Source organism: Schistocerca americana, chromosome 3 (genome assembly GCF_021461395.2).
Source record: "Schistocerca americana isolate TAMUIC-IGC-003095 chromosome 3, iqSchAmer2.1, whole genome shotgun sequence".
In the NCBI taxonomy this organism is placed as follows: Eukaryota; Metazoa; Arthropoda; class Insecta; order Orthoptera; family Acrididae; genus Schistocerca; species Schistocerca americana.
This window is the reverse complement of record NC_060121.1, coordinates 295702903-295828246: the sequence shown is the minus strand read 5'-3', so window position 1 is coordinate 295828246 and position 125344 is coordinate 295702903. Positions and strand designations below refer to the sequence as shown.

At 40.7% G+C, this 125344-nt stretch overlaps 1 protein-coding gene across 2 annotated transcripts; it reads right to left on the bottom strand.

Moving 5' to 3' along the window:
* Window positions 1-38280: 38280 nt before the first annotated feature.
* LOC124605860 (ribonuclease P protein subunit p25-like protein) lies at window positions 38281-88225 on the bottom strand. 2 transcript variants are annotated; one of them, XM_047137805.1, is made up of 5 exons: window positions 88028-88225; window positions 87803-87897; window positions 71580-71758; window positions 38847-38963; window positions 38281-38733 (listed from the first exon to the last, which is right to left on the bottom strand). In XM_047137805.1, coding segments are annotated over exons 1-5 (651 nt in total). In that variant the 5' UTR covers window positions 88029-88225; the 3' UTR covers window positions 38281-38474. The 2 variants fall into 2 exon arrangements, with proteins under 2 accessions (XP_046993761.1, XP_046993762.1); XM_047137806.1 differs by having other exon boundaries at window positions 88090-88219.
* Window positions 88226-125344: the final 37119 nt, after the last annotated feature.

Below are 125344 nucleotides of genomic sequence, written 5' to 3'. Positions count from 1 at the left end.
TATGAATTATTTAAGAATCTTACAGTTTAATGGAAAGTAGGGTAAAAGCTTCCCTTCAGTGCATAGGTTGCAAGATACAGTGCTTTTGGTAATGTTCTTAATTTCTGTAAATGGTTTTATGTTGTTATTTACCATACAATTTCCTGGCACTTTCACAACCAAATTTGTGATTACTAAATGAAGAAGATACTTGTTAGCCTTATAAAAGTAACATAGTCATCAGCTGGTGGATTTGTTTGGACAGTTTTTGTATTTTTAGGCAATGTTTTGCATGCATACTGTAACTGTTAAGGCTCTTTGTATGAGTCATGCAGAATATTTTCTCTCCACCAATGTGTTGGGAACTTTTGGTACCTGTGCACATTGCTTTACTTGTGTCGTGTGTGATATAGTGGTTAGGTCAACATCTTGTGGAAGCTTGTAGTGTTAACAGAAGGCTAATTCTCATTGACTGTTTTTGAGAGCTCATTTCTGCCAATGCTAAACCTACCCAACAAGTTTATAGTTCCATGAATGCCCAACCATGGGGTACCCACATGAAGACCCATCATCAGAGTTCTATCCACATCCTCAGATGATAGTATGTCAGATAAAAATCTGATGATAGACACAAGTTCATCTTTAGAGAATGAGAAGTCAGATTGTATTTACCAAAGTGTTCAGAAGTGCTCAGGAGTGCTAGAAGCAAACCTGGGCAGCCCTCGGGTGCCATATATGTGGCACAGGGAAATAGTGAAGTAACGAAAGACCAACCACAAACAAAAGGCAATCTTCAATCAGGCCATAGTGGTGTCATAATTACAAATGCTTCTGAAGTATTGGAAAAGAGATACAAACATTGCAGGCACAGCAGACGATGCTCTAGTACTGTCGCCTAGTCGTGAGGGGTTTGATCTGGATACAACAGCTGAGTAAGCCAGAAAAATGATGAGTATGTGCCATCACTGTCTACATGACAAACAGCTCTTGTCAGGCCAAACTAGTGGCAAGTCAAAGAGCCTTGAGTAGTCCTTACTGCTGTAGACCATTCTGTACTGCCTCATCAGGCAATAGTGCCCCTTAGCTCTCCCATGAGCAGGTACGGGTTGGGTGGGCAAGAGGCCCTGTTACACTGCATTTCTGCACTGCTCTTTTAGGTGCATGCTTGGGCACTTCTGACTTTCGGCATCCTACTATTTATTAGTGCTGTGCACCTCAAGAAAATGGGTTGTCTCAGTGCCTTTTGTCTTAACATGAGTAACACAATCTAGTACAATATTCTGTATCACTGGGTGTCCATGCAAGGAAGCGACTTATTGCCACACTGAAGGGTGAAGTACGCCAACAGATAAATTTGAGGCAAACGAAAGGTGTACATTGGGTTTATGTGTGTTCTTCATATACATCAGTTCCGATTATTACATGTTTCATGCAACTAATTCCAAATTACTGATGCAGAATAACATTCATCTGATGCAGCATTATCAGTGAGCTACAAAGTTGTGCACGTCGTCGTTACAAGTGGACCCCCATTTCTAATGGGGCCTCTGTTCAGATAATGCTTTTTGGCTATTCTAGAGTGCTTAATACCAAGAGAGGTAAATAAAATTAAAGAAATTATATTTATCATTGACTGTAAAAATTGTTTTCATTATTGCAGTGTTAGCCTTATGGGCATTATCAAGTGGCTCCAGCTCCCTACTGCAGAAAAAAAGACTAGAAGATTGTGTTTGCCTCCCACATTGGCAACTTGTATCTTGAAAGAATTTACATCGTCAGTTGTAAAGAGTAAAATTGAAATTAAATTATGATATGCATAGGCAAGTAGTAGAATGTCAAAACAAGTTTATGACTGGTGAAAAATGCTCCGTGCACTATTTTACTTTCGGTAAGTATTGAATATGCCTTGTGGGGAGAAAAGTAGGCTGCTCTACTATTTGAGCAAGGTTTGTGTTTATAATTTTATTGTGTATAATAGTAGGACAAGATAGTAGGACAAGAAATGGAATAGGTTATATTTGAAATGAAACACAAGGGATGGAGGGGGCAAATAAAATCTGCATAGCCATAATGATGTATCTAAAAGATGTTGATTGTAATATGACATATCAACCAATTCCAAACCTTCTTGCAGTACCTCCTCTCCATCCGCAAAATCCTCCTGCTATGCAATCACAAATTCTTAATACCCATAACACACACTGGAACTCTTGCACTCCAAGAACTAGAGCAACATGCACAACGCCACCTCAAAAAACTCTCTACCCTGCTCAGTTCCTCCTACCGCTTTGGAGTACCACTGTCCACTCCCTCTACAACAACCTCCTCCACGTCCCCTCATAGCTGTGAAACTCTGCCTCGAAGACCTATTACGTTTACTCCACCCTCCAAAACTGCTTCCCACCACCACACAGACTTCAGAAGCCTTAGCCCCAGAGAAATATCAGTCCTTTCCAAAGGCCTCACCTTTTGCCCCACTCCCAAATTCAACCATGCAGGACTTGTTAAAAGACTCTCTCTCTCCTTCTCCAGGACCCTACAGTGGAAACACTTTTCGCCACCAACCTTGCCAATCAGACTTAACCAAAGACCAATGTTGAACCCTACCAACTCAGTTCACTCCTCCATCCAACCATGATCCGCCCCCTCTGCCCACACTGCCCCCAAATCACCCCCTGTTAACTTTCCAGAATTGCCTCACCATCATTCCCCAAATCCCACAACATACAAAGTAATCGTACAGTCGCAGACAGAACTGCAGTCCACCATCTAAAAACTGATCACAACCTTATTATCCTACCTGCGTATAATGGCTACACCTTTGTTGCTTTTAACCATAAGGACTACATGGCGGAAGGACTCCGCCAGCTGTCAGCTACATCAAACTACAAACCTTGCCACAGTGAACCCATTCCAGAAATCCAGCAGGATCTCCAACCTTCTGCATGCTTCCTAAAGTCCATAAACCCAACCACCCAGGAAGATGTTGACCTCCACATCAAAGATGGCTACATCAGTACCTCCGTCCATATCAAACCTACTAACCACTAGTAGTACCTCCACTTTGACAGCTGCCACCCGTTCCCTGCAGGGAAGCCCATTCCATACAGCCTAGCCACTCACGGGCATTGCATCGGCAGTGATGAGCAGTCCCTCTTGAAATATACCAAGGGTCTCACTGAAGCCTTTCCCGTGCCTTATCTTTCCATTCACCCACCACCTCAGAAAGTCCCACCGTCTCGCCACAGAGGAGCATTCCTCTCATAACTCAGTACCACCCAGGACTGGAGCAACTGAATTTCATTCTCTGCAAGGGCTTCAACTACCTCTTTCCATGCCCTGAAATGAGAAATGTCCTGTTCACTATCTTTCCCACCCCTCCCACATTGGTATTCCACCGTCCACCGAACCTACACATCCCAGCTCTCAACCCCTTACCTCATGGCTCATGCCACTGTAATAGACCTAGATGCAAGACCTGTCCCATACATCTTCCCACCATCACCTACTCCATTCCGGTCACAAACATCACCTATCCCATCAAAGGCAGGGCTACCTGTGAAACCTGCCATTGTGACGTACAAGCGAAGCTGCAACCACTGTGTTGCATTCTATGTGGATGTGACAACTAACAAGCTGTCTGTCCGCATGAATAGCCACCGAAAAACTGTGGCCAAGAAACATGTGGACCACCCTGTTGCTGAGCACATTGCCAAACATGACATCCTTCATTTCAGTGACTGCACACATATGGATCCTTCCCACCAATACCAGCTTTTCTGAATTGGCTAGATGGGAACTTTCCCTGCAATACATCCTACGTTTCCGTAACACACCTGGCCTCAACCTTCGTTAGTCATTGTCCTCTCCCATCCAGCATGTACTCCGTTCCCATTCTAGCACTACACAGGCCCTCATCCTCATTCCAGCACCACACTCAGTCTTTTTACTTCTTTCCATTTCCGCTCCCCCCCCCCCCCCCTCTCCCTCTTCCCCTCCAATGCCCACTGTCTAACCTCCCGACTGCTCCCCCCAGCCCACTTCCCAGCAGGACATCACTTTACACCACCCCTACCCTACTATCCCTCCCCTCCCCTCCCCTCCCCACCCCAGTCTCTTCCTTACCCCCACCCAGTCACCATTCCCATCATACGCTGGTGCAGCTGCTTGCAATGTGTTGTGTTGCCTGAGACTGCAGTCATGTGTATGAGCTGTGTGTGTGTTTGTGTTTGTGTGTGTGTTTGTGTTTGGGGGGGGGGGGGGGCGGCGGCGTGCACGTGCACTCCTTCTGTCTGTTTTTGACAAAGGCCTTACTGGCTGAAAGCTTTATTTGTGACAGTCTTTTTGTTGTGCCTATCTGTGACGCAGCATCTCCATTATATGGTGAGTAGCAACTTTCCTTTTCATAAGATTGTTACATTCCATCCTGGATTTTCCATTGTGTAAATTATCTCATTATTGGACACACATGCCTGCAGATTACATTCACCCTACAAGTGATTTGGTTGTCCCTAAGAAAATGTTTATGCAACATCTCAAGTGCCACCGGTTTATCTCTCTGGCAATGCATGACCCTAAATCATACAAGATCACAACTGTCCATCCATCCCCCTCACTGATATTGGTGACTGGACTTCCGGACAAGAGGATTCTAAGGGCATATCGAACTACTCGGTACTTCTGCCTGTAGAAGAAAAAAGTCTGTTGCTGAATGAACAGCTGTAATTCAAATCACAAAAGAAAAATTATTGCTTAAATGAAGGAAGAAATTTGAATGTACTGGTATGCTTTTGTATGTCTCAAAGATAAGCTAAGTCTCAATGAGCAAAAACTCAAATTAGTGTTTGTGAAATAGTTACATAAATGGTTAAGCACATGAACCAATTTTTGGAGGGTGTAAAAGTGTTTGTATTAGTAAGTACAATGATGTGCAGAAATGTCGCAGACAAAACATTATCATAGAGGAATATCATTCAAAGTATAAAAATTCCAATAACAGCAAAAGCATTGTGGACACTTCATCAGAAACAGGTGATGAGGAAGATACTCCAGAAATGCAGGATTGATGGATAAATTCATTATTAGGGTTCAAATAATGTAATTCTAAAATGTTATGGTTGGAATGTCGAACTGTTTATAATTGTTACACTGATGAGACAGATTTTGCTTTGTAACTGTTGTCATCAATTGTGTGTGCAGGAGGAGGGGGGGGGGGCGAGATTATAACTCAAATTTGCAGTTACATTGTTACATAATTTTGATTAATAATATTGATGTACGGTGTTCTTCAGCTACATTCAGCTACTGTTTCGTTGCAGAGCCATTATTGTGCAGTTTAATAATGTTGATGTTAATAATTAAATGATCAAATTAAGTTCAAATTTAAAATACTTTTGCAGTAGACAATTTCCACAGATATCTTATAATATCATAATCTTCAGTAAAATATATCTTATGAACCAGTGCCTGTTGATTCCAAGATTACCTAATAAAATCATAAGTAACATTTTATTGCTTTTTTAAACAGGGAAAACTATTTTATCAAAAGATTTGTTCAGTCACTTCAAATATGCCAATATGCATATAATAAATGTGTATCAGTACTTCTTTGATGATCTGGATATGCATCATTCTGTTTTTATTGTATACTCTAAAGTTGGGACGAGAAATGGGTTGCGGACTGGGCCTTTCTCACTGATAATATCGGACACTTACATAACGCAAATAATGTGACCTTAAGGAAAGTGTCTTCTTATTACTAACATTTATGATAAAATGAATGCATTCATTGACATCATCAGCTTATTTGAAAGTTAGCTTGCTAGAGAAAACATTGTTTTTCAAATCCTTTAATCGTGATACTTACCTGCTGCAGACTCCAGTTTCGCGGTTTATCAACAAAATATTATGAAATTTATCAGTATTTTGAGACAAAATGAATTCAGCTACTCCATTTTCATTTGCACCAGAAATTTCTTTAGAAGTTTCTGATTTGCAAAATAGCATGATGTTCAAGCAAAAGTGTGTTGGAAGCTACACGGTAATGTGGCTCACATCTATATTTGGGCCAACATATTCGTGTGAACATGAGAATAAAAAACAGCTGGATGGTCCCAGATTCACCATCCAGTACTGAACAGCATTCTACATCTTGGAGGTGGCATGGGGTTCCTTATAAAAAGATGTTTTCCTTCATAAACAAAACAAAATAATAGTAGTTTTTATTTGGATTGGATGTTTCTGTTAAATACATGAATGTATTTGCTCAATGGTCATGGTCTACTCACTGCCAGGTACTGTTTTGTGTACAGTGTTGACTATTTGCACATGTCCTACTTGCTGAATCCTGTCTGCATACATTTGGTTCCCTGACTACTAGTACGTGAGCAGATTGCTTGTGGGTGCCCACTTACCTGTAGGTGGACACCAAAGTATAACAAACAGAGCATTTTTACTTTCTGAAAGAGGAATTTAGAAAGGTACACCTACAATTTCTTACAATCCCACAAATTGCTTGAAAGTTATCAGAGGACACCCACTGTAGGTAGTGCAGAAGAAATCAAAGAAACCCTCGTAATAAAAAATCTCCCATTGCAACAAGGCCACCAGTTGTGGTCCCCAGTTATAACACCTACAAAAGCAGACGCAGCCAAATTCGGCACTAGAAGTAAGTGCATATCTTACAGGTCAGCCAGATCAACTTGCAAGTAGGGCAGGAAATATGAAGTACAATACCTAAACCAGAAGACACAACTGTGTGCAGCAAGGATTGCCCTGAATTGTACAAGGGTGACCCTGTCAGTGCGATGCTGCTGAAAATCCACTCTAAGTAAAAAGCTGCTAAAGCGCCAGACGAAACCCCGCTACCACCTACAGAGTCCAGGGCCCAAACTGATGTTATAACAGCAAATGGCCCATCAAAGTACCCTCTGCTACACCAAGGCATCAACATTCTTGTGACACATACAAAAACCACCTTACCCCTGTGGGTCCGGGTGTAAGGTATTCTTGCCTATTGTAAGAGGCAACTAAAATGAGTCTCACATGTTTCGGCTTTTATGTGATGGTCCCCTGTAGGGTTTGGCCTCCATATTTCAAATTTTTTTTTTCTGGAGAGCTAGCCAATTGACCCCCCCCCCCCCCACCCGCCCAGAACCATGGACCTTGCCATTGGTGGGGAGGCTTGCGTGCCTCAGCGATAAAGTTAGCCGTACCGTAGGTGCAACCACAACGGAGTGGTATCTGTTGAGAGGCCAGACAAACGTGTGATTCCTGAAGAGGGGCAGCAGCCTTTTCAGTAGTTGCAGGGGCAACAGTCTGAATGATTGGCTGATCTGGCCTTGTAACACTAACCAAAATGGCTTGCTGTGCTGGTACAGCGAACGGCTGAAAGCAAGGGGAAACTACGGCCGTAATTTTTCCCGATGGCATGCAGCTTTACTGTATGATTTAATGATGATGGCGTCCTCTTGGGTAAAATATTCCGGAGGTAAAATAGTCCCCCATTCAGATCTCCGGGTGGGGACTACTCAAGAGGACATCGTTATCAGGAGAAAGAAAACTGGCGTTCTACAGATCGGAGCGTGGAATGCCCGATCCCTTAATTGGGCAGGTAGGTTAGAAAATTTAAAAAGGGAAATGGATAGGTTAAAGTTAGATATAGTGGGAATTAGTGAAGTTCGGTGGCAGGAGGAACAAGACTTCTGGTCAGGCGAATACAGGGTTATAAATACAAAATCAAATAGGGGTAATGCAGGAGTTGGTTTAATAATGAATATAAAAATAGGAGTACGGGTAAGCTACTGCAAACAGCATAGTGAACGCATTATTGTGGCCAAGATACACGAAGCCCACGCCTACTACAGTAGTACAAGTTTATATGCCAACTAGCTCTGCAGATGACGAAGAAATTGAAGAGATGTATGATGAAATAAAACAAATTATTCAGGTAGTGAAGGGAGACGAAAATGTAATAGTCATGAGTGACTGGCATTCGGTAGTAGGAAAAGCGAAAGAAGGAAATGTAGTAGGTGAATATGGATTGGGGCTAAGAAATGAAAGACGAAGCCGCTTGGTAGAATTTTGCACAGAGCACAACTTAATCATAGCTAACACTTGGCTCAAGAATCATAAAAGAAGGTTGTATACATGGAAGAAGCCTGGAGATACTGACAGGTTTCAGATAGATTACATAATGGTAAAACAGAGATTTAGGAACCAGGTATTAAATTCTAAGACATTTCCAGGGGCAGATGTGGACTCTGACCACAAACTATTGGTTATGAACTGTAGATTAAAACTGAAGAAACTGCAAAAAGGTGGAAATTTAAGGAGATAGGACCTGGATAAACTGACTAAACCAGAGGTTGTACAGTGTTTCAGGGAGAGCATAAGGGAACAATTGACAGGAATGGGGGGAAGAAATACAGTAGAAGAAGAATGGGTAGCTTTGAGAGATGAAGTAGTGAAGGCAGCAGAGGACCTAGTAGGTAAAAAGACGAGAGCTAGTAGAAATCCTTGGGTAACAGAAGAAATGCTGAATTTAATTGATGAAAAGAGAAAATATAAAAATGCAGTAAATGAAGCAGGCAAAAAGGAATACAAGCGTCTCAAAAACGAGATCGACAGGAAGTGCAAAATGGCTAAGCAGGGATGCCTAGAGGACAAATGTAAGGATGTAGAGGCTTATTTCACTAGGGCTAAGATAGATACTGCCTACAGGAAAATTAGAGAGACCTCTGGAGAAAAGAGAACCACTTTTATGATTATCAAGAGCTCAGATGGAAACCCAGTTTTAAGCAAAGAAGGGAAAGCAGAAAGGTGGAGGAAGTATATAGAGGGTCTATACAAGGACAATGTACTTGAGGACAATATTATGGAAATGGAAGAGCATGTAGATGAAGATGAAATGGGAGATACGATAATGCGTGAAGAGTTTGACAGAGCACTGAAAGACCTGAGTCGAAACAAGGCCCCGGGAGTAGACAACATTCCATTAGAACTACCGACGGCCTTAGGAGAGCCAGTCCTGACAAAACTCTACCATCTGGTGAGCAAGATGTATGAGACAGGCAAAATACCCTCAGACTTCAAGAAGAATATAATAATTCCAATCCCAAAGAAAGCAGGTGTTGACAAATGTGAAAATTACGGAACTATCAGTTTAATGAGTCACGGCTGCAAAATACTAACGCGGATTCTTTACAGACGAATGGAAGAACTAGTAGAAGCCGACCTCGGGGAAGATCAGTTTGGATTTCGTAGAAATGTTGGAACACGTGAGGCAAACCTACATTTCTAGCATTTGTAGACTTGGAGAAAGCTTTTGACAATGTTGACTGGAATACGCTCTTTCAAATTCTGAAGGTGGCAGGGGTAAAATACAGGGAGCAAAAGGCTATTTACAATTTGTACAGAAACCAGATGGCAGTTATATGAGTCGAGGGACATGAAAGGGAAGCAGTGTTTGGGAAGGGAGTGAGACAGGGTTGTAGTATCTCCCCGATGTCATTCAATCTGTATATTGAGTAAGCAGTGAAGGAAACAAAAGAAAAATTTGGAGTAGGTATTAAAATCCATGGAGAAGAAATAAAAACTTTGAGGTTCGCCAATGACATTGTAATTCTATCAGAGATATCAAAAGACTTGGAAGAGCAGTTGAACGGAATGGACAGTGTCATGAAAGGAGGGTATAAGATGAACATCAACAAAAGCAAAACGAGATAATGGAATGTAGTCAAATTAAATCGGGTGATGCTGAGGGAATTAGATTAGGAAATGAGACACTTAAAGTAGTAAAGGAGTTTTGCTATTTGGGGAGCAAAATAACTGATGATGGTCGAAGTAGAGAGGATATAAAATGTAGACTGGCAATGGCAAGGAAACTGTTTCTGAAGAAGAGAAATTTGTGAACATCGAGTATAGATTTAAGCATCAGGAAGTCGTTTCTGAAAGTATTTGTATGGGGTGTAGCCATGTATGGAAGTGAAACATGGACGATAACTAGTTTGGACAAGAAGAGAATAGAAGCTTTCGAAATGTGGTGCTACGGAAGAATGCTGAAGATTAGGTGGGTAGATCATATAACTAATGAGGAGGTATTGAATAGGATTGGGGAGAAGAGAAGTTTGTGACACAACTTAACTAGAAGAAGGGATCGGTTGGTAGGACATGTTCTGCCTGGCCACACCATGTGAGGAACGCCAGTCTAAGAATGGCAATGAAGCTTATTCACCCCAGTACCTTGTCTGTTTGAGAGCTGATGGGGAATCCTTCATGTGGATGAAGCCTCAGTTTTTTGTTGAGCAGTTAGAGGACTAGTTTGGGGAGGTAGAGGGCTTGTCCAAAATGCACTCTGGGTCAGTCTTGATCAGAACAGCATCTTCTTTTGCAGTTTGATGAGGAGTTGCATGTCAATTTAGAACGACGAGGTGTTCACTTCATCCGGCGCTTCCATCGGGGTCCGAGGGATAATCAGGTTGCCACTGGCGCCCTCATCTTTGCCTTCGAGGGTGACACATTACCAAAAAGGTCAAGGGATTGTCTACCGCTCTGTTGTTAAGCCATATATCCCTCCCCTGATGTGGTGTTTTCAATGCTGGAAGTTTGACCATATGTCTTCTCGGTGTACTTCAATAGTCACATGTCGAGATTGTGGATGTCCTTTGCATCCCAATACTCCATGTGCACTGCCTCCTATCTCCTAACTGCGGAGAGCATCATTTCCCTTGCTCGTCAGATTGCAGGATCTTACAGAAAGAAAGAAAAATCATGGAGTACAAGAACCTGGACCGACTGATCTACACTGAGGCTAAGAGGAAATTTGAACGACTTCATCCTCTGCGAATGACTTCCTCTTATGCCGCTGCTATGACAATAGTGATAGCCCCATCAGTTAAGCGAATTCCAGTCGGCTCTCAGAGCCGTAAGACTACACCTGCCCCCTTGACCGTGGAGGGCACTACCCTCCCTGTTGCTCCTGCACCATCTACTTAGGGAGCAACACCCCCCCCCCCCCTCCAATCATTGGGGATATCCGTCCCTACTTCTAAGCCAGAAAAGTGTATGACTTCTTCAGCTCCTTGCTAGGAAGGGGTCCCATGGGTCACTCCCTTCCAAGGTTCTTACCAGTGGCACAGCTGACACCTGCCAGTGGCTGAAGCAACCACAGGTAGCTGGTCGTAGGGCTTCACGGTCCTCCTCAGCCCCTGAGATTGTATAAGTGAAGCCCTCTCAGCAGGACAAACCTAAAAAGCAAAAGACCCTCAAGAGTCAAGGCACTGTGGTGGTGCCCACATCACCGCTACCAACAAGCTCTGCGTCTGAGGATGAGGTGGAGATTCTGGCGTCCGCTGAGGACCTAGGTCTCGCCAGACTTTCAGACACAATGGATATTGACTTGTCAGGCAATAAGTCGGTGGCAGCAGGTGACCCCGAGTTGTAAACTGCCTCATTGAATGTTCCATGCTTTCCAAGTCTCACACTGATGTCATCACCCAGTGGAATTGCAGCAGTTTTTTCCACCGCCTGGCCGAGCTACGGCAACTGTTAAGCTTTACACCTGCTTTCTGCATTGTCCTCCAGGAGACCTGGTTCCTGGCAGTGCGGACCCCTGCTCTCCATGGCTATAAGGGATATTACAAGAACTGTAGTGACTATAATAGAGTGTCAGGTGGAGTTTGCACTTATGTGCTAAACTCAGTCTATAGTGAACCTGTGCCCCCTCCAAACCCCTCTTGAAGCTGTGGCTGTCAGAATGACGACGACACAGGAAATAACTGTCTGCAATGTATATCTTCCTCCAGATGGTGCAGTACTCCTGCATGTATTAGGTGCACTGATCGATCAGCCCCCTAAACCTTTCTTACTTTCAAGAGATTTTAACGCCCATAACCCCTTGTGGGGTGGCACCGTGCTTACTGGCAGAGGCAGAGATTTCGAAACTTTACTGTCTCAGTTCAACCTCTGCCTCTTAAATGCTGGGGCCGCCACACATTTCAGTGTGGCTCGTAGTAGTGGTAGTGGTAGTTACTTGGCCATTGATTTATCCATTTGCAGCCCAGCAAATGACACAATTGCTGACCACTTTCCTGAGCACTTTCCGCATTGGAGAACTACCCACCAGCCTTTGCCACCGTTAAACGGCTGATGGAAAGGAAGGTCCTCTCGTTTGCTACGCGCCACAGTGAACCCTGTAACGCCCCCCAATGTGCCCTTGCACATTGCCCCAACACAGCTCGTAGGCCAGATCGGATCCATGGTCAGATGATTAAACATCTCATCCAACTACAAGCGACATCTCATCATCATCTTCAATCAGATGTGGTGCAATGGCATCTTACCATCGCAATGGCGGGAGAGCACTGTCATTCCAGTGCTTAAACCAGGTAAAACCCCACTTGATGTGGATAGCTATTGGCCCATCAGCCTCACCAACGTTCTTTGCGAGCTGCTAGAATGTATAGTGTGTCGGCCGTTGGGTTGGGTTGGGTCGAGTCCTGGAGTCACGTGGCCTACTGGCTCCATGTCAGGGTGGCTTTCACCAGGGTTGCTCTACCATTGATAATCTTGTGTCCCTCGAATCTGCCATCTGAACAGCCTTTTCCAGGCACCAATACCTGGTTGCCATCTCTTTTTGATCCACGCAAAGTGTATGACACCACCTGGCAACATCGTATCCTTGGCACATTATACGGGTGAGGTCTCAGAGGTCCGCTCCCAATTTTTATCTAGTTTTTCCTGTTGCTCCATACTTTCCATGTCCATATCCAGGAGAATGGGGTCCTGCAGGGCTCTGTATTGAGTGTCTATTTTTGGTGGCCACTAACGGTCTAGCAGCAGCTGTAGGGCCATCCATCTCAGCCTCTCTGTATGCAGACGACTTCTGAATTTTGTACTGCTCCACCAGTACTGGTGTTGCCTACAGGGATCCATCCACAAGGCGCAGTCATGGGTCCTAGCCCATGGCTTCCAGGTTTCAGCTGTGAAGACATGTGTCATGCATTTCTGTCGGCGTCGAACCGTTCATCTGGAACCAGCACTTCACCTTAATGACTATCCACTCACTGTCGTGGAGACGTATCATTCTTGGATCTGGTTTTTTATGCTCATTTGACTTGGCTTCCTCATCTTCGTCAGCGTAAATGGAAATGTTGGCAGCATCTCAATGGCCTCTGCTGCCTGAGCAACACCAACTGGGGTGCAGATCACTCCACACTGCTGCAGCTCTACAGAGCCCTTGTTCAATCCCGCCTTGACTTAGAGTGTGTGATTTATGGTTCGGCAGCCCCCTCAGCGTTGCGTTTGCTTGACCCATTGCACCACTGCGGAGTTAGACTAAAGACAAGAGCTTTTAGGATGATTATGGTCACGAGCATACTGGTGGAGGGTGGAGTCCCTCCATTGAAGATCAGATGTGCACAACTGCTTGCCAGTTACGTTGCACACATTCATAGCTCTCCTGAACATCCTAAGTACCATCTTCTTTTCCCAACCACGGCGGTTCACCTCCCACATTGGCAGCCCAGGTTAGGGCTAACGATTGTGGTTCCCGTGCTATCGCTTCTGTCTGAACTGGAGTTATTGCCTTTACCACATCTCCTTGAGGTCAATTCATGTACACCTCCATGATGTAGCCCAAGGCCGAAGTTTTGCCTGGGCCTTTCACGTGGCCCTAAGGACTCTGTTAACCCTGCAGCTCTCCTCTGTCACTTCCGTTCGATTCTCGACGTGTTCAGGACTCTGAAATGGTTTACACCGATGGCTTGATGGCTGATGGTCGCGTTGGCTTTGCCTATGTTTATGGCAGCCATGTTGAACAGCATGTCTTACTCGGTGGCTGCAGTGTATTCACTGCAGAGCTGGTGGCCATATCTCGTGCACTTCAGTATATCCGTTCATGCCCTGGGGAGTCCTTTCTTTTATTTACTGACTCCCTGAGTAGCCTGAAAGCTTTCGACCAGTGCTACCCTCGTCATCCTTTGGTAGCTTCCATCCAGGAGTCCATCTATGCCCTGGAACAATCCAGTCATTCAGTGGTGTTTGTCTGGACCCCTGGTCACACCAGACTGTGTGGAAGTCCTTGATGAGGGCCTCTCGCAGGGACTCCATGGTTCTCTGCCGGCTCTGCATTGGCCATGTCTGGGCGACCCACAGCTACCTCAGTGTCAGTGCGGTGCCCAGTTGACAGTGGCGCGTATTCTTCTGCTGTGTCCTTCTTTGGCTGCCCTGCAACTTCGTCGGTTGCCGGACTTATCAGTGATTTTAGCAGACAATGCCTCTTCAGCTGATTTGGTTTTACATTTTATCCATGAGGGTGGGATTTATTGTTTGATCTGAGTTTTGGCGCATGTTTCTCTGTGTCCTCCACCCTAGTGCTTTGTGGGTGGAGATTTTAATGTGTTGCAGAGTGGCTGGCTTCTCCTTTTTATTTTCGCGGTCAGTCAGCCACTGTAATCTGATTTCTTGTTTTACTCTCTGTTTCTCTCATCTCTCTGTTGTTTTCTTGTCCTCTTAGTGTTCGTTGCCTTTCCGTCTTTCTTGTGGTTTTTCCTTTCTTTCCGTTTTGTGTTATACATATCGTATGTTTCTCACACTTGAGCTTTGTTTTATTCAGAACAAGGGCCAATGACCATGCAGTTTGGTCATTTCCCCCCCTCTTTTAAACCAACCAACCACCACCCAGGCACCACTCTCTGTACCAAGATTCCACATGGAACTCCCCCCACCCCCCTCCATTTTTCTCTGATTTTTCCTTAGGGCGGCACACAATCTGTGGCATTACCACTTCGTGTCCTGCAGCCTAATGGTCAGAACATCAACTTCTACAATGCTGTCACAATCTTTCTTCATCTGCCAACTGAAATGAAAAAGTACCTATGAATGGCCAAATCATTTGACTCAAACCCATCCAAAAACATTTTTGATTTCATCTCTGCTACATTGAAGAGCCAGAGAAACTGGTGCACCTGCCTAATATCATTTAGGGCCCCCCACGAGCACGCAGGAGTGCTGCAACATGATGTGGCATGGACTGAAATAATGTCTGAAGTAGTGCTGGAGGGGACTGACACCATGAATCCTGTGGGGCTGTCCATAAATCCGTAAGAGTACGAGGGGCTTGAAATCTCTCCGGAACAGCACATTGCAAGGCATCCCAGATATGCTCAATAATGTTCAGGTCAGAAGAGTTTGGAGGCCAGTAGATGTGTTTAAAATCAGAAGAGTGTTCCTGGAGCCACTGTGTCACAATTCTGGACGTTTAGGGTGTCGCATTGTCCTGCTAGAACTTCCCAAGTTCATCGGAATACACAATGGACGTGAATGGATGCAAGTGATAAGATAGGATGCTTACGTACGTGTTACCTGTCAGAGTGGTATCTAGATGTATCAGGGGTCCCATATCACTGCAACTGCACACACCCCACACCATTACAGAACCTCCACCAGCTTGAACAGTCCCCTGCTGACATGCAGGTTGTCTCCATACCAATAAATGTCCATCCACCTGATACAATTTGAAACAAGACTCGTCCGACGAGGCAAGAGGTTTCCAGTCATCAACAGTTCAATGTTGGTGTCGACGGACCCATGCAAGGTGTAAAGCTCTGTGTCATGCAATCGTCAAGGGTGCACCAGTGGGCCTTTATCTACGAAAGCCCGTATCGAAGATGTTTTGTTAAATGGTTTGCACGCTGACACTTGTTGATGGCCCAGTATTGAAATCTGCAGCAATTTGCGGACGGGTTGCACTTCTGTCAGTTGAACGATTCTCTTCAGTCGTCGTCGGTCCTGTTCTTGCAGCATCTTTTCCTGGCCACAGCGATGTCAGAGATTTGATGTTTTATCAGATTCCTGATATTCATGGTAGACTCATGAAATGGTAGTACAGGAAAATCCCCACTTCATCGCTACCTCGGATATGTACACCATGCTCAACCTCACTTAAATCTTGATAACCTGCCATTGTAGCAGCATTAACCAATCTAACATCTGTGCCAAACACTCGTTGTCGTACATAGGCGTTGCCGACCGTAACGCCATATTCAGACTGTTTACATCTCTCTGCATTTGAATACACATGCCTATACCAGTTTCTTTGGCACATCAGTTTATATTGTTTGTCTTACCAGTCTCTTAACAGAGCTACAGGAAGCATTTATCCCAATCAATGCTGCACAAGACATGATGTCTAAAATCTCCATATTAATTACCACAAGTGTCTAGCAAATTTCAAATCATCATTAATCTAGAATACTATTGGCTCTCTACATCGAAGGTATATCCTGAAGCTTTCTCCAGAGAACTAGGTGTTGCTTTCTTCAACAAGACACATCTGTTCCAACCTGTAGCTTCTGTGTCCGGAACTACGTAATATACAGAGCTGACTTCCTAAGTGGAGGTGCATCTTGTAAAGAATTTTATCTGCCACAGGCAATTAAACCAGCCAACATTTATAGATGCTTAAGATGGTGGTACAGAATTAGTATTAAATCAGCCCTTCTGATCATTCTGCAGCTGAAGGCTTGTTACTGCAGATGTGGACATTCTGCTGAAGGGCAATCACTAAGTCATCATAGGATCTGAACAGCAAGCACAGGGCAAGTATTTCTATAAAATGTGAATGACAACTTGGTCATGGACATAGCCTTCACAGAGAAGCCAGCTCAGTTTCATTATGACTCTAGCTACTGGCCAGACATACTGGTTACATTTCTACAGAATCAAACGACAGCCACTGAAATCCTAACTGGATTAAATCTGAATCGCATTCAGGAATTCTGAAATTCAGGGGACACAATGTCCTACGAGGAACATAGTGAACTTCCACAGCTGGCAGATCACCATATTACAGACTTTCCCTTCAAATGAGGGGGGGGAGGGGGGGGGGGAGGAGGAGGAGGAGGAGGAGGAGGAGGAGGAGGAGGAGGAGGCGGCGAGATGATAAAGTCATCCCAGAGTTCACAACCTGAGCCAAAACTACCACAGTCATGATTCCTCAAGACCCAAGGCATAGTGATCTGTCACCAGAACTTGCTCTGCTAACCACAGAGAAGCAATGAATTCACCTCCTCAGGCAGCAATTGGGGGACCCACACAACAGGTAAACAATGTAAAGGATAGTGTGGGAAATATTGACATCTGCAAGAGCTATGTTGTGCCTGCTGGGAACAGAATCCCTAGGGAGCAAGACATATCTAGCCATTTTTGTTGCACCACAAAAGCATACTGGCAACTCCTAAAGTTCACGTGGAGATGATAGTTTACATAGTACAAAAGAAGACATACAGCAAATCATGCCTGGTAAAATGTCAATTCCAAGAAACATCGAGGGCAATGAGGAAGGACTGGAGACGAAACAGTGTGGAAAGGAATCTGGTAAGAAAACTGCAAAAAATACATATCATCTCTTTTATGATTGGTGTTTAATCCTTTAACTGCTCCGGACATGTTAATGCACGCACCTTTGTACCTGTCCCTGTGTGCTGTGATCGTGCTTACGCGCACCACCAGTCCTTCTATCTGGTACTCTAAATGTGTCTACGTGTAGACACGTTCAGAGTACCAAGGACTGGTGGTGCGTGTAAACACGTTCACAGCACACAGGGACAGGTGCAAAGGTGCACGCGTTAATGTCCAGAGCAGTTAAAGGGTTAATACGTAGTATGTGCTGTTTTTAGGTTATCAGCAATGTAATAGCTCCTGGCCCTGATCTTATTGAAAATAAATATTTAAAAATTAAAAAAACCTACCTTTGCTGGAAAACTCCAACCAATATACCATGTCACAACTGCCCCATACTATTTCTGTTCAGCCTGGGAGGTTGCGCCAAAGCTATTAAAATCCATAAATATAATAAAAACACTCAGTTCCCTCAATATACAGAGCCACTTCCATCTAAACCACCTTTCCAAAACTCTAGCATACATCATAAAAACATCCCTTCAACAGTTCGTCTCCCCTGGTAAAATCCTCAACTCCAAACAATTCAGGTTTCATGCTGGACATGGAACAACAGTGAGCCATTCATGTAGTGGAACAAATGTATGAGAAGAGTCAAGTAAATAACAGTACAGCAATGTTCCTAAATATAGAAAAAGTTGTCAGCTGTGTCCTACTATAAAAAAGTCGGAATACAAGCCCCCTTCCTACACTCTAAAATCATCTAATGGTTCTAGGACAACATGTAAGATAACCAACCTGATTTTTGTTATCTCTTCTTCGACGCCTCTTCAGCAGCACATCTATTTGTAGTTAAGGAAGAGGAAAAACTTAATGAATAATGTATGCAGCTCCATTTGTGCGTTCACTTTTTTCCCCGTGTTTATTAAACTTAATGTCTTACTGTTGAGATGGTGAAAAGTTTCTCAACTTTGTAACACAAGTGGCGGCTAAGTCAGGTTAGCTCTTGCATCCAAGAACAGTTCAGTGACAGCATTTGTCAGATCAATTATAACATTAAGCACAGTTTTAGGAACTCTATTAATGAATCAGTTGTTGTTATAAAAGTTTTGAAAACAAATATTGAGAATGGCAAGAACACAGTCCACATTTACACAATATGTAACAATAAACACTGTGTAGCAATACTCCATCAGAAACGTTACAAGCAGACATTTCACTCGCTCCAGTCCTTAATGAAGGTCACAACATACAATAATCAAACATTCCACTGAAAATGATGGTCAAACATCTGTTATTTTCAATGCAATTTAATCGAAATAATCAGAGACGTCAATTGGAGCATCCACTAGTGGGTTCATAGGCACTGACTTTGCAGTGCCTTCTGCAGATAACAGACACACTACTTTCGTGGAAGTGTTTGAATAGTGAAGGATTCCCATAGACATTTATAATTTGGACATTTACAATACATGCTATGTTAGTAATAACTGGGAGCAAAATGAATATTTTGGGTAGCATCTGACTAAAGACTAACATGGTGTATGAACATGCTGGTGTTTTAGGAATTACATATTGCTGCTCACCATGGCCTAACTATTAACAGCTTAATCAATTAGTGAAGTGCATAAAATTTAGCTCAACAAAAGTATAAAGGCAAAGGTCAGAATCTAACAAGCAAAGACGCAAAATCTCCAATGAAAAATGTGGTTTCTTCTGAGCTTCAATGTTAATTAGTTTCCTATAAAGTGAAATATGTTACTGAAAAGGTGGAATGCCAACCTTTCTAATGAGTGTTGTCAGTATCATCAGAACTACTGATTAGCATACTAGAAATTTACTCTTGCATGTTGCATTAAGAAGTTAGTTAGTTAGCAAAACTTCCATGAAAACTATATACATAAGAAAAATCAGCACATTAACAATAATAACCTGAACAATGCATCCAACTAAAATTAAATCTAGATGACATTTTGAAATATGTACATGTATGCTACATGTAAATTATGTAGATAACTGTATCAGGATAAGATAAAGGTAGTTATCAGGAATTGTAATCATAGATAATGGAGTACTTCCAACTTACTATGTATCAAACAGAAAATTTTTTTCTTCTATAGTAGGAACTATAAGCACAGTCAAGAACATTGAGACAGGACTGCCTCAGAGCTCTGCACTTGGACCCCTCAGCAAACCACCAGTTACAGGCCGGGTGGACAGATCACATTATATGCCAATCGTACAGTCCTATATCACAGTGGTGGCAACCTTAATTACATCAACAGTACCATCTGGGCAGAATTAACCAGGTGATGTAACATCTAGATTGTCCAAATTAATATGGAGAAATGTTAGTGAATTGTGTTCACTACCAGAAGCTGATTTTCAATCTATATCAATCACATTGAGAACAATGGAATCTCGTAGGGGCCTCAAAATTAACAAACATCTCATTTTTTGACTACATGTGTAGAGAAGCTGTTCCAGTTCTATCCAGTATTGAAGGGGGGGGGGGGGGGGAGCTTACCATATTGACAAAAATCAAAATATGAAATATGATCATCATCATCCTGGTTGCCTGAAATGTGGAGTCTGTCAGCAGACACACATCTTATAAAAATTGGTTGTCTGCAAAACAATTACTTTGGTTGAATTGCAGACGCACAGTTCATATCCAGTGAAGGAATTTCCATACAGTTCAGCTATCCGAGCATTCACTTTTAAATTGGAAAACTTATATGAATCTTTTTGTCATCTCTCCAAATCATCTCATCAGTTCACTTGGTTGAGACTTAACCCAAATTTCAAAATGACCATCATTCACCATTTTAGGAATCCATAACCATATCATTGTCATGATACCCTAGACATCAGGGACAGACAGTATCCTACACAACTTCTAAGCCACTGGGATTGCTGTGAGCTCCACCCATACAGAACAGATGCTGCGGGAGCTCAGAACTGTACGGTCAGACCAGCAGGTCCTATCAGGTCACCAGGTGGCATGCATGGCGATGGTAGAAGTTGTCGATGTACTGCTTACTGCAGCTTTTCGTGCATCCATAGGGTCATTACATGCTGAAATAGGCCTGCATGGATCTTTTCATGAGCACTTATTTAGGCGAGCATATGAGCTTAGCAGAGTAGTTCCTTCACAGTGAGCAACTGTGAGATCTGTGCTACACCTCACTCCATCATCTTCCAGGACAGTATGCTGCTTTCTCCATCTGGGCTCCAAGTGTGATCGGTAACATGCTAGCTGGTACTTGGTATAATTTCTGCTGTTTGTTTTCTTCACTGACAAGATAGTGCCAAGACTTGACTTTAGGCATCAATGCTTGCCGGACTTCGATATTTTTCCACACTTTCCGATGCTTCTCCTATGAAGTAATGCTACTAGGTACTTTCTAAGTGTTCTCTATCCATGACTTGAGCTAGGGTGTGGACTTTGGTTTGAAACCCAAGAATAGAGGAACTTGCTTCATGCTGAACTTCACTGTATTCAGATTTCAAGATTTGGCTCACCTTTAAAGAGTGCTGTGATTAATTCCATGTGTTGTGGAACTTAATTATTTGTTTTTGGGATTCGGGAACTTTGAAGTTTGGCATTGGAGAATTACTGTTTGCTTGTGGAAGAATTTTAATTTCAAACTCTTGAGGTATTCTACCTCCCTAGTACATTGAAGATACTGTCGACGATATATCAGAGAAATAAATGTGTCATTGTGATAGCCAACTAAAGCAGAGGGAAAGGGAAGAAGTAATGCTTATGAGATCTGCTGCTAGAAGTGGATGCATAAGATGTTATAGACAGCTGGAAAAATTTTTTCTTAGCCAAATAGATCAGTCATTTGTGCATGAAGTGTTTTTCTCTTTCTTTTTCTGACAAAGGCTGTGGCCAAAAGCTAATGTTTGTGTGTGTGTGTCTCTTTTAATTGTACCTGTCTGCAACTTAACATGTCACCTTTATGCTAAATAGCAGTCTATCTTTTCTTTACATAGTTAATATTACTCTATTACAGACATTGTGGGAAAATTATGTAGAAGGGAAGAGTGTGGCATAAACTAGAGGAGTTAAATTGGTGTATATCACTTTTTCTTCATGGGAGTAATATATTTCCCCAATCTTTCTCAGTTGTAGCTTATGCTCAATCTCTATTGACTTTCATGGTGGCAAGATATTGAATAATAATCTTCCTTTTTTACCATTTGTTTCATTTCAATAATAATCTCACAAGACTTCATACAGGAATTGTACAAAAATATGGAAATGTCAAAAACACAACATACTGCTATGCCTAATATGTTGTTGTAGACCTGTAGGCATTCAAAAATACTCCTAGTCATCTCAGATTGGTTAAATACAGGTCCTATATGGTTTTCAGGGAAATCTTCTGTTTGTCCTGCAAAATAATGGCAACTTCAGGTAAAAATGATTGATGCTGATAGTGATCACATATCCTTCTCTCCAAAGTAGATCACAAAAGCTCAATAATATTCATATCTGGTTAGTTGGTGTCCAGTGAACATGTGAATGTTCATCCTCTTGTTCACAAAACCACTCCTGGATGATGCGAGCTGTGTGAACAGGGGGCCCCTGTCATGCACCACTGGATGGACCTTTTCCACCAAACTGGTCACATAATCCTTGGCAGTCATATGCCTTGCAGTGTAACCATGGAGCCCATGGAATACCATGATACCCTGGACGCCCACCATATTTCACTCTTGGGATGTAAACTCATTTGGAAACAGTGCGGAACAAGACTCATCCAACCAAATTACTTTCTTCCATAGTTCAGGTTTTATGGCATCAGCACCATATTTTTCTATTATGGGCTTGTGCACCACTGATGAGTAATTTTGGAATTCCAACTTGTCCATGCTGATGAAGCTTCCCTCATGTTGTTTTGGTGCAGATTGAGTTTGTGAGTACAACAGTCAGCTCTGCAATGATTTTTGCGGCTGTTGTCCTCTTTATTTTTCATCACAATCCTCTTCAGTGGCTGCCTGTTGCAATCACTCAACACACACTTTCTTCCATGTTGCAACTAAGGATGATGTTTTTCTGCTTTGCCTGTATGCAGTATAAATCTTCAATATGGTGCCTCTTGAAACACCACACTTTGGCTCTCTTGGTTATGGAACCACTCACCATGTGAGGACCAGCAATTTGCCCATGTTTGAAATCACTTAGCTCTGACATAATGCACTTGTAATACAGGATACCATTATGACCATGACTGACACTTCCAACATACTGAGGACACTGCACAGGTGTCATTCATGGTTAAATACAACAACACAACTTGCAGACTTGGTTAGCATTTGTATTTTTGTTCAAGCATGCCTGTCTCAGGGTGTTTCCAAATTTTTGCCAAATCTCTAATCAACCTGTAGTTATGTGTTTATTTTTTTTTCTGTAACTCTATGACAGATGCTTACTTTCCAAGTTTTCTCACTCCAAGAAAACTCTGTCTATCCAAAATTCTGTAGGAATTCAGTATGTTATTATATGTTTTTTTTATTTGCTGGTAGGAGAACAGATGTTTATCAGTCAAGGAACTGTATTGTTGTGTTGTATTGTAGCTACCATGAAGAACAAAATGAGAATTCACTTCCAAAAGTGTACAAGGAGGCTACATGGCTGGTTAGTATTGACAGTCAACAGGGGAAATGCCAGTACAGCTGATACACACATTTTAAACTATAGAATAATGTTTCTAGTTTTGGAGCTGTTAGTTCCTTCCTCAGGAGGACAGAAGGACACATTCTTTAAGCTTAGGAAAGGAGAGGCAGGTCACACACAACCCAGTTGACAATGACTTATCTTGTGATGGCAAGAGGAGACAAAGAACCTCATCCTCATAACAGGTGGTCCCTCAACTTGGGGTGTAAGTGGCCTCTTATTCCTGTTTGTAATGTTAACTGAGTTTCCTCTTGGTGCTTGGCAGAATGTGATAATACTATTACATAGGAAACACTTTCCTAATGCTGTGCGAAATAAATAAATTAAATGTTTTGGTGAACATTAGGAAAGTGTTAACTATTTAATACTCCTATCCATCCCTCATTCTTCCATTAGGAAGGATCAAACAACTCTAAAAACTACTTTTAAATGTCTCTAAAGGCAGTAGTGAAATTTTACCTTTTGAATATAAGCAATCGCCAGCCATTCTGTCTCAGTAGTTTTACAGATCACTATGTAGCAAATCATAAAGAGGATGGCGATAAAGTGTCCATCTGATATTTAATGTATTGCCTGAGCACAGTCATCCATCCTTTTTTCTTTTTTAGCTGGTTAAGTAGACACATATGGAAGGGTTGATTTAAACATTCTCTCATAATAATAATAATAATAATAATAATAATAATAACAATAATGATGGTAACATAATTTTAAGAAAATTTCCAATATGACACACAACTGCCACTTTACCACCCCTTTAGTACCTTTTCAACAGTCTACAAAGAATGCTCTGCTGGTATAATTATCTCATATTTTCAAGAATAATTTTGATCAGGATGGAAGAGTTACCGTTTCAGGGACAAATTAAGTTCAAGGTAGTGAAATGAGAACAGATGTGAGGTACTTCAGCAGTTAACAATAAAGATCTGTGACGTTTCTGCTACGCATGTTGGCAAAGTGGTTATGTCAGTTGATTCAGTTATGGGAAATGTTACTCAAATCCCTGCAGCACACCCATACGAATTTAAGTTTTGAGTGGCTTTTTGAGATGCAGAATTGGTTCCTTTGTAATAGCTGTGGCCGGTTACCTTCCCTATTTCTGTCCAATCCACGCTAGGGCTACACCTTTAATGGACCTGAATGTCAGTGGGGCTTCAAACTAATCTCCACTCTTTGCAAATAGTACCTATTATAAAAACAATTATCTTGATTTGTACTGTTGGAAAGTTTGTTTTCTTCCACAAACCAAGTCATGTATGACAGAAAGACCAGACTAATTCTGCTGCCAGTGACTTGCTACTCAAAACTTTGACCCCATGATCTTTCCTGCCAGTGAAATCAATGTCCCTTGTGGTAGTGAAACTCTCACCTTTTGGCCACTATTTTGATTGATTCTTTGATTCTGCTGTGTAATGATGAATGTAAAAGTACCTTCCGGTAGAAGAATTGCTACAACCACCTACAGGTAAGGAAGCTTATGCAACAGGTAGAGTGTAGGTGAGTAAGGAGGAAAAAATCTATTGCAACACTATTTGTCCATTATACCAGAAATGCTTCAGGTAAAACTGTAAGAATACAGTAAAAACACAAGATCAAAATGATGTTCCATCTTACTCAAGATCAAGGCCTTGTGTGGTTCTGTAAAGGATTACCTAAAATTTCAGAAACAAGAGTCTAGAACATCCGTCAGGATGGGAAAATTTATGGAGGTCAACTGAAGTGGACCATATAAAAAAAGGTGTGGGCACAAAGCGCCACATCAATAAACAACAACCATCAAAGCCAGCAGATGCAGAGTACTCACTTTCGCCACAGGACACAGTGTTAATTGTCAAGGTAACAAGGTGTTTATATAGACTAACTTACTATGATATTGCAGCCCAAAAGAATCCATGAAAATCCAGCTACATAATTTACTTATAAATAGAAAGCAGTTTCTGACTAAGAAAAGTGTGGGAGCTTTGTCAAAACTTGTCATTCTGGAGAAAGATTTGTTCATGCGAACTGCAGACTTTATACCATACCAAGACGATGACACCAGCATCCTACAAAAGGACTACTAATTTTTTAAAGAATGGAAATCTCTGTAACTATAAAGCAGTTCCAAAGCTCATTTTTCATTCAACCATCTTTGAAATATTTGACAGTAATGTGATAGGCAGTTGTTATGACTGCTGATAACTGTGCTGTTTTGTACAAAATGAATTATGGAGAAGGATGACTAGCAACTTCAGAACCTTCTTTATGAAAAATTTACTACCATATTAAAGGGAAAGGGGGTGGCAGCTTGATGTGATAAAACTGCTTTCTGTGTTTGAGAGTACCTTTATGGCATATTTTAATCATACCTTTAAAAATTAAATGTACAAAACTGTAAAAGAGGCACTTTTTTTGCAGTGAGTTTTTTAATAGTTTTGTCTGACTAATGTGGTGTAACACTTAATATTCTATATGTGTACACAGTATTCTTACGATTGTGTGTCCATTCATCCTGGTTCCAGCCTCCCTTAAACACTTCAAGCTTTGGCATATTTTCTGTAATCACAAATTACCTAAGGTAGCATTCCATCTCGAATATCAAAATGTCAGTGGGACATTTAAATTGACTCATTTTCTAATTTCTAGTGTTTACAGTCATGGTAAACATCTAATACAGTGACTGTCATAAACAGAACTAAATTTAGTGACTGAAATTAGCACACACTTCTCAGTGAATTACAGTGAGTAGAAATTTACATACTTTGAAAAGTTGGTTAGTGAGTAAAATTGTTTTATATGAAACAATAAGAGTTTATTAATGGAAACTTTGCTGTTTGGAGTAAAGTCGAATTCTTAACACAATCATCTATATTATAGCTGTATGAAACGTATAAATTGCTGCTCACCACACGAAGGAGGCAGTGAGTGGCAGTGTGTGTGTGTGTGTGTGTGTGTGTGTGTGTGTGTGTGTGTACACAGTATTCTTACGATTCTGTGTCCATTCATCCTGGTTCCAGCCTCCCTTAAACACTTCAAGCTTTGGCATATTTTCTGTGTGTGTGTGTGTGTGTGTGTGTGTGTGTGTGTGTGTGTGTGTGTGTACACACACACACACACACACACACACACACACACACACACACACACACACGCACACGCCTCTCTGTCCACTGCCTGTAGCAACCAGAGATGACTGTGGCCATGTTTGTGTGAGAGTTGTCCCTGTTTCCCCTTTATCTGGAGGAGGACTTTGTCTATGAAATCTGAAATCTGTCTTCTTTCAATGTGCCTGCATGCCACTGAACACCATTTCTATACCAGGGCAGTATCCCTCTATCAATTTTATATTCTTCTTATTGCATTCCAGATTTTCTACTATTGCATCACTACTGTATTTTAATAATACATAAACTGTCCCTCTTCAGGAATGGTAGAAAAGATACTTGCAGGGCACTGTTGGAAAGTAATGCATAAATGAAGACTTCCTGAAACATTCATTAATATTGCAAATATTTTTTTAAAAAATTACACAAAATACACTGATGGAAAAAAATCACAACACCAAAGAATAATGCAGAATAATGAAATTACAGGAATACATTTGTCTAGGTAACCTATTTAAGTGATGAACACGGAAGCAGCTTATCTCACACTAAGATCACATGATAATGTAAGTGTGAGATAAGCCATCGCAAAAGTATAATGCTGGTACATCAATAACCGGATTAACCACCAGACTGTTGAATAAAAGCAAGTAAATGTGCACAGGTGCTGGATGTTAGTTTGTGGGATCCAGTTCCATGCCTCTAGCACTTGGTCAATCAATACTGGGACGATAAATGCTGGTTGTGGATGACACTGGCGCTGTCGTCTGATGATGTCCCATATGTGCTTGATTGGGAGACAGATGAATTGACCGCCCAGGCCAAGGCAACATGTCAACACTATAAGAGCATGTTGGGTTACAACAGTGATATGTCAGCGAGCTTTATCCTGTTGGAAAACACCCTATGGTATGCTGTTCATGAATGGCAGCACAACAGATCAGATCACCAGACTGATATACAAATCTGCGGTCACTGCATGTGGGATAACCATAAAATTGCTCCTACAGTCATATGACATCACACCCCACACCATAAGTCTAGGTGTAGGACAAGTGTGTCTAGTAAGCAGATAAGTTGGTTGCAGACCCTCAACTGGCCTAATCAACACACTGGCACCAAGGCAGATCAAGCTTTCATCAGCAAATGCAACAGACCTCCAACATGCCCTCCAACGAGATTTCACTTGACACCCCTGAAGTCGCAAATGGCTATGTTCAAGGGTCAACGTAATGCTTGCTACAAGACATTTGGTGTGGAGTTGTCCTCGAAGTAACCAATTTGTAACTGTTCATTGTGTCACTGTGGTACCAACTCTGCTCAAATTCCTGCTGCAGACACAGTATGATGTGCCAGGACCATATACCGAACAGGATGGTCTTCCTTCTCGGTAGTGCCACATGGCCGTCCGGACCCCAATCTTCTTGCGACTGTACATTCCCATAATCACCACTGCCAGCAGTCATGTAGAGTGGCTACATTCCTGCCAAGTCTTTCTGCAGTACCACCGCCCTATTACACAACCTCATTTAAGCTGAGGGAGGTACTGATAATGGCGTCCTTGTTGCCTTAAAGGCACTCTTGACTAACGTCAACTCACCACATCCAGTCTTAAAGGTAACTAATGCTCACGACCCTCACAGTGTTTATTTCAATCAAACCTGATTTGCGCTCTCACAGTGGTGCTACTAGTACCACTCTCATGTGACTAGCAGGAAATGTGAACAGACATTATCTTTTGGCTGTAGAAACATACCTATAGACTTTCATTTGCACCACACAACTTCATTTTGGTGTTGCAATTTTTTTTCCATCAATAAAGATAATGAAGTGGCTGCAGCATACACATTTCTATGTGGGGGGAGACTGTTTCCATAATAATCGTTTTTTATTAATAATAATGTTTGTCACTCTTCCTGAACCATTATTTAGATGTATCAACACATTTGCTGCAGCTGACACTTTAAGCCTCAACCACAGCAGCCACTAACCCACTGCGCTAATGCTTATAGGTGTACAGGCCCACAAGAGTGTTATTCTGTCTAGCTGTGAACACGTGTTTGTTCAATCAAAGAAACACTTTTTCGTGCCTACAGTTTTGTTTTCTTAGCTGTATATGTGATGCATGTTGTTTGACATGACAGCTAGTCAGCCAATTCTAGGTTCTTCTAATCCTAAAAAAAAGTAAGAACAAAAAAAGTTCACTGCTGATCAGTTAGTAAGCATGTCAGGAGTTGGTGATTTGGAGTTTGAAGATAACAAATTGAAGGTTAGCTAGACTCCTGTGAATGCAGAAACTTGCCATACTGATGATAGTGCGGAAGCAGAGATTTCAAATGTGTTTCATGAATGTGTAGACTCAGAAGATGTGGGTGACGGTTGTGATGAGATCACTGATGAAGAACCCACACTGGCAGAAGTTAATAAATCGGGCGAGACTTGGTGTGATGAAACACATGAGATGTACTATTGTCCATTTACAAAATGGGAATGTTTACTTATTCTCAGCAATATGCCAGTGGATTTATTTAGTTGCAATAGATTTATTTACTTGGTTCACATTGTATGGCTGTTCCGACATTACTATCAACCCCATCTTAACAGTGCTGAGAGACATGTTAATGTGGGACTGAGGGTCCTGATGACTGCTGACAAGGCACACATTTCAGTGGCTGTACTGGACATGGCCTACACCTAAATAGGATTGGAAAGGGATGGTTGGTGAAGTTTGTAAACTTGGGCTCAATCAAGGTCAAATTCTGGTGACTGTGTGTACAAGGGCTAGGCTTTTTTTTCTTGTCAGGTAGGAAGTATGCCTGCTTGAGGAAAGTTATTTAGATGCTGGAATATAAATCAGATTAATTGCTAATAGACATTCACACTGATGTTATTTGTATCTCAAAGCATCATTTGTAGCAAAGACAGATTAAGGCTTCCTATGGAAGTACATTACATATTATCTTATTTCTATACAAGGTGTTCATTGCAGAATGGAGGAGTAGCCATGCCAAATGTGATGAGTCATTCAAGGGAGTTGACATAACAAAGCATTGTAAAGGCCAGTTATTTGAAGACTGTGCAGGAGATTGTAAATTTTTAGGGAAAAATCTTTTCATTATAGGCCTCCACCGATCTCCCAATTCAGACAACATGGTTTTCCCCTCCAGGTTTGATGCTGTGTTAAGATCATTTCTTAAGAAATGAAATGAGGTTGATTTTGAGTAGGTATTTCAATATACACTTTGACTGATTCTCCATAGGAAAGAATGTTAATGTAATTACTTGAATCTTACAACACAGTGCAGATAGTAACTTTCCCAATCAAGTTCAGAGAAACAACAGCACAATCATAGGCAAAATCTTCACAAATTGTTCTGTAACTGATTGGCACTGTGTGAGAAAAATTGGTAACAGACAATCTGGCTATGGTGCACAGATAGTAATAATGAAAGGAATGAAGGCTAGTTGTATCCCAAAGCACTGAACAAAAGATTAGTCCACTTGCAATGCAGACACTTAAAAGCCACACTTTAAGGGCTACTTTGCCAAGAAATCTATAATACAGATGACTTTGACGACATAAATACATTTCTGCAAGTTATGTCACTCTATTTAATAGCTATTTTTTACTGAAAAGTGCAGGCACATATGTAGCACTAATAAGCATCCAATTTGGATAACTAATGGCATTAGAATATTGTGTAAGAGGAAATGGGAGCTATACACCTAGATCTCAGCTACAGATTTTATTACAGTAACATTGTAAAGTGCTGAGGAATGCCATCAGACAAGTGTATTACACCAAGAGAAAAGAAAACTCACAAAACAAAATTTCAACATTGTGAAAGAGGTATGACGGCACAATTAGTGCACTTTAATATATTAAACTTCTCTTCTGTGAGAATGAAATTGTTAGTGATCCACCAGAATTGCACAAAATACTTACTAATTACTTTCTTTCACAGAATGCAAGCTAAATCAAATGGTCTCTCTACTGGTGAATATGTAAAACTCTTGAAAGCTGGTGTTCCAAGAGGTCGCATAACGCTACAGGAAACAAGCAAAGATTAAAGTGAATCAATTATTACATTGTTAAAGACCTACATGGGTATAATGAGATTTCACATATGATTAGGAAGACTAGGGCACCATATGACATACCCTGTACTTATCCACCTGTGCAACAAGTCTTTCAGTTGTGGTCAGTTTCCTATTAGCTTAAAATACTTGTTACGGAGACCACTTTATAGAAGGTGGTGAAGGAGATGAGGCAGACCATTACTAGTCAATCTTATTTACTACCATGTTTTCAAAAGTTTTTGAGGAAACAATGTATAGGAGAGTATAACTGGAGTCACAAACAGAAGCAATTGAGTTTAGTCTTGTTCTGCGCATCTGACATCCATTCTCTGAAAGCTAATGAGCATTCAATAGTGTTCCAATGCTTTGCTGTGAATGTCTTAGTCAATGCAAGCACTGAACATCATCATAGCATGTTATTTAGTTAACTGTGATCCCATTTGTTCAGAATAGTTGTGAATGATGATGATCGTAAGTAAAAAATTCTACATAAGCAAGTGAAGGACATATTTTGCAGGATACATACTTTCTTCAAATGGAGTCTCGCTTTGTGCAACTGTAAATGTTACTTAGAGCCAGCAACACTGCAGTCCATCCTTGTCTTGACCGGTGCCTGCCATCATTCATTAATCTGACTACAGTGGCGTATCTCAGTACATGTAATTTGCTGTCAGACTCTCAGTTTGGCTTTAGGAAGGAAGTACTCATGGAAAATGCTGTTCACTCTGTTGTGTATAAAGTACTACCAGGGCTAGATGATAGGTTGATGGCATTAGGTGTTTTTGATTGTGTGGTCAATACAGTACTTTTGCCTGAGTTGGAACATTATGGGATTAAGGAAAAGCACAACAATGGTTTACTTTGCATCTGGAAATAGGAAGCAGAAGGGTGTCCTCGACTGTCACCAACCAGGGAAGAAGTTCGAATCTGACTGGGGTCTTGTAAAGAGGGAACACCACAGGTGTTTGTTCTGGGTTTATTGATTTTCTTTATATACATGTCAAGAACCTGCCACAGAATACGACAAATGTTATCGTGAAACATGTAGAATGTAATACAATTGACACAGTTAATACAATATTCTGTAACATCAGCATGCGGCTTTCACTGAACAGATTAATGCTCAACTGTTACAAAACAGAATGCATACTGTTTCTGACAAGAACTCTACTAAAAGCTAAGTTTCGTTGACAGGAGACAATCAGTCCGTGAAGTTGGCCATTTTAAATTCTTAGAACTGACGATAGATGAAAGGCTGTCTTGGAAGTATCATGTTCAACATCTTGTGCAAAAAGTGGAAGTTGCACTCTGCACTATTGCGAATGATGTATATTGTTCTTCACTATCCACATGATTCATATCATCTCTGACAATGAAACATTAAAGCTTGTCTAATTGTTTGCTTTCACTCTGATATCTCTTAAGGTGTTAAGTTTGGGGTTAAGTCTTTGTGCTCACCAAGAATATCCTTAGCCCAGAAACGGGCAGTCAGACTAATATGCAGCATCAGTTCAGAACTTCTTGTAAGCTGTTGTTAAGGTGTCTTGGAATTTTAACTCTGTTGCCCTTCTAGTATGTTCCACCATGGGATACAATGTTGACAATAGTGAGTCTTTAATAAGGAACTGCACCATTCATTCAGTGACCACTAGATGAAAAACAACACACACTAGCAGAAATGATTGGTAAAACCCAAATATTCAAATCCAAGTTTCCTTGTATGAGGGTGATCCCAAAAGTAAGAGCTCCAATTTTTTTTATTTTTAATATAAAGAAATGGTTATTTACAATAAATATGTATACAGTTTTGAAGCTTGAACATTGTTCTATTTTTCTACATAATTGCCATTTTGATTGATGCTTTTCTGTAAATGCTGTAGCAGTTTTTGTATGCCCATGTCATACCAGCCCACTGCCATGGTATTGAAAAAGCATGAGACCTCATCTTTCACCTCGTCGATGTCGTCACTGAAGTGCCTTCAGGCCAACTGTTCTTTCAACTAGGAAAACAAGTGAAAGTCACTGGGTGGTAAGTCTGGGTTATAGGATGGATGGGTGAGGATGTCTCACACAAACTGTTGCAGGCGATCCACTGTTTGACAGTCAATGTACAGTGGTTGGCATTGTCATGGAGAAGGCTTATGCCCTTGCTCACCATTCCTCTTCTTCAGTTCAGAATTGGCCGTCTGAGTTTTTTTAATGTCTGACAATACCTGTGAACATTTATTATTGTTCCAGGAAGCATGAAGTCGGTCAACGATATCCCCTTCCGGTCCCAAAACACAGTTGCTGTTACTTTACTGACAGGCTGTGTTCTTTTGAATTTTCATGGCTTGGGTGAATCAGAATGCAGCCACTTGCGTGATTGTTGAATGGTCTCAGGAGTGAAATGGAAAGCCCAGGTTTCATCATCCACAACTACTGAATTCCGAAGATTGTCCTTTTCATCTGCACGGCATTAAAGAAATTGGCGAGAAGACTCAATGCGTTGCCATACCTGTTGTTCTGTCAGCATTCTCGAGATGCATCTTGCACACACCTTCTGAAATTTCAAAGTCCAGTGAACGGTGACTCTGAGAAACCTCAGGAACAACACTGCAGAGCTCATCGAGAGTGATCCATCGCTTTTGAAGCATGATTTATTCAACCTTTGTAATCGCCTCTTCAGGAATTGGCAATATCCTACTTATTTCCTCATCTTTGTTATGTTTAGTAGCTGCTTTTTGCATCCTATTTTTAATCTAATATGTACACGACAACATTGATATTTATAATAGGAAAACACTTATCTATGCAGTGGAAAAACAGAGGCTTATGTAAAACTATTACTTGTCACCATCTATCCTAGAATCTAAATAGTCAGATCATTTGTTGAAGTGGATAACACAATATGAAAGCATGCTCTGAACTTCAGGCAAGGAAGCAAAATCTACACAGAAAAAAAATTTTCTTTTACTGCAGTTGTGTAAACCACAGTTAAACTGAAACTGCCTCTTTTGATTAGCAACAAACACAATTAAGGCATAAAGGAGTGTGAGAATTACAAGATTTATAAATGGATTACTGCAAGGTATGTGATTACTTACTTTACGCAGTATTCCTGCAGTTTCTTTCCCCCCCCCCCCCCCCTCTCAGTATAATGTAGTTTAAGTAGTGTGTATGTCTAGGGACTGATGACCTCAGCAGTTTGGTCCCTTAGGAATTCACACACATTTTTGAGTGAAAGTAAGAGAACACTTTGGTTCTCAAGTGAACACAACAAAAGATATATACAAGTATGAACCATGTCAAACTAGTTAATTTATGAGTTGACTTGATTACAGAGCTACTGGAATCCAATGAATTTTAGTGTTTCATTCACTCTATGATAGTACTTACATCTGATACCATGCTGGTAATCTCTATTTATTTGCAGTCATGTAATATGAGTTTTTGTGATATTAAGACTTAAACTGTTTCCCCACAAACCAGCTGAGGCCTGTTCACTTATAATTTGGATTGTCTCCAATATGGAACTGTCATTGTATGGGGAAGCAGTCGTTTTTTAACATATCAGCAAAGTACCTAGAATGCTATGTAGACCAGAAAAATGGAGTAGGACCAATTCTGAACTTTGTGAGATGTCATTTTGTGTTCCCCCATTCTTTGTTCTTTTTTTTATTTCTTTGGTGAAATATGAACCTCTCTTTTGTGTGAAACTTCATTCATGCAAGAAGTAACTCTTAAATTTTAGTTTCTCAATCAGAGTTTTATGGTACACACTATCAAATGATTTGTCAATGATGGAACATACTAGCAGGATACAACTGCTGTTTAACTTTGCTATGACAACATTTATGACATCATATACAGTATTTTATGTAGACAATCCCTTATGAATGCTAAAATAGGAGACAGTTTGCAAATTATGCTGTAACAAAGAAGTTTGTACACTATTGTAGGTAACTGATGGTTAATTTTTGCACTTAAAGCAAAGTATTCTGTGATTAGGAATGTGACAAGTTAAAATTGTTGCTCGGCCAGGATCCCTGCCTTTCATGCATTGCAATATGAATTACACCATTTGAGCTTTCCTCAGAGACCAACTTGAAGAACGATTGGGAAGGGAAGGGAAGGGAAAAGACAAAGGCCAGGCTGAAGCTTTCAGTTGGTCTCTGAGGCACACTCAGGTATTGCAATTCAAAGTGCAATGCCTGCAAAAGGCAGGGAACTGAATTTCAATTCTCAGTCCCGCATGCAGTTTTAACTTGCCAAGGACAATTATTGTGTGTCACTTTGGCAAGCCTTTTTGAATGGATTGAATTTTGAGTCTGTAACTAAGAGCTGATCTGCCTATCTCCACATTTACAGATGTGTATTACTATCGCATATTTAAGTCTGTCAATAAACTAATTTAGGAGCAAAGGTTAACAACTCACTGAATAGTAGATGCAATGAGTTATTGACACACATTTATTTAAACATGACAAAAGCAATTATTAATACTCTTCGAATGTTTTGTAAAAACTGAGACATATTCTGCTGGTGCATGTTAACTGTTATTACACTAGCTTATGTGTTGCCAGTTCCACTGTTATGGCACAGTCTCAAGGCCTGGTAACACAATATTCAGTAACCTGTATGGCACCTGACCTAGCACTGATTTGATTTATACAGACAGCCACTTTCCTTTTCTTATAGAAGTTCTACAATAGCACGAAATTAGCTTTCATCTAACTACTTTTATCTGTTCAGTTTCAGTGACTTTAAAGTGACATTCTGATAAAACATGCTGGTATTCAAATTGCTCCTATTTCTGTATCAACATGAGTACATTCTTTTTACTTGTAGACAGAAGTTACTAAATGAGTGTTCTCTCAGATCCACATATTTGTAAGTGCCGCAGTATTTTGCTTTGACAGTAGCCGTTTCAACTACAAAGGCATTTTTTGTGCAGCTATTTCATTTGGAGAAGTTCATCTTAAAAACAATCTAGCGGAGACATTACAATATTGCATTAGCCAGACATGATATTTCTGGCAATTAGCCATGGAAGTAACTTCTTACCAGAAATATTCAGGTGCAGACCACGTCACACAAGTGCACCCATTGATAGTTTGTACACTCCTGGAAATTGAAATAAGAACACCGTGAATTCATTGTCCCAGGAAGGGGAAACTTTATTGACACATTCCTGGGGTCAGATACATCACATGATCACACTGACAGAACCACAGGCACATAGACACAGGCAACAGAGCATGCACAATGTCGGCACTAGTACAGTGTATATCCACCTTTCGCAGCAATGCAGGCTGCTATTCTCCCATGGAGACGATCGTAGAGATGCTGGATGTAGTCCTGTGGAACGGCTTGCCATGCCATTTCCACCTGGCGCCTCAGTTGGACCAGCGTTCGTGCTGGACGTGCAGACCGCGTGAGACGACGCTTCATCCAGTCCCAAACATGCTCAATGGGGGACAGATCCGGAGATCTTGCTGGCCAGGGTAGTTGACTTACACCTTCTAGAGCACGTTGGGTGGCACGGGATACATGCGGACGTGCATTGTCCTGTTGGAACAGCAAGTTCCCTTGCCGGTCTAGGAATGGTAGAACGATGGGTTCGATGACAGTTTGGATGTACCGTGCACTATTCAGTGTCCCCTCGACGACACCAGTGGTGTACGGCCAGTGTAGGAGATCGCTCCCCACACCATGATGCCGGGTGTTGGCCCTGTGTGCCTCGGTCGTATGCAGTCCTGATTGTGGCGCTCACCTGCACGGCGCCAAACACGCATACGACCATCATTGGCACCAAGGCAGAAGCGACTCTCATCGCTGAAGATGACACGTCTCCATTCGTCCCTCCATTCACGCCTGTCGCGACACCACTGGAGGCGGGCTGCACGATGTTGGGGCATGAGCGGAAGACGGCCTAACGGTGTGCGGGACCGTAGCCCAGCTTCATGGAGACGGTTGCGAATGGTCCTCGCCGATACCCCAGGAGCAACAGTGTCCCTAATTTGCTGGGAAGTGGCGGTGCGGTCCCCTACGGCACTGCGTAGGATCCTACGGTCTTGGCGTGCATCCGTGCGTCGCTGCGGTCTGGTCCCAGGTCGACAGGCACGTGCACCTTCCGCCGACCACTGGCGACAACATCGATGTACTGTGGAGACCTCACGCCCCACGTGTTGAGCAATTCGGCGGTACGTCCACCCGGCCTCCCGCATGCCCACTATACGCCCTCGGTCAAAGTCCGTCAACTGCACATACGGTTCACGTCCACGCTGTCGCGGCATGCTACCAGTGTTAAAGACTGCGATGGAGCTCCGTATGCCACGGCAAACTGGCTGACACTGACGGCGGCGGTGCACAAATGCTGCGCAGCTAGCGCCATTCGACGGCCAACACCGCGGTTCCTGGTGTGTCCGCTGTGCCGTGCGTGTGATCATTGCTTGTACAGCCCTCTCGCAGTGTCCGGAGCAAGTATGGTGGGTCTGACACACCGGTGTCAATGTGTTCTTTTTTCCATTTCCAGGAGTGTATAATGGGGCCTTTACCTGGGGGGGTAGAAGTATTTTTAATATTTTGAAAGACAAATGGTGACTTTTAAGTAGCCATAAAAAAAAAGAACAAAAAAAGAACCTCCAGTTCTAACCCTGTTAAAAAGCTATGTATTTTTAAATCATTTTCTTGAAAGAAAAACACCTGTCTACACTATATTTTTTTTCCTTTCCCTAAGAGTGGAGGCGGCAGGGGGGGGGGGGGGGGCGGCAGCAGCAGCGGCCTCTCCCTTGCTCCAGGTATGGGCACACTTGTAATTCATGATGTGTCTTAATGTCTGAGTAAAGACAATGCATCACTTGCACCCGTCTTTGAATGTCACTCTGCAGAACAGCTTCATTCTAGTGTTATCACATTAGTAACAGAGTGTCAAGATCTTTGTGCCAGAGTAAGATGCATTCTCAAGGCTGCAGTTTAATTGTTGCCTGCACTCCCAACTTTAATTAGAATAGTGTCTTCACTCAGCTGAGTCTAACTAACTTATGGTGTAAAAGTATTAACTAACTGGTGATCGCTACCCAAAGAATTTTGTACCGGTTGCGACATTCCTCTCCTGTGACTTTCAACAAACAAAAACACCTTTTAACATTATGCCCTGTAAAGCAAGAATCATTGTGAAAATAGTGAGTTGTATGAATGATTTTGTGGAATTTCTCCAGAAATTAGATAAATGTTATAACTATTAAGCTGTGCTATTGCAATTTATTACACTCTACATAATTTGTGCACTTTTAAGTGGAGTATTCTAGTATTGCTGTGTCAATATAAGCACTGAAATTAAACTTTTAAAATGATGAATTTGTAAATACTAGTGTCGAAACAACTAAAGTCTTCACTTTAATAACTATGTACTTTCCAGTGCGAACAATATAATCAAAAATCCACTACGTCACCAATGTTGTTACACCATTTGAGCATAAAATATTATTTCACCACAGCATTTTCCACTTTTATTCCACTGTGTTTATAACAAAAATGGTTCAAATGGCTCTTAGCACTATGGGACTTAACTGCTGTGGTCATCAGTCCCCTAGAACTGAGAACTACTTAAACCTAACTAACCTAAGGACATCACACACATCTACGCCCGAAGCAGGATTCGAACCTGCGACCGGAGCAGTCGCGCTGTTCCAGACTGTAGCGCCTAGAACCGCTCGGCCACTCCGGCTAGCACTGTGTTTATATCACCTTTCAATACTAGACATAAAATTCTCCTCTTTATGACGGCTGTAGTACTTACCAAACAAACTCACTCACTCACTTTTCCTCTCTCACTGCTGCACTGTTATTCATATATTTTCACTGGAGTCTCTGTTAACCTCACTAAATATTTTACTTTAAGACTTCATTAACAGTTTTGTATTGGAGTAAACTTCATGTGAATGCTTTCTACATGCTGAGCACCATGTGCCCTTCTCTTTTGCAGAAATAAGTTTTTACTTAATGTTATTCCTGTCAGAGAAATTGGTGTGTCTAATTAACACAGGTGTATAAGAAAGTAACTGATTCTGTGTAATTATATATTTTGTACAAATTCCATATGGCAGCAATGCTCAATAGGTAATAAGTACATCTTATGACTCAAATGCAAAAGTGACAATATTTTTTGTGCAATACCTTATTACCAGAACATATGCAGACAAAATAGGTCCAGTTCATGTATAGGAACTTTTGATAGGAAATTAAATTCCATTTCACATTCACGTTTGTTGACCACTTTCAGAGCCCCCACCAGATGTGCCAATTCTCCTCTGCCTATCTCCACCAGATTTTGGTGGTATCCTACCACTGCCAGCATGCTTTGGTTTTCTCTGATCTGATCGTAGTCCCATTGCAGCAAATTCTTCATTAGATACCCGAGGACCCCTGTTGCGTTTTGGCTGATTCTGTTTCCTCACATGTTCAGAAGACCCTTCTGTGGATCGCCAGAATGTGTCGAAACTTCCTGGTGCCTGATAGCTGTAATATCAAATGTAAATTAGTTGTTTAACTGTAAAACACATGAAAAACAGCCCACGAAACAGTAGAAGTATTTTGCAGTACAGTGGAATATAGAACAATGAATACTTTACCCTGGTTCATTTTTATCAAGTGGGTCTTTTGAAAGAAGTATATGTATTGTAGGAATTTCTCGAATTACAACCAGTGTGTCCAGATTTTCCATTTGTGGTTCCCAGTACTCTTCCACCCTAGAACAAAAATACATTCTTCAAGTGTTGAAAGTTTTGTAACTTACAATCTCAGAACACTGTAATTTAAAAATGATAAGCCAAAAATGATATATCAATGAAAGTACAACACTTTTCTTGGAATTCAATGGCATACAGAATAACTGACTCAAAAAATTCTTTGAAGGATATTCTATGAGTAGTTTAGTAACTCAGTTTTATCAATTAAGCCAGAACATCTCATGGAAATAATTGCAAAGCTTACAGGAACATTAAGGAAGAGTGAAGTTAAGCATCTTGTAGACGGAGATACCATTACAGACTACAGTTAGGCTCAGTTGGAGAAAGATCGGGACTAAACCAACCTACCAATATTCACATGACACAATTTAGAAAAATGAAATCAAGTTGGTCAGATGGGCATTTGATCTCACTCCTCTCAAGCTTAAGTCCAGCGTTTTAGTCTCTGTTGGTCTGATAATCAAGACTGTGAGACACACAACAGAAAGAATGCAGGTTTTTAATCTAGACATAATGTCTTGAAGTTCTAAGTCTGTTTTCACAGAGAACTATTGTTTTTTACAGATTTTAAATTCAATTATTATATCTAACTGCGGGGTTCTGTTCCTACCCTGTACCCTTTCCCCTGGAGATAAAGATGCAGCATACTTTAAGCTGTAACAGATCTCCTGGTTTAAACATGAATGCAAAACTACATCATAATCGTTCTTCTAAGGACCAGTAGGTTGAATGGCTGGATCATATAATTAATTTATAGATTTAATGTTTTAGTTCTATTTATTATACAATTATGTATGCTATTTTCATTTAAGTTTATAGTACAATAAGATAAATAAAATAATAACCACTTCAGTAAGTGTGGTCTGCACTTCCAGCTGTTATGTTTCACTTTTCATTTACTTCTTGATGAACAAATCTTAACGTATTGTCTCCTTTAGCTCAATATTGTTGTTGATTATTCTTCACTGGCATTTTCTGACATTTGAAGAGGATGAATGTCAATATCACAACTAACTAGGCATCCACTAAAATGGGAACAAGTCACATTTTCCAAAAGATGTTTATATTTGCAAAAGAGTATTACACATTGTGAAATACTAATCTAATGTAACAAACCCAGCAGTTTAGTAAATTTAATTTTTATCTGTGGAAAATTTAATGCAGTCATGCTGTCAATGACAACAGGCCACTGAAAGGAACTGAAAAAAGCAATTGTTTAACTGTCTATCGATCACGATAATAGAGATTCAAAACAGAGGAAAAAGTAGTTGGTCCGTATTGAATCCACTAAAACTGCTAAATGTAAGACACATTACAGATCTATGTCAAATATTTAGCATCATTGATAAAACAAGATGCTGCTAGCAAACAGTGGTTGCAATGCACTTTTGATTCTTTGTCTACGATGACAAACACAAGAAAATGTGAATATTATACATATTAGTCATACATTAAAAATATTTTTAAGATTAATACACAAATAATAGATATGGACTGTCAAAGGGAAACTATAGCTGGAACACTATGCTTGTCCAGAATCTTTACGAACAAAGAAAATACATTGCCTGTGATTTACACATTATTAAAAAAAAAAAAGCTTCTGATTGAGTGCAGTGCCTAAATGATACAGTTCCTATAAATCTGGATACAGATCATGAGGACATCCAATGTATCAAAACCTTATATTGGAATCAAACTGCACTGGCAAATAATATGTATTAAATTGGGTACATAACTAAGAGATGGATATGGCAGAAGTGTGAGCTTATCTCCACTTTCACTCACCCTTCATTTGAAAGCAATTTTCCCAGGTGGTTTGGAAGATGTGAAAATGGGAATTAAACAGAAAGTGGCTCAACAACATTCACACTCTTGTTGATGCGGCCCTAATCACTAATAATGTAAATGATATACGGCAACTGGTCAGCAAAATGGGCCTAAATATCAATATCAAAAAGACAAAATTCATCATCATTTTAAGAAACTAAACTGATTTCAAAACTGGCACAGCATCTAATGCACTGACCACAGAATGAGTTGATAAAAGACCTTCTGAAATTGGACATTTGACAATGAGGTAAAATTGTTGGTGAAGAAACCACTGCAAGTGCATCTGCTGTTACTGCCATAAGCTGATTTTTTCATTATTTACAAAGAAAATAAACAATACTGCATACATATCACAGCTGCTATTGCAAACGTGTGTGTGTGTGTGTGTGTGTGTGTGTGTGTGTGTGTGTGTGTGTGTGTGTGTGTGTATGCATGCGCGTTTCCTCCCCCCCCTCCCCTCCCCCCCCCCAACACACACACACACACACACACACACACACACACACACACACACACACACCTGCACACACACCTGCACACCTGTATGAAAATGAACAAGAGCCTGAATAGTGTTAACTGTTTTCTATTACAGTGTTTCTGTACACCATGCATCAGTCCACTATAGGTAAGCAGTTGTCTTTCTCTTATTTTACATATTTTTCCATCCATAAATTTTCCATTATCGTTACACACTGCAGAAAAAATACATGCAAAACAAAATTTCTGTGTAAATAAAGGGTTTTGGATTTGGTAAACAATACCATGTAAATGCAGAAAAGCATACACTCACAGCACGTTGTTGTTGTTGTTTGCCCTGAGTCTCCCAATGTTCGGAATCAGTTGTAGCTGTAGTTCATGAAAATGGACAGCACAGGATGATGTTTTTATTGAGGAAGAAATTGTTTCTCGGCTGAAATTAGTGTATGATTCCTTCCTGTCATTATTGATAGCAGTAATAAAATTGTCTTACTATCTACCTCGCCTTAACAACAATCCACTGTAAATATGAAACTCAGTAGAAACTGCCACTTTATTTTTTGATGTAAATTAGAACACCACACTTCACTCATTCTGTGCTTTAGTCATTTTACCAAAGATTTTTATAATATCCACTTAATTGAAGGTTCTCCTGTAAATGCAGAACAAACAACAGCTGACAACAGTAGTAACAGCGAAGTTTCATGCACAGAAGAAGCACTGATTTTGTAAATGGGGTTATTAGTTATGTTTCCTGCACCATCTAATGACACAGGTAATCTTCTTCCTCTTCTTTGAGTTGTTACTATTATTACTGACACTGTTTTCATAAATACATGAATCTAAAGTTCAACTTTGATCTTCTAAAGTTGGTTTATAATTTCTTTTATCTATAAGCTTTGCTGGTTGTATCCAAGAATGCTCATAATGATACAGCAGTCTCGTTTCCCACTGGAGGCAACATTACTTCTTCACACTTATTACTACACGATAGTGCTCACTGTTTACCAGAAAATTCAGATAACTCATTTGAAGACTAGAGAAGCAAGGATGCTGAAAAAGAATGCCAAGCATTTTATGGTGTCTTAAACAGTGACAGGAAAAGGAAACAATTTGGGAAAACATAACGTTTGCAAAAATATGTTTTTCAATACTATTGGGATTAACAAATGGATTGTCTGATATTGGTTGGCTAATTCTACACATGGGACGAGGCCAAATTCAGAATCATCATGTTTCCAAATAAACCAACCTAAAAAAAAAGATGGGAGAACCTTCATAAAGGAATTCCTCGACTGCTTTCCGAAACTGCCATCATATTACCACATTCAAGCAGAACCTTGAGGCTATTATACAATGTAAACACAGCTGTATGGACTCTACGAGGAAAAATGTAATATGGAGAAGGTTCTACCATTAAGTTAGGCCACCTTTAACTTTATTTTTGAGGAGGGTAACTTTAGCTCATTTTACTTCCAGGTAGTCCAGTGCAACTCGTGTTGCAGTTATAGGCTCGAAAATTGAGTGAAGATGTGGAAGCAGCACATGGAACATGAAGAGCAGGCAAGGCTGCAAAAAGACCTAGGTAAGAAAGATACCCAGCAGAAGTTGTTCTCAATGCACACCATGTGCTTGCAGACCCGAAAGTAGCTACATTTTTACATGCAAGTGTAGCTCACTAGCAAACAAATTTGGCTGTTCAAACTTTACAGTGTAGAATGCAGTATGATACTGGTTTGATAAAATTAAGGTGAATTGGGTGCATCAAATTTTGCTTCATATATACTGGAAACCCCATCACAAATGATTAAGGATAATCCTGTCCAAATTGTTTGTATTCTGATGGCTGCGCATATCAATACAGAAACATATTATTACCAAATGCTCTTTTAGGATTAGATTTGACACTGAAGTACCAATTCCCAAAAGTTTTTGGAGAAAGGTCATACTTAGATGGAATGTGGCTAAGTTCTCAGATCCATCGAATACAAGCTTAAAGGACATAAAGTTACTCCTTCTAGAAAATATGTCTTGATATCTAAAGAGGTAAGAAAACAGCAAGGACCTTACAAAGTCCATTAACTATATTACTCTTTTTTCACGGATTAAGAGCAAAGTCTGTGGCTGTGTGACTGAATTCGGCCTCAAAGAACTGGAAAAAAAGGGGGGGGGGGGGGGGGGCAACAGTTACGGACCTGAGGTCGATACAATATACTTTCCAAATTATATTTTTACAAGTGCATTTTCAACAATAAACCATACTTCCTACAGATTGCCACTGCTTTTATGACAACATCTCTTACCAATGAACATTATCTTTGAGGCTTCTCTTCCAGGCATAATAGTGCAGTGTAGTTCTGTAGTTCTTTATTGCTGCCTGGACGGCGTTGGCTCTTTTTTCTTGAGCAAATGTACAAACAATATCAGAACTATGTGAATGGTGTGTGTATTTGAAGTCTTTCAATAAAAATTAGTTAACATTTCAAAATGGTGTTATTACTAGCTTTTTCAGCACCAAAAACAACATAAAAGCATTAAGTCGTACAGGAGACTCTGACAAACGAATACTGTTTAAGTAACATATCCTGCCATAAACACCAAGAGTGTTCTCCGTATCTGCTGTAATTAAGATTCCTAAAACATATTTTCTTTGTTTCACTTTTTGATACAGTCTGAAATTTCATTGTAGCAGTACAATGCAAATTTAGCGTTCCTGTTGAAAGTCTCATCTATTCTACACAGCTCTTTCTATCTTGTGTAAAATTTGTGTTTTGCTACTTATGCAGTATTGTTTCTTCACTGAAAAAATACCAGATTAAACAAGCTCTATGGGCATTCTTGAAATTATAAAACTACTTACATGTTTGGATTTTGACATAGCCTGAAGACTATGGTTTGTAAAATGTTGCCTTTGTTTGGTATTTCTATACAATGTAAAAGACTGAACATTAGAAGTCGACAGCATCTACAAAATGGATGCTTTTGGACTGTGCCTACAGCACAGAGTACTTGAGATACCATCAACTGCGAGAATGCAAGTGTGTCAGCAATGACAGAGAACTGTGCAATAAAATTAAGAACAGAAAATATGCATATTGGGGGCATACCATGCAAAACAAAAAAGTCTGATTCTAGAAGCTAACAATTGCAAGAAAAAAATTATGGCAGGAGAAGAATTGAAAGAAAAAGAATGTCTTGGTGTTCAACATTATGCGACAGATGATATTTTATGATATCCAAACACTGATACACCCTATAGTAAACAAGAGACTATGGAAAAGAATGATTTTAAACATCCATTAGTGAAACAGATTGGAAAGTGAAAAAGAAGCAGCTTCTGTCACAATCTTCTGAAGACACAAAAGTGTCTTAGGTGTTGTGACTTCTGATTATGGAGCTTCTTGAAGTCAGATGTACACACTGTGTCTGGTTTTATTCATGAAAAATGCTATTCATCATATTGTGAAATCCTGCCGAGTGTTGTTGAATATCCAGGACATGTTACCATGAGTGATGGGTGTCACATCGACTGTCTGTGATCATAGGTAACATGTAGATTGTAGTATGCTATTACAGAAATTACTGATGAGTCATCTGTTGATGAAAAATAGCTGTTATGCAATTCCAGCTGTTATGCAATGTTGGGAGTCTCCAAAACCTCAAAATTCCAATCAACACAATCTGGAACCACAACACCCTAACTCAGTAGTTAACCTTTCCTCCAAACCTCTCTCCCAATCCGAAACCTCTGTCCTATCCAAAGGCCTCGCCTTCAGCCCCACTCCCAGATTCAACCAAACAGCCCTCGTCAAAGATTTACTGTCCTACACTCGTACTCTCTGCTGGAAATATCACTTTGCCACGACGAAAAATGATCCTAATCCTACTCCTAATGATCCAACTCCCCAAGACACTATCCAAATTGAACCCTGCCAGGAACAGTTCCGTCCTCCGTCACAGCGGGACCCACCTCCTCTTCCTCAAAATCACCCTCTCCAAACCTTCCAGGAATTTCTGACTTCCAGCCTTGCCTCTCAATCCTTCTTAAAAAAACTTAATCCTACTCCCAACATCACCACTGCTGAAGCCCAAGCTATCTGTGATCTGAAGGCTGACCGTTCCATCGTCATTCTTCCGGCGGACAAGGGTTCCACGACCGTGGTACTTGATCGTCGGGAGTACGTGGCTGAGGGACTGTGTCAGCTTTCAGACAACACTACATACAAAGTTTGCCAAGGTAATCCCATTCCGGACGTCCAGGCGGAGCTTCAAGGAATCCTCAGAACCTTAGGCCCCCTACAAAACCTTTCATCTGACTCCATCAACCTCCTGACTCCACCGACACCCCGCACACCTACCTTCTACCTTCTTCCTAAAATTCACAAACCCAATCATCCCGGCCATCCCATTGTAGCTGGTTACCAAGCCCCCACAGAACGTAGATCAACACCTTCAACCCATTACATGCAGTCTCCCATCCTTCATCAAAGACACAAACCACTTTCTCAAATGCCTGGAATCCTTACCCAGTCTGTTACCCCCGGAAACCATCCTTGTAACCATTGATGCCACTTCTTTATACACAAATATTCTGCATGTCCAGGGCCTCGCTGCGATGGAGCACTTCCTTTCACACCGATCACCTGCCACCCTACCTAAAACCTCTTTCCTCATTACCTTAGCCAGCTTCATCCTGACCCACAACTTCTTCACTTTTGAAGGCCAGACATACCAACAATTAAAGGGAACAGCCATGGGTACCAGGATGGCCCCCTCGTACGCCAACCTATTCATGGGTCGCTTAGAGGAAGCCTTCTTGGTCACCCAGGCCTGCCAACCCAAAGTTTGGTACAGATTTATTGATGACATCTTCATGATCTGGACTCCAGTGAAGAAGAATTCCAGAATTTCCTCTCCAACCTCAACTCCTTTGGTTCCATCAGATTCACCTGGTCCTACTCCAAATCCCATGCCACTTTCCTTGATGTTGACCTCCATCTGTCCAATGGCCAGCTTCACACGTCCATCCACATCAAACCCACCAACAAGCAACAGTACCTCCATTACGATAGCTGCCACCCATTCCACATCAAACGGTCTCTTCCCTATAGCCTAGGTCTTCGTGGCAAACGAATCTGCTCCAGTCCGGAATCCCTGAACCATTACACCAGCAACCTGAAAACAGCTTTCGCATCCCGCAACTACCCTCCCGACCTGGTACAGAAGCAAATAACCAGAGCCACTTCCTCATCCCCTCAAACCCAGAACCTCCCACAGAAGAACCACAAAAGTGCCCCACTTGTGACAGGATACTTTCCGGGACTGGATCAGACTCTGAATGTGGCTCTCCAGCAGGGATACGACTTCCTCAAATCCTGCCCTGAAATGAGATCCATCCTTCATGAAATCCTCCCCACTCCACCAAGAGTGTCTTTCCGCCGTCCACCTAACCTTCATAACCTCTTAGTTCATCCCAATGAAATCCCCAAACCACCTTCCCTACCCTCTGGCTCCCACCCTTGTAACTGCCCCCAGTGTAAAACCTGTCCCATGCACCCTCCCACCACCACCTACTCCAGTCCTGTAACCCGGAAGGTGTACACGATCAAAGGCAGAGCCACGTGTGAAAGCACCCACGTGATTTACCAACTAACCTGCCTACACTGTGAAGCTTTCTATGTGGGAATGACCAGCAAAAAACTGTCCATTCGCATGAATGGACACAGGCAGACAGTGTTTGTTGGTAATGAGGATCACCCTGTGGCTAAACATGCCTTGGTGCACGGCCAGCACATCTTGGCACAGTGTTACACCATCCGGGTTATCTGGATAGTTCCCACTAACACCAACCTGTCAGAACTCCGGAGATGGGAACTTGCCCTTCAGTATATCCTCTCTTCTCGTTATCCACCAGGCCTCAACCTCCGCTAATTTCAAGTTGCCGCCGCTCATACCTCACCTGTCTTTCAACAACATCTTTGCCTCTTTACTTCCGCCTCGACTGACATCTCTGCCCAAACTCTTTGCCTTTACAAATGTCTGCTTGTGTCTGTGTATGTGCGGATGGATATGTGTGTGTGTGTGTGTGTGTGTGTGTGTGTGTGTGTGTGTGTGCGCGCGAGTGTATACCCGTCCTTTTTTCCCCCTAAGGTAAGTCTTTCTGCTCCCGGGATTGGAATGACTCCTTACCCTCTCCCTTAAAACCCACATCCTTTCGTCTTTCCCTCTCCTTCCCTCTTTCCTGACGAAGCAACCGTTGGTTGCGAAAGCTAGAATTTTGTGTGTATGTTTGTGTGTCTATCGACCTGCCAGCGCTTTTGTTTGGTAAGTCTCATCTCATATATATATATATATATATATATATATATATATATATATATATATATATATGATTCATGATATGACGTGATTATAAATCACGTGGGTGCTTTCACACGTGGCTCTGCCTTTGATCGTGTACACCTTCCGGGTTACAGGACTGGAGTAGGTGGTGGTGGGAGGGTGCATATATATATATATATATATATATATATATATATATATATATATTGTCTTTAAATATGTCTGCTTGTGTCTGTATGTGTGGATGGATATGTGCGTGTGTGCGAGTGTATACCTGTCCTTTTTTCCCCCTAAGGTAAGTCTTTCCGCTCCCGGGATTGGAATGACTCCTTACCCTCTCCCTTAAAACCCACTTCCTTTTGTCTTCCCCTCTCCTTCCCTCTTTCCTGATGAGGCAACAGTTTGTTGCGAAAGCTTGAATTTTGTGTGTGTGTGTTTGTGTTTGTTTGTGTGTCTATCGACCTGCCAGCGCTTTTGTTCGGTAAGTCACCTCATCTTTATATATAATTTTTCCCACGTGGAATGTTTCCTTCCATTATATATATATATATATATATATATATATATAAAGGGAAACATTCCACATAGGAAAAATATATCTAAAAACAAAGTTGATGTGACTTACCAAATGAAAGTGCTGGCAGGTCGACAGACACACAAACAAACACAAACATACACACAAAATTCAAGATTTCGCAACAAACTGTTGCCTCATCAGGAAAGAGGGAAGGAGAGGGAAAGACGAAAGGATGTGGGTTTTAAGGGAGAGGGTAAGGAGTCATTCCAATCCCGGGAGCGGAAAGACTTACCTTAGGGGGGAAAAAAGGAAAAAAGGACGGGTATACACTCGCACACACACACATATCCATCCACACATATCCAGACACAAGCCAGGTGTCTGGATATGTGTGGATGGATATGTGTGTGTGTGTGCGAGTGTATACCCGTCCTTTTTTCCTTTTTTCCCCCCTAAGGTAAGTCTTTCCGCTCCCGGGATTGGAATGACTCCTTACCCTCTTCCTTAAAACCCACATCCTTTCGTCTTTCCCTCTCCTTCCCTCTTTCCTGATGAGGCAACAGTTTGTTGCGAAAGCTTGAATTTTGTGTGTATGTTTGTGTTTGTTTGTGTGTCTGTCGACCTGCCAGCACTTATATATATATATATATATTGAATTGCATAACAGCTATTTTTCAACAACAGATGACTCATCAGTAGTTTCTATAGTAGCATACTACAATCTACATGTTACCTATGATCACCTATGATCACAGACAGTCAACATGAAGCCCATCACTCATGGTAACATGTCTTGGATATTCAACAACGCTCAACAGGATTTCACAATATGATGAATAGCATCTTTCATGAATAAAGCCAGACACTGTGCGTACATCTGACTCCAAGTAGCCCCATAATCAGAAGTCACACTGCATTATTCTCATCTGTCACCAAAAAAGTTTAAAATGAACACTGCCAGTTTCCTCAGAGAAAAAGGGACCAATAATGAATTTGGGGAATATGTGTGGGAGCCTTTAACTATATTTTAGTAAGGATTAAGTTGCAACCAGTGTGGATTTCAATATTCAATCTAGATGTTCACATACTTATGCTGTTAACAACTTTAAGATGGGGAACAGATATCAATCCACATTGAAGACACCAGCTTAATGTCTGGAACAATCTAGAAATGAAAGCTTTATGATTTACACAAGGACTATAAATGACAGTGCTCTGCTGGCTCAGGATTTGGCCATGTTATGTCACATCCTGGTATTTAGAAGAACAGAGTCAAGGTCCAGGCTGTGAGCATAGTTCTGCAAAGGATCGTTTTGTTAATCCACATTTCTGAAACAAAGCTGGAGAAACACTCATCACATAGAAAATCAGAAATGTAGATTAACATAATTTATTTACAAATATCAGGATATATCAGACTAAATTGAGCTGTAAGTAATATAAAATTATAAAAATACAGATATGGAAAGTTGGAGCACTTATTTAAGAATAATAGTTAGGCAAACAGCAAAAGCTATGAAGTAGTCAGAAGCTAGAATCAGAAATGGAACAAGGCAACTATTGAAGAATGGATAAGAATACATGGAAAATGGTAACAGGAATATAATGGAATATGCAGACGCACACAGAAATGTTTGAAATATATCTGAACAGGTTTGGGACAGTAGATGGAAAATTCGATAAGACAAAAAACTGAAAAGAAAAGGATAATAATGTGAATGTATCACATTTCATCAGTTAAGATGATATATGGCAAAGCAACTCCCTAGAGAGAGAGAAGTGCAGTCCAAGATTTCTTTAAATGTTTGTATAGTTCAAAATACAAATCAGAAATATAGATAGTTAATAATGAAAATGATGACATACTGGTAGTACTGTCACAGGAGTGTATAGCTATTCCAGAGATGACAGTGGATCAAAAGAAATGATTAAACTGGAGGCTGATACAGAAGTAAGTTTTATAGACTGTTGATTTTGGAAATGTATAAGATTTCATTAAAATTATCATCAATTTAACAGGGGAAAAAAACAGTAGATTTTAATCAAGCTCAAGGACAATCTGGTATCAAAAGTGGATGCAGCACCATAAGTCATTAACAAAATTATATAATTAGTGGAGCAATGAGTGTAAGTTTTGATCTGAATGAGGAGTCAGGCAGGCAAGAAGATTCCATCACACCGAGTTTCTTCTCAGCAGCCCTATAGGAAGTTTTGAAATCAAACTGAGAAAAGAGATAAGAATGTGTGTTACTGGATCATACCTGAACCATCTTTATTTTTCTGATGACACATTTTTCTACTTAAAACCTGCAATCTTGCATTTTTTGTAACTGTCAAGTGTAGAGTCAGGCAGGCCATAGCACAATTGTCATTTCACAGAGCTCATAAGCAGTCAGCTTCCACTGGTGACATGTCAGGAGGATAGCGTATTGCATATCTAGGTTTCTCTCTGTGCTTTCATAGTTCATTTCTTCTGTTAGACCTGCCTGTAGGAGATATGCATGTTGTGTGCAGACAGAGGAGGAGATGGCCACAATTTGCAAACAGCTGATTGTGCATTTGGGTACAGTCAGCCACCTTCAGGCTACTGCCTCTTGATGTAGTGATGGCAGAGAATTCGGCATGTGATACAGGACACCTCATGTATCACAACAACAGGTTCACGTTCGAGGCACAGGGCCAATGTGGAGACTGGCTGTCTCACCCCATCTAATCACTCTGTGAGTGGATAGGTGGCTGTTCCTTCAGCAGGGTCTGAGCAGGCACAGGGGAGGGGCAGAGGTTTGATAGTTATTGGGAGCTCAAACAGTAGGCGCATTATATAGATCCTGAAGTAAATAGTGTTCATGCAGGAAAGAAAGCCAATGCACACTCAGTGTGTCTGCCAAGGGACCTCACCTGAGATGAGGAAGCCTGGTCTGTGGCAATCGAGCACGCAGGGAGTGCAGTTGTCTATGAGCATGTCAGCACCAAAGATGCCTGTCACTTGGGTCCTAGGTCACCCTCAGTCTGTACAGGCAACCGGCAGAGCTGGTGAAAGCTGTTGGCTTCATGTGTGGGGTGAGCAGAAATTTGTAGCATTGTTCTCAGAGTGGACTGGGGTCCTTTCATTTGGAGCCAAGTGGAGGAACTCAACCAAAGGCTTCACTGACTCTGTGACAACCTCGGCTGCAGATTCCTGGACCTGCATTTTCTGGTGGAGAATTGAAGGACTCCCAGGTAGCAACTATTTGTAGAGTGATATGGGGATTTTTTAGGTTACATGGTAGTTTGAAGTAATCTGATGAACAATCACTAGGTGACATACAGATAGTGAAATCAGACTACATTTAGCAAAATCATATTGCATTCAGAGTAAAGACACTTCGACTGTCAAAATTTTAGCAGTGAACTGTCTAAGTTTCCAAATTACTGCCCTTTAGGAATTTCTCAAGTTCAAATTATTCTTGGGGCCAAGAGCTGGCTGCAACCCGAAGTAGAACGATCAGATGTCCAGTGATTTATGGAACATACACTGGAAAGACAGATTAGATGTCATGAGGGGGAGTGTTCATTGCAGTTGACAAAAATATTGCCTCTACCGAGGTCAAATTTGAATGTCACAGAAATTAAAATTATCTAGTCACGTATAACAGATCTACATAAAACCAGGTTAATTGTTGGATGTTTTTACCAGCCACCCAACTCCAATGTGACAGTTTTATAGTCATTCAAATAATGACTACAGTCCAGATCATGCAATATTAGCTACAGGTGACTTTGACCTACTGAGTATTGACTGGGACATCTAAAGATTCATTGCAGAGAGTGCAGACACAGGCAGTCTTGCAAAGTACTTTTCAGCACATATTCCCACAACTGTCTTGAGCAGATAGTTTCACAGGCCACAACATGCAATGGAAATATTTCAGACCTTGCAGCTACAAACAGGCCTGTCTTTATCAATGGCATCAGAGACAGGGATTAGTGATCATGATGTCATAGTGACCATACCAACTAAAGTTAATAAATCAATCAAGAAACTTGGAAGAATATTTATGCTAAAAAAAGCAGGTTGTTAGCATCCCACATAGACAATTAATGGACATAATTTATTTACAGTGTGAAGGACATAGAGAATTTATGGACAAAGTTTAAATGGATTGTAAACCATATTCTGCAGACCTATGTGCCAGGTAAGTTGATTAAGGACAGAAAAGACCCACTGTGGTTTAACAACAAAATGCTGACAATGATGAGGGTGCAAAGGCTGTCACACTCTCAAGTCAAACGAGAACATGAAAATGACAGAAGGCAAAAGTTAGTAGAGGTTCATGTGTCTGTAAATAGATTGAGGCACAAAGCCTACAACTATCACTGTCATGCCTCTGCAAAAGATCTTGCCGAGAACACGAGAAAATTCTGGTTCTACATAAAAAAGCTAAGTGGATCTAGGGATTCTACCCAGTCACTCACTGACCAGTCTGGTGTGCAGCAGAAGGAAAGCTGAACTTTCAAATGTCGCATTTAAGAAATCATTCCCACAGGAGAATCATACAAGCATCACGTCATTTGACCATCACACAGGCTCTTGAATCAAGGACATAGTGACAGACATCCCCAGCATAGAGAAACAACTGAAAGAGTTGACAGCAAATAATTCACCAGGTCTGGATGGAATCCCAATTTGATTTTACAAAGAGTACTCTTATGGCACTGGTCCCTTCCTTTAGAGCATTTATCGCTAATCTATCATCCACAGCCTAGTCCCAGGTGACTGGAATAAAGCGAAGGTGACTTTAGCATATAAGAAGGGTAAAAGAACAGACCTGCAAAATTGAAGACCAATATCCATAACACATTTTGCTGCAGAATTCTTGAACATATTCTCAGTTTGAATATAACAAATTTCCTTGAAATGGAAAAGCATCTGTCCACAAGTAAGCATGGTTTAGAAAGCATCACTTATGCGAAACTCGGGTTGCTCTTCTCTCACATGATATCCTGAAAATTATGGATGAAGGGCAATAGGATGATTCCATATTCCTGATTTTCAAAAAGGATTTGACTCAGTGCTCCACTGCAGACTGTTAACAAAGATACAAGTATACAGAACAGGTTGCCAGATACGTAAGTGGTTTGAAAACTTCTTAAGTAGTAGAACCCAGTACATGCTCTCGATGGTGAATGTTCAACAGACACAAGGGTATCATCAGGTATGCACCACGGAAGTGTGATTGGAGTGTTGTTATTTTCTACATACATAAGTGAGTGGGTCAGGAGAAATCTGTGGCTGTTTGCTATTGATGCTGTGGTGTACAAGGAGGTGTCATAGTTGAATGACTCTAGGATGATATAAGATGACTTAGACAAAATTTGTAGTTGGTGTGATAAATGGCAGATAGCTCTAAATTTAGATAAATGTAAGTTAATGCAGATGAGTAAGGAAAACAAACTGGTAATGTTGGAATAATTATTAATAGTGTACTATGTGATACAGTCACGTCAATTAGGCCCTAAATATCTAGTTGTAATGCTGCAAACTGATATGAAATGATATGAGCATGTAAGGATTATAGAAGGGAAGGCAAATGGTCGACTTTGATTTATTGGTAGAACCTTAGGAAAGTGTGGTTTATTTGTAAAGGAGAGTGCTTATAGAATACTAGTACAACCTGTTTTTAAGTACTGCTCGAATGTTTGGGTTACCCATTAGGTCTGATTAAAGAAAGACATTGAAGCAATTCAAAGGTGGGCTCCTAGATTTGTTACCTGTAGGTTTGATGAACAGGAGCTACATGCTTCAGGAACTCAAACTGGAGGGAAGGTGACATTCTTTTCGAGGGATGCTATTGAAAAATATTTAGAGAACCCACACCTGAAGCTGAATGTACAACAATCCTACTACTGTTGATGCACATTTTGCGTTAACGACTATGAACTTAAGATTGGAGAAATCAGCGTTCATATGAAGCCTACAGACAGTCGTGTTTCCCTCTATTTGCAAGTGAATGGGAAAGAAAATGACTACTAGTGGTACTGGGTACCCTCCGCCAAGCACCATGCAGTGGCTTGCAGAGTACGTATGTTGATGTGGAGTGGAAACAAGTTTCAAAATTGGTGTTTGTTTTATATTTAAATACTAGCATTCAACACTTAAAGACTGGTTTTTTCTATAAATTCTACTTAGCTCAAAATAAAAAAAAAGTTTTCTCCATCCCGTTATCGCTTAATTTGTTATACTGATGTCCCTTGGGTTTACATGGCTCAGGTGTTTAAAAATTCACAATACTGGTAGTAAAATTTTATTTCTACATGTCTGAGATAGATGCATAATGGTTATCTTATAACAATGAAGGTCTTTACTTGTTTAATGTTGATATGTGCTAAGTTACTATTTCAAATTATCAGAGTATTATCACTACCAGTAATGCTTCATCAACTGCTTGGTGTGGATGCAACCATTTTTATGATCCTGCAACCACTATGAATCAAGACACACAGGAACTGAAGACATTAGCTGCCCATGGGTATTGATTTAAATCAATGGGTAAATTTGAAAATCTGTGTCTGTCTGAATTGCTCCATGTAATGAGGATAATGGACAAGGGGCACCACACCAGTAGTGTACGAGTAAGTTGAGAGTTTGGTTCTGATGGAAGGTGTTTTAGGGTAGTCCATGCAGGTTCGATGACCACTGTGTGCAGATGGCACAGCGCATCTGCCTAGTAAGCAGGAGATCTGGGTTCAAATCCCAGTCTAGCACAGATTTGAAACTTTCCCCATTGATCCACTGATTTAAATCAATGCCCACTGGCACCTAACATCTTTAATTCCCTTGTGCCTTGTAACACAGTAATTTATATGTGTGGCCAACACAATGAAACAATTTCTTTCTAATGAGGAGTTGGAAGCTATAGGAAATGCATCAAACAGTAAGGAGAATGTTTCTGAAGAAGAGAATCACATCTGAAACAGAAGATGTTTCAAACATTGATACCTCACATGGCAACATGCATAGTGGTTCTGTCAAAAGTAAAACATATTAGGCGGAACTTTGAACTTTTTCCATAAACTGGAAGAGTTTGTTGACTTCTTGAAAAAAATAGGTTGGTTCCAATTCTCATTTATGTTGAATTCTATGACAATATCACTTCAGGATAATCCTACAAGTAATCACCATACATTCTCAAACATAATGCAAGTTCATGAAGAAATTCTCACTACACCCCCACATTCTGAAGTTGACACCTGTGTTTTGAGCTAGTGTATAATATTGCAAAACACTAAGACTCAAAACTATTTGTAACCTCAAAAAATTGTTTCCAGAGATAAACCATCTCTAATATCCTACAATGAATGACAAGAATGGTAAGATAAACTTCCACTTTAGGAGTTACGAGAATAGAGCTTCACTAAAAGAATGTTATTAGGTAACATACTCTACTTATGTGACAGTTCACCTTCATGAAATGTCAAATATAGTAAGTTTAATTAAGGTATACTAGGCAGTAAGCAAATAAGCCTATTAAGTAAGAAGGCCCGGGTCCGAGTCCCGGCTGCACCAGATATTTTAATTCACCTCTTCAGCTTCCAACGCTATCGTAGATAAATTAGAGACTTAAATGTCTCAGGGAAAATTTAATTTAAGATCTATACAATCACATGTAGTACAGCACTTCCCCATTATGTCCAATGCTGGGCTGCTATTCCAATGTCGGAGAGCCCCGGTAATAGTGACAATATAAAGGGAGATGTAAATTGGAGTTTGTGTTGGGGAGGGTATTTGATTTAATTAAGGTATTCACTACAGTAAAAGTTTACCTACCTCACAGGATAGTCTCATTAATGTTCACAGTATTCACAGTAACAGGTAAAAAATCATCTTATTACCAGCAGGTGGCAAGCCAGAACTGTTTAGTGCCACTTGTTAGATGAAAATATAACAGTTCTTCAATACTTAGAAACAATACTAAAATATACACACATCAAAAAAAAAGTTTTGCATCACTCTGGTTCCCAGAACTTCTGAAGATAGACATTGACTGTGGACATTGTATCACAGACACAGTCCCTTTGACTCTTCAGAGATGTCACTAAATCCACCCAAAGATGTAAACAACCATGCATGAGCAGCACTTATTAGATGGAGGGGGTCCGACAGCCGATCCGTTCCAGTCATTCCACCAGGAAGGAGGTACATGGCTCATTTTGTCTGTAGTTCAACCATGCCTAGATGGTCAATACCGTGGTTTGATCATGTCCGCACTGTTACTTTGTGCAAGGAAGGGCTCTCAACAAGGGAAGTGTCCAGGTATCTTGGATCGAACCAAAGTTATGTAGTTCGGACATGGAGAAGATACAGAGAGACAGGAACTGTCGATGACATGCTTCACTCTGGCCACCCATGGGCTACTACTGCAGTGGATGACTGTTACCTACGGATTATGGCTTGGAGGAACCCTGAAAGCAACCCCACCTTTTTGAATAATGCTTTTTGTGCAGCCACAGGATGTCATGTTATGACTCAAACTGTGCGCAATAGGTTGCATGATGAGCAACTTCACTCCCAACGTCCATGGCGAGGTCCATCTTTGCAACCACGACACCATGCAGCACGGGACAGATGGGCTCAACAACATGCCAAATGGACCGCTCAGGATTGGCATCACATTCTCTTCACCAATGAGTGTCGCATATGACTTCAACCAGACAATCGTCAGAGACGTGTTTGGAGGCAACCCGGTCTGGCTGAACGCATTAGACACACTGTCCAGCAAATGCAGCACGGTGGAGGTCCCCTGCTGTTTTGGGGTGGCATTATGTGTGGTTGACGTATGTCACTGGTGGTCACATAAGGCGCCATAATGACTGTAAGATACGTGAAAGTCATAAAAGTGCAACTTTATTGACAGCATATTGGCGAGACTTTCGTCTTCATGGACTACTATTAGCACCCCAATTGTGCACATCTTGTGAATGACTTCCTTCAGGATGACATCGCTCGACTATAGTAGCCAGCATGTTCTCCAGACATGAAGCCTATCAAACATGTCTGGGTTAGATTGGAAAGGGCTGTATATGGACGACGTGACCCACCAACCACTCCGAGGGAATTGCTGTTGAGGAGTGGGACAATCTGGACCGACTGTGCCTTGATGAACTTGTGGATAGTATGCCACAACGAATACAGTCATGCATCAATGCAAGAGGAAGTCCTACTGGGTATTTGAGGTATCAGTGTGTACAGCAATCTGGACCACCACTTCTGAAGGTCTCGCTGTTTGGTGGTACGACATGCAATGTGCGATTTTCATGAGCAAGAAAAAGGGCGGAAATGATGTTTATGTTGACCTCTATTCCAATTTTCTGTACAGGTTTCGGAACTCTCGGAAACGAGGTGATGCAGAACTTTTTTTGATGTGTGTGTATTTACGTGAAAGCTGCATTGCACTGCTGGCTGTACTTTAGGATTGACTGATTATGTTTCTGATACATTTAGAGCATTTAATATGCCTGTAACTTATGTCACATAATAACATGGAAAGTCTATGTTAACTTCTGTATTTCATGACTATGCAAGGCCATCTCAGTGGAACAACAATCTGAAGCAACCATACAGTCAAACCACCCAGTACAAACATATGTACTTAAATTTAGAACAGGAAATCAAGAATTTAACTTAGTTTGGATCATCTGGGGCCCAGTAATTGATGTGGTAGTAACCACAGCAGGGTAGGGAAACAGGTGTAGAGGAAAGGCTAAATAGTCAGTTGCTGGAAACTGAAGTTAATATTTTCAGTTGAAGGTAAGAGGCACACTGTAAGATGTGACGGAAGGAAGAAAATCAAACCAAATCCTAAAGTACAAAATTTAACAGCTACAGTTGATGATATGGCAGTATATGATATATAATGGATTAAACTTATATTTCTGACAATTAGTAAGCGGTCCTACTACTCTTAACTGCAGCTTTTGTTCATCTAATACAGAATCAGTGTGACTTTCCTTTGTGCCTTTAACTGTGTTCCCTCTTTATGAAAAAACTAATAAAAGTACCCATATCCCCAGCTTTAATGCCAGGATCTTTCCCGTTTGTACATCTATCGACCCAGATCAGGTTCTCATAATGAGTGCTATTTAGTCATTTATTATTTCATCTAACTGTCTGTAAACTGAAATTGATCATAGATGGACATGACTGAATTAATGCTAATATATGGCCAATGCCAAAACAACACTTCATTATTTGCTTTTGCTTATGGGATGTTAAGAAGGAGAAAGGAAACATTTCCAGCAACATATCATTTTCATCTTTTTAACTTTGGGGCAAAGAAGACAAAGCTAGCTTCAAACATTTGTGCTCTTGGTGAGAAATTGTCCATTTTAAAGAGTACCACTTCAATGGGAGCACTGTGTCTGCTTTCGGGCAACATGGTAATAATGTCAGGCAACCATCGTGAATCATTTGTACCCCACAGTCAAAAGATTTAGTTTCCGGATACTGGACAATTTTTGGTGCAACTACAGCAAGAAACAGATAACCACATGTATAGCTTCACTTGCTTGTAATCAGTTACTTCATTAGAACACCAATCATTCAAATTAAGAAGTTATAGTGGTGACAGAAACAGTACCTTTGTAACATCAGAAGAAAAAAAATGAATAACTGGAGCACAACAGAAAAGCTGTATACATACAAACATTTTTGTCCATCCACAGAAAATAATGATGTATGCCTCCTGTTTTAATTAACTTTATGTGCTATGAACTGGCTCCCAGGTATTTAACTACAGCTGCTGACACTCTCTGCCAAAAGTTCCAACACTTTGCATTCGATAGGGAAAATATCCTCAAGAAGACTTGTAATGGTACTTTGACTTCCGTGCCTCCGCCAATACAAAGATATAATTTACGATCACGCACGCAGAAGAGCGCTGCGCCAGCGACAGATTTTATAAATAATTTTGTTCGTCTTTTTACTTTTGCGTAGGTTTTTGTTTTTTAAGAACTAATTGATGACCCTCTCTCTTGTCTTGATACGAAAGACGTGTATTTTTCCGCGCTGTGTTGAATGTGCCTTTGGGTGAAAATTAAAATTACATTACAAAGCAAGGTTGTTTCAATAGCTAATGAGGAGAAGATAATTAAGGGAACATGTACCAATAGCTGCTTCAACACAATACACATTCCTAGGTAACTAACATGTTAAACTTGTCCATCAAAGATTTTGGTCTGGAGACCATTCCAAGTCTTCCCTATTTTTCGTATCTTGCACCCACAGGCTTCCAAGGAAGAAACATCTGGGTTTAAATCCCATCATCAACAAGATCATTAGAGGTAGAGCACAAGCTCAGATTGGGAAACGATGGTAGGGAAATCAGTCATGTCAGATAATTCCCTTGAGCAATTTTAAGAAATTTGAAAGGCTTCCGTTCCTTATTTAATTTGAAAACTTCAATACCAATCTTGCAGATAACCTTGTATATGCAACTGATAAAATGCTCCAGTGCCAGGAGAAACAAAGAAATATAATGGTGTTAGGGAACATCACTTGAAGGACACAGCACTGTGTGTGTGTGTGTGTGTGTGTGTGTGTGCTCTCACTCTCTCTCTGTCTCTCTTTGAGAAGTGAGTGGGGAGGCTAACACTTAGAAAAAAAAGTTTTCTTTGGCATATTTTAAAATTTATGCAAGTTATAATTCAACAGGAAGTAGTATCAGAACTGTTCTATTGTTCCTACAGGTAATAAGAAGATAAGATGGAGAACCCTTCTGAATTTATGTATCACCCAAGAGCAGCAGCTATATTATTTGTAGCAGGGTCATTCCATGCCAAGTGGTCTAGAGTCTCCCGCATGACCTTCATGGATTTTGATGAAATTTTGTATGAACATTCACACATGTTCTCAATGAACACTGGTAAAGTTTCAGTTTCAGAAATTCAATACTTTCGGAGATACAGTCACTTGTTTAAGACCATAGCACAGCTTTCTATAGTGCGTCCTTGTATTTTCAGCAACTTTGAGATGAGATATCTCTGTAAGTATATGCATGAAAGAAACAAAACTTGGCCATCTTATACAACCTTTAGAGCTCGTTAAAGTAAAATATTAAGAAAAGGATTTCTGAGCAATTTTCATATAGATAATTTGAAGCAAAGTTGGGCGAAAAAATACCTGTTTTAAAAAAAAATGCGAACTTTAGTTTTTTATATCTCCAAAAGTAGTTGTGGGATGTACATGAAACTTTGCACACCACAATTCACCAACACACGGTCTTATAATATAAAATTTCATTCTCCTATTGCTTTCCATTATTTCACAAATCTAGGGTGAAGTTGACGATTTTTCAAAAAGTGCTAAAAATGGGTACTTTTAGTCAAATTTTTCAAAAAAGTGTTTTCTCCAAACTCTTCTAAACTATGGTCATTACAAAGAGCATATTCTAAACTATCTAGAAATGTGGATTTGGTTTTGCAATGCAAGCATATAAGGCCCTAAAAAGTAGCATCATCAGAGAGGCGCACTGGAAGTTTGAACACATTTTTCTGGCACTCAAATTATACCTGAAAAATTTTTATTTTGCCTTATACATGTTTATTAATGTCTGGGATAAGTGAAATAAGAAGTCCTGATGCATAGGACCTAGATTAAGTCCGAATAGTAAAAGAAGAAAAGTAGAAACAATGTTATTTCTTATTTGTCACCTCCCCCCCCCCTTCCACTCTCTCTCGCTCTCTCTCTCGCGCACACCACACACACACACAAACACACACACACACACACACACACACACACACACACACAATTATTATTAAGAATGAATGTAAATCGTAAAATTTATTTGCATAATCATCTAATTATTAGTTGCCTGTTTAATGAACAACACCAGCTTACTGATGGAAAAGAAGTGTATAAATGAGTTGCTATGGTCCATGGTGGCTTAACCACTGCTAGTTTCATTTCACCTGATAAAACCAGCATTCCCATTGCCATAGGAGCCACACCCGATAGCTTCGCAACAACAGCCACGGGTGGGTTTCTTTACCACAGGATCCCAAGCTTGATAAGGGTTTCTTTACACAGGTTCTCAAGCCTGATAGTAAAATTATTTAAGTGCCCTGTGTAAAATTAGAAGGCACTCTTGGTTTCCTTAGATTGTTTCCTCTAACCTATTTCAATTTTTGATATGCTACATTAATTTTCTGATGAATATCAAGAGGAATGGTGTATTGCCGGCCAGACGAATTTACTGATGGAGCTGGAATAACTGCAATAATGTGGTGTTCCGGAACCCAGCACTTGTCACTTCTTGGTGGCCCATAAAAATGAATTTGCTGGACCATGTGGGTGCATAAAGTTTATTAATGCATCCCTTTGCTCTGTGGAGGTCTCTCAGATATTCCCAATCCACCACACGTTTTCATAGATGCATCCAACATATTGTCCTGGTTGGAGAGCAGACATTAGTATGCCTCCTTCGTTACTGTGACCCATTTTAGCTAGAAAATATGAACGATCATTTGAAACTGTGATGACCTGAATTGTTGTTTCATGAGTAGGTAAAAAGTGATGATTTTCTCTAGTGCCTGCTACAGTTTGTCCAAGTTTAAACCTCTCTTCTTGTGACAATATTTTTTTCAATTTCATCTTTACTGACGAAAACAAATTGAATTCCATTAATGTTTTCAGAGCAGATGTGAAACAGATCTAGGGGGGTAAGAATTTGTCCAATAAGTGGCCTTTGCAAGTTTGCTCTTGCTGCTAACCGCTTTGTTGTACCTCCAATCCCATCACAAGGTGATTTCCCGTGACTAGTAGCAAAAAAATTCCATTCGGCTGTCATTCCAAAATCACGCTTATGATAGCACACATTTAGGAAATTCTTGAAATTTTTATATTGAGCACTGGAGACATCACCGAAATAATGAATGTGGGATATCTGTGCAAACCGTGCTTTTATATATTTGATGAACTCCTTGATAAAAACGTGAACTGTAATAGTGTCATGCCGCAAACAACTACTGATAATGCAAAAACTTAAAGATTCTACTTTCTCATTCTGACGAAAGTAGGTAACAAATGGATGAATTGTTGCTTGACTATTGTCCCAGTGGAAGCCTTGCGCAGCATCCTGAACGATAAAAGAATAATTTTCTGCAAAATCCAATAGGACAACAAGCTCTTCGTCTTTCAGATGACATTTAAGGCCTTTAAGATGCAAGCTTTGATGATTGGCAACGTAATGATGGCTTGACAGACTCCATATTTTATTTTTTACATCTTCAATAAATTCATCCACTACCATCTGCTTTGTGTCCAGTGTGGCCCGATCGGTATATATCCATTGCTTAAACACAATAACTTCCTGAGGCTCATGATCTAAGAAATAGCTGGCAATTTCAGATGCTATAGCTTCGGGCCCAGGACACCTTTCACAGCGATGTAGCATGCACTGTTTAGAGTTCAAACTGTAAACTGCCTTGTTGAAAATCTCCTTATAATTTTCACGTATACCAGCTCTGCTAAGCATAAGCTTAACATTTTGGTGAATTGCAGAGACGCAAACTGCATGCATTCCAGGTGACCCTACTGTTACACACCATTTGGTCTAAGTTCACAAAACTTTGAGAACCCTATTTCTGGACCATTTATATTCTTATAGATAACATACATTTCCCGTAAATTGCAAAGTAACAATCTTTTCTGCATGTATGTCTTTCTATCTAAAAGTCTAACTGAAATACTATCTTTTTTTCCAGGGTACACCCTACTATACTTATCATTTTCAAAAAAATTTTGCACTCTACTAGCAACTTCTGCTGGTAATTTCCTGCTTTGCCTATTTTCGGGAAGTGCCAGAACGCCCTTCTCTGCCTTAAGCTTCAGAGCATTCTTCACCATTCTTTCGGACATGCCGAACTGAGCTGCTGTTTGTCTGACTGTCTAACTTACAGGTGCCAAGGTTAAAATTTGCATCTGTTCTTTATGAATTGCATTCTGCATCTTGGCTTTCAGTTCAGTCAGCAAATGTGCATAGTCGGCACAATTTCCACATTCCTTAATTTCACTAGCATCTTCAATTTGTCGGTTTACTCCCATTGCATTTACAATTCTGTTTTTAATCACATTTTGAGCCTTTTGAATTTTCTTCTTCACATATTGGGGCTTATCTCTGTAGCTTACTGTTCTCTTCAGGGGTGAAATACTGATAGACAATAAGCTACTATTGAATTCTTCTTTTGGTGTAAAGTCCTCATGAGAATGTGATGATGAGGCTGATAAAGCTTCGTCCAAGTGTTTATTTAAGGTAGTCCTGCAAGCCGGACAAATTTTCTGACCTGGCTTTATGTTATTAACAAGCTGCTTCTTCAACATATCAGAAGCCTTATTAGCTGTTTCAGTATCAAGAGTGTGAATTCCTGCCTTAACATTATGATTCACCTTCCCAAAGGGATTGAAGCATTTTTTTTGTAACCTCTCATATTGTGTCAATAACAGGGCTTCATGGTGTAGGCAAACTTGAGAGGTATTGTCCAGCTTTGCTTCAGAATGTCGGACCAACAACTCTTTTTCCTCATCACTAAAATCCGGAAACCATTTTAAAGCAGCTTTTTTGGCAAAGAAAGTGACATGACACTTTGTTCCACTATCTCCTTGCCCAATTGAGCAGGAAGGTATGCTGTTCCCTTCTGCATCCATCTGTAATCAGTAACTAAATAATGTATTTGGCCTCTAAGTGCAAATTATAATCTGCTTACATTTCAGACAAATTGCTACTGAATGAAATTATACACAATGTGTAATACCAATGAAAAAATCTAATAAGAGATATATGCTATAAAAGACACAATCAAAACAATTTTTTGTAAATTAGATTACAAACTTTGATGGTCTTACGAATCACTTAACAAGCCACACTCAGTTAAGAGAACCCACTCACTATGCTGCAAACACACCACTGAAATAATGATTGTTCAAACAAGGCTCACAATAATGAAATAATCTGATTGTTAAAGTAATTGTTGCAATTATATTTTCTATAAACAGTTAATCTTGCGAATTTTCTCTGTGAAACTAGTGGTTACGTATTTACCAAGGTAGTAGGCTACATTTAAGTGTGATTAAATACAAAATTAAAATTCTTAGATGTTTAACCAACCAATTTCACATGTTTCCCTAATAACGTTAAGACAAAAATTCACAGGTTACAACACCTAGGTACTAAAATCTCTGCAATATTGATGGGAAAATTTACATCACTTGATGCATGATTCAAGCAAACCGATTCCTTTTTGGAAAAATGTTTTATACAATTGAATCCAAAAATTAGGTCTTCATTTTCCACTTGTAAATATTTACAATTTTGAGAAGTACAAAAAATATGAAGCTATTATTCGTTGAATTCTTTATGATTTCTCTCTCTCTCTCTCTCTCTCTCTCTCTCTCTCTCTCTCTCTCTCTCTCTCAGAGTTTTACGCAGATGAACACTTATGATAAAAGCAGAAGGACTACTTCTTATAGTTTTCAAGTTTTTCTAACAGTCTCATTGCCTATTTACCAGATCTTTTTATTTCAATTATTCAAGGCACTAATAAACATTTATTAGGCATTATGAAAGGTTTCAGGTATAATTTGAGCGCCAGAAAAATGTGTTCAAACTTCCAGTGCGCCTCTCTGAGGATGTTACTTTTTAGGGCCTTATATGCTTGCATTGCAAAACCAAATCCACTTTTCTAGATAGTTTAGAACATGCTCTTTCTAATGACCATAGTTTAGAAGAGTTTGGAGAAAACACTTTTTTGAAAAATTTGACTAAAAATACCCATTTTTAGCACTTTTTGAAAAATCATCAACTTCACCCTAGATTTGTGAAATAATGGAAAGCAACAGGAGAATGAAATTTCATATTCTAAGACCTTGTGTTGGTGAGTTATGGTGTGCAAAGTTTCATGTACATCCCACAATTACTTTTGGAGATATAAAAAACTAAAGTTCGCATTTTTTTTATAAACAGCTATTTTTTCACCCAACTTTGCTTCAAATTATCTACATGAAAATTGCTCAGAAATCTTTTTCTTAATATTTTACTGAAAGAGCTCTAAACGTTGTATAAGATGGCCAAGTTTTGTTTCTTTCATGCAAATACTTACAGAGGTATCTCATCTCAAAGTTGCTGAAAATTCAAGGACGCACTATTGAAAGCTGTGCTATGGTTTCAAACAAGTGACTATATCTCAGCAAGTATTGAATTTCTGAAACTGAAGCTTTACCAGTGTTCATTGAGAACATGTGTGAATGTTCATACAAAATTTCATCAAAATCCATGATGGTCATGTGGGAACATTTCTCGATATTAGACCACTTGGCACGGAATGGCCCAGCATGGGACATACATGAATTTTGTTACGTACCTTCATTAACAGAATTAACCCAAATCCAGATGTGTGGTATTACTTCTCATAAAAAAACTTTGGCTTAATATTAAACACAAGCATCAATGGAATATTAAAAAGTTTTTAATTTGTCAGGATTAAGGTCAGTAAAGACAGCACACAATCTTAAACTGAAAAAAGGAGGAGAAGCCAGTACCACAGTATCCAAGTCAAGAGATTATAATAATAATGATAATAATAATAATAATAATAATAATAATAATAATAATAAGATGGTCCAGATGTAGATTAGGAGTCTCATAACCCGAGTCCATGGTCTTAACTGCTGTGCCACCAAACCTGGTACTTATCCAAGGAGCTTTATCACGAACACAGAATAAATGCTTGTGGATGAAGGGGGAAAAAAGAGAGGAAGAAATCTCACAAAGCAATTGTTACAAATGATCCATATTTCATACACATAAAAGAATTATGTGAGGGTTGATCACATACACATAAAATTTTGTGTTCTGAGTGCATACCGCAGAAGAACAGGTAAAGGTGTGGCTGGGAGGGGAGGTGGGGGTGGGGAGAGAGGTGCTGACATGTATATTAATAAAGAGTGGCAAAACAAGATTTCAGGCAACCCCAGTGAAAGCCATGGATAAATTTTCAGCCCTTCAGGTGCTTGCAACTGTGCTGTTTTGACCAGTGTGCTGTTTTCCAAATTTAATTTTTGCGCGAGTGCCACATCGCAATGCAATGCTTAACTGTGATCTTTTGAGTGAAGTCAGACTTGCTTACTGCAGCAAATTACACTATCAATCAATATATTAAATCACTTTCTTCACAACAATGTTTGATCTTATACTGAAGCTCTTGCTTACAACTTACTCACAGAGACACAATGAGGCAAACAATTTCATTATGATATAGCAATGGAAGACTTCATGTGCACAACTAGCTGGTACATGAAATCACTCTTTTTGCAATGATGGCATCAAGAACACTCCAACACATTGGGCTAAGTACATTTCTAAGTCAAGAGATTATGTAGGAAAGTAATGTATACTGGATTATGCTCTAACAGTAAACAAAAAATTAAAAACAAAAGCCTTATTTATAGCTGATACACTCTCACAGTGATACAAGTTATATATTGCATATGTCCACAAACAGAGTGTCATAAATATGGTGATAATTTCTACATTTACTGTGGCTTCCTCTAGCTATAATAAAATCCTCCAGTAATGCTCACAATGAGCACAGCTTGCTGGCAGACATCTTAGGTGGTAGTGTGTACAGCAAAGTGATTGGTCCTAAGAGTTTGGTTGATAATGATGAACAGGTTAGAAGCAGTCTTATCATGTTCAAACAACTTGCAGGAATGTAGTTGGGTGTCATTTTCAACAAATTCTGTCATTTTCAAGGCATAAATGCAATGAGAAAGACTGTGCAAGGTGATACTTTTGTTGATGGCCTTATGAAAGTGTTGTCTGGCCTCATGAAAGAGGGAGTTTAAACAGTTTTTTCTAACATTTGAATTCATGATGGAGGTATGAAAGAATGGCCGCCTTCCCTTCCTTGACATGCTGGTTAGGAGGAAGGTTGATGGTATGCTGGGACATGTCATTTATATTATGCCAGCTCACAATGATTTGACAGTTGCTTCACCAAACACAGTGTGAAGAAGTGCTTCGTACCCTGTTTCACAGAGACCCCAAGTTATCTCAGGTACTGAAAGCTTATCAGTCACGTTAGCCCCTCTTGAAATCGCCTTCTGCCATAATGATTGTAGTGGAAGACAGATCAGATGCCTGTTGTGCTATAGACCAAACATGAATCAGTTGAGTGATCAAAATAATGAGGTAGAACCTTAGTCTATGGCCTTTTTGGCCTACACAGTTGGCACTTCCAACAAGACTGGTCATATTCTGTGAAAATGTGGTATGTAGTTTTTTTTTCCACCTGCATCTACACTGAAGTGCTAAACAAACTGGTATAGGCATTCTAGAACGAAATTTTCACTCTACAGTGAAGTGTGCGCTGATATGAAACTTCCTGGCAGATTAAAACTGTGTGCCGGACCGAGACTCGAACTCGGGACCTTTGCCTTTCGCGGCCAAGTGCTCAACCGACTGAGCTAGCCAAGCATGAATCACGCCCCGTCCTCACAGCTTTACTTCTGCCAGTACCTCGTCTCCTACCTTCCAAACTTTACAGAAGCTCTCCTGTGAACCTTGCAGAACTAGCACTCCTGAAAGAAAGGATATTGCGGAGACATCGCTTAGCCACAGCCTGGGGGATCTTTCTAGAATGAAATTTTCACTCTACAGCGGAGTGTGCACTGATATGAAACTTCCTGGCAGATTAAAACTGTGTGCCGGACCGAGACTCGAATTCGGGACCTTTGCCTTTCGTGGGCAAGTGCTCTACTGACTGAGATACCCAAGCACGAATCACGCCCCGTCCTCATAGCTTTACTTCTGCCAGTATAGGCATGCGTATTCAAATACAGAGACATGCAAACAGGCAGAGCCCGGCACTGCGGTTGGCAATGCCTATATAAGGCAACAACTGTCGTGCACAGCTGTTAGATTGGTAACTGCTGCTACAATGGCAGGTTATCAAGATTTAAGTTAGTTTGAATGTGGTGCTATAGTTGGCGCAAAACAATCGGACACAGCTTCTCCGAAGTTGCGATGAGTGGGGATTTTCCCGTACGACCATTTCATGAGTGTACCGTGAATATCAAGAATCCAGTAAAACATCAACCTCTCAACATCACTATGTCTGGAAAAAGATCCTGCAAGTATGAGACTAATGATGACTGAAGAGAATCATTCAATGTGACAGAAGTGCAACCCTTCTGCAAATTGGTCCAGATTTCAATGCTGGGCCATCAACGAGTGTCAAGAGTGGGAACAATTTCACTGATATGGGCTTTCAGAGAAGAAGGTCCACTCTTGTACCCTAGATGACTGCACGACACAAAGCTTTATGCCTCACCTGGACCTGCGAACACCAACATTGGACTGTTGATGACTGGAAACATATTGCCTGGTCGGACGAGTCTCGTTTCAAATTGTATCACGCGGATGGACATTTACAAGTATGGAGACAGCCTCATGAATCTATGGATCCTGCATGTCGCAGGGGACTGTTCAAGATGGTGGAGGCTCTGTGGTAGTGTGGGGAATGTGCAGTTGAAGTGAAATGGGACCCCTGATACATCTAGATATGACTCTGACAGGTGTCACATGCATAAGCATCCTGTCTGATCACCTGCATCCATTCATGTCCATTGTGACTTCCAATGGACTTGGGCAATTCCAGCAGGACAATGTGACACCCCATATGTCCAGAATTGCTCCAGGAACACTCTTCTCAGTTTAAACACTTCCGCTGGCCACTAAAGTCACCAGACATGAACATAACAGCCAATGTCTTGTGGTTACATACTACGTTTACATACACTCAGTCCTTAGGTACAGGATTCTTTTCTGGGGACTGAAGGTATGAATCACTGACATAGCTTTTAAATTGCAGAAAATGACCATAACAATAATAACTGGTAGCAGTAGTCAGCATCACTGTAAAAAGCTATTTAAAAAATTGAGCAACCTTACTGCAGCGAGAGGGTACATCTGCCAATCCGTAGTATGTATCAGGCTGTCAAAATAAAAACAAAAAACTCAAAACTATTTTATATCAAGGGATAAAACTGTATAATAAATTGTCAAAGTAGTGAAAATGTAAAAGATTAGAGGACCCAGAATAGTGGATAGTAATGTAAGGGGATAACTACAGTTCCTTGCCACATTTCGGTAGATGGTTATGGTCTACTGCTTTCACAATGATATCATGTGTCAAGACGTACAATGCATGATAGTGATGCCTGTTCGCTTAATTTTTCAAGTAGACAGTAGCAAATAGTTGAATATGGAGTCTGGAATTGATACAAGGAGCACAGCAGCATCTTCACAGTCCAGGAGATATCAGTGGGTGTCTCAGTGTGTGTGGCAGTGAAGAGTGAAACTTTTCTGGTTGTTGAAACAAACTGTGTGTAAATCAAGGAACATTATACAATATGGACTTACTGAATGAGGCTGTGCAGCTATTACAACAACAACAACATATTTTGGAGGATGGAGTTGCTCTGTCTGGCCATCCTGATTTGTGGTTTCCTGGATTGCTAAGGCAAATGCTGGGATGGTTCCTTAATCCATGCCACAGCCAACCATCTGTCCTATGCCCATCGGCTACCTATCCAATCCTCGGGTCATACATTTTGGCCTACAGATTTTCACTGTATTACCTTGAGAAATCCTATATCATTGTGAGACGTTCCTTGGACAAATGAACAGTCAAACACACTTACAACAACCTAATATTGCAGGACATCAACTTCGCACCAGCCATCCCATGGAATATAACACCACACAAATTTGGTCTGCACTTCCAGCTATCAGGATAGTTTTATTACGGAAGCAGTTGAGACAAATTTAGCAAGTGACCTTATAAATAGAAATAAGGATTTTTGCTCAAGTTTGGCTTGGAATCCTGCTCTCTCCACAGTCAAATGACAGACAGACAGAGTTACTCCCATTTGGTCCCCCACGGGTAATTAATATTGACAACTTCTGATGTTAGCCATCTTTGGTTGTGTGGTAATGTTTATGGTGTTTGTGGAGAGAGGGGGGGGGGGGGGGGGAGGAGCATGGGTGTGCACACATTTGGGCAGGCGAGTGCATGTGCCCCGCATACTGAGGTTTCTGTTTCCTTGCACAGTGCTATAATGTACCTGTCAAAATACTGGCAGTTCTCAAAGACATTATCCAGCTGCTTTGTTTAAGTTCTTTGAACATATTGTATGTTGGGAGAAAGTCACATTTTACAATGTCTCATCATGTTCAACATATGCTTCATGGGGAATAGATCTGGTGATTGATATGGTCAGGGAAGTTTGTGATCATTTTGGCCTCTGATTTTCCAATCCAAAGCTGGAGCCACTGCTTGACGTACTCTGGTAGTAATTGCTCTCACAGTGAATGATGCCCTCACAAACAACTGTTACTGATTTCAGGATAGAACTACTGCCAGTACTTGATCTTTCCTTGCACTATCAAAGGTAATTCACATGGTGATGAGGTGTGATTGGAAGCCTAAGGGGCAGCACCTTTCATCACAGTCCAGCTTCCTGACAGTCCCAGCTAATGTTTTCAATGCAATGTTAGTTCTAATTTGCTTTATGATCGCTGTGCAATCCACAATGGCTGATACTTGGTTGGGTTTGTCCAGATGCAATTTGCATCTCATTACCAACCAGGACAAAGATGTCAAGTATGTTAACCTTCCTTGGGACAGCAGCATCAACATTATTTCAGAAATGAAAGCTCACAAGCTTTGATTTACAGAATACTTAGCATGGTCATTCAGGCCACTATACACATGCAATGTGCCACTGAAATCCATTTAACTATATGAATTTTGCTTATCAAGTTCAAGGTGTCACGTCCACAACTTTTACGAACTCGGTGTGATATTTCCCACAGCAATTCTAATGTTGGCTGTAACAATTCAACACTATTTTTTTGGTAAGTGAAATGCAGTTGATATGAGCTTAAATATTTCCATGCTCAGTATGTGATTGCTACTACACCATAATTCTTGACTTTACTGTTCACTTTTCACATGCTATTCACATGTTACTTTGTAAATGCAAAACAATATAAGTTTTGCAGTGCACAATATTATTGCAGCATGTCAGATGTTGGAAGTATATTACAAGTTTCTAAATATGGGTAACTGCAAATTCTGTGAAAGACAATAAAACAAGATGAAGAACATATATTGTTTTGTGATTGATAGTTAGGAAATGAATGTTAGTATAGTTAATTTTTATATGCAAATGTTAATATCATGGAGATATAATAATTATTCACACAACACACTATCACGCACGTACATTTATGAAACTTTAAATCTCAAACGATGAACAATTTTTCATCATGTTTTATAACATGGAGCAATGAAAGAAATTGCAGCATCACAAAAACTAGAATCAACAAAAGGAAATGAAAGAACAGACTCACTTGCGATAGCAGATCTTGGTTATCTGATGCAAATCTTTATTCCGTCTCTTGACGATTTCAGCGCAACTAATTGCTTTACCCATTCCTCCTCCAGAACCACTCCAAACAATTGAACGTTCATCTTTAAATGCTTTCAGAGCATAGTTGAGAAGGTTCCTCATTTTGCTACCACCTGTGACCTGAAAACAAGTAATGACTAGATAAATCAATTATTTCATTGCTGAGAAATTACTCTGGCAACATGCATATATCTTTGGATAGCATATGGAAATACCTGTTTCCAAGCAATTTGCAACAGCAACAATTTTGTGTGTGCATGCGTATTGGGAGGGGGGGTTATGAAATTCAAAATTTTAAATGCCACCATTACGTCTAATCAAGTAATGGATGATCCACTGTAATTCTCCAAATGTTCTCCTGCAGTAGCAGAAATCATTGCCAACAAAAATCACTGACTGAGCTGAGAAGAGCAGCAGTTATAACTGTGTTGTTCAGTATGCATGGCATGCCACGTAATAATCAGGAACAAAATCTGCTTTGGCAGATGTGGAGGAAGGATGTATTGCCCCTGAAACAAATATTCACTAAATTCAAATTATTGGTGTTGTGGTCTTCATTTTGATGACTGATATGATTCAAGTCTACAAGCTAGGCTCTCCTGTGGAGGTCTCATTAAATCTGCTTAACTGTTGCAATATACTGGAAGCTGTAGTCAAGCCTTGGTCTCCCTCTGTAATTTTGTCATCCCCACCCCCTCCCACCTCCCATTTCCCTCTATTACCAAATTAACTATTTCATGATACCTCAGAATATGTCCTATCAACTAATCCTTTCTTTAAGTCATGTTATGCCACAAATTTCTTTTCTTTCCGATTTTGTTCAGACCCTTCCTGTCAGTTACGCAATTTACAGATCTAATTTACAACATGATGTCTAATCAAGTATTCATCTAATCAAGCATTCTTCTAGCACTTCATTTCATAAGCTTCCATTCTCTTCTTGTGTGAGTTGCCTATCATCTCCAATTTACTTCCATAAAAGGCTAAACTCCCAACAAATAATTTCAGAAAATACATCCTAACACTTAAATTTGTATTCAATGTTGATAAATTTTTCTTTTGTTAAAAACATGTTCTTGCTAATAACAATCTGCTTTTTATACCATCTTTACTTCTGTCAATCCTTTGCTGTTCAAACAGCAACATTTGTCTACTACTTTTATTGACACATATCTTAATCTACTTCACCATGCATCATTTGATTTATTCCAACTACATTCCATTACCACTAAATTACTGTTGATGTTCATCTTTTAACCTCTTTTCAAGACACTATGCATTCCATTTAACAGCTCTTGCAACTCCTTTGTCAACTCTGATGAATTACAATGTTGTCTGCAAACTATGTAGTCTTTATTTCTTCTCCCTGATCTTTAGTTCCATCTTCATACTGTTTCATTTCCTTTGCTGCTTGTTATACATACATACTGAATAACAAATGGGATAGGTCACATACCTATCTTGCTTTCTTCTCAACTGCTGCTCTCATTATGTCCTTCAACTATCATAACTGCATCAAGGGGACTCTCACTTGCTCCATCATCGTATGACACAAACATGCCACAATATATAGACATGTCCATTACAATAAATAAATCAAAAAGATACATTTAATACAGCTCTCTTAAACAGTGATGAAATAAGGTGGAAATTTTTTTCACAGTTGATTCTCCTAAGAATTTTAATAATTCTGAGGAAATGTCGTCTACCTGAGGTGCCTTGTTTCAACTGAAGACTTTAATGTTCTGAAATATTTCACTTGGAAATATTGCAATGCCCACCTCGTATTCATCCACTTCCTCCTCCCTTGCCGTAATACTGTCTTCAAGTTTCTTTCTTTTATATATTCCTTCAGTATATGCCTCCATACTTTAACCCTACTTTCTTTCTTGATGTTCAAACAACTGCTTCTCTTTTATTCAAAGGTTTCTTTAATTTTTCTGTATGCATCAGATATCTTTCCCGTAGTCATGCATGCTTATACAGATTTGTATCCTTCATTTAGTCATCACTGCTTTGACATGTTTCACTTTCTGTCAATCTCATTTTTAGGCATTCTAACAATTCTACTATATTTTGACACAATATTTTTTCCCTTTAGTGCAATATCATTGAAGGCTACAAAGACAGAAGTCTCAGAGTGTTTTATGCAGAAAAAAGAGACTTGTAGAGTGAGTGAAAGTAAGATCAAACAAGAACCTGTAATTGACAAAAAGCATGACAGGTAAATTCAAATAGAAATCCTTGTGTTGTTATGTAACTCTTATACTGTTACATTTTCTACTAAATAAGATTGTAATGTTTTATTTTAGACAAATGCCAATATTTTTTACTATTCTGAACCACACGTTTTAAAATAAATAAAAAGAATGAAAGACAACCAACACATGCATTTCTTGGTGGGGACAGTGAGTGGTCAAAGTTACACAAGAGTGGGTCCTTTCAACACAGAAGAGGGTAGAAGATTTCCAGCCACAGAGACTTGCCACTATGTGTGGACGAGATACAGGCTGGCAGGTGCAGTCAGCATGGGTTCTTTGGTGAGGACCAGGTAAGACAGATGGAGCCATCGGCTCCACTTGACACTGCTACTGTAGACTATGCATCCACTGCCATTTTGGAGACTATCCAACTACCAGGATTATGAGCTAATTCAGTTCATATTATCTAGTCTACACAGATTGGATATGTACTACTCTCAAAAGCACAGATGGTTGCCATTTGCTGTGCTGCATAAAAGAAGTAACCACCACCATCTTCCAAAATGAGCCGTGTAACTTCAAAATCTTGTTGGAAAGACATTTTTTTAGCTTCAGAACTTTATTTACATAAGCTACCATGTTTCCTGGAAATACATTTATAAATGATATCTGAGTGAGTTGCAACAGGCACAACAAAAAGACTGCCCGAAAATGAACCTTTGTCGGAGGTAGGAAACACACACACACACACACACACACACACACACACACACACACACACCCCTTTGTCGGAGGTAGGAAAAACACACACACACACACACACACACACACCATACATGACTGCAGTCTCTGGCTGCTGAGGCCTCAGCAGGCAGAGACTGCAGTCTTGTGTGTAAGAGTTGCACTTGCGCATGTGTGTTGGTGTGTGTGTGTTTTCTAATATTGTTACATTCCACCATGGACTTTCCATTGTTGAATTACATCTAACTGAGTGATTTATTATCTGTCTGAGTCATTGTAAATCACTGATTCTGCTCATTGCAAACCTTCTTCTGGAAAATTTAGTGGTGAACACCACCAGAACAGGGAATGAGCTGCACAGCATCATCTTGCTGAAATAAGTACTTCGAAGACATCAGAAGTACATGAACTGTCTGACTAAATACAACTGTGGTAGGTATAATTTCAATCAAAGGACTTAAGAGCCTCAACTTCCTTTAGCTTGATGAACTCTATCACTGCTTTAGCTTGTTACTGGAACATTAATTACTCATTTCTTTCATTAGTCTCTCAATAGTAAAATTAATAAAAAACTTATTTTTCCATGTCATTCAGATTTATGTGGACACAGCTTTTTCCATGAAGTGAAAAGCTGCTTTAGTGTTGCTGGCCAAAACATTGTGTTCTGAGCTCAGGTTAAAGTGAAATAGTGGTACAAAGGTAGCAAGTTTTATTTAAATTAAATATAATAGACAGATTTAAATAATTCACAGAAATCTCCACTTTCACTGTCTTCCACATCTCCCCATTATTTCTCACATTTAGTCATCGCAGATGAAATGACTTGTCACAGACAACTGTTACTGATTTCAGGATAGAACTACTGCCAGTACTTGATCTTTCCTTGCACTATCAAAGGTAATTCACATGGTGATGAGGTGTGATTGGAAGCCTAAGGGGCAGCACCTTTCATCACAGTCCAGCTTCCTGACAGTCCCAGCTAATGTTTTCAATGCAATGTTAGTTCTAATTTGCTTTATGATCGCTGTACAATCCACAATGGCTGATACTTGGTTGGGTTTGTCCAGATGCAATCTGCATCTCATTACCAACCAGAACAAACCTTCCTTGGGACAGCAGCATCAACATTATTTCAGAAATGAAAGCTCACAGGCTTTGATTTACAGAATGCTTAGCATGGTCATTCAGGCCACTATACACATGCAATGTGCCACTGAAATCCATTTAACTGTATGAATTTTGCTTATCAAGTTCAGGGTGTCACGTCCACAACTTTTACGAACTCGGTGTGATATTTCCCACAGCAATTCTAGTGTTGGCTGTAACAATTCAACACTATTTTTTTGGTAAGTGAAATGCAGTTGATATGAGCTTAAATATTTCCATGCTCAGTATGTGATTGTTACTACACCATAATTCTTGACTTTACTGTTCACTTTTCACATGCTGTTCACATGTTACTTTGTAAATGCAAAACAATATAAAATAGAAATAATGAAGATTATTGTGGACTATGCAAACCAAGAAGCTTGTAATAAGAACTTAAAACTTACAACCACAGGAGAAATGTATGCCTTCATTGGTATTTTGACACTCATGGGTACAAATGATGACACCAGACTGCCTCTTGATGACTTATGGGGGAAAGTAGTGGGAAAGAATATCTACATAACTACAATGAGTCGTATTCGATGTGGAGATCTTCTGTGCCTGACTAGATTTGACGATAAAGAAACAAGAACCGAAATACGAAAGCAGGATAAGTTTTGCTCCCTTCGTGAGTTTTCGACAGAATTGATGAAATGTTTGTAAGGTACTACATCCCACGTGCAGATCTAATGATTGATGAAATGCGCTCCCTATTTTGAGGAAGATGTCTCTTTTAGGTCTTTATGAAAGACAAGCCTGGGAAGTATGGCATATTGGTTAGGATGTTATCAGATGCACACACCCGGTATGTTCTAATAATGGAGGTCTATGCAGGGAAGGATGAACGACCTGCCGAGCAACGGAGTGCAAAGGCAGTTGTTAGACGCCTAGTGAAACTACTGGCAGGAAGTGGAAGAAATATAACAACAGATCGTTACTGCACATCCATAGACCTACCCGAGGAACTTTACAATGATGACAAGTTAACTTTGGTGGGAACATTGAAGAGTAACAGAAAACACACACCAGAACAGCTAAAGGAGACGCAGGGTCGACAGCTATATTCCTCTAAGTTCTTATTCACAGATTCGAAAATAGGCAATGCACCAGTTGCCTTGGTTTCATACATCTCCAAACTGCCTACTTCTTTCCACACAACACAATGATACGACAAACATCAATCTCTACTACAATGAAACCAAAGGGGCATAGACAGCATTGATCAAATGACGTATCATTCAGTAAAATGAAGGACAAGAAGGTGGCCACTATCTCTCTTTTTCACCTTGATAGATATTGCCTGTCTCAGTGCTGGAACAATTTTCATGATAAACAACCTAAACTGGAATAAGAACAAGCATAAGCTAGAATTAGGTCAACAGATGGTTAGGCCAGCTGTGGAAGAGAGAGCAAAGAATATCATGGACTTACAAAAGCCTATGATCTCTGCAATGGAAAGTGTTCTAGGGAAAATGCTACCCATCATTACTGCAACTGTTCAATCTGTTGAATTTTATTCAAGAGGAAGATGTCACACCTGTTTGAAGAGTAAAAAATCTAAGAAGGAAAAAGACAAGATGAGAAAAATGTCTATAGTTTGTTGCAAGTGATCCAAGTATGTGTTTTCTACTCTCTTTGCAAAAACAATCATACACAAAGGTTGTGAAATTGGAAGTGAGTAGGAAGGAAAAACTCAACTGTAATTTCTGACTTCGATTTTCTGTATTCTTATCTGTAGTTTGGTATTGTAAATTCTTTTATGATTTCTTAATGTAAGTCTGATGTATATGAAAGTGTTAGTTTCATGATAAAAATATAATAATATTTGTCATATTCATTACTTTATTTATTGTATTTGTATATGTTATAATGTTCCTAGGGTTAAGTAACTTGCAGATCACACTTGTTAAGCTGATCGGATGATAGCTGTCCATCTGAAGAGGTGGTTTACCCTACTTTAAAACTGGAATAATGAAACTTTCCCACAACTGGGAAGAGAATCCTCCCCTACAGAGACAGTTAAAAAGGGCAAATATATAATGTTTGCTAGCCACCGATAAGTGTTGAAGTATTCACTTGTGCACCTGGCCTGATCAAAAAGCCGTAAGAGTTCTGGCGGGTTCTCATTCACTAAATGGGACATTGTTCAAGGCTCCAAATGATGGGGAATGCAAGATAAAGGGAGTTGTTCCAGACAGTGTCTGAGAAGATGGAACGTGGGCAGATAGTGGACTGATGCTGAAGCCTCAATGAAATGCCAGGCAAAATGATCAGCAACAGAGTCTGAGTTGGTGAGAATAACACCATTCAGGGAAGTTCCCAGGACATCTGTAGAAGGATGGTGGCCAAAAATGCACCTGATCTTTGCTGATAACTGCAAAGAGGGAGTGTGCAACCCAACAGCGGTGACATATCGTTCCCAACAAATATGTTTCTGGTGTTTAAGAAGATAATGGGTGCGGGCACAAAGCCGTTTAAAGACCAAGAGGTGGATGCCGTTTGCAGTGTTGGAGGGCAAGACAGCAGTCTTAACAGCCACAGCAACCTTCCCCCCCCCCTTGGGCAGGGGGGGGGGGCCTCATCCACGAGAACTTGCAACTTGTGGAAGAGGGGATCACTGAAGCAGCTGCCGGAAGAATGGCATTGGTCAAACTCCATACGGACTTATCAATGCTTTCATGTGGTGGAGTGGTTGGGATGGCAGCCAAGGAAAAAGCATCCCAATTTGCATTAGTAAAGGCCCACCTTGGAGGGCATCCAGGTGAGTGATGCTGAAGAAAAAATAAGATGATCGATAAACGATCACTGTCACTCACACCATTGTGAACTCCCCACTGAACAATGGGGAGGAGTCTATGGCTACAGATGGGAAGATCAATGGCTGAGAAAATGCAATGTGCCACATTAAAGTGTGTGGAGACTCCAGTGATGAAGAGTCAGAGATCAAGTCCTACCAGCGGGTCTTCAACAGTCCTGGCCTCGTCAGAGGCACACCCCAAGGGCGCCATCCAGATGCAGCCAAGAGCCACCTGGCACAGCAGACGTTGCCAGGAGTTCTGATGTCACAAAACCATGAGCAATGATTCGGAGGCATACACAAGGAGGTGACAGCACACATACCAGAAATGTGATCCCTGTGTTGTCAGGGGGCTCAGCCAAATGGGTATATAACAGTCCCACCATGCAGACTGCTTACCATGCTGGGGCGGGTGGTAGGTTGGTTACATCAGGAAACAAGGGGGGAAGGAACCCATACCAGAGATGCTAATGGCTTACACTACAGAAACCATTTAGAAAAGGGAAGTCGAACCCCAAGGGGGATCAGAAAAATAAGGGACTGTGGAAACACAAGACCATAAAAGAATAGCAGAACTGAGGGAATAGCTGGATCATAAAGAAAAACACAAAACCCAAGGGAGAAGGGGGGGGGGGGGCAGGAGGGAGAGGAGCCAGGATGAGGAGTGGATATGTGGAAAGGAATGTATCGCATGAGAGAAGATAGGCCACAGTACCACGGGGACCAATGCGCGCCACACATGTACCCACAAATGAGCTGTGGGCTGCCTCAAGGGAGAACAGCATAGTCCCGTTAATCCGAACCCCGGTAATACAAACGTTCGGTTAACCCAAATGAGAAAAGTGTTAGTCTAAGTATGGAAAACAGTAGAGTAAACTGCTGTACATACACACTATTTCAATTTACACAGTGCAGTAAACATGTATGTGAAAAACTGGCAAGAAAGCATTAGGTTTAAGCAATGCATAACAATGAGAGAAAAGCTGTCAAACTTACTAAAATACAGTGGACGTTTTATCCCTACTTTTTAGATGACAAAAACTCAGTCATTGCTTTTTGGTGAAGACAGTCTGTTATATGATGCATAGTTGCACCATCGTCTCATAAACATCAAATCAGCAGGTGTAGCAGTGGGCTGTTGCTCCAAATAATGGAGCGCCAGCTCTCCTTTGTTGCCTTCAGGCTCATTGTCACTTCTGTCACAGTAGTCCACTTCTTCCTGGTCTCAAGTCACAGTAGCAACTAAATCAGCGTCAGTAAAGTTATCCACACATGCCCCATCCATTGCCATCCACTCATCTACAATTCCTTCACTAGCTTCTTTACATCCACGGTTTGTCTGTATCATTTTTAGTAGATTTTCCTCTTCATTTTCAACTAGGTTGTCCTGAAATTCAAGAGTTGTCCACAGTTTTCTCCATGATTTTTTCAGAGTATTTTCTGAAATATTCTGCCATGCATCAGTGGCCCAATAAACAACATCCTTCACATTGGTCTTTTTTATTTTGTCCACTGAAGGAATGCTATCATCTTGGATAAGCATTCTTAAAATTTTTTTCTGTAAATCAGTTTTAATGTTTGCATACGCCCTGGTACATTAGCTGTAGAAGTCGTGTAATATTAGGCGGCAAAAACTTTGCCACAATTTCTCCATCACATAATTCCTCAGTGCTGGGGTGAGATGGCGTGTTATCAATCAAAAGGGTTGCACCGGGAGACAAATGATTTTCCTTAGAAAATAGTCAAACAGAGGGAACAAACTGGCTGTGAAACCATTCTTTGAACAGCTTACCATCCATCCATGCTTTTTTCTGGTCTCGATAATATATGGGAAGGGACTTTATGTTGCAGCTTTTAAAAGCTCTGGACCCAGCAGATTTGCCGATCAGCATTAAAGGTACCTTGTGATTACCAGCAGTGTTGCTGCATGCTAATAAAGTCACATGATCTTTGCACATTTTAAAACCAGGGGCATGGTCTTCTGCATTTGATGCCAGGCTTTTTGTTGGCAATGCCCTAAAATTAAGGGGAGAATACTTTCCCTCACTAATTTTTTCAAACTCATCCAAATATTCCTTCACTGCATCACAGTCAGAAAAAAACTTCTTTCCAGTAATCGTTAGCTGATGGATTCTATGACATTTTTTTGAATCTGTCCAACCAACCTGTACTCGCACTAAGAGACTCATCACCAATCATTAATCTGTTCAGGTAAACAGCCTTCTCCTCAACCAGTGCTCCACTCAAAGGAGTTCCCCTTTCTCTTTCCTGCATAAACCAAAGGAAAAGCATTCGGTTTTTCTCTGAGAGTTAAAGTTGTATTTTCCCGTTCACTCATGAGGAAAATACATACACCACTACACCCGAACAAATACAATACAACTGTTACGCATGCCAGTGATTGATAACTAACATAACCAAGCCCTTTGTGAGCCAGCTGGCAGTGCACTGATCTCAGACACTACAAAGATCTCAACAATGCACAAGAACAAGGGCAGGGAGTGAGAGTGAGCCATTGTTCCCACACTTGTTCCCATTTGTTACCATGGTGTACCTACTTATCTGCTTGGTATACATCATTCTAGAAATTCTCACCATAATTCTGGCTAATCCCAACAAATCGGTAATCTGAACAAGGTCCGGTCCCAATTCGTTCAGATTAACGGGACTCTACTGTATTTTGATTTATGTACTTTTCAATAAAACTGTTATACACTGTTTACCTGGGCCGTGTCCTCATTGTGCCTCAACCAGAGCAAAACTTAGCAAAACTATTGCCAACATTCTACAATGGATCAATTATCTGGATAATTTAGTTGTGAGAGGAAGAACTCAGGAAGAGAATATGCTGAATCTACAGGAAATATTTTCAGTTGTTTTGAAAAACTGGTTAACATCTACATCTACATCCATAGTCCGCAAGCCAACTGACGGTGTGTGGCGGAGGGTACCTTGAGTACCTCTATCGGTTCTCCCTTCTATTCCAGTCTCGTATTGTTCGTGGAAAGAAGGATTGTCGGTATGCTTCTGTGTGGGCTCTAATCTCTCTGACTTTATCCTCATGGTCTCTTCACGAGATATAAGTAGGAGGGAGCAATATACTGCTTGACTCTTCGGTGAAGGTATGTTCTCGAAACTTCAACAAAAGCCCGTACCGAGCTACTGAGCGTCTCTCCTGCAGAGTCTCCCACTGGAGTGTATCTATCATCTCCGTAACGCTTTCGCGGTTACTAAATGATCCTGTAATGAAGCGCGCTGCTCTCCGTTGGATCTTCTCTATCTCTTCTATCAACTCTATCTGGTACGGATCCCACACTGCTGAGCAGTATTCAAGCAGTGGGCGAACAAGCGTACTGTTACCTACTTCCTTTGTTTTCGAATTGCATTAACGTGTAATTTGTCCAAGTGCTCCTTCTTTCAGCCTTCTATTTAGTATACAGAATGTACCCTCGGCCAGTAAGGCCTCATATGTCACAGAACGGGGCAAATGTTTTCTATATGCCAACATGAAAATTATGTATTATGCCTGATTTACTTCCAGACTGTAAAGAAAGCCCACCTATTGAATCAACTGCGAAGAAAAAGGATTCCTTTCCAGTGAACCACAGAATGCCAACAACCATTTCTTAAACTGAAGTAATCTCCAAACTGCTAATTGCCTAACCCTGTATCAGCATCATTTCCTATCTATGTTGGGCACAGACAAGTCACCATACATCACTGTTGTTCTATCATGTATATACCCAGATGGTTCTGAAAGGCCAATTGCATTCCTATCTTAAGCTACTGACCATGGCATAAGAAAACTATTCAAAGGTAGGCAAGGAAGCATTGGCAATTGTATTTTCTAACCAAAAGTTTTGCATTTTCCTGTATGGCAACTAATTTTATCTAGTCACTCATTGTAAGCTATTGTTGTCGATATTTGAACTCAAGCCAAAGTTACCTGCACAGACATAGAGCTTACAAGACAGTCATCTTTTCTTATCAAATTACCATCACTTCCAGAGGTGTTGCAGCAGTCATATATAAGCATCCAATCTTGAGTCAGGTTTGACAGTTTGTACAGTCCTGCTGGTCGCATGTTCTTCCTTCGACAGCTGGCATGGAATTTCATTGTTTTCCTTTTTTTTCTCTCCACGATGCTATGCCGTTTATTCTTGTCAAAGGCATCCTGTTGTTGACTCAGGATACCCACCAGTAACAAGTAGCAACTCCAGAGGTCCTATGCTCGTGTATATTGCAACTCCTGCATCAATTCCACTGGGTCGTTTCCAGAATGAAGAACCTTGCCTAGTGTTATGTATATTGACCATGCGTAGAAGAGGATACTGTGCAAGTGGCTCAAAAATATCAGGCTTATCAGTGACAGCAAGTGGCATCCGCTCAAATTACCAGCCGGGGCTTGTATCTACTCAGCTCTGGGATCAAGTGCATGAGGATTTTGCAGGTCAGTACCATGGGACTTGTGGTTGATTTTAATAGATATGTATTCTCATTGCCAACATGTAATATAAATACAACGGAACATGAAAGAAAATTTGACTGATCTTCCGGTGTATCAACAAGCGCCAGCATGAAGAAGAAGATCTCAAGAGGAAAGAAGGTAGTGAGATGACATCAGCCAATAGCCCACTAACGAGGACCGCACCACAACAGGAGCGCCCTTTAGCCGAAGAGAATATAAGTGCCGCTCCTGCCTGCCTCGGCTGCATAATATTGGACAGTATTAGACAGTACTAGACCCAACCCAGTCTAGCAGAGAGTGCTGCGATAGCAGTTAGTAGTGATCCATATCATTTGCTTATTTGGACATTGTCTATAGCGAAGAACATTACTTGTCTGCATGTTGCCCATCGCTTGCGACACCCCTGTAAATTCAAAATTAAGTACTGTCAGTCTACTTTTTTGTAATAACAACTATTAATGCGATTTGCTTGAATTGCTGTATAGCAATCCAAGAACACGGCATCCTTTAGGCACCCCCATACGAGACAAGTGAGCAGGACCCCACAACTAAGGACAACACAAATGGTTCAAATGGCTCTGAGCACTATGAGACTTAACTACTGTGGTCATCAGTCCCCTAGAACTTAGAACTAATTAAACCTAACTAACCTAAGGACAGCACACAACACCCAGCCATCACGGGGCAGAGAAAATCCCTGACCCCGCCGGGAATCGAACCCGAAGGACAACACAATTACTTTTTCTGTTGAGAGAGCTTCCTGAACACTAGTCACCGATAAAGGTCCAGTTTACTTTTGTGAGTTTTCAGGAGTTTTGCACCCGGAAAGGGATTAAGCATATTACCACACCCAATTTTCACTGGGTGTCTAGTGACATGGCAGAACATTTTGTGAGAATGTTTAAGATGCAGGTGGAAAAATCTTGACATCCACCCCTATCGATTCTGCACTGATCTCCTTTTTATTCTCACACTGGGCAACACTGTACAATTATTGCAGCCCAATGGAACTTTTGCATGGACATCTTCACTGTCCTTTCCTAGATTAATTGCAGTCTCCATCAATTCACAAAGTAGTAGCACAAGTGTTAAAGTGGCATCTGGGCACACACGTTCAGACATTCAACTGGCTGAATACGTGGCTCCATCTCTGCCCAGCAGGCTGGTCCTGGTGGCCACACCTTGAGGCAATGGAGCCACCTCATCCACTCCAAAGACTGCAAAAAAGGAAATGTAGGGTTCATTTCCAGGATGACATCCCAGGCTGTGGACATCTGGCATTCCTGATTCTCCAGCCATCATCCATCGCCCCTATGGATCCAGACCTGGAGGATGAACAGGACGACCTGCAGTCTGTGTTGGGTCTAATCAGACACGTAGTCAACTCACGAATCAGCAGCTAGCCACTACTCTGGCCCACCGTCACAATAGTTCTGACTGTATGAGCTGATTCAGCAGAGAGGGATCTTATCCCACCATATGTAACAAAGGATTAGTTGACATAATTGCTAGGTGCGGCGTGGAGTGATACACCTGTCGGCACCAGGTTACATGGATAAACAATAGTGGCGGATTTAAGGACTGTCATGGACAGTCTCAGTATCACTGTTCTCAGCCTCCTGATGTGTACTAACTGCTCTCTGGTGGACTTTCTTGCAACAACTTTGTGATACTCGGCTATTTTCTGGACACTGATTTGGGCTTTGTTATGTCTGAATGTCGCCATTTGTCTTGCACATGGACATGCCTGTTTTCATAATGTGGTGTGTCTCCATTCTCTGTTTGACTGCAGTTTGTGTCTGTTATGAGAGCACTGAGGGAGCAGTTTCTTTTAGAGGGCTTTCCAGTGGGATAAACTTACAGTGTTCTCCAATAATAATGTCTCAGTTATTCAGTAAATCATCAGAGTAGTTTAAGATATCCACGTCAAGAAAGTTTATTACTGTTTAATTCAATAAGAGTTAGACTGTAATTTATTTGTACATAATTTGTTTTCAATAAAACCTCTGTTGCTGGAGAAGCAGACTGACAATACTTTTCGTTACTAGTTAGTGCTTTGGGGAAAAAAAGAGAGAGAGTGTTGCTGCATTTTGTACACAGACCTCATAGAATTTAAGACCGCAGGAGAAAGAACAGCCCAATAATTTATGTTCCAGTAATTACATGCTACACTCCTGTTTCTACATTAAATGGAGGCTCTTAGGCAACTGACACGAATCTTCAGATCTCTAATGTTGATTGTTATGTATGTTAATGCATCCAGATAAATGCAGCCACACTTCATCAGAAAAAAGCATTTATGAATCAGCCTCCCATCAGGTACAGCCTGTAACAGCAAGCTGCAGCACAGATACTACCAATCAGCAACCAATTTTGTCAGTCAATGCACTACCGCCACTTTGCAAGGTTTCTGTTTGAGTTTGTGTTCAAGTGCTGTGCGAAGATGCTGCAGACACACCCATCTTAAGTGCTAAACTGTGCAACAATTTTTGCAGACTTATTCCCAAGGACATTCCAAACCAAAGTCTGAGAAACTGACCACAGCATGTGTGGCAATCCAAGGCTGCAGCCCCCACCCCGTCTCACCTCACTTCCATATTTGCTCCGGCACTCCCTTTTCTACAGTGATTTATCATTGCCATGTGAGTAAAACTAATAGAAGTCAACTGCAACAGACAGTTTCAGTATCTTGGCTCAGGTTTGTCATAATGGTTCAGAGATCTGAGTGCATCTATGATTGATTGAATTAATGAAATAAAATTTTACTAAACATTATCGATGCATAACCTTAAACTTGCCTTGATGTTACTAACTATGTACATCTCCTAACAATTCAGAACAAGGTACAGATAGGAGGAGTTACTGCATTTTATTTGCTACCATCAAACATGCCACATCAGATACAGATAATAAGAATATGGAGCAAATAATTGTCTTTCATGCATCGGTAGAAAAAAGTTTTGAGTTTAATATGTAAGTTGACAAATATACCTTTCTGCCAGTGGAAACACTACTTAAAACAGCAAGCTACAGGGTTTGTCCAACATTGTGTCAACACAATCCTATCTCACGAGAAAAACAGAATTTCTGTATTTGATCAAATAATGCATGAATGAAAATCTCATTTTTGAGCAATGAAGGTGCTTGTGATTTTGTTGGCCCATTTCTATACAGGTAGATGAGCTTTGTTAACACAGATCATCAACAAGGTTACATTTTCTGGATTGGCATTCATACCAAGTTTTGGTGCAAGTACGTTGGTGATTAACAGACAGACAGTTTCTCCAATTGTTTTTAACTTTATTTTGTAAGAAATGCTCTATGGAAGCTAGAGCTGGGTGTTTAACAAAAAGTAAGAAAGCAAGTTAAAGGTTGCATAATACAAGGCAGATCAACCAATCAAGATAAAAGAGAAGAACTAAAACTTTTTAGTCAAAATGCTGAAACTCTAGACTATAGGAGAAAATTGAACAAAAACCTAGGAAAAATGCAGAGTGACAGATCCTCCTTAAAGGCTAGGAATTATAAGGGCCAAGAACGAGAGAAAAAGAAAGAGAGAGAGAGAGAGAGAGAGAGAGAGAGAGAGAGAGAGAGAGAGAGAGAGCGTCCTCCTCCTATCATGAAACTAATATGGGTTACAGCCCACCTGAGATCCTGCAAGCACAATTGTTATTTCAACTTGGACCTCCAACTAACTATTATATACTTGTGAGTTTAAAATATGTTTCTTACAGAAAAAAAGAAAATTTCTTACTAACAATATTATGAAAAGGATAGTTACTACTCACTGTATAGCAGAGATACTGAGTCATAGGGAGGCACAACAGAAGGACTGTCTCATGTGTGTGAGCTACAGCAGCTGGCCTCAGTAGGCAGAGACTGCAGTTACATGTATGTGTGTGTTTTTTCTATCTCTGATGGCAGCACTGTTGGGCAAAAGCTCATTTTCTGGCAGTCTTTTTGTTGTGCTTATCTGCGACTCAGCATCTCTGCTATATGGTAAGTAGTAACAATTCTTTTCATAATACTGTTACATTCCACACTATATTTTCCACTGTAGAACTTCTTACTAGCTAGATGCTGTGTCGTGTTTAACATCATTTCATTGGGGTTTTGAGATTATGGCTAAAAGAAATTAACATACTTCATTGCCAAATTCAAACAATGATGCAAATAAATTTAATTACTTACAGAATAATTTATGAACCCAAAACATATGAAACTGTAATCAAACTTCATTACATCATTACTTTACACCATTCTTTGCCAATTTATTTTGGAGATGGAAGTTTGATATCAATTCATTCAAGCTAAACACAGTGTGAAAAAAGCAAAACCTTCTTCAGTTTGCTGAAAATTAAGTGATCATTTCATTAAGTGATTACCTGGCCACATAAAATATAAACTGAGGCATGTTATAACAACACGGCTCTTTGATTCTGAATCCTCTATCGAACAATTACAACAAATGAAAGGTCAAATAACATTTACAGACCACCACCAGAACACACTGAGGCCTTTACTCCAGAGAAGCTACTAATCTAAATATCCCCCATCTCTGCGTTCCTTTTATTGTTGGTGAATAAATATGTCAAAACTTACAGAAATATCACAGCACTTCCAACAATGTGCAGATCTTATTTCACACAATAATGAAACATCTCAAAGCATAATGGTCTATGAAGTCTACGATCTAAACTTATGACTGCTTGTTTATGAGTAACAGTGAAAGACATGAAAGAGGTAATAGTTCATCGAAATTTACAACACGAAATCTATCAAACAACAACGAAAATTCGTATACATACCTGCATCCATATGAACTTTTCTGGCAAGTTGGGGACCGGAATTTTTTCCTTTTCCAGAGGTTCTTCAACATTTTTACCCTTGGTATAGTTTTCCACTGAAATATAATAGCAAATTATATGTGACAAATTAAAAAGCGCTGACAGCCAACAAAACAAATACACCCTTATTAGATGTACAGAGAACAAGTACACGATCATAGAGATGGAAAAATAAATTTATCTTACTCTTAGATCATACGGATTTCTTATTTATGTGTCGCTTTCGTTTGGAAAGCAGCACAGCTTACATTATCAAATGAAATGGATTTAATTTCGCAAAAATTTTGTTGTACTCCGTTTCTTTTGCTGTGTTCAATCACAACATAATATTGTATCAGCTGTTGCAATTATAAACAAAAACAGATAGCTCCATTAACAACAAATGAATATCGTTTACAGGCTGCCAACGTAGGAATGATTGAAGCCCATACCAACTGTCGTGCCAGTATCATGGTCGGTACCCCGGGGGAGGTCTTTGGCGAGATGGTTTATAACATCTAGACATCACAGCCTGTTCTGATAAATACGAGGACTATAGAGAATGTGTGAAGATTTAACGTTCAATCGACGTCGAAATGCGTCCGAATGGAAAGAAATGTCACGAATACCAGAAAGTAAGAAAAATAACTGAGGGTGAGAGCTTCTATTTCACCATAAAAAATAAATATTTTTATAGTGAAATATCATTCTCCACGGCCACGGAGCTCAACAGTCCAAATAAAATGGACAAATTGTTAGAGTTTCTTCTGTTGCGAAAAGGAAACATGTTTTCGAGGGAAGATGCTCTCATCATCAGTTTGTCAAACTTAGCTAATGACGTGACAAAACTACATTTGCAGCATTCATAAAATAAAACAGAATAAAAAATACATTAGACTATAGTCCTCGCCGAGACCGATAAATTTTTTGTAGGTGGTCTTTTCCTGGCTTACGTGAAAAACGTCGACTTTTGTCAGTAGGTGTCCCATCTCACACCACACACCGCGTCTAATTGATATCCTGTGGGCTCCAAGAGTGTCAAACTGACGCTTCTCCAGATGTCGAGTGGTTGTTGTGAACTGTGCAAATTTTTAATGTTTAGTATTCGTTATGTTTCTTTTCATTCAGATGCACTTGAACAACGATAGGACGTTAAAATTCGATCGTCATTCATTCTCCATTGGCTCAACCATAATGCCATTTTATTCTTTTCATGGTGTCAGCTTACAACAATCCCTGGACGTCTGGAGAAGCGTCAGATCACCCCTCTTAGGCTCCACAGCTTATCATGTGGCTTTTTCACTGTCAAAATACTGGGAAACCTAAATCATTTTTCACTCTCAGATATTTGCCATTTCTTGTGGAAGAACTACCTAAGTCGTTATGGAACATTAGCAATGTCGATTTAAAACAAAGCAAACTGATAAAATAAAGACTAAGAAGAAGCAAAACACTCATTCCATTATTACAACACGAATAGCACAGAGAAACTAGGTTAGATTCCAAATATAAACAGATGAGGCACTGCTGCCCCATCGACATCAATGCCAAATATTTCTTTGCAGAAGCTACCTGTCCGTTTACACAAGCCAGAGTCATAAGATGTAGCAATGCTGTGAAGACGTCCTACTAAACTCATTTACTTTTTATATTCTGTGTTATCAGGTGTACAGATTGTGGATGTTTGAACTTAGATTTCTGCAAAATCTGCTACATTTGTTAAAATTTTTCCCTAGGCATGCTACTGCCTCCTGGAGTATACACTGATGAAATTCTAACTGAAATTCATCTGAATTAAGCAGCTGTGTAGTAACATTACAAACCACATGACACATATTGCAATTGTGTAAGGTTATACACAGAATTGAAGTGTACAGAATCATTTTCTTTCTGGAAACACAGATACAGATTCATAAGCGAACCAAGATAACTCGACACTGACAGTAACTTCAAAGATATGTTGTCCCACCACATGGATGTGTGTTGGAATAATGGTGTCAGAGGGGAGATAAAATACTGATTGAGAGTATTATAAAACGTTTTATGTCTTTTATCTGTTGGCTTTAATATTTAATGTTTGTTGCTTCGTCTTTTATGTCTGTATGTGTTGGTATTTGTTTATGATTTTCCATCAAACATGGTGTACTTTTTTCTGGCTGCACTAATGCATGACTTTCTGTTTGTGCCCTTACACTTAAAAGTACTGATCTGAAACTTTTGTTGAGACTGGTACCGAATATTTTTCTTTGAAAATGTGCAGTGCAAATCATTTATACCAGAGGCGGTAATTTTTAGCCTATGGAGCTGTTTCATATGAAAGAAAAATTTAACTTTTATTTCACATACCCCCCACCCCCTCTCGAAAAAAAAAGAACATTCCATCAAGCGTCTTTCGTACCATATGCTATTTTTCTTGACTTCCGGAAGGCGTTCGATACAGTTCCGCACTGTTGCCTGATAAACAAAGTAAGAGCCTACGGAATATCAGACCAGCTGTGTGGCTGGATTGAAGAGTTTTTAGCAAACAGAACACAGCATGTTGTTATCAATGGAGAGACGTCTACAGACGTTAAAGTAACCTCTGGCGTGCCACAGGGGAGTGTTATGGGACCATTGCTTTTCACAATATATATAAATGACCTAGTAGATAGTGTCGGAAGTTCCATGCGGCTTTTCGCGGATGATGCTGTAGTATACAGAGAAGTTGCAGCATTAGAAAATTGTAGCGAAATGCAGGAAGATCTGCAGCGGATAGGCACTTGGTGCAGGGAGTGGCAACTGACCCTTAACATAGACAAATGTAATGTATTGCGAATACACAGAAAAAAGGATCCTTTATTGTATGATTATATGATAGCGGAACAAACACTGGTAGCAGTTACTTCTGTAAAATATCTGGGAGTATGCGTGCGGAACGATTTGAAGTGGAATGATCATATAAAATTAATTATTGGTAAGGCGGGTACCAGGTTGAGATTCATTGGGAGAGTGCTTAGAAAATGTAGTCCATCAACAAAGGAGGTGGCTTACAAAACACTCGTTCGACCTATACTTGAGTATTGCTCATCAGTGTGGGATCCGTACCAGATCGGTCTGATGGAGGAGATAGAGAAGATCCAAAGAAGAGTGGCGCGTTTCGTCACAGGGTTATTTGGTAACCGTGATAGCGTTACGGAGATGTTTAATAAACTCAAGTGGCAGACTCTGCAAGAGAGGCGCTCTGCATCGCGGTGTAGCTTGCTCGCCAGGTTTCGAGAGGGTGCGTTTCTGGATGAGGTACTGAATATATTGCTTCCCCCTACTTATACCTCCCGAGGAGATCACGAATGTATAATTAGAGAGATTAGAGCGCGCACGGAGGCTTTCAGACAGTCGTTCTTCCCACAAACCATACGCGACTGGAACAGGAAAGGGAGGTAATGACAGTGGCACGTAAAGTGCCCTCCGCCACACACCGTTGGGTGGCTTGTGGAGTATAAATGTAGATGTAGATGTAGATGCAACAGGAATATCTCAGTTCATTGATTGAACTAACATTAGATTTTCGTCTATATTTCTATTTGAAAATAGTCACTATGTTGGATTTATTTCAGAATGCCCACGCTCCACCTTGAAGAAAATATAGTTTGCCTTGGCGACATGCAATCAACAATCAGCTGTAGTATGGATGGCGATACCGATTTCGTTTGTTGCACTTCACGAGTGAGACAAATGCCATACATAGCCAATACATTCCATACTTAATTTTACTGCAAATTCACAACACTATCAGCCATACAGTTATAGCCCTCAATATGCATACATGGTGCACATTCGATTGCAATAGACCTGTCATCAGTTCAGTTAAGTAAAGCCAGCTTTTATCATTTTACAGTTAATTTGTGATGCTTGTCTTTAATTTTAGTAGGCTTTCATTTATTTTATGTATCCAGTTATGGTGAATAGGTACACCAATCGACATTGGCAATAATTTCTGCCTCAGTACCTTCTTTGAATTTTAGTAGTACAAAATATATAAATACTTGAGTGTAGTAATGTGTTTTTACTGATGACGTTTAAGGATTCCGCATTACAAAGATAAAAAAGGGATCCTCCTAGTGCAATTTCATCCACTTGTTTTTATCCCTTATTTACAGCAACAAGTAATGTTATTGACTTGAAATGTAGACCAATTTTTAGAAACAATCACATGAAAAGAAGTCGAAATGGGGGTCAAAATTTTAAAGTAAGGCTGCTAGGTTAAGCGAAGCATATGTACATTTTTATATTTGTGGTAGATGACATTCAGAACTAAACTGTCATTTTCCTAAAGCAGTTGAATAGTACTCTCAGGAATTCTCGAGAGAACAGACTACAAAGTTTTGCATGAGCATTTAATGCTCAAATGAAAGACGTCCAACTTGCCGAGCAGTATAGCTCTGTGGTATGATGCTAATCTTCAATGTGGAGGGCCGGGGTTCGATTCTCGGGTGGGATGTATTTTAAAACGTAGGTGCATAGTTGATATATATTTTCAAACACAGTCACATGCTCTACCAGCATTTCTCTGAAGCACGAAATACATAAAGATCGAAAAAAAAAAACCAGTACTCGAGACTGATAATTGTTGGATTGCTGGTTCAAGTGTAGTCTTGGACATTACTTCTTTATTTTTTTTCATTCAGTTCCAGTACCTACGTCTTATAAATGTATGCTAATTAGTACATACTCAACTGTCATTTCGTGAAAAATCCACATCTTGTTTTTAAATACAAAAAAATCCAGTTTTCATCCCAGATATAAATCCCTGATCACTGATCCTTTATATACAAAGTTATTTTAAAAGAAGGAAAACATTTCAAATTAATACTGTTCCATCTTCATGAACTCTATGCTTCATGGAAATGCCCAAGGAACATGAACGTTCGTTTAAAAATTTATCACATCTGGGAATTGAAGGCCACCCATGTGATAGTTTGGCATTCTACCACAGAGCCAGACAATCCATCAAAAGTAAATTTGATTTACAGTTTCAAACAGCGTCAGGAAAATTTAAAGTAGATTTTGTAGGGAACCTTTGAGAGTTGCATCAAACTACTTTAGGTAAACTGATACTTGATTGTGAACTAACGCCGATTGCCATGTGATCTTTTTTCAATTTCCAATTAATGGCAAAAAATGTCTATTTCAGTTCAAGTTGTAAACCTGGTTTGGGGTCAACTAGTATACAAATAGGAACTAAGAAGAGGAAAGTTACAGAGGAGTTGAGAACTTTTCGAGATGAGTGGACATAAACTATTTTTTTGATGACTATAAAACAAAACCCACATGTCTAATATAACATCAAATGGGATTACGAGACTAAACATGCAGTCATGTTTAATAACTACAAGGGATAATTTCAGCAAGCCCAGATAAACGATTTAAAAAGGAAACTTTCTGCTCAATGGCAGATATTTGCACGGCCGAATTCAGAGTCGAAATGCTATTTGAAAGTGAGTTATGCTCTGATACTGGCAAAAAAAAATCGAAGCCATATTCAGATAGTGAAATGCATAATGAATACTTAGAGACTGTCATTGAAATTGTGTGTCCAGAAGAATAAGCCTGTCTCATCAAACTACATGTGGTCGACATTGGAAGACAAACTGAAGATACTTTAAAAAATCATGCAGCTGAGTTCATCTTTTATTCTCTAGCTTTGGCAGAATACACAGATATGGCGGATGCTGCCCAAGTGGCGGTTTATGTCAAAGTTGTTGATGCCCATTTTAATAACACAGAAGATTTAGGGACATTGTATGCACTTACGAATAACACAAAGTCACTAGAGTTGTTGAAAGCAATTTTATCGACATTAAGTTGCATTTTCTTAAAAGTTAACAACCTATTGGGGCTAACAACGGGTGGTGCTTCAGCAGTACCTGGGAAACAAGCAGGTTTAGATCAGTTGATCGAAAACGAGGCCCACAAAGTTGGCAATACCTCAACGTTAAACTTTCATTGGATTATCCATCAAGAGAATTTATGTGTCCAGTCCCTCAAAATCGACTGCGTCATGATGGTAGTTGTTAAAACAATGGACTTTATTAAGTTGAAAGGATTGAATCGCCATCAGTTACAAGAATTTCGAAGTCTTTGGATTCAGAGCATGATAACATTTTGTATTATACGAAAGTAAGGTTGCTAGCCTGTGCAAAAATATTGAAAAGAATGTTTGATTTTAAGCAAGAAATACAATCATTCTCTGAAACCAAGTCAAAGAGACTGCCACAGTTTGAAAATAAAGAATGACTTTCTGACGTTGCTTTCTTGGTAGATGCAAGTAGCAATTTAATGAAGTTAATAATAGACTCCAAGGAAAACCTCAGCTGATTAATGTCTTACATATTCTTATTTCCGCATTTCAAATGAAACCTGCACTTTGGAAACAACAGTTATGAACAGAAAACTTCACACATTTTCCTAAACTGTGAAAGCAATCAGACATCACAAAGGCTTCAGCGATTAAATACACTTCTTTAATATCTGACTTGAAATATGAATTCAGAATCTGATTTCAAGACATTAAGAAACATTGTATGTTTTTTTCTCTGTATTTCTTCTGCCATTCTTCGTAGACATGTGCCAGTACCAGGAGATTTACAAATAGAATGCTGTGAAATGCAGTGTGATTCAGGTTGATTTGGAGGACTTCTACAGAAAATATCTGACAGGAAGAAATAACCAGCATTTTACAAACATGCTTTAAAAATGAAGAGCACAAGGCAAAAATGATGATGGTCAATTTTTTTCCCATTTTCAGGTTAGGACAGGAATTTGTTGCTCAAATATGGCCAAATTTGTAGGGGGGTGTACACGGCAAGAATGCTGGCAGTTACTAAGTTATTTGCCATTTTATTTTTGTTGTGCACAGTAAAACTGATGAATGTCATCTATGTTCATGGCACATATGATGAGAGCCATTTCATAAGGTTTGCAAAACCTGTTTGATCAGGAGTTCAACGTGCTGTCTTCATTCTTTTGTTTACTTTGTGTTTATGGTCAGAAAGTTGCCAAAGTTTATAGCTTGTCTTCTTGGTAGTAGTTTCTGTGAAAATGAGTGAATTAAATGAGTCAAGTGTGGATGAAGATTGTGAAAACGTCAGTAAACCTAGCACAAAGAAGAGAAAATCCCATGGAAAGGTAAGAGATGTGATGAAAAAACTTAAAGTGTGTACTCACGAAACTGGGCCCGATTGCAGATGTAGAAGACTACAGTGTTTTGATAGAGTTCGTGAAAGTGAAAGAAAAAGATTAATTTCTCATTTTAATAGTTATGAATCTCATGATGCTCAGTCCACATACTTGGCTGGGCTTATCAATGTTTATGACGTCAAAATTCGCAGACCAAGAAAGCCTGAAAATGAATCACATTTTAATGATAAGAGCTACACCTACAAAGTAAGAATAAAGGATGGTGATAATTTTATTGACACCCCTGTGTGTTATAAAGCATTTTTGTCTATTTTTTGTGTTACTAGGAGAAGGGTTCAAACTATTCAAACGAGTCTGAAAGAAACAGGTGAACCCCCAGCAGACAAGAGAGGAAAGTATGACCACAAACATTGTAGGACCTCAGAAGAAGTTAAACAATGTGTCATTACAATGTAGACTTTCACGGGCAGTGCTGTCTTCAGTTAAAACTTGTGGGCCGAGAGGCCGAGGTCAATGTATAAAATTTCCACCTGACGTTTTGTCTCCATCTGCGGGAGACATCTTCTGAGATCGTCTGGCTACTGCCACTGAGGCTCCAGGTACTCTCGCATTTATAGAGCGCATAGAGGGCACCACCATTTGTCACGTGATGCCGACGGTATGCCTATCTTTGGAAGGCATCATCATTCTCGATTAAGAGTAATCGATTGTCATTCTCCTGGCGCAGCGTCGACATCCATATTTTGTCCAACTTTAAAACTTCCTCTTTCCTATTGAAATTGTTATGGTGTTTGTGAATTTCTGTTGCTTCTCTATACATGCACGCATGATAATGGGATGTTCGTGCTAGAACGCTTCTCATTAAATTTAATTTCATGATTCCCATCTCGAAAAACATGCTCAGCTACGGCCGATTTTTCAATGTGTCCTAATCGACAGTTTCTTTTATGTTTGGCTAAGTGGATGTTTACACTTCTTTTCGTTGTTCCAATATATACTTGTCCACAACTGCATGGAATTTTGTATACCCCAGGTGTTGCTAGGGGATGTCGTCTTTTGCAGTTCTTAAATATTCCTTAATCTTCTTGGTGAGTCTGAAGATTGTTTCGATCCCATACTTGGCCAGAACTTTCCCGACACAGTCCCTAACCTTATTAATACACGGTAGTGTGGACTCACGGTGAAGAAGAGTTGGATGTCTTCTTGGTGCACCTGAACAGCATTAACCCGAAGATACAGTTTACAATGGAGAAAGAGAGCAACGGTCAACTGAGTTTCCTGGATGTGTTGGTAATCAAACGGGTGGATGGGACGCTGGGCCACAATGTATATAGAATGAACACTCACATGGATCGATGCCTCCACAAGGAATCTAATCGTCATCCTAGGCAAAAAAGAGGTGTCATTAAAACCTTGGTGGACAGAGCCAACAAAATCTACAAGCCGGCTTAGTTACAAGATGAACTGAATAACCTACGGTCAGCCTTCATCAAAAACGGATATACCAGCAAGGAAATTCATCGAGCCTTCCATCAAAGAAGAAAAGAAGCCAGAAGTGCAGAGCAACAACGCTCACCTACTGGAAAAGTTTTCCTACCGTTTATTAATAAGGTTAGGGACTGTGTCAGGAAAGTTCTGACCAAGTATGGGATCGAAACAACCTTCAGACCCACCAGGAAGATTAAGGAATATTTAAGAACTGCAGAAGATGCCCGACATCCCCTAGCAACACCTGGGGTATACAAAATTCCATGCAGTTGTGGACAAGTATATATTGGAACAACGAAAAGAAGTGTAAACATCCACTTAGCCAAACATAAAAGTAACTGTCGCTTGGACACATTGAAAAATCGGCCGTAGCTGAGCATATTTTTCGAGATGGGAATCATGAAATTAAATTTAATGAGACAAGCGTTCTAGCACGAACATCCCATTATCATGCGCACATGTATACAGTAGAGGAGCAATAGAAATTCACAAACACCATAACAATTTCAATAGGAAAGAGGAAGTTTTAAAGTTGGACAAAATATGGATGTCGACGTTGCGCCAGGAGAATGATAATCGATTACTCTTAATCGAGAATGATGACGCCTTCCAAAGATAGGCATACCATCGGCATCACGTGATGAATGGTGGTGCCCTCCATGCGCTCTATAAATACGAGAGTACCTGTAGCATCAGTGGCGGAGTTGGCCGACACGGCCAAATCCCGCGACCTGCTGAAGCTGAAGCTATTTCTTCACATGGTCGTAAATGTAGAAATTTACAACACGCCGCGCACCCCCCAACAATGCCACAACTGCCAGCGCTATGCGCACGCGTGTATCAGATGCGGTCTCGCACCCCGCTGCCGCATTTGCGCTGGCGGTCACACAACCCAACGCTGCAAACTCCCCCATACAGGACCTCGCAAGTGCGCCAACTGTGGTGCTGCCCATCCGGCAAACTACAGAGGGTGCATTGCTTACAAAGCAGCTCTGAGGCGCAAAATCGCGAAACATGCGAAACCTACCGCCATTACAGTTCCAAAACCGCCCCCGCGCCCAGTAAGAAGTGGAATATCCTTCGCTGGAGTGGTCGCTGGCAGCCCCAGCAGCGCGGGACGGTCAGAGGAGCCCCAGAGCTCAAAACACGCTCAGCAAGCACCCCCAGCAACAGACACACAACAGACAAGCACAACGCCTGACACCACACCCGCACCGGGCACACCACACGAAACAAGCAACAACAACACCCTACCCCCTGAGATCGCGAACTGCAGCCCACCACAGGCTACAGAAAACGCACCTACACAGGGACAACCACAGCGCCAGAGGAGGAGGAGAAGGAGAAACAGCCGAAGCACGAGGAACACGACCACACCACAACAACCACACAGGCAACAGAACACCAACACCCACGAACACATCCCGGACACCAACTCAACAACTCACATTACACACCCACTCACCACAGAGAGTACACAGGCGACCACAACTGCCACACGAACAACCGACTCGCAGGCCAGCCCTCACCAAACGCCAACACTGGAACAAGCGGCCGCTAACACGACCAATAACTCGCAGGCCGACATGACCAACATTACGACAACATTCCAGAGAATAATGGAAACATTATTCCCCGGACGCACGACCACCGAAATAGTCTCGAAGATTATGGGGTGTGTCTCACAACTCTTCATGCAGTTCATGTCGGGTACGCTCAACTGGACTAGCTTCCAAGCCACTATCGCACCGCTTTTCACACTACTACATGGATAATACACCACACCAGCCCCGAAACGCAGACTTAAACACAATCACACAGATCCTGTTTTGGAATGCCAACGGGATCGCAAGCAAAAAAGCCGAGATGGCCGCGTTCATGGAGCGAAAGGGTATCCGAATCGCTCTTGTGAACGAAACACTGCTTACGCCTCGCAAACAACTAAACTTCCCAGGTTATTGCGTCTATCGTACCGACCGAGCGGATGGCAGGAGGGGAGGCGGCACGGCAATCATCATACACAGAGACATAGACCACACGAACATCGAGCTCCCAGCACTTGAAAGACTAGAGGCTACGGCCGTCAGGGTCAAGTTCAACGGAGCCAACACCACACCGGTATCGCTATACAATCCTCCTAATAACATAGTAACACGCGATATCAGCACAGTACTCAACATAGCACCGCGGGTAATAGCCGCTGGAGACCTCAACGCAAAACACACTGATTGGAACTCACGAGTACGAACCTCCAACGGCAAGAAACTGTACGAACACGCGCTAGGCCGAAACTACATTATACTTGGACCGGACGTTCCCACGTTCGTGCCTACACAGGCCCGACATAGGCCAGACGTGTTAGACATAGCCCTCATAAAGGGCATCACATGTACACTCAACCTAACGGTTGAAAACGATCTGGACTCAGACCACATGCCTGTAATACTGCACATGGAAGAGACACTGCAGGACATCGAACCACGCAGGATGCTCAACTACAAGCGTGCGAATTGGACACTGTTCAAGGAAACGCTTGATAGTCGCATTCCTGACACACACGAAATTAACAACACACAGCAAATTGATGAGGCTGTGGAGGCTCTCACAACTGCCGTCCAAGACGCAATGACTGACGCCATTCCATTTACAACACCAAGACAACACTCGACGGCCCTGCCCCAGGAAATCCTGGGCCTTATCTCAATGAGGAACCGCCTCAGGAGATACTGGCAGCGTACCAGGCGCCCGTTCTATAAACTGCACGTCAACAGACTCCAGGGCATAATACGGAATAAAATTCAAACATTCAGAAACGAACAATGGGGACAGAAACTCGCTGGGCTGGATACCACACGTCCTGGCGTGTGGCAGCTGGCCAGACACTTCACCAGGGAGAAACATTACATTCCCACGTTACAAGGACCAGACGGCCCAGCCTACTCCGCGACGGAGAAGGCAGAGCTTATGGCCACAACACTTGCAGCGTCTTTCATGCCGAATCTGGTTCCTTCAGACCCAGCATTCACACTTGAAACTGACCAGGAGGTTACACGACTTGTAGCCCAGTCCTCGCGCAACGAAATAAGACGTGCTAGCACAAATGAAGTCACATGGGCTATCAAGCACACCAACGCTAGAAAAGCCCCTGGGCCTGATGGCATTCAAAACCGTGTCCTCCAGGAGTTCACGGATAAAGCCGTAGAATACCTCACACACCTAACGAATGCCATCCTGACACACCAACACTTCCCTGACTTTTGGAAGGCGGCCAAGGTCCTGATGTTCAGGAAGCCAGGGAAAGACCACTCCCTCCCACAAAATTACCGACCTATCAGTCTGCTGTGCTCGCTCAGCAAGATTGTTGAGAAGGTAACACTAAAACGTATCACTAGGCATTGCATCGCCAACGACACCCTAAGACCGGAGCAATTCGGCTTTAGGAATCACCACTCGACAACACAACAACTCCTCCGCGTAGTCGAACATATAACACACGGCTACAACATGAACAAAGCCACAGGGGCCGTGTTCCTAGACATCGAAAAGGCTTTCGATCGTCTCTGGCACAACGGACTCATACGCAAACTAAGCGAAGCTGGTTTCCCGGACGGACTCGTGCGTCTCATACACTCATATCTCACGAACAGATGTTTCAACACTAACGTGCAGGATAAACAATCAACACAACACGGTATCAAAGCTGGAGTACCCCAAGGAAGCATCCTAGGGCCCATCTTGTTTAACCTGTACATTAATGACTTCCCAGCGACACGAAACACGACGTTAGCCGTCTACGCGGATGACACAGCCATCCTCGCGCAAGACTGGAAACCGTCGGACATCAACTCACGAATACAGACAGCACTCAGAACAGCTGAGCCTTGGCTGGAGCGATGGCGTATTAAAGTAAACGTCGACAAGTGCGAAGCAGTTCTGTTCACACGCAGACCGAAACTACTGCGCAAACACCAACACTGTAGACCGATAACACTAAATACACGCCCAATACGTTTCCGAGAGAAAGTCAGATACCTTGGTGTCTGGCTGGACCGGAAACTTACATGGGGGGACCACATCGAATACGTTGCCAACCGAGCGCACGCGAGGCTCAGACAGCTCTACCCAATGCTCAACAGGGCAAGCACACTGAATAGGAGGGTGTCGAGGTCCTTTATACATGGCACTGATTAGACCTCTGATGACGTACGCAGCTCCCGTCTGGGGATATGCAGCTCCCACACGACTGCGCCGCCTGCAGATCATACAGAACAAGGTGCTACGAATCATCAGCAATGCTCCACGCTACACACGCACCGTGGATCTTCACCATGAATACCGCCTTGATACCCTCAAGGAAGTATTCAAGAAACACGCCACACGACTATACAGGAACTCGAGACACTCGAACAATCCTTTCATCCTCACTCTGGGAAACTACGATCACAACCACAGGTGGAAACACAAGCGGCCAAAGACACTGCTAGCTAGGGCATAACCACCTATGGTAAACTAACATACGCAAACAGCGACAAACGCCGGTAAGCCCCTGCATATCAGCAACACTGACTGGCAACTACCAGCTGCTATTAGAGCCGACCAACAGGCGACAGCAGGGACACCGACGAGCTCGCCCACAGACGCACGAACAATCTGCCAACACTCCCTCACACTGTGCCTCCGGTTTATGACCTATCGGACACAAGACCGATAGCAAACCTAACTGTTGCAGGTTGCAGGACGCTGAACGAGGACTCTGTACCAGCACCCAGCGCCAGCCGCCGAGCAGCACAAACGCACAACGTCAAGGTATCGACATGCATGATACCCACTACTAACAAAGCCTATCCTTACACAACCTATCGCAGGCAGCAAGACAACCGCTACTGCTCTTGCCGCCCGACCTAACTTTCGCAGAGGTTTTTTTCCCTTGGCTCTTGCTTTGGCACTTTTTTTCCTCTGCCCTTCAAACCGCTACCCTTCGCCAGATTTCGACCAATCTATCTCCAGATGAGCGCGTATTAATGGTTAATCCTAACCAGACGTACGCAGACATCGCAGTACCCACATCCTGCGACACCTCACTTTAGTGAATACTAACCCTTATGCAGAGATGGCAGTAGACCTTTTGTGTTGGCCATCATGCCGGTGTGGGCGTGGAGGGACTCCACCTCTTTAAAAAAAAAAAAAAGCATCAGTGGCAGTAGCCGGACGACCTCATAAGATGTCTCCCGCAGATGGAGACAAAACGTCAGGTGGAAATTTTATACATCAACCACGGCCTCTCAGCCTGGAGGTTTTAACTGAAGAAAAGTGTCATTGAGCACATTGCATCGTTTAATGGCCGTACAAGCCATTATAGTTTTGATAAAACTAAAAAAAAAAATACTTGGTAGACACTTTAAATTTTGTACACATTGTACAAGACAGGTAGACCTAGTGATAACATTGTGTCCTATGAATATTATAGACAGATATTCATATCGAACATAGCTTTCGGGTATCCCAGAAGCGACACCTGCACTGCATGTGACAGGTACCAAGCAGAAATGAAAGCTCTAAACCTCCAGCTGGAACATATTAATGATGACAAGGAAAAAGCAAATATTTTAAGTAGTATTAAGACAAAACAATGTGAGAATGAACTACACTTGAGGAAATCTAACATGTTTTATGACACAAAGAGAAACTACAGGAAAATTTCAAGGTAAAGGGAGGATACTGAGGCACTTACCATTTATTTTCAAAAAAATTTAAGTTTACCTAATTTGACCACAAATGACGTTTACTACTGTACAATTGTCATGGTATTTGTTCAATTTCCACAGCCTATCTATGGGAAATGCAACTTTTTTTGCTTACCCAGAAACAGAAGGAGGTAAGGGTGCAGACGAAGTAGTATCGATGTTGCACTATTATATCTTCACCATGTTACAGTCCAATGTCAAAAACTTGTACATACTTCGCGCTTCTTGTAGCGGGCAGAACAAGACTTACACCTTGTTCCGCTTCTGTCATTGTGTGGTACAAATCCTAAAAAAACTTGACTGCATAACAATTATATTCCCTATTCGTGGCCACTCTTACCTAGAATGCGATAGAGATATGGCCCTGATAAACGGCAAGTTTCCTGCAGAGATACCAGAACATTGGGTAAATGCAATAAAGAATACCAGAGTAAAGCCTTCGCCTTTCACTGTGATTGAAGCTGACCAAAACCTATTTAGAAAATGGACTGCTATTTTGGAAAATCACTATCACAAGAAATGTTCATATGTTCATTTACTACGCGACCAATTCGTGAAATAAAATTTTCAAAAGACCATTGTAGATTAGTTGAACAGAGATCATCTTACGCTGGGTACCTTCTTATGTCACCGATCCTAACACAACACCAACTTACCAAGCTTTCAACAAAGACAGAAGACCCTGGAGATAGTATGTCCTTCTCTTTACCACCAATTCTGCGTGAAAGTAAGAGAAAATTACTCAACACTTTACCTTTGCTTTCACATATCAATCATCTATAGACCTATAATGAATTATAGAATAGTGCCTCATAACAATAGTGTAACCTTGAAAGTAATGAAAACTTATCAGTACAGGAAATATTTTTGCCGTTTCTACAACAGACATTTAGTTAGGTTATTAGTTAAATTCATAATACGCTATGTAAGTAGGTAGGTTACTATTGTATGACAAAAACCACCAGCAGGTTCCCTTGTTTTAGCCCAAAAGTTGGCTTATTTCCAGATCTGATTAAGCTAAAACCTGGAAAGTACCAAGACCTGCAGCACCTGAAGCAGTTTTGCAGTCCATCTGCTCAAAAGTACTTTGAAGAACTTCCTCATTGACAAAACATAAGTTGTAAGTAACAGTATTAAAATAAAATCTATATGGGCCTAATGTGTTAATTTTTTTTTTTTTTTTTTTTTTGTCATCAGTCTACTGACTGGTTTGATGCGGCCCGCCTCGAATTCCTTTCCTGTGCTAACCTCTTCATCTCAGAGTAGCACTTGCAACATACGTCCTCAATTATTTGCTTGACGTATTCCAATCTCTGTCTTCTTCTACAGTTTTTGCCCCCTACAGCTCCCTCTAGTACCATGGAAGTCATCCCCTCATGTCTTTGCAGATGACCTATCATCCTGTCCCTTCTCCTTATCAGTGTTTTCCACATATTCTTTTCCTCTCCGATTCTGTGTAGAACCTCCTCATTCCTTACCTTATCAGTCCACCTAATTTTCAACATTCGTCTATAGCACCACATCTCAAATGCTTCGATTCTCTTCTGTTCCGGTTTTCCCACAGTCCATGTTTCACTACCATACAATGCTGTACTCCAGACGTACATCCTCAGAAATTTCTTCCTCAAATTAAGGCCGGTATTTGATATTAGTAGACTTCTCTTGGCAAGAAATGCCTTTTTTGCCATAGCGAGTCTGCTTTTGATGTCCTCCTTGCTCCGTCCATCATTGGTTATTTTACTGCCTAGGTAGCAGAATTCCTTAACTTCATTGACTTCGCGACCATCAATCCTGATGTTAAGTTTCTCGCTGTTCTCATTTCTACTACTTCTCATTACCTTCGTCTTTCTCCGATTTACTCTCAAACCATACTGTGTACTCATTAGACCATTCCGTTCAGCAGATCATTTAATTCTTCTTCACTTTCACTCAGGATAGCAATGTCATCAGCGAATCGTATCATTGATATCCTTTCACCTTGTATTTTAATTCCACTCCTGAACCTTTCTTTTATTTCCATCATTGCTTCCTCGATGTACAGATTGAAGAGTAGGGGCGAAAGGCTACAGCCTTGTCTTACACCCTTCTTAATACGAGCACTTCGTTCTTGATCGTCCACTCTTATTATTCCCTCTTGGTTGTTGTACATATTGTATATGACCCGTCTCTCCCTATAGCTTACCCCTACTTTTTTCACAATCTCGAACAGCTTGCACCATTTTATATTGTCGAACGCTTTTTCCAGGTCGACAAATCCTATTAATGTGTCTTGATTTTTCTTTAGCCTTGCTTCCATTGTTAGCCGTAACGTCAGAATTGCCTCTCTCGTCCCTTTACTTTTCCTAAAGCCAAACTGATCGTCACCTAGCGCATTCTCAATTTTCTTTTCCATTCTTCTGTATATTATTCTTGTAAGCAGCCTCGATGCATGAGCTGTTAAGCTGATTGTACGATTATTCTCGCACTTGTCAGCTCTTGCCGTCTTCGGAATTGTGTGGATGATGCTTTTCCGAAAGTCAGATGGTATATCGCCAGACTCATATATTCTACGCACCAACGTGAATAGTCGTTTTGTTGCCACTTCCCCCAATGATTTTAGAAATTCTGATGGAATGTTATCCATCCCTTCTGCCTTATTTGACCGTAAGTCCTCCAAAGCTCTTTTAAATTCCGATTCTAATACTGGATCCCCTATCTCTTCTAAATCGACTCCTGTTTCTTCTTCTATCACATCAGACAAATCTTCACCCTCATAGAGGCTTTCAATGTATTCTTTCCACCTATCTGCTCTCTCCTCTGCATTTAACAGTGGAATTCCCGTTGCACTCCTAATGTTACCACAATGTCACCAAAGGTTGTTTTGACTTTCCTGTATGCTGAATCTGTCCTTCCGACAATCATATCTTTTTCGATGTCTTCACATTCTTCCTGCAGCCATTTCGTCTTAGCTTCCCTGCACTTCCTATTTATTTCATTCATCAGCGACTTGTATTTCTGTATTCCTGATTTTCCCGGAACATGTTTGTACTTCCTCCTTTCATCAATCAACTGAAGTATTTCTTCTGTTACCCATGGTTTCTTCGCAGCTACCTTCTTTTTACCTATGTTTTCCTTCCCAACTTCTGTGATGGCCCTTTTTAGAGATGTCCATTCCTCTTCAACTGTACTGCCTACTGCGCCATTCCTTATTGCTGTATCTATAGCGTTACAGAACTTCAAGCGTATCTCGTCATTCCTTAGTACTTCCGTATCCCACTTCTTTGCGTATTGATTCTTCCTGACTAATGCCTTGAACTTCAGCCTACTCTTCATCACTACTATATTGTGATCTGAGTCTATATCTGCTCCTGGGTACGCCTTACAATCCAGTATCTGATTTCTGAATCTCTGTCTGACCATGATGTAATCTAATTGAAATCTTCCCGTATCTCCCGGCCTTTTCCAAGTATACCTCCTCCTCTTGTGATTCTTGAACAGGGTATTCGCTATTACTAGCTGAAACTTGTTACAGAACTCAATTAGTCTTTCTCCTCTTTCATTCCTTGTCCCAAGCCCATATTCTCCTGTAACCTTTTCTTCTACTCCTTCCCCTACAACTGCATTCCAGTCGCCCATGACTATTAGATTTTCGTTCCCCTTTACATACTGCATTACCCTTTCAATATCCTCATACACATTCTCTATCTGTTCATCTTCAGCTTGCGACGTCGGCATGTATACCTGAACTATCGTTGACGGTATTGGTCTGCTGTCGATTCTGATTAGAACAACCCAGTCACTGAACTGTTCACAGTAACACACCCTCTGCCCTACCTTCCTATTCATAACGAATCCTACACCTGTTATACCATTTCCTGCTGTTGTTGATATTACCTGATACTCATCTGACCAGAAATCCTTGTCTTCCTTCCACTTCACTTCACTGACCCCTACTATATCTAGATTGAGCCTTTGCATTCCCCTTTTCAGATTTTCTAGTTTCCCTACCACGTTCAAGCTTCTGACATTCCACGCCCCGACTCGTAGAACGTTATCCTTTCGTTGATTATTCAATCTTTTTCTCATGGTAACCTCCCCCTTGGCAGTCCCCTCCCAGAGATCCAAATGGGGGACTATTAAAATCTAGAATATTATAAATCTTATAAAATAAACAGTAAACAGAATCTGTTTACAGGTTACAAGATCCACTGAAAAAGCACAGAAAGATAGTGGACTTCCATCGTTTTTACCAAGTTTTTTAAGACTACCGTCACTTTTACCATGTTTTTTGGGTACCTATTTAAGATCTTAATTAATAAAGTACCTTAAAATTGAAAATGTGTTTATTGCATTACATTTATTACTTAAACAAATATATATAGAACAGTAAAAATGCTGTTGTGATAATTATACGGTGAACGTTTACGATATATGAGAAACTAGAGCAGAAAATTCGTCGTCCTGAAAAGTTACAAAAAAGTGACTGTCATCACTTTTGCCTTGTGCTCTTCAAATAGTTTCATTATTTGGGATTGTTTATGCATATGAACAGCTTCTTAGTCAGATGAATGACATTCACAAATGCAAACACGACTTACTGATGTATGTCTGGAAAATTCTATGTGTGTAGCAACAACTTCAGTTGACGTCAACACTGTCTCACTTAGTTCAGCCAAGCAAAGCCAGACGTCCCACTAACATTGTTTTTCATTAAATTGTATAATAAATGTTCTTTCCTCAGATTTGTTTTATTTTCTTTAATAAATAAATTAATATTTCTTGATTGTTTTGGTTCACAGAACAAAAACTGGTGATGTGGCCCACTGGGAAATCCCCACTCAAAAATTTGGCCCACCTACTGAAAAGGTCAGCCACCCTTGATTAATGCTATAAACCATGGTCTTGCACATTCTGTATGAACTTGACGAACCTCACTGGTTGTTTTAATTTCAGTACTTTTTCCAATGATTAAATTAAGTACATTGTTATTTATTTAACTGTCCAATAGAAATCAAAAGCCCTAGACAGAATTGAACGTTATTCATCCCATTTATTATCTGATCCTTTTAACTATTTAACACTATCCAGATTGTCTCTAGCTAGTATGTTTTCGAGTGAGATGATGTTTGCAGTGCTCAATATTAGCTTTGGCTCAATTACTTTTACAATTCCCGAGGCTCCATATTTATGTAGTCAATTTGTTGACAATAATGATCAGAGTAACGGCATTCCATTGTAATGATCTGAATACAGTCTTCATCATATTTTCTGAATATTACATAGTTTAGCATGCTGAAAGGCAAATCTGTTATTCTGGTAATTGAAGCCACTAAATCTGTAAGATTATGTGGCTTCAAAATGTCTGATAATTTTAATTTACCAATATTATAGGAGTATGCTTCAATATATAATCACTCAGTACTGTGAAATATTGATTCCATTTACCTGTCTATGGTAATGTGGGTATTTTCGTTTGGTGGTTGATAAATACCTATCACTTTTTGTTGCATTGTATTACTTACAAAACTTTTGGAATGTGTTAAATTCCAACTAATTCCAGTGACTTCACTCTGCAATATTGTTAAAGAAATAATAGTATTTTTCCTTTAAAGTATCATCCATTAGAAAGACCTGCAACACCCCTTTTCCAGTATTGGCTTCAGTAACTACTTCCTGAAGGATATTCATCTAATTAAAGTAACATGTTTCATCCTGCTTCTGTACACATTCTCTTATTTCCAGTAAATGTTCATCTATGAATGCTTGTGACAGGTACAATTTGTTTATGTGGCACTGTATGTTTAAACACATTAGACAAAATGTCTGTGTTTCCTCATTTCTTTGACTGTCTTCTGTGTTACAGGTTGTTCTCACAACCAGTCAAATGTACCTGTGTGCAACATGAAACCTGTGACTGACACCACTGATATTCACAACATTCACATTTTTAAAATGTCTGATATTTTTAAAAAAATCGTTCAATATCTGCACTAATCCCTCTGTCAGTACGGAAATGAGATGGTGAATCATTGTAATGCAGAATATTCATAGAAAACAGTATCAGTATTAATTAGTTTGCTTTAATCTGCCACAAAGTTTCAACATAGTTAATATTATGCTATATAGTAAAAGAGTCATCATGGAAAGGAGACCACACATTACCAAAATTATTCCAAGATGTCCCAGAGAAAGTTTTCTGAGCCTTAATTTGGACAAACGAAGGATGAATATTTGTTAACCAAACGTATCTGAACCACTTTCGTTTTGCTGATAACATCATACTGTTTTTCTCAAGTGCCGAAAATGGAACAAATTAATAAAAATAGCTTTATGCAGACGACTAAGCAAACTGAAACTAATATTTTCCTCTAATCCTACACTATGCTCACACCAGAAAATGAAAAAAATAAGTACCATTATAAAACATGCATAAGCAATGTGGATATATGCAGTTACAAATCATAATTAATGGAAAGGTCGAGATCAGTGGTCATCAAACTGCAGCCTGCAGGCTGCATGTGGCCCGAATGAAATATTCATGTGTCCCATGGTTCTCAGCTGAATTACATAATTATATGCATCTAGCAACTAGTGGATCAATCTAAAAACGTCAACTAATGTTAACAGCTTCTTAAGAGCATAGCTTTCCTTCTCAGTAACAAACAAACAATCAATTTGATGCAGGGTAATTGTGGTCTATCAAGCCAGGGAACAGCCTCAAATTGATCTACAAAAGCCACCTAAGTTACAGCACATGCTATGCAAGAACTGATTTAGTTGGTCATAACAGTTTGAAGAAAATTTCTTTTTTTCTCTAAAGTCGTCCTTGTTTGCTATGCATACCTCGATGTTGCGTTTACAAATTGTAAGATTGATATTTGAGTAAATTTTACCTCAAAATTTTGTGAATAAGGAGCAAGAAAAGGTAAGAAATGTGTTCTATCAGAGATACACCTACTTGAATGTGGGGATAGAAGATCTTTCACAGTGGCCCCAGTAACAGCATCAGGCAGATGGCCCACCAGCATGGGATAATTCAGCCGACCATGTAGAAGACTCATATCACTATCTGTCACTGAAAATGCGAGCAGACCTTATGGCCAACGGACCTGCCTTTGCGATGACGATTTTGTCGCTCGTATGCCACACAGGATACCATGTTGATGGGATTTCTGTCATCAGTCCTATTCACAGGTAAGTCTACCAGTATGACTGGCGGTATCGTCAACCTTCACAACACCCACCTGTGGGCTAAGAAAAGTCCCTGTAGTATGGTGACAGCGAACAATAAACACCAGTTCAGCATCACCGTATGTGCAGGGAGAATTAGCAACCGCCTCATGGGACCAGTCACTTTCCATAATGCGTCTCACAAATGAGAAAAATCTACACTTCCTGCCTGTGATCCTGCCTGCCCTTCTGGAAGATATGCCTTTTGTGGTATGAAAGGTGATATAGCTACTGAATGGTCATGCTCCAGCTCACTGCCCTCTGGAGTGTGAAGCTAACAATATTACAGACAGAACATTCCCACATGTGTCTTATGTTCTCATGTGTGGTATCAATCACTGAAGCCTAAAGTGTCAAAGATCTTTTATCTGCACCTTCAAGCAGGTGTACCTCCCATCGACGGCATTTCTGGTCACATCGCCATATAATCCTTTTTTCTCCTTATCAATGTGTTGCATCTATACCACTAACTTTATTCGCAACAAATTTTGCAGGCGGTATCCACATCATCCTATACAAAAGTATATCATGGTACCACGCACAGTTCAGGCGATACGACGTCATTAACACTGAGATGCGTGAAAAAGCACCGCGTTGTACATGATGGGTAAATTTATTACTTCTTTTCTACTAACTCCGTTCACAACAAATTTTGTAGAAAGTATCCTCATGTACCATTGAACGTAGCTACAAAATTATATCAGTGTGTGATACATAGATCAGGAGAAACGACGTTGTAGACATTGAGACGTGTGAAAACCTGCTCCATCATGTAAGACATTTAAATTTATTAGTTCTTTGTTAGAAGCTCAATTTGGAGCATATTTCGCTAACAGTATTCACAAATGCCGCTCAATGTACCTACACAAATACACATCAAAAAAAGCTTTGCATCACCTCAGTTACCAGAACTTCTGAAGATAGACGTTGACTGTGGATGTTGTATCACAGACACAGTCCCTTGACTATGCAGAGATTTTACAAAACCCGCCCAAAGATGTAAACAACCATGCATGGGCAGCGCCTATAAGACGGAGGGGGTCGGACAGCCGATCAGTTCCAGTCATTCCACCAGGAAGAAGGTACACGGCTCGTGTAGACGGTCAATACCGCGGTTCGATCGCGTCCGCATTGTTACTTTGTGCCAGGAAGGGCTCTCAACAAGAGAAGTATCCAGGCGTCTCGGAGTGAACCAAAGCGATGTTGTTCGGACGAGGAGGAGATATAGAGACACAGGAACTGTCGATGACATGCCTCGCTCAGGCCTCTCAACGGCTACTACTGCAGTGGATGACCGCTACCTGCTGATTATAGCTCGGAGGAACCCTGATAGCAACGCCATCATCTTGAATAATGCTTTTCGTGCAGCCACAGTAAGTCGTGTTACGACTCAAACTGTGCGCAATAGGCTGCATGATACGCAACTTCACTCCCGACGTCCATGACGAGGTCCATCTTTGCGACCATGACACCATGCAGCGCGATACAGATGGGCTCAACAACATGCCAAATGGACCTCCCAGGATTGGCATCATATTCTCTTCACCGATGAGTGTCACATATGCCTTCAACTAGACAATCGTCGGAGACGTGTTTGGAGGCAACCCGGTCAGGCTGAACGCATTAGAAACACTGTCCAACGAATGCAGCAAGGTGGAGGTCCCCTGCTGTTTTGGGGTGCCATTATGTGTGGCCGACTTACGTCACTGGTGGTCCTGAAAAGCGCCGTAATGACTGTACGATACGTGAAAGTCATCCCCCCACCAATAGTGCAACCATATCGGCAGCATATTGGCGAGGCATTCGTCTTCATGGAAGACAATTCACGCCCCCATCGTTCACATCTTGTGAATGACTTCCTTCAGGATAACGACATCGCTGACTAGAGTGGCCAGCATGTTCTCCAGACATGAACCCTATCGAACACGCCTGGGATAGATTGAAAAGGGCTGTTTATGGATGACGTGACCCATCAGCCACTCTGAGGGATCTACGCCGAATCGCCGTTGAGGAGTGGGACAATCTGGACCAACAGTGCCTTGATGAACTTGTGGATAGTATGCCACGACGAATACAGGCATGCATCAATGCAAGAGGACGTGCTGCTAGGTATTAGAGGTACCAGTGTGTACAGCAATCTGGACCATCACCTCTGAAGGTCTTGCTATATGGGGGTACAACATGCAATGTGCGGTTTTCATTAGCAATAAAAATGGCGGAAATGATGTTTATGTTGACCTCTATTCCAATTTTCTGTACGGGTTCCGGATCTCTCGGAACTGCGATGATGCGAAACTTTTTTGTGATGTGTGTATATCGTTGTGTGACACATAGTTCAAGAGGTATGTCGTCATAAACACTGAGATACTTGAAAAAGAAACGCGCATCATGCATGAAGTTTTGGTACAATAAAAGTCACTCCTACAGTCAACTTAGGGAAATCCCTGACATCTGGCAGCGCTTCTGACAACTGCGAAACGCAAACGGCAGTAGGCGAAAACGCTGGCTGTGTATAGAGCTGTGAACAGGGTTGTCAGAGACGTTTATAAAATACCGTTGTAGACACGTGAAGCAGATGAGTCTAGCGCACGGAAACTGTCCAGGATCATTTTTGTTAATGTGGATACTGTACCTAAAAATTTTTACATTATGCATATTTCTTTGAAAGACTGTTTCATAATTACAAAGGTGTTTTCACGAATGCATGGTGACGGGATCATTGTGCCTGAAGCTCCTGTACTTGAAATAATGTTCAGTTACTTACACAAAAAATATACTGTATGCAGCTTTATTGTAACGTCGATCAATTAGAAATCTAGGCAGGTTTAGCTGTTAAGAAAAGGTGCAAATGGCTCTGAGCACTATGGGACTTTACATTTTGGTCATCAGTCCCCTAGAACTTAGAACTACTTAAACCTAACTAACCTAAGGACAGCACACAACACCCAGTCATCACGAGGCAGAGAAAATCCCTGACCCCGCCGGGAATCGAACCCGGGAACCCGGGCGTGGGAAGCGAGAACGCTACCGCACGACCACGAGATGCGGGCAGCTGTTAAGAGCGACTCGAAGAAACGACAGCAAAAAAACATACAAAAAGGTTCCAAAATTAACACTCCAAACAACAAAGAGAAAACATATAAAACACAGAAAATACAGAGCTCCTGGTGGGAAACGCAGAACTCGGCGGTTATTGTCATTCACTTGTTAATATACGTCACAACTTCACAGACGCTATGCTACTTCACTGCAACAGTGTTGCTGGATACCGTGAAAGATGTTTATCCGCGCGACTACGACAATCGAAGTGTGTAGCGGTCGCTAAATCAAACCCGTTGGTAGAAGCGGAGTGTCAGTCTCTGAAGCTAGCCGGAAAGTGCAGATGTCGTCTGGAATGGGTCGTGGGCTCCGATGTACTCCGTCGACCGGTTGAAGCAGCCGTGATGGAATTTGGGGCGTTGAATCTGCTTAACATTGGACTCTTCACTGCAACATAGTAGGTGACGCCTCTTGGAAGGCATAAGCGAGCTTCACGTGATTAAATGACACGGTGATTGGTTTCTCATTATTGCTATGTCCAGAGTCTGCGTGCTTCTGCGATATGGTCCATTTGGTGCGGCCGCTTGATTCAGTCTGTCCGCAACATTACATGAGAACAGTTCACGAGATCGCCATTCACAGAAGTTGACATAGAACTGTGCCTGGAGACCTTCGAAGGTTTAATCAGGTTCATAAGCTCCTGCAAATGATGCATCAACTCTGATTGACCCTGTCTCGCATTCGTAAGAGGGTTGGAGTCAGGAAGTCAGGTGCACTGTCTCGCTGTAAATAAGCTCAGCTGCAGATGAGTATGTGTCAGGTTTATTGGTGGTTCATAGGCCGAGCGAAACTACGGGAAGTCTGATGTCCATGAACTTCCCTGGCAAATGTACATTGCCTTTAGTGGCAATGTCATCGCTGAATCATGCTGTTGTTGGCTGCATAGTAACTTGTTGTTTTCTGGTGTATGTAGCCACAAAATTTCGCCAGCCGGGCAGACAGATCTGATTCAAACCGTCGACCCCTATCGGTGGTTATGGCCACATCGACTTAAAGGTGGAGGCAGGGCTTTTGCTGATATGTTGTCAGTCGAACTGCCTCCACCCAGTATGTATATCTGTCTGTCATTGTCAGTAAATATAGCTGACTGTCGGACAGGGTAGCAATACCACCACATCGAAGTGAATGAGTGGAAAATGTGACGACCGCTTGGAAAATCACCTATCAGCGCTTGCACGTCGTGGGAGATCTTACAGAGTTGCAATCGTTGGCATGTCTGTTTGCACTCAGGGCAGTCCCATTTCATTCCTGGAAACTAAAAAAGTGAAATATTTTCGGTATTTCGCTACGAATACAATTCACTTTTGTTTTCATTTCTAATAGAAAGTGGGCAAAACGAACTGCGTATATATATATATATATATATATATATATATATATATATATATATATATATATATAATATGAAAACTGTGTATACAAAAGTTTTGAGTGTTTAAATGAAACTTTTTGTGGCAAAAATGTCACAGGTGCTCCGTTTCCTCCTGGGATGGGAGTCTATGAAGGTTTGGACCTTAGCAACTTTCAGAGGTGGTGGAACTGCTGTGTGATAAATACTGTTTTACGGATGTTTCCTCGCTCATATGGCTTTCTTTTTGTAGAGTGAGATGAAATATTTTGTGTAGAAGACACTGACAGACACTCCATAAGAGCGCAGCCATCATTCGAGAAACACCAGGTTGGTCTGAACGTGTTAGACAGTCATCAACACCAAGATGCGAGCTGTGCATTAATTAAACACGATATCTCCAGCAACATCTGCCTAAAAATACTCGTCACATGGCAATTTGAACACCATCTCTGAACATACCTAGCGTCAAAACATTCATGGACACCTAGCAGGGATATAGTGCGCCTGGGACATTCTTGTCACGTAAAACGACGTTTATCTCCTCCAAACATTCTAAAAATTTGTATAGGTAGTTATTGCAGCCTTAAAAAAAAGTAAAGCACTCAGAAGACATGATCTGATGCTAATGTAACTTTGTATGTAACTTTTATGTGTACACACCATCGATTAGTATGAAAGTAATTATATTTGCAATTCTCTGTAACAGGTAGAACGGCGACCATTAGTTTTGTTCACTGAAACGCAAAAAAAAAAAAAAAAAAAAAAAAAAAAAAAAAAAAAAAAAAAAAAAAAAAAAAAGCCTGGTATAGGCATGCGTATTTAAATACAGAGATATGTAAACAGGCAGAATGCCGCACTGCGGTCGGCAACGCCTATACAACAAGTGTCTGGCGCAGTTGTTAGTTTGGTTATTGCCGCTAGAATGACAGGTTATCAAGATTTAAGTGAGTTTGAACGTGGTGTTATAGTCGGCGCACGAGTGATGGGACATTGCATCTCCGTGGTAGCGATGAAGTGAGGATTTTCCCGTACGACCATTTCACGAGTGTACCGAGAATATCAGGAATCCATCAAATCTCCGACATCGCTGTGGCCGAAAAAGATCCTGAAGGAACGGGACCAACGATGACTGCAGAGAATCGTCCAAAGTGACAGAAGTGTAATCCTTCAGCAAATTGCTGCAGACTTCAATGCTGGGCCATCAACGTCAGCGTGCAAGCCATTCAACGAAACATCGTCGATACGGGCTCTCGGAGCCGAAGACCTATTTGTGCATCGTTGATGACTGCACGACACAAAGCCGGCCGCTGTGGCCGAGCGGTTGTAGGCGCTTCAGTCCGGAACCGAGCTGCTGCTGCGGCCGCAGGTTCGAATCCTGCCTCAGGCATGGATGTGTGTAGTGTCCTTAGGTTAGTTAGGTTTAAGTAGTTCTAAGTCTAGGGTACTGATGATCTCAGACGTTAAGTCCCATAGTGCTTAGAGCCATTTGAACAATTTTTTGCACGACACAAAGCTTTGCACCTCGTCTGGGCCCGTCAACACCAACATTGGACTGTTGATGGCTGGAAACATGTTGCCAGGTCGGGCGAGTCTCGTTTCAAATTGTATCGAGCGGATGGACGTGTTCGGGTATGGAGACAACATCATGAATGCATGGACCCTGCATGTCAGTAGGAGACTGCTCAAGCTGGTGGGGGCTCTATAATGGTGTGGGGCGTGTGGAGTTGGATTGATAGGAGACCCCTGATACCTCTAGATACGACTCTGACAGGTGACACGTACGTAAGCATCCTGTCTGATCACCTGCACCCTTTCATGTCCATTGTGAATTCCGACTGCCTTAGGCAATTCCAGCAGTGGCTTCACAGACACTCTTCTGAGTTTAAACATTCCTGCCACCAAACTCCCCAGACATGAACATTACTGAGCATATCTGGGGTGCCTTGCAATGTGCTGTCAGAAGAGATCTCCACCCCCTCGTACTCTCACTGATTTACGGACAGCCCTGCAGGACTCTTGGTATCAGTTCCCTTTAGCACCACTTCTGACATTAGTTAAGCCCAAGCCACGTCGTGCTGCGGCACTTCTGCGTGCTCACGGGGACCCTACATGATATTATGCAGGTGTTCCAATTTCTTTGGCTCTTCAGTGTAAGAGGAGTAAGCAGTGTTAAATTTTCCGTGGTCACTTTGAAGGACATTGAGATGATATACACCTTTGAGAGACAGCGTTATCAGCACCTGCCAGAGTTTGAAAGGGGTCTCATTGTGGGTCTCCATTTGGCTGGCTGGTCGAAACGTGCAATATCCAGATTTGTGGGGCATTCTGATGTGACAGTGTCCTAATGTTCCACTGCAAGGGAACGTGAGGGCAGGCATACTCATCATCAAGGTTCTAGCCAACCACGTGTAACCACTGCAAAGGAGGATCGCCATATTGTTCATCAAGCAGATCGTAACCTTCACATCTGCACCTGCCATCCAAGAACAAGCAACGACTCCCCACAACATGCTGTGTCTGCTCACACTATTGTTCAGAAACTAGCAGTATCCAGACTAGGGAATTACCGTTCAATGCGTAGGCTGCCGTTAACATGACAACACAAACGGCTGCGTTGATGCAATGACAAGGATGCGTGGGCTGCTGATGAATGGTGTCACATCGTGTTCTGCGATGAATTTGGTTAACCATCTTGGACGATTATCGTCAGAGAGAGTGATGACCACCTGATGAGATATCCCATTCTTCCAATGATTTGGAGAGGCACAGCAGTATTACTCCTGGCATCCTGGTGTGGCGCGCCATCAGATGTAACTGAGGTAACTCCGGTGGCACAACGGTACGTCACGAACATTGTGCGTCCTTTGTGTCACATGTCATGTGACAGTATCGGGATACCATTTGCCAATAGGATAATTCTCGGCCACACAGGGCACATGTCTCTACGAATCATGTGCACGATTTTAAGATACTCTCGGTTCAATCCCGTCTCCAGCCATCCTGATTTAGGTTTTCCGTGATTTCCCTAAATCGCTTCAGGCAAACGCCGGGATGGTTCCTTCGAAAGGGCACGGCCGATTTCCTTCCCCATCCTTCCCTCACCCGAGCTTGCGCTCCGTCTCTAACGACCTCGTTGTCGACGGGACGTTAAACACTAATTTCCTCCTCCTCTTCCTCCCTGATCCTATCCCCAATAGAACATCTGTGGGACAAGCTCAAATATCAACTCCACCCCAGTGCTAGTATCCGAGATGTGAAGGATCAGTTACAGCAATTATTGGTCACCTTCCCTCAGGAGAGGATACAGCGTCTTCATGACAACCTTTACAACCGAATAAATGCATGCATCCAGGCCAGAGGGGGTGCTACGTCATACTGAGAAGTGGGATGATACTGTCGAGAGTTTTGATTGTTTATTTCACCTCTGTAATCACCAAAATAGCACCACAAACTTTGCCAACTCATTAGTTCGTTTTAGTTTCCTCCTCCTTTCCTATGTGGTTCATTTTTATGGTCAGGCGGCGTACGTTCGTAACAGACGACACTCACTGTCGAAGGTGTGTTAATCCCTACAACTTATATATATATATATATATATATATATATATATATATATATATATATATATTTACCAGTAAAAATGGTACAAGGCTCGTCGAACTATGTAAGCAGAATAACCTGAAGATAATGTCAACATCTCTAAGAAAATGTCCAAGAAAACAAAAGACATGGAGATCTCCTATACAACAAATTGGCGAGTTTCAAATAGATCATGTGGCGATTTCATACCCAGTACAAAAAGAAATTTACGACGTCCAAGTACGCAGAGGAGCAAACATTGATTCAGACCATTACCTAACTAGAATTAAAATCAAGTTTACAGCACGAAGAAGTCATCAGAAGAAAACAGAAATACAGAAATATGACACCAAGAAGATTAAAGAATCTAAAGTAAAAGAAGAATGGGAGAAGGAAAAAGCAAACACATGGGAAGAATTTCATTCTAAAATCACGCGAATAGCTAAGGAAACTATTCCCTTGAAAAAGATATTCAAACACCCTTGGTGGGATTCAGACTGTGAAAATGCATTGGATAGGAGAAAAAAGGCATTTCAAGAATATAACAGTAAAAAATCACAAGAAAGTCTACATTTATTTAACGAGGTTAGAAAACAGGTTTCAAAATCTATTAGGCAAGCAAAAAGGAAGTACACAAAGGCACAACTGGATGCCATAGAAGAAAATTTCCAAAACTATAATACAAGAGACTTCTACAGAACTTTCGCAGATAAAATACGAGGATATATCCCTCAAAATTTATGTTTCAGAAAACCAGATGGTAAATTAGCCCTAACAAACCAGGAAAACTGTCAAGTATTGGCTCAATATTTTTCTAACCTACTAAATTGCCCAGAACCTAGTTTAAGGTTTCCCAAAGAAATCTGTGCCAACGCTCAACCGGATTCATTACCACCAACACAGGAAGAAATCAAATGTCACATTAAAAACTTAAAAAATAATAGAACATCTGGCGAAGATGGCATTGTTGCAGAGCTATTAAAAAACCTAGGACCAAAGACGTTGCAAGAGCTCACAAAAATAATAACAAAAATATGGGAAACAGAAAAATTATCAGAGGATTGGAAATGTGCCATTATTCGCCCGTTACATAAAAAAGGAGACAGAACAAATGTCAATAACTACAGGGAATCTCACTTTTACAAGTCACCTACAAAATTCTCTCAACATGCCTGCTGAAAAGAACACAAGAGCAGCTGGAACGCCAAATTGGTGATTATCAAGCAGGCTTCCGCCCCGGTCGCTCATGCATAGAACAAATATTTAATTTAAAGACAATATTAAAACACAAAGCAATTAGAAATGCCCCCATAATTTGTACATTTGTAGATTTTAAGAAAGCCTATGACTCAATTGACCGGCAATCTTTGTTTAACATTTTAGAGGAACTTGGACTTGACTCCAAAACACTAAGGCTTATCAAAGAATCACTGACAGACACTGTATCTAAAGTTAAATTCAGGGGAGAAATCTCTGAACCTTTTCTCATAAAAACTGGAGTACGTCAAGGTGACGGGCTATCTCCACTTCTGTTTAATATAGTCCTGGATAAAGTCATTAAGGAATGGGAAAAAGAATTAAAAAATCAATCCTACTGGAAACCAATCCATCTTGGTAGAACCAAAGACAACGTGGAGATATCTTGTTTAGCATTCGCGGACGACTTGGCCATACTTGCAGATGATGAAGAAATCGCCACCAAACAAATAGAGATCCTTAAGGAATGCGCGGATAAAGTAGGTTTACAAATTTCGTTTCAAAAGAGAGAATTTTTCTGTACGAAATTCCATATACACAGTTTGAACACAAAATATGGAAAAATAAATAGAGTAAAACATTTTAAATACCTAGGTGAAATTTTGGAGCCAACCGGAGGAGAGAAAGTTGCACAGAAGATCAGACAACAGAAAATGAAGAGAGCATATGGTATGACACATGAAATATACAATAAAAAATGCATCTCCTCGAACACAGTACTGCGCAGTAATTAAGCCAGCAGCACTATATGCTAGTGAAACGCTCACACTCCACACAAAATGTGATTTAGAAAAAATACTAAAAGAAGAACGCAAAATTATGAGAAAGATTTTAGGTCCAAAATTAACAGAAGAAGGATACCGGATACAATCAAGAAGAACCACATAAACTATATCAAACCTGGCAGCAGACATAAGAAGGCGAAGATTAAAATTTTATGGACATGTCACTAGACTTTCCCCCACACGACTCACCAACAGAATTCTCACTTACATAGAAAAAGTCAAATCAACAACACCATGGATTAGCCAAGTAAAATTAGATTTACAAAAAGCAAATATTGAACTTAAAGATGTCAAAGATAGAAAAACTTTTAGAAATAAGGTGGAAAAGTGGATTGTATTGTCGGAGAAGGAAGCACTAAAGAGACCAGGAACAAAATGGACAGAAGAAAGAAAAAGAAAACATGGAGAACGAATGAAAGAAGTATGGAAGAAACGACGTCAGAAAGCTTTGCGTGATCCTTCTGGGTCCATTCGCGATAAGTATGTATATATATATATATATATATATATATATATATATATATATATATATATATATATATGGCGATTTTTCGATGAAGACAGAAACTTCGCCTGCTGAAAGTACAGATAATTTGAAGATACAGTTTCCACTTTTTTTTGTTTCGTCAACGGTTTAATCGATCATTAACATCAAAGTTACTGGTTGTGATTGTACTTAATACTCTGACTGTGATGATGTTGTCTGTCAGACGTAGCACATACAACCCTTCGTCACAACAGCCACGTATCGTTTTGAGGTTATGATGGCATCAGAACAAGATTAGTGTTTGAATTGAGTGTGATCACCGTGAACTATGAAATGAGGCCCTAATTCGATGTGGAAAATGGCAGACATGGTATTTTGCTATAATTTAGCCAACATTGTTATTAGACAGGCATTTGTCGCGTACATAGGACGACATCCTCTACGCCGAACTTCATCTGCAAAAGGTTTTGCAACTTGCTGACATAGTTCACGTTCCGAATATGAAGGGTAGAGTATTGTGAAACGTATAATATGACCCTAAAACAAGTGTGAGCGCTTAATTGGAGCTCTGAAGGCATATTCCGCGCTCTTGCGTGGTCCGTTCTGCGCGTGCAGTTGTGTTAGCCATATTAGTAATAGCAAGCGCAAGTTCTCAGGCCACAAGACTACAATGTCATACGACAGTACTGTCCATCGATGCTAAGAAGGAGCGCTGGAGACGCGCTATTCACAGCTTGCATCTTCTTTATGGATGAAGCGGATTTCACACTGCCGGGATAATAAATTACCACATTAACCACTTGTTGGAAGGTGCAAATCCTCGAGTGAGCAAGGAATCAGGTTCGTTTTAGTGTCAGCGTGCGGCCTGCAATTGTGAGTGATGGACTCATAGCCAGGAAAATTAACAGGTTTTGTTCATCACCACATTTCGTACAAAAACTGACCAGCACTATTGCAGAAAGTTATTCTTACAGAAAGAAAGAAGGCATGGGCTATGTACGATGGAGCATCATCACTTTTTCTACACTTCGTGCCATAACACCTAACGCAAAAGCTTAATCAGCAGTATATTGGTCGAGGAAGCCCTATAAAAAAGTCCCCATAATTCGCCTCACATCAGTCTTTTACACTGATAAGCCAAAACATTATGACCACTGCCCACAGTGAGGTTGGATGCCATCTGGTGACTTCGTGGGGACGGATGGGGGACCACCCTAGCGAAGATATGGGCTGCAAATGGGGAAATTCACTGAGATAAGTGACTTTGTCAGATTATTATTATGAAAAACACGTGAACGAGTATCTCGTAAATGACGAAGCTGGTCGAATGTTCACTCGCTACTATCGTAAGCATCTACGGAAAGGGGTAGAAGGACAGTGAAACAACCAATAGGCGCTAAATAGTTGGACATCTACGACTCTTCACAGAACGTGGAATTCAGAGGCTTTTCTGTAGAATGGTGATCTGTGGCATCTCTGCCGAAAGAGCTGGAGCACACCGTTCATCGCACGTTGTTGAACTTGGAGCTCCACAGCAAACCACCCCTACCTACACACGTGCTGACACAACGGCATCGTCAATAACGATTGTAGTGACCACGGGACCATCTGCATTTGACCATCGATCAATGGAAACATGTCGGCTCTTCGGGTAAATCACATTTTTGCTACACTATGTCGACAAACGCCGTTGCCCAGGTGAACGGCGGCTCGAACATGCAGCGCGTCATGGATGCAGGGTGGTGGGAGCAGTATTATCACAGTCTAACATAACAGTCGCGACACTCACTGCTGTAAAAGTTGTTGCCGTTTGACAGATGGAGCGACACTAGCGCTCCAAGCGGCGGGTAAGGTGAACGTCAGACGCGTCGTAAGCATAATGTTTGTTTGCATCCATTTCCTACGTAATTTCCGATTTATTCGAGTTATTTTCTTGCCTCCAAGAGTTTGTGTAGTATCAGAAGGCATATACGTGTCTAAAATTGATTCTAAAATATGCGCAAGTAAGGACAAAAACCAAGAATAGAGTGGCAAGCTACAACACATTCGTGAAGAAACACTCGTGACATTGGACAGAATTGCAGCTTACCACGTTGATATCAAAAGAATATAAACACACAGATTCACATGTAAGAAGCACAGACACGTACCTCTACATGCAAAAGCGATCGACTGCTCGTTTATCGTTCTGTAAGCTTACTGTGTTTGTCATTGTCGCCTGTTGCCACAAATACGACCTTCATCTTTATATTACTCTAAGTGGGACAAGCAACTGCCAAATAGTGGGACACATATGCTGAAAACACTAGAATGCGCTGATTACATTACATTTCACGAAAAACCAAATATTTGAATAATTTTCAAACAATCTGTCTGTAGGCACTTTCCTTGTCCCGTAATAGTTTCGCTTCTGCACATTCTGACACTTCACACGCTTTTGTAAGACACGAACAGCTGCACTTAATTTAACCACTTCGTCGTCAAAGCAGGTCTGTGTTGGTGATTCACACGAATCTGGCACTGATACATGGAGAGTCGAATTGGCTGCTTCTGTGTCATAGGACTGTTTTACAGCTTTAGATTGACTGTCGAATCTTTGTGGCAGTTTCTTCTTCATCGTCAGTTGAGGGGGTTTATTTGGAATGTCCAGCAGTGTGGGTACTGCATTCCAAACGAGTTTGTTATTGTCTGCGTTCATGAACCGGTTTTGTTCGAAATGTAGCGAAAAAAAGCTAATATTATTATACAGGTAAACTGGGTCTTTCTTCATAAGGTCTTCTCGTCTGCTATTAGCTAGCCATTTTCTGCTCCTAAAACGAAGCATTCATCATTTATACACATATAGTTTGCGAGTAAATCCTGACGATACAGTTTAGTAACATGATGGTATATACCTCCCAGGATCCTTAGGAAACCTAAAAAAAGACAGCTGTGGTGTCTTCTTCCAGTTGTTGCTGCAATTTATTGCGTTACAAACGCTCCCGATGGTAAAAACCATTGTATAAATCAAAATAAACAATCACTATTCGCTTTCACGATCGCGCCGAACTCACAGTTCAACCTACCGGCCGCATGGGGCGCTGCTGGCGCTGTAGCAACAAAATAGAGGCGAAGTGTCGCGACTGTTATGTTAGACTGTGGTATTATGCTACGGGAGACACCTTTTTGCGCTTGCGTGAGGCCTGTGGTAGTAATCGAAGCACGCTGACAGCTGCGAATCATCTGCATCCGTTCATGCTTGATGTTTTTCCCAACGCCGATGACATCTTTCAGCAGTATAATTGTCCGTGCCTCGGAGTCAGAGCCGTGCTACAGTCGTTTGGGAAGCATTATAGTGAACTCACGTTGATGTCTTGGCGACCAAATTCGCCTCATGTAAATCCTTATGCAATCTATCTAGGTCGCTGTCGGGAGCTATTACCGAGTACGCATATCAGCGACCCGTTATTTACGCGAATTGCAAGAGCTATGTGTAGACGTCTAGTACCACATATCTTCACAAACCTACCAACAAACTGTCAAATCCGTGATATGCAGAACCAGTGATGTATTTCGTTCAAGAGACGGACAAACAAGTTATTAAGCAGGTGGTCATAATGTTTTGAGAGACGGACAAACAAGCTATTAGGCAGGTGGTCAAAATGTTTTGGTGCACCAGTGTAGATTTATGGTTTCAGGGGCATTTAAAGGCATTTCAGTTCTCTTTCACAATGTGTACACATCTCAGTAGCGCAAGTGATCAAATACGAGGGCAGCCAGAATTGTGACGCGAGTTCTTCATTCTTTTGGAAAGAGGGCTAAGGATGTTAAGAATGAATCGTAACGATACACAATACCTTGTGTATAGTAAACAGGCAGCTTGCTATCATGGAATAAATGGCTCATATCTCAATAAATATCTGTGTACAGATATATTTTTATAGTTTAGAGCAGTATGATCTCCTGTGCGAAAAAAATACCACTAGTATTAAACGAAAGCTACAAGAATTCAGATATCTTTTCCGTACAGTGGTCTGGTATGAAATTATGTTTAGGATCAGCCAACTCAGCAAAACTCTTCAAAGGTTTAATATAAACCTAGAGAATGCTTTGGATCTAGTTGAAAGTGTTGGCAGCTTTTAAAGAAGATGAGCTCAGAAGAGGCATTTAATAGTGCGACAAGGTATGCAAAAGTGTTTGCTGACAAACTTGGGTTTCATTCTGGTTTGGAAAAAAAAAAAAAGAAAAATTTGTTCAAAGAGAGTGAAGAAGCAATCTACCTATGAATCTAACAATGAACTTTCTCGTGTAGGTGTAGCAGAACGCTCTTGTTAGGTAACGTTTTCCACCGTATTGTCGACACAGTAATCTGCTCATCAAAAGATAGACTTGAGTGGATGGACAATCATAGTAAGAGCTGCTTCATCTTTCAAACACGATATTCAGGAGTTTTTCAAAACTGATGTTGGTAAATACGTACCTTAAGTCAACACTTTCTCAAGCATGATTGGGTGGTCTGCCAACTTCAGCCATTGAAGTGATACGTTGAAGTCAATAGAATAAAATTCAGTTTTGAAAGATTTTTCCTAATTTAAGGCCTAGAAAAGTTTTAAAACAATGTTTTTATCCCAAGATTTTCCTAACTTAAGGCCTAGAAAAGCTTTGAAACAATGTTTTTATCCTGCAGTGGCTGTCACGAAATTTGACATCTCAATTTCGCACCCGTTCCCTGCAGCCCGCCGGCGCTAAGCGCTGTGATTCGCCCTCCTCATAGCTTCTCTGCCACACGCAGTACAGTGCGGTGGGTCAGCGCCAGCTGAATGATGATGATGATGATGGTGTTTGATTTGTGGGGCGCTCAACTGCGCGGTTGTCAGCGCCCGTACAAATTCCCAATCTTTGCCAAGTCCAATCTCGCCACTTCCATGAATGATGACCTGTAAGAAACTGGTTTTGATCGCCAGGGCTGCTCCTCATTTTATCACTGTGTGACACGTGTGTCACACTAGTAGGGTGGAGTTTCTTCCCACCTGCCAAACACAACAGCACCTGAGTTTAGTAGAAAACATCGCTTGTTACTAACTTCAGACAACAAATCTCACCACTGATGTCTTTGTAATATATCTTATGATTCAAAACTACACCTAGGAAACCGCAAGTTGTAAATTCATATTTCATTTTCGGATCATAATGTAAATCTTACATGTGCATTATAGATAATTATTTAAAGTGGAACTATTTTTTTCGTCCTGAAATAACGTTCCTAAGGGAATGAAAAGCATAGTCTTCTATTACTTGTCTTTAGTGTCGATTCAAATTAAATGAGATTGTTGAATTCATTATGCAGCAGACTTGGGTGTACGGTTGCTG

Coding starts and splice junctions, on each gene's coding strand:
- LOC124605860 (XM_047137805.1), bottom strand. Junction 71,759..87,802: donor AAAAGTTCATATGGATGCAG/GTATGTATACGA, acceptor ACTTGTTTTCAG/GTCACAGGTGGTAGCAAAAT. Junction 38,964..71,579: donor ACCAAGATCTGCTATCGCAA/GTGAGTCTGTTC, acceptor TTTTTGTTCTAG/GGTGGAAGAGTACTGGGAAC.